The 144,179-nt window shown below is 40.6% G+C and overlaps 2 protein-coding genes across 5 annotated transcripts; one reads left to right on the top strand and one right to left on the bottom strand.

The window, feature by feature from the left end:
* Nucleotides 1-38,737: 38,737 nt before the first annotated feature.
* Nucleotides 38,738-99,047, top strand: TMPRSS15 (transmembrane serine protease 15). Of its 3 annotated transcripts, XM_082220725.1 has the most exons (26): nt 38,738-39,066; nt 41,121-41,242; nt 42,157-42,224; nt 45,752-45,903; nt 47,444-47,485; nt 51,028-51,066; nt 52,404-52,523; nt 58,800-58,908; nt 62,615-62,724; nt 63,636-63,773; nt 65,836-65,985; nt 66,627-66,732; nt 66,976-67,126; nt 68,163-68,304; nt 74,816-74,905; nt 75,977-76,102; nt 76,953-77,093; nt 77,887-77,997; nt 82,493-82,625; nt 86,219-86,314; nt 87,947-87,996; nt 88,466-88,640; nt 94,104-94,285; nt 94,521-94,616; nt 97,067-97,206; nt 97,870-99,044. In XM_082220725.1, exons 1-26 carry the CDS (start codon nt 38,922-38,924, stop codon nt 98,023-98,025), a joined length of 3,090 nt encoding a protein of 1,029 aa, XP_082076851.1. In that variant the 5' UTR covers nt 38,738-38,921; the 3' UTR covers nt 98,026-99,044. The 3 variants fall into 3 exon arrangements, with proteins under 3 accessions (XP_082076851.1, XP_082076852.1, XP_082076853.1); XM_082220726.1 differs by lacking the exon at nt 51,028-51,066 and having other exon boundaries at nt 97,870-99,043; XM_082220727.1 differs by lacking the exons at nt 86,219-86,314; nt 87,947-87,996; nt 88,466-88,640 and having other exon boundaries at nt 97,870-99,047.
* A 53-nt stretch (nt 99,048-99,100) lies between these two features.
* On the bottom strand, nt 99,101-126,207 carry CHODL (chondrolectin). Of its 2 annotated transcripts, XM_082220802.1 has the most exons (8): nt 125,611-126,207; nt 105,768-106,080; nt 104,931-105,088; nt 104,287-104,334; nt 103,819-103,902; nt 102,595-102,697; nt 101,075-101,153; nt 99,101-99,990 (listed from the first exon to the last, which is right to left on the bottom strand). In XM_082220802.1, the coding sequence occupies exons 1-8, from the start codon at nt 125,705-125,707 to the stop codon at nt 99,988-99,990; spliced, it is 885 nt and encodes a 294-aa protein (XP_082076928.1). In that variant the 5' UTR covers nt 125,708-126,207; the 3' UTR covers nt 99,101-99,987. The 2 variants fall into 2 exon arrangements, with proteins under 2 accessions (XP_082076928.1, XP_082076927.1); XM_082220801.1 differs by lacking the exon at nt 101,075-101,153 and having other exon boundaries at nt 99,103-99,990; nt 125,611-126,206.
* Between the last annotated feature and the right edge of the window lie 17,972 nt (nt 126,208-144,179).

Genomic DNA, 144,179 nt, shown 5'->3' with positions numbered 1-144,179 from the left:
CCCAAGAAGCTCAGTGGTTTAGACCACAGCACCATCTGTGTCCCGGACATATGGCAACCCATATATCCTATAGTAACATCATTACAGTAACATCATTACTTTCTTCACATAATTTATACAGGAAAGGTGCTGAACAGCACCTTAAAGTGTCCTGAATACACCAAACACTCTCCCGCCTTCTCTCTTGTGAAAGTTCACCTGTTATGTTATACACTTGATAATTGCTTGATAGCAATGAATATGTCAAACTGCTCTCATCAGTCATCTTGGTTCACTGCCTCTTATCAGCAAAGACCCAACAGTTTAGCCAAGCTACAGGGAACAAGCTTATCACATGTTGGCTGGTTCCTGTCATCAGATAGCTATCACTTAAACCAAATATAAGAACTGTTCTTAAGACAGATTTAATGAAAAACATCTTAGGTAACAGATGAACTGCTCCACTTAAGCTAAAGCAAACCTGGGCAGCTTGTTATCAAAGGGGCACGGTTACTCCTAGGGCACCTCCAAACAGTCAGAAAAATACGTTTACACAAGAAATCCTTGTTATTTTCTTTCAAGGATTTTCTGTGTTTAGGGAAAGGCATCAATAAGAGAAAGGCATCAGCAAGTGTGGGCCCAGCAAATGACGAATGGGAAAATACTAGTACCACACAAGCAAATCAGGATGTCTCAGAATGTGCTTATCCTCATCTTTCCTTCGAAGGCCTTGAGGATGCTTTGGCAAGATGCTGAGTTCCTTCTTGTTTCTCCAAACTACATTTTGTCACCTTAGTGCAAGGGTGATGTAATTGTGGGCTGTGTCCCCTGATTGATAGGGTTGGTGTGGGTGGCATGAGGGAAGGTCAAACTTTCACAATACTCCATGTGTTCCCCTCCTGGAGCTGAATGCTCAGTGGAAGAGAAGGACCATCCCTGATAGTTTACCATTCCTTTGGTTAAGCATGTCACTTCAGTCTCCCTCACTTGTAGAACATGAGAACATGATCCACAGGAGATTCCTAAAGAAGAGCTCCCCCCCCCCCGGTAGCAGTTTCATGTTTTAAAACTTCAGCATGATAACTGGCCCTGACAACTGTGATTTTTTTGCTTGCAAACATTCGGTTCTTTGTGATTTTGTATAAATAAAATGGCGCTAAACCTTGGGCCTTCATTCTGATCGCCATGATGTTGGATAAACTCACTTCTTTTAAGATTCATGAAAAAGTCTTTTTTTGTTACTTGTTTTCTCATTCATTTCCAAATACTAGATATTAGAACATCTAATGTCTAGCATATAGAACATCTACTGAGGCAAAGAATAATAAACTGGTAAAATAAAATATCAGGGGGAAATGGAGGTATGGAAAAATGTGGGAAGAAAATCAGTTGGTCATTAGTGGGTTTCATATCGACATTAACTAGGCATTGAACTGGTGCTGTCAAGGTCCAAAATGAAAACAAGCAAACAGATGGAGATTATTCTTTGATCAACACTGGAAAAAATCAAATGAAAATTGGCCCAATCTAAAAAAAAAGATTAAACAATAAGATAGGGATATAGAAATAGCTTGCCTTGAGGCAGATTGAGCTCTGCATGACACCTATGATTTCTGCTCATAAGAAAGGAAAGGCAACTGACCAACTGAATGAAGCATTGATAGGAATAAATACAATTCCTAAACACCTACTGCGGCTATTCAACTTTGGGCACAATAGAATTCAGCAACATGACATCACGGCTTTGAATTACCAAGTGGAAACCAATAATAATGACCTAGTAACATGATGATTAGGAAGAACAGGCCTTCCCACCCATTGTGAAACACAGCTTGTCTAATATCAAAGCAAAAGTGTAAATTCCTAAAGAAGTCGATTCTGAAAGGCACAATGAGGTAGGACTAGTTCCAAGCATGGCAGATAGCTAGCGCTATACTAGGAGAAATATGCATTTGTTTTCTTTTTCAGTGAGGTAGGTTTCCAACACTCACAGGTTTGATGCATTGCAATAAATGCCATTCCTTTCCCTTTGGCTCCAGATCCATTTTTGCTTCTTTCATGGTTAAATAATAAGTGCCTTTAATGAATAAGACTTCCACAGCAATAAAACCCAAAATGTCTAACTCACATTTTCCACTCAAAAGAAATTGATGGCCAAAGGCTAGAAGTTGAGAACAACTCAGCATGATGCAAGATACAACTTTTTGAAAAATTGGCTTCAGATTGCAGGTATTAATGCAGGAAAATCTGGTGCGAGCCTTACATTATATCACACTTCTCAAAGAATAGGGGTGAAGAACCCAGTGTCCACTGGATGTAGCTGGACTACACCTCCCATCATCCCTGAGCAGTGGCCATCTGGAGACAATTAGCCATTTGCAAAGTCACAGGTTCACCACTCCTCATATGTAAGGATGACCTCAATTTCAAAGCATCAAAAAGCAGATGAAAATAAGGATAATTTCTGAGTATACATTTTGATGGCATGAATGGAGCCAGTCTAGATCAATGCTGCTAGCACCTGCATGTTATTGGCCACAGTCCAACTTGGAGTGAAGCACCCTTAAGCCTATTAAAAGCAGTGGAATTAAGTGTGCTTACCTCTGTATTGGACTGTAGCCATTATGTCAACATAAGAAGCTTTCTCGCTTAATCTAGTCAAAGGCCTAAATGTGAGAGGTTAACAAGGTGGTTCAAATCAGAATTTGTATATCATGCTTCTTTAGCAATCAGGACTTTTGAAAGAGATTAAGAAGAACATCTGTAATGATCTATTTAATATTGTCCTTGTGGCAGTGAAGACTTGCTTCATGAAGCATGCATATGAGTGAGGAGATAAACAGAGCTGAATGAAAGGAGGTTGTGCCTGGTAATGTTAATGTGACCTTTTATTTCAGTCTGCCCCAATCTGCCTCCAGTTCCCAGGCAAATCTTAATTCCAGAAGAATATCACTTCTATTGATTATCATACCTGTAACATACAGGCAGCCTGTCACTATCTGCTTCAGAGCCTCCAAATGCTGACAGCCACAGCAGAGGTCGCTCTAAGGGCAGGTGTCATCTCCTAGGAAACACGAATACAGGAAGAGATGCACTGTTTTTATGACTCCCCCCAAAGAAGGTATAGATGGAGCTGTTTCCTCCCTTGGCATGCTTCTTCTGCAGGAGAGACATGAGCACAGCAAGCTATGCCTTACCTTCTGCAAGCAAGTGTCTGGAATACGGTGCAACCTGAGATGAGATGGAAACCAAGAAACAAAAGTTTTTCTGCTGCCATCAGGTCCAGCTGGGCAGGGAGAGGAGAGCTAATGTTCTCTTCCATAGCAGGTCCTTGAGATAACATGAAATACCCCAGCATAGGGAGACATGTAAGCACTGCATGCATTGAAGGCACAGGAACCCCAAATATCAAAGATGAATCACAGGGTTGACCCAAGACATTTTGCTGCCTGAGTCAAAGAGATGGCAGCCCTTCTGATTCCAGGTACAGAGCTGTCTGGATTGCAAGTTTCAACACTTTTGATGGGACAGCCTCCCTTTACCATACTTGAGGGTGCTGGTTACTTTAAAGGACAATGGACAGGTCATGTGGCACACATTCCTTTGTGCTGCTTCATTCTGCCTAATGGTAAGGCCATTGGTGAGAACATGTCACTGGACACATCCCTCTTACAGGGCCTAGAGAAAGAAGGAAGAGGCCAGACAGCAGGAACCAAGCAGCCAGTAGAAGAAGAAAGAGCAGGGAATCATTTTCACCTTTTGGATGAACTTGTGTTGTCACATATAATCACAGCTACCAGTACAGTGGTACCTTGAGTTAAGTACTTAATTCGCTCCGAAGGTCTGTTCTTAACCTGAAACTGTTCTTGACCTGAAGACCACTTTAGCTAATGGGGCCTCCCGCTGCTGCTGCGCCGCCAGAGCACAATTTCTGTTCTCATCCTGAAGCAAAGTTCTTAACCCGAGGTACTATTTCTGGGTTAGCGGAGTCTGTAACCTGAAGCGTATGTAACCTGAGGTACCACTGTATAACCTGCACACAAATTCATCCTCATCCATTCAAGAAAGCTTAACATGTGTTCACCATCCATAACAGAGTGAGATACGTAGGCATCTCTCAATAAAATAATCTATCCTACCACAACATATATAGTCTCCAGGCTGAAGCAAGTCAGACATATTTTTTAAATATGAGGAAGAGATTATAATCATTGAGATCAGCCTTCTTACTTCCTAAGCATTGGGAGTCTAATTCAGCTATTCATTTAATAAGTTCCTCAGACTATTTGCCAAATGTACAGATACATGGAAAAAAACAAATGTTTTAGGAGCTAGATGGTTAAGTTTTAAATAGCATAATGTGTACTGAAAGCTAAAGGCTTAACTGAGTGCCAATATATTGTGAGAAAAGTATTTCTCTGGTGAATACTGGAGTAGTTCCTCCCCCTCATCTTCTGTAAAAGAACCATGATGTCTAGTCATGCATATCTAAAATGATCCATCGCCAAAAAACAAGCTGAAAGCACCAATGTTTCTTTCCAACTGAGTTTTAAAAAACTCTATGAATAGCACAAATATTGATATTTGTATCTCTTGTCTCTATCTCTCTAAAAGTTTTTCTTTTTGAACTTGCATTTCTTTAGTACATGTCTACCTTGCCTGTCTTTAATTTTTAAAATAAAAACATGTTACAAAATTTAAAACTATCAGCTTTTGTACAATAGAACAAAATAATCAGCACACCACAAATTGTTATGACAGCACCGGGGGGGGGGAGGAGTTTGGATTTGGATTTGATATCCCTCTTTATCACTACCCGAAGGAGTCTCAAAGCGGCTAACATCCTCCTTTCCCTTCCTCCCCCACAACAAACACTCTGTGAGGTGAGTGGGGCTGAGACCTCAAAGAAGCGTGACTAGCCCAAGGTCACCCAGCAGCTGCAGGTGGAGGAGTGGAGACGCGAACCCGGTTCCCCAGATTACGAATCTACCACTCTTAACCACTATACCACACTGGATCTATGTAAAGCAAAGTGCATGTGAAAACAGAGTTACCAAATTATGCAACCTGGTTAAATAAATACCTTTCAGATTTGATCCCAGTGGTTCCAGTTGGCTCCTGATTCAAATTTACATGTTGCATTGCATGTAATGCCAAAGACCACAGATTTAGCCCTTGACACCTCTAGTAGGCAGTGAGGGCTCTTAACAAAGGCTGTGGGTATAAGGACCATAGTACTTTTCATTTTTGTAACAAAAAGCCATTATGTGATGTATTGGTGAGAGGGTGATGTGTTTTTTTGATGGGCAACTTGAATTAAAGGAAAGCATATTTGAATTAAAAATAATAATTACATATTTAAACCTCTGTGTATCACATGGAATTTGACTGTCCTCATACCATTCTGCTGTTGAGCCTTTTCAGCAATGATTCAATGGCTGGAGGAAAGGTGGTTAAATATATGTGCAGTGCTCACGCAAATACCTTGATCAACTATCACTGGCCTGACCTTGAAGTTCTAATTATTAAATTGTTTTCTATTATTTCTTGCCCAGATGACACTGATTCATCAATCCCATTAAATCTCTAGCTCCCAAGATATTTTTCAGCAAATGAATAGCAATTTTGTGTGCCTACAATTTTCATTGGTGTACATGGCTGCTTATATGGATTATAGACTGTCTGTGTTCAAAGCATTAAAATTCATCATTCAGATGTAGCAAATGGCTATTAGCATGTGGTCATTTGTTTTACTATAAGTGGTTCTATTAGTCACCACAGTTATGCTTCACTAGAAGGATAAAATCCCTGTGCACTTTCCAATTCTCTGCAAAATGAGGTACTGAAACGTAGCTTGTGCCACATCTCTTTGAAGAATTGAAAGTAAATAATGCAGATTTTCTATTGGGATATAAGCTCTTATATTTTGAAGATGTTCTCTCTTTTCTCCCTTTAATATAGCAATTCAACAGAGATGACATGGTGATAAAAACATTAGAAAACCCTCCTGGATCAAACCATCGTCCTGTCTAGCACAGCACCCTGTCTCACAATGCCTAATCAGATCTGTGCAAACACTAATTGAGGGGAGGGTAACAGAGAAATCACAATTAGAGGAAATCAAGCCAAATTGATTCCAAATTGTTCAAGTGTTATCGTTTGGGAAATGTTTTATATGCAAGGGGTGGGGTCTAATATCTCTTACTGTTTATGGATATTTTTGCTATAAGGCGAATCCAGATCAAGATGGAGCTGCTTCTTTAATTTATAAACTCCTTATTGCTGAACTGATGGGAAATTCTCAGGTGCTGACAGATTCATGGAGAAAAGATTTGGGTGTACACTTCCCTGATCGATGAGGTCCAGTTTCCTCCCTCCTTAAAATAGTGCCAACCAAAATTCAAGCTCGTACCTTAAAAATGTTGTTGAAATGGCAACGGACACCTCTTAAACTTTTTCATATGAATGGCATGGTATCCCCAAAGCAATGGAGAGGATGTGAAGGTTTGGGTTCCTCCAAACTAATGTGGTGACAGCGCACAGTGATTCAGTGCTTTTGGAAAATAACTTCCAAAGAAACTCTTACCATTGTGGGTTAGCAGTCTACTCCTGACTCAGTGCTAGAATCTCATTCGCTAGAGAGTGACTGTAACCCTAAGGCTGTATGCAGGCACACCGCCTTGCCACCACAACAGCGGGTGCCTGGGGCACATGCTGATGTCACTGTGATGTGCTGCCACCAAATAGAACCCATCTGTGTGTAGATAACATGGATAATAGCTGCTGCTTTAGAATACTTTTTTGCACAAAGTTAGAAAATGCCCCCTGTACATTTCAAAGCTTGTGTGTGTGCACAGCCATAACTTTCCAGCAAACAAATCAGGATGAATGCTCTGTAAGCAGTTTGTTCAGAAAGAACCCAAGTGGCCAACTCTTTGGGAAAGAAGGAGAAGGATGTCTGCTGTTTGCAGCGGTTCTTTCTAAAAGTGAGATCTATGATGGCCCACTTTCAACCCAAAATGGATGCATCACATAATGCTAAACTACCAGCAAGCTGTAATATAAGTAAAAGAAAAACAGAGAAGTCCTAGATTCTCTGTTGTTCTTCTGACCCAACCTTATATTCTATCCAACTATTGCTGCACTGAATTCTTTTTTGCTCTTTCTATATTTGCGAAAAATGATTTCTTTAAAATATGTATTTTTTGTTCTCTCTCCCCCTTCCCTCATTGTCTTAAAAGCTTGATATAAGTTTCTCCAAAATCTTCCTAAAGACAGCCAAGATTGAAATCTGATGCATTTGTGCAGATTCAGGTTGCTTGCTACTCTGACCATTTCAATATTACACCATGCCATGTTTCATTCATTGCTCTACCTCTTCACTCCCAAGAAAGTGTATAATTGACTATATCACATTGGAAGTTCATATTTTGACTCTCTGAGTGGCCTTTCTTCATCTCGCACACGCCACGAGGTCTGACATCCTCTTATGGAAGAGTGACAGAGCAGAGATATCCATGAACATTTTATGTGCAGTTGGATGGAGAAATGAATGATCATCTATTGGAATTGATGAACATTTGAAAAGACACATCAGTAACTGGGCAACCAAAGCCACCCTATAGGTTGAAAGCATTGGATCAAGGGAAAATCCCCATGGAACTGTCACAGGAGAAACGGCATGTGCCCAGCTTGTAGCTTTTATCTAAATCTGACTCTGTGCCAAGAAATTAGCTCTGTCACTCCTCTGATACACTAAGCTGGTAAAGCCCCCGTCTCTTGTTTCAGTCCTGTACATTGCAATCTAGTTATTAATTTAATGTTTCCCCACTGCTGCTTCCCTTGTAGATTTAGGCTTTCATCTGTCAGATGAGCAATTGTTTCTACTATACTTTCCCATGTTTACGTGACCAGGTTTCAGATTATAAGAAACAGCTTACCTGAGCATGATAACAAAAAATATATATGAAAAAACGTTACAACCATTTTATGTTCTCTCACATGAACATACTGTGGCCAAATCTGAATTTACTTTTAAAGATGCATCAAACAGACTTTAAAATTAGCTAGGTCTTCTGTGACAGACCAGTAGCACCACCAACAGGGCTCATTGCAGATGTGAAAAAATTGTTTAGGTTTTTTTCAAGTATATGCAGGAAATGCTTTGGTTATACAGATAAATTTTGTTCCATGGTTTTGATTGTGAACCAGCTGAACCAATAAAAATACACAAATAAACCTGTTTTCTTACTTCTTAGCTGAAGTTCTACTGCAAACCGATTACTCATTTTAGACTGACATTCAGCATCTTCAAGTCACAGTATGAGTTTTAAAATATATTGAATTGTTATTTAGAAGCTCAGCTGCTGTGAAATCAATTCAGCCATGTGAACACTGAGAATTGTTCTTTATTATATAGTAATAATCATGCTGTCCTTCTTCGGTAATTTCATATCACCAGATAAGTGCAGCTGTTAAGCACTTTAACTTAACTTTTAAATTCACTGTTCTATTAATTTATGGGTGTTTTTATATATAATAAATATGCATTGCACCTCTTACTAAAAGTTATGGATAGTTCTGATGTTAAGTTTTGTGTTGATAGTCAGTCCTTCAATCAGAAGAACTATATTTGTAAGATACCCACTGTGCTTCTTTGTTAAGAAAGGCAACAGATATAGCCAAAATAAGCACCAGTCCAATCAAGTAACATCTAATGCAGGCATACCCAAACTTCTGACCGCTTGAAAACTGCTGAGGATCTTGGGAAACCACTTAATTATTTTTCTGTTTTAGCAAGTGTAATATTAAGTGCTAGATGCTGTATGATTTTTAATGGTATTTTTTTCTGACAGACAGTGGACCACCCAAATGAAGCTTCTGGACCACTCAGATGCATTGCTTCACGTTGAAAATTTATGAGCCTTTAGAACTTCACCATAAAATATTATTTCAACTTTTCTTCCAGACATTCTGTTCTCTTTTCCCTTAAACCAAGTTATGGGGGGGGGGGGTGAAGAAATCCAAGGGAAATAATTTAAAAATCTGCATACAGTTTTGCTCTACATACAATAAAATGCATTTGGAAAGTCAAAGACCCTAACAGAACAACTGTGGCGGACTTTGTGCTCTCAAATTTCAGTGGCAACACTAAAATTCAGTGCTCTGCCGCACCTCTTGCATTCCATTCTGAGACATTGTTTTGGTGCCCCCTTCAGGGTGTACCCAGTGCGATCACACTGGTTGTGCAACCCTAAAACTGCTTCTGCCTATACATATCTACTCAAATGTCAGCACAATGGGGCTTACTCCCAGATCACTGGTTACAGGACCATAGCCTAAGATGCTGAAACTGGTCATGTCCTGTGGCTTAAACAGTAAGCTCAAAACTTCTGCTTTGTAAATTCTGAGCTCAGCTTTTCCTGCAATGAGTCTGGAGCCAAGCTGACAAGTAGATATTGCTCAGATGACGTCTGGGGCAACAAATGCTATTACCAAGTCCTTCTGGGTTTTATATGGGTTCAGATTCCTGACAGGGTGGCAACTGGGCAGATTAGGCTGGTAGCTAAAACTGATAAGAGCTAGCTGTATTCAGCAAGAAAATGGTAAGTACTGAGGCTGGTCTTACCCCTCCTCCACACACACACACACACACACACACACACACACATACACACACACAGTATTGGTTTCCTGAAAATCTTCTCTGCTGTGAAAACAGAAGTCTATTTTCTGTTGCTTTCTTGGTAAAGAATTTTGTGAGGCTCAGGTTGGCACCTTAATTAACCTTACAAGATAGCTGTGGGATTTCTATTTTTTCCTGCTTTTATTATTTTTTGCAAGTCTCTCTCCACAGTTTCCTGCCAGCTGTACTTCCTCAGTTTTGCAACCCTGTAATGTGACATGGTGTGGCTTCACTCTCAAGGCACTCCAGGAAACATGGCTGGTGGGAAGTGAAGAGAGCTTTAGAGCTGTGAGCCACGCAAAGCTTTTGAATGAATGAATAGCGCGCGCGCACACGCACACACACAAAAACACAAACCTGGTGACCTTCATCTACCAGGTAAGATTAAGTTAGGTAGTCAACAACCTTCATGCACACTGATTAGAAATGTACTTTCCCTTTGGGGCAGAGATTTATTCAACCCCTCTGACTCAATGAATGGTTTAAAAACAAATGTTTAAGCTTCTCAGCTCAACTCTTGTACTGGTCCTTACACTTTATACATCTGGGTTGTCTAGGTAGGCCTGCCTAGACATTTGAAATATGGCAACCCTATGTCAAGGTAGCTCAATAGCAAGAATAAAATCATGCTTGTAAATACTTGGATACTTATATTCATTATTTGATCTCTTATTCTATTCAACCAATGCTCCTGGATGCTTATGATCTCTCTATTTGTGGTGTCCAAGTACCAATGAAAAATGAAAAGAGGAAAGCTTGGTTTAAATGAGACAGGAAATAGAAGAAAGAATCTCTAGGATGAATATAGACCCAATGTCTGAAAGATTCATTTTTCTCAAAGTAAAGAGACACCTAGACACTATAAATCCTTTCATAAATGTCACAAATGTCTCTTTTTTAAAGCTACTGTCTCCCTTTCTTTTGATGTACAGAGAATCAATCAGATTCTTGAAATGATGCCCTGTAGATCTGTGGTGTTTCAGCAAAATGAGTCAGCTTGTAGCTTCATAGTGTTGTAGTTTTAAGTGGAAAATGGAAGACATTCATGCCATTCCCAAATTTCTACAGCCCAGCATATGGGAGCTGAGAAAGAGACCACCTGTCCCTAGATCAGCCATGTCTTTAACAGGAGCAGCGGATCACTGGGAAATCAGGGACAAGATGACAGGGAGGTTGGCACTCTGTGGTTGCATGGATGGATCCAATATGGCACTCCCGCCAATGTGTCTGCACATTGCTGGTCTCTCTGCTACCTCTCTCTTTCCTTGCCAGTAAATGGCAGTGATCTTACTGGCAGGAGGCACAGACTGTTCCTGGTCTTTAATAAAGGTGTATGCTGTTGGACTGCACAGTTAGCATGGCCCATTGTCACAAATGGTGAGAGTTGGAGCCCAACAACATCTGGCAGCCCAATTGTTGAAAGCCTTGCTTTCATAGATGCGTTGCATCAACACAAGGTACAGCTTCTTTCATCACAATACAGCACTGTAAGTAGCTTATGAACTCCCTTCACAAGCCACAAAGGGAAGATCAAGCTGCACTCATTTTCATATACAGAAATGGTCTGTTCCTTTAGCACTCTGAAACAACAAACCAATGACACTCACATAAGAGATTTTACAGTAATCTCTACCTCTTTGCAGTTATAAATCTTGCTCTTCCCCTCAGTACATGATAGATGAGCACAAGTAGATAATAATAGGTATGCCCTAGTTACATCTGCCCAAGGAGTAAGCCACCATAAAAAAGCCCCACTAGTACAGTCAGTCACCTTTGGCAGTCTTTGACTTTTAAACGTTGTGATGTTATTTTGTTTCATTACTTTAATCTCTTAGAGCATCTCAGTCAATTCAGGGATGCTTTTATCTTAATCACTCACCCGTCATATTTATAAAGGCATTAAACAGTCCCTGAATCAGTGCACATTATTTCCCCCTAAAATGTTTAGCTAAACATTTCCTACTAAAATTGTTACTAAATAATAATAAAAAACATAAGAATGTAGTCAGTTGTAACAAAATACCAGAGGGAGAGAAAGAGAAATATCATTACTGTATTATTACTTAAAAGCTTCATGTTGATCATCCCTGTCAATGACTTTTTCCCTATATCGCCCTGAAAAAAAGTTTCCCTGTGACACATATAACATTAACGTCTGTTAATGTTATGATTCCCACTTAGCAGGATGGAGCAGCTCACCATTTCTAGCAAGCATCTTGGGACTGACAGGATGGAAGAGTTGTACTGGTTGAGGGCCATTATACCTTGGTCCTGTTATGCCACATTCTGCAGGCCTTGTTGCCCTATAGCAGGCATGGCAAAACTTGGCCCTCCAGCTGTCTTGGGACTACAACTCCCATCATCCCTAGCTAACAGAACCAGTGGTCAGGGATGATGGGAACTGTAGTCCCAAAACAGCTGGAGGGCCAGGTTTGGCCATGCCTGCCCTATAGGAACTAAACAAAGATGCACCAATGGATCTGAAAGTAAAGGGGAACAAAAATGTTTTTTGGGGTTTTTTTGAAAACCTCATCCAGACAGTCAGGTGCACCCTGGGTGCAGAACTCGCCCAGGACAACACGAGAAATGATAAATTGGTGGGAATAATGAAACTGATCCTGGAAGCTGCGATTCAGATTGCAGGTGACAGTGGAAAAGGGAGGGAATACCAAAAACAAATATCTGCACATAGTATGCCATGCAGGCAAGGCTAAACACTTTCCCAGTATTTAATGTTTACTATATGTGAAGTTTCCTATAAGAGAAAGCATTCAGTCATGTGAACCACATTTGCACTCTGATGTGGTACAGTCCAGGAACAATTTCACCACCTCATCTGTTGTTTGTGTAGAGCAGGCCTCTTGCTTTAGCTGTACCAGCACAAATTCATTATTAAGTCAATCCATCACATTTGGGAGACTGTCTTGCCTTAGGCAACAGTGATATTAAAGCAGTTTTGAAACTCTAAATTTCTGCTTCCCTCTACTACTAATTCTTCTTCTGATTTGTCTTCCCTTCCCCTTTATTCCTACTGATGTTTGCGGAACATAATGGTGTTGGTGCTTTTAAAAAATCAGGTCCAGGTAGAATAAAACAACATTTTATAGTTACACAACATGAACTCTGCTTTAACTTATGTGCCGCTACGTTTAGCCAGTGGAGCAGAATTTTGCGGCCGAGATCCAGGGTCCAATTGACAGAATAAACAGAAAGCCATCCACTTGCTTGCCATATTTTGAAGTAAGTCAGGTGGGGGAATAATCCCATGTAAAAAGCCATATTCCCTGTCAAGACTATTAAATCCAGAGTCTAAATTTATTTAACTACAATGTTGATTTAGCCATTTTTAGGGTTTTGTATGCATATTCATCATCAGTGCGGTTTGAGCCATGCATTCCAATAACCTTGTCAATCTGCTGCCGATTAAACAGTCTCAAATGCCAATTTTTTTGTCTCTCTTCTTTTTTCTTGCAAATTGTTTATACTACAGTATAGCCCGCGCGCGTGCGCAAACACACACACACACACACACACAGGTTTTGGATTTAGGGGAATGCAGGGTAACTACTAAGATAGGATGCTTAATCGTTAGGATGGCATGTTGGAAAGCTTCTCGGGATATCATGTCCATGAGTAGAATATTATAACAGTTGGGAGACTAGCAGCTAAATGTGTGAATAGCCTTCACTGGAAAACATAATGTTTGTGGTGATGTCAGGTAATCTAGCACCTCAGTCTGCGATGCTTGAATTGTGATACCTGATTTACTCAAGTCATCACTTGATGTTGCCACCACTGAAGAATGAACATGTGAACTTGCCCTGATCTGGAGCCCAGCCAGTTATGCATTCGCAGCTTTGTTTTCTTGTAACTACCAATTTATAACGTCGTGAAATCTATGATCCTTTAAGCAGTGCCTGCTAAAACCTTTTCAGGTACATTTGTATCTAGTATGCTTTCATCCCCTGTCCTGCCCTACTCCCCACAGCCAGTTCCCTGGAGAATTCACAGATCAGAAGGGCAGCAATGATGTTCTCCCTTGGAAGCTCTATTTGGAAGCAGGCAACATTATCCAGGAATACTGAGAATTTAAGAAAGGGTAATTATATGTGCCATGTGGATCTGAATCAAATATAAATATATTCATGGTATACATTAAAAGTAGTGCACGTCCTCTGTGTCCGCGTGTTTATGACTATACAGGCTCTCCATACCGAACCGCCAAAATGTGCCACAATAATTACTGTCAATTTAACGGAGAGAACATAGCCATTGAGGATTCTGTCAGCCTTGAGCTTCTGAGCAAGACATGTTTATTGCCTGATTAAATATTAATATGATGAGAGGTCATGCTCTTTTGCGAAATCCCATTAGTAAACTGCACACCAGTAGGAAAAAACATCTACGTTCAGCGCTATTTGTAATATGCCCTGTTTAGAACTGCATGACTAACCGCCAGCAAATAAAACAGTCTGAGTTCTCTCTAGTCTTGAAGGTACAATCTGTTGTCTGCCTCATACAAGATGTTTTAGGCATCAGCTAGGTGGATTTAAGAAGGCCTTGTGCAACCAACTTGGTGTCTTCCAGATCTCTTGAACTACAATTCCCATCAGCACCGTATGGTCATAAGACAGGATTGCAAACAATGCATTAATTTATTGTTACAACCATGATAAAAATGTTATAGTCTGGTAGCCAGCATCAGGGCTTGAAAAGCTAATTTGTTTCATAGTTAACCTAGCCATTATTCTTTCCCCTTTGCTGCCTCTGTGAGGAGTATGGATCTGAATTTATAACTTGCTGCCCTACATTCACATTACATTTTATATTAAAGACTGGTGACCTTCTGACTTGGCATGCACTCTCACCTAAATGCAGAAATTTCTAGTGGAAAAGCATATAGGATACTGAAAGTTGGAGCCCACATCATGTTATGTATAAGATGTGTCTGTATTTTTAATCGAAGTTTGTGGAAGAGATATTTTAATTTATTCTAGCTGCTCTTGTCAAGGCTATTGACCCATTATGGGAAACAGAAGACTAAAAAAGGGGGGATCTTTCTTGGAAAACCACTGAACCATATTGCCATTGATAGGATTAATCAACATCGAGAATAACCACATCAAGAATATATTAGGCATGCACAGTCAATTTTATATGGACTGAATGTCCAAGTCTGTCTATCTCATAATTCCAATAGCCTTTCCTAAAATCTCCCATTGAGATCAATTCTAAGCACCACATAATCAACTCATGTGTCCCCTATGTTTCAGCCCTACAGAAGAAGTAGGCAATATTTTTTGAAGCCAAGGACTGCACTCCCTCAAGAGTTATCTGCCCTAGGTCACATACCGACCATGAGAGAAGCCAGAGTCAATAATGGGTGGAGCCAGAGGGGAAAATATGTTCTGGGTTAATTAATCTGGAAAAAGACTGTCCCTGCTTCAATTTTCACCTTAGTGACTACTTCTATGGTAGAAGTGATGTCCAGGGGGAATTTCCGAAAAGGGGCAACATGAATGAAAAATTGTTGGGGTTTTTTCTTTTAAAAAAGCTCAACAAATGAGCTATTTACCCCAAAGAATTCAACAACTTTGGGAATTTTCTAAAGAAAGGTCAACAATTTGTTTGTCTTCGGATTTTCACTTCTTGAAATATGGCAACCCTAGGCTACCTCAGATGAGAATTCCCCGTTTTAACTGCTGCAACACACGCCCCACACTGTTAGAGGAATGCGCTTCTATTCATACAAGGTCTTAGGAGCTATTCTAGAGGATGGAATGGTTCTTTCGGAAGAAATTGAGGAAGAGTTCAGAGATATTCTGAGCAGCATTCGATGAAAAGATTCAGAAAGGGAAAGCTAATGAGAGAAATTCGGGGGGGGGGGGAGAAAGGAAACTAAGGAGACTGCTGTGATTGTGAATGAAAGGAACCATCCTGAGAAGTGGGCAAGTAGGAAAAGGGCTGCCTTCTTCCATCACCCAGCGGCAGCTCTAGCACCAGGGAATAACAGAGACTGCGGCTACAACTACATCCCAGCCCAGGGCTGTATAGTCAGACATAGACAGGTCTGAGGGACTCTAATTGCTCTCCTGCGGATAATTATTTTTATCAGCCTCAATTCTCTTCTATTTTTTTGTATAGAGATTTATCACAACAGCATTTTTAAAATCTGTGTTACTCAACTTGCTCTCCTCCCCTTGTTAAATCAATCCTAGTTGTTTACCTGTTCTGTTAAGTTGCCCACTGTTCCCAACCCTCTAAATCCCTGCAAGAAATGTGGGAATTGTTGGGTCAGAGGCACGACAGGCTATTTTGCCTTTCTTCCACTTAATCTGTCACACAACTGTTTGAACCCAGGTCCACAACAAAGTGTGAAAAGTGTGGGTTATAGGGAGGCCACTGTTCCTGTTGTAGTATTTAAAGGTAAAGGTAAAGGTACCCCTGCCCGAACGGGCCAGTCTTGACAGACTCTGGGGTTTGTGCGCCCATCTCACTCAAGAGGCCGGGGGCCAGCGCTGTCCGAAGACACTTCCGGGTCACGTGGCCAGCGTGACAAAGCTGCATCTGGCGAGCCAGCGCAGCACACGGAACGCCGTTTACCTTCCCGCTGGTAAGCGGTACCTATTTATCTACTTGCACCTGGGGGTGCTTTCGAACTGCTAGGTTGGCAGACGCTGGGACCGAGCAGCGGGAGCGCACCCCGCCGCGGGGATTCGAACCGCCGACCTTTCGATCGGCAAGCCCTAGGCGCTGAGGCTTTTACCCACAGCGCCACCCGCGTCCCTTAGTTGTAGTATTTAATCAATACTTAATGCTAAAGAGACAGTGGGCACTGTGTTGTACAGTAAATGACAGAACATTAAATTTGTGGATTTAGAGTTCACAGCACTGAGGGGTTAATGTGTTGAATAGTGAATGCTTTGGGATGAAAATAGAAGTAGGTTTTCATTCTTCGTATTAAAACTAATTTATTTTCCCAAAGAACTGTTCTTCCCCTCTTCCTCCCCACTGTAAATTTCAGTGCAAGAAAGCAGAAGTCAAAGTAATTGTTACACTCATTTCTTTCTCCATATTTCTCACTGTGGAATATTTCAAAATTGCAGGATGTACTAAAGCAGAAATAAAATCAGTTATTAAAAATCTGACTGCCTATGTGATTCTGCGAGTGGAATAAACAATCCTTACCAGCAACCCTAACAGAGGAGTAAGCTTTGAAATGTTTCATATCATTTTCCCCATTCTTTTCTAGGAAGAAGCATGGGAACTATTTTGGGTTGAAAGAACCTTCACAGAAGACAATCTTCATGATAAATAATTTCAGTGGAACATCTTCACCTGGTTTCTAGAAACCCTAGTACCTCCATCCAGCACAATATTCTTAATTCCCATGCAGAAGTGCCCATCAAGAGTTCTATTCCAGGCATGGTTTAACACCAGTTTGCCCTCACATCTTGGTCTTATGCTGTCTTCTTATGGCATCACATTGCCTGCTAATATGATTGAAATGGAAAGCAAGAAAAAGATGGGATAATGATGAAAGGAAACAGAAGGTGCCCCCTCCTCACTTAAGTCTTGGAGGTGTCTATGTATATGTGTGTCTGAAGTCATACCCAATTCTATTTATTCGGTTACATTATTTCTTACCCCATAAGGTCAACAAGTGGTTTACAGAGTTATAATCATACGGGCAAAGGAAATAAAACAATTTATATACAATTATAAAAAAGAACTTAAACAATTCCAAATAAATTTCAGCAGAGTATAGATTCAACAAAGCAGAAGTTCCCACAAAAATACATTACTGCCAAAGGCAAAATAAGAGTACGTCTTCAGCATACAATGGAAGCTGTTTAATGAAGATGCTAGGTGCACCTCTGTAAAGAGAACGTTCCAAAAATTAAAGGTAAAGGTACCCCTGGCCATTAGGTCCAGTAGCAGATGACTCTGGGGTTGTGGCGCTCATCTTGATCTATAGGCTGAGGGAGCTGGCATTTGTCCGCAGACAGCTTCCGGGTCATGTGGCCAGCATGAAAGCTATCTCCTGGTTAGCCTTTCCTTGCACTTCTGAGAGTGACAGAACTACCAAGGGAAACCCTCTCAACTACCAAGAGTCTGTAGGTTTGGAGGTGGTTTTTCAATGCTTGGGGTCTAAGTCATTTAGAGTTTTAAACACCAATATGGGTGCCTTGAATTGGCCTCCAAAGCAAAGTACAACCTTTAACCCCTTATGTGAAGTATTCCTTTAATATCCCGCTGATCATTCCATTTTCCAGAACCTCATATATTTATATTTCTAGGCTTAATACCAGGACTTTTTTTTTTAAAGGCCTTGTGAATTCTGTCACCTTCAAGTCAGTGGTAAAGTTTCAAAAATTGGGTACAGTATGTTCTTTGGTAAATATATTTGAAAGATAATTCTGATTCCTAAAAAAGGATGTTGGTTTGAGAATAGCTTTCTTTGAAACATAAGAGTGCCCAGCTATGACTCCTATTTTAGCAGTCATTGGTTTTAATCAAAACTCTTAATCCTCAGCAATTCTGAAGCTTGGGTACAATTTATCTTAACCTGGACACTCAGAAATAATGAGCTCATCAGAAAATTGGACAGTATAGTCCCTTTATCCAGTTCTTGCTAGCAATATTTCTCCATATACATTGCAACATATGCTAGTTGTTAAGCACAAATGCTGGTCTAAGCTTTTCTACACTGTGAATTGGCTGAGAAATAATATTACTAGCACTGTATATTATCTTTCTTCATGAAGAAACAGAAACCTGAAATCCCAGCTCAGAGAATTTTAAGCTTCTTCTTTGTAGCAAGATAGCTAATGATGTTGAGAAAGAGCACCCATGCCCCCTGGTGGTAATATGCATTCTTTGTTAAAGGGATTTTGAATTTCCTTTCCTTTGTTTTTTTTTAATGGCTATTGTTTATTTTTGCTTTTGTTTAGAGACATGTAATTTAATAATTTAATATACAGTACAATCATCTGAAACTATTCTTCTACATAGGTTCAAGATTTTGCCATACTAGTGGCATAAAAATGACATTCTTTCTGACTATCCTAATGAAACAATGAGATGTAGTAGCCAACTAAATTCTAATACATGGATAGGCAAACTAAGGCCAGGGGGCCTGGATATGGCCCAATAGCCTTCTAAATCTGGTCCATGGATGGTCTGGGAATCAGTGTGTTTTTACATGAGTAGAATGTGTCCTTTTATTTAAAATGCATCTCTGGGTTATTTGTGGGGCTTGCCTGGTGTTTTTACATGAGCAGAATGTGTGCTTTTATTTAAAATGGATCTCTGGCTTATTTGTGGGGCATAGGAATTCATTCACACACACACACACCCCCAAAAAAAACTAGTCCGGCCCCGCACAAAGTCTGAGGGACAGTGGACCGGCCCCCTGCTGGGAAAAAATGCTGACCCCTGTCTAACTAGAGTAGTCCCATTGGAATTGATGTACCTTTGCTAGTCATGTCCATTAATTTCAATAGGTCTACTCTGAATATCACTAACTTTTGATACAACCATATCACTTTTATACTCTCCCAACATTTCTCCGATGAAAATAGGGATGTCCCGTTCCATAATGATAATTTTACTATTTATACATCTTACTGGGTTGCCCCAGCCACTCTGGGCAGCTTCCAACATATATAAAAACACAATAAAACATCAAACATAAAAAACCCTATACAGGATTGCCTTCAGATGGCTCAGGGGTCAGAAAACAGTATAAAAATTGACAACAAGAACACTTTTGACACATGCCAGTGCTTCTGCATCTTTATCCCAGTTGTTTTTGTGCTTCTTTGTCATCCCAACTACTTGCAGTTAATTGAAGGCCACTCCCAAAGTTCCCTAGACTGAGAGTTTCAGAGAATCATAGGATTTCCTCCTGTAACCATGTACCTGGGAGTAAACCCAATTAAATTTGATGCAGCCGTCTGAGTAGACACTCTTACGGTATGTTCCACTTCTGTGAGAACTTACTCAGAAGTAACTGCCATAGCATTCAGAGGGGCAGTGATTCTACATTTATGTACAATTATGGGGACTATTTTTCATTGTCAGCAAGTTTCCTGTTGGTTAAGGATGTGCAATGCACTCAGATGGATCTATTCTCCTATTTGCTATCCTAAATCATACTGGGCACTGTGAGAAATAGGGTATGTTTGCAATCCCTGCTGCTTGCCAATATAATTACAGATTACAGTGTAGTGAGATAGATAAGAACCATGGTTTCATATAGGAGAAAATCAATTCTGGACAAAGTCCACAAATATCTTCCTTAAAAAGCAAACAGAAAGAAGGAAACATAATTGCTTTTATCTAAGTTTATGATATATGAATTTTATCTAATTAATATGTTAGTCTTCTGCAAGCATACTGTTTAAAATAAATGAGAAGCAACCATAACACCTGTAATTCAAAATAGAAAATATTATGTGCATTGGCCACAGTGAGATGCAAAAAGAGATAGCTATCAACGTAGGCAGCACCAATTTCTTATCTAGCTTCCCAGGACGTTTAAGGAGGTCTGTTATATAACGTGTACCTATTAGTTAATGCTGGCAAAGGAAGGTTTGTTTAAAGGGTCGTATCAGCATCAATCCACAGTCCCACATAATCTAAAATCAATCTGCAGTTTCCCCACATTTCAGTATTTTCAGTTATGGCTACTGTTGTATTAAAGTGGAGAAAAATGGACATAAAGGTGTTGAATATGACAAGTGGTGTGAGCCTATGTATGTTTTCTCAGACACAAGTCCCATGGAGTTCAGTGGGAATTTCTCCCAGACAAGTGTGGCAGCCTAATTTACTTAACTGATTGATTTATAAATCAAGAAGTCTGTCCAAAAAAGGTTGGAGTGGAGATTCAGTAATGTGGGAAAACGTTGGGCAGATATGTAGCCAGGCCGATAGAAAGGCAGAAGAACTGGGTAGTGTGCATGTAGGATTGCAAATTGTTCATTGCCTGTAAATGCCCCCCCCCTTTCAGGCCAGCTGTAATAATAATGATAATGATAATGATAATGATAATGATATATTTCTTATATCCTGCAGATCTGACTGGGATGCCTCAGAAACTCTGGGTGGATTCCAACAAAAATACAGGAAAAACAACAACAATCTTTGAAAGCTTCCCAATAGGGTGTCTTCAGACACCTACAAAAAAATTAAAAGTTGCTTAATTCTTTGACATTTGCTGGGAGGGCATTCCACAGAGCCAGTGTGACTACTGAAAGGGCCTTCTGGATCCCTATAGTCTCAGTCTCTTAGTGAGGGAACTGCCGGAAGGTCCTCAGAGCTGGACCTCAGCGCCTGGGCTAAACAATGAGAGTGCCAATGCAGTTTCCCCTCTTCACCTGTTTTTCTTTGGGGGTGGGTAGACATATACGTTGGTTAAACAGACAACTTGTGTTCCATGGCTCCACTTGGGAACCATCAAAGACTGCTAAGGTCTGCCCCCATGATAATCAAAACTGAGTAAAGTCCACCCCAGGCTCTTCCTTTGTAGCTTGTCTGTGTTCTGTCCCACTACCAGAGTATCTGTATCACAGAGATCTGCACCTTATGTGCAAAGAGATCAAGGGGCAGGCAAGCAGGCAGGCAAGTAGGAAGAAGAGTATAGACAAAAACTGTAGAGCCACACTAAGAAGACTAACTTGGACCAAGACCTGATCCAGAAATGTTTATAGCCAGGTCAAGTCAAGTCAGTCCAGAGCAGTGAGGTTCTGGGCTGGAGTTCAAGAGTGGAATCACACTGGAGCTCTGGGAAAGGGAACATTGTTTTTCTCTCATTCTTTCCGAATGCTGGAGTGGCACCATTGGACGCTACATGTTAGCATATACATAGGATGCTCCCAATTCACGTTTAGCTGATTCTGACATATGATATTTTATAATTAGAAATATTGGATTGGTCCATAGGGGTGACTGTGAGTCCTCTATCTTCTTACTGGTGGTTTTGTTTGGGCATCTGATATCATAGTAAGCCAGTAACACAGTGGGCTGGTGCATCAACCTATTAACCAGAAGGTTGGTGGTTCGAGCCCACCCAGGGACAGCTGTGGGCAGGATTCCTGCTTTGCAGGGTGTTGGACTCAGGGTCCCTTCCAACTCCACAATTCTATGATTCTATGATTTAGAAGTAAAAAAGGATGTCATGTTAGACCCAAGCTGGGAATGCCTTCAATAGGGACCCAATAATAAGCATTTCACTTTAAGCTTCTGAACAGTTCCATCCCCTAGGAATCCATGTTCAATTTCTTGCAAATTGGAAAGTATGTAAAGTTCATAGATCATGTTTCATTTGAACCACATATTTTCTAATTTGGCTGCTCAAACTCTCTATTCATAATGCAATAAGTATTAGTACCCATAAGAACATAATACGCAGGCACACACATATATGGAATTTGTATTGCATCAGAAAATCCATGACAATTTTTTGTTGTTGTTGTTGTTGGAAGAAATTCCCTCAAAAACTGACCTTTTGCTAATGCGGTGGTTAGTTGAAACAATTCTAAAGAAGCATCCATATTAGCTGTATGATAGAGATGCATGGAAATATTTGAATCATTATGTCTAGCTTCAGGAGCGCCATTTCAGATTTGATAGGGTGAGCAGCGTTCATTAATGTCCGACATAGCTTGTATATACTGTAGATTCAAGATAAAGGGTGAAATCTTCTACACAAAGGATGGAATCCTCTACACTACCTTGGAGTAAGTGCCATTAAATTCATTGAGATTTTCCTTCAGAGTAAACATGCATAATACTATGCTGCACATTAAATTTTTTTTAATGCCTCTCTGTTTTAGCAGTGTTTTGTGTCATTTTAAAATTGTTGGGCATATGATAGAAAGAATTATGATGAAGCAGAATTGATTTGATAACAAAATTGAAAATTTCTGTTGCAATTTGTGGCAGACATTTCAACAAATCATACTCCACTATGGATCACTTCACATATCCCTACCGTAAGTGTCCTTTTGTGCATAATCATGAGATTTTTAGTAACTTTGTGAAGGATGCCCATGTGACCATTTAATGTTAATTATTCTGCATATGGGAAGGGTGGTGCTGTGGGTTAAATCACAGAGCCTAGGACTTGCCGATCTGAAGGTCGGCGGTTTGAATCCCTGCAACGGGGTGAGCTCCCATTGCTCGGTCCCTGCTCCTGCCAACCTAGCAGTTCAAAAGCACGTCAAAGTGCAAGTAGATAAATAGGTAGATAAATACCTCCAGCGGGAAGGTAAACGGTTCTGGTTCGCCAGAAGTGGCTTAGTCATGCAGACCACATGACCCGGAAGCTGTACACCTGCTCCCTCGGCCAATAAAGTGAGATGAGCGCCGCAACCCCAGAGTCGGTCACGACTGGACCTAATGGTCAGGGGTCCCTTTACCTTTACCTGTATTCTGCATATGGACCTAGAGGTGACCAATATGAATTGTTCAAGCCCAAGGGCCATTTCATTTATTTTTCTTTTGAGACTGTGGATTTTCTTTAGCAAGAAGATCAATTCTTTCACCCAGCTTGCTCTGAGCTGAGATAATTTTGTGAAAGTGAAAACCACCCACCATGAGTTAAGTGCTAATAAGTCTTTTGCATGCATATCATCATACCTATAGCTTTGGAGTACATAGTAAAAGCACATTAACTGCTCAGCACATATCAGGTGGTAGCCGGTGACTTTTATTTGACCAACTTACCATTGGCAGCAAGGGTTAAAATCCAGCATAAACCAGACAAAACACTGTTGCTGCCAACTGCTCATATTGCCATGTGAATGAGCCTTAGGTTTTGCCTTTTGTTTGTGAGACTTTAGCTATGCGTGCGGCATCTTCAGGATGAGAGATGACTAGAAGAGTTAGCCTGGTGAAGCCACAGCTGATCATGCACAGAGGTGAGTCTAGAAAATATGGGTCACCAGCAGTGTGTATGAGTGGGTGTTGGGTTCAGGTAGGTTGCGGAGAGGTTTACTCTGCAGAAAATCTCACGATCAGGGCCATATTAGACAAACTCTCTGATTGTGAAAGAAAGGCACATTCTTTAAAAGGTAGCATAATTAAAGGAGAAGATATATGAGATGGAAATTTGACCTTCCAACAAACCAGCTTTGCTGTTTACAGAGGCAGCTCAAGATCCCAACAACTCCAGAAACATTAAAGGAAAATAGAGAAAAATTTGAGTTTTGTGCCATTCAAAACATCTGCACATTTCTTTTTCCTCTAAATAAATTGAAATGATTGCTCCCTGCTTCCCCCAAAGGACACTGAAGTGGAATAAAGTATATTCATTTGTATGCAATAGAGCTTCGCCACCCAGGAATTTCAGTAAAAAAGAGCAGGCCACAAGAGCAAAGACTTTCAAACAGCACAGCAGCAGCAATTGCTTTTATCTTTTGCTTTTTTTTATTAAATGAGCTTAGGGACATGATTCTTCCCTAGGTGCATGCGCATAATTCTCATTAGCACTAATGGGAATTATGCATTCAAAGGAGAATATAACCCTAAATTGAGAGTTTATAATGCAACTGCTCCCCCCCCCATTATATTTGAAAATGAGCCATAAAAGTAGGGCAGCCACAATGAAACAATGCTGGAAATCAAAACTGAAAATGAAAACTTTCTCTCTAAAGGGAAACTTCATTGTTCTGGTATGATTGCTGCTGCCATGCTTATTTGTAGCCCACGGTGTGCTAAGAGCCATTCCATTTGCAGCCGTGTTTCAGTTTTATCTAGTCAAATTACCTATGGCAGTCATTTTCACACTCTATTCTGTGGGACCTTAGGGTTTCTTGGAAGCTTATTACTGAATCCTATAGATTAATAATGGCAGACAAACATCCTTTTAAAAAAAATTGTTCAATGTGTATTCTTCTGGAATACACAGACATTTGTTGGGAATGTTCTCAATCCCAAGCTCAAGCACGGCTAGAATATGACATCTATCATGCCTGTCTTGTGTCTATGTTAAATATGAGTGTGCTTTCGAATGCAGAATAATCTGCAGCCCATGGGAGCTCTGTGTGGCAAATATGTAGTGCACTGCTACAAACAAGTCGAAAGTGGAAGTAAGTAAAGTTTGAAAACCTGCTACATAAATAGATAGGGTAGATCCACTATCCAGCTACATAATTGATGATAATCTAGCCACACGTCAACAGCAACTCCGCTTATGGATGGATTGAAGGGGTGTATGTGTATATGTGTGTGTACAATGCTGTTTAAGGTAATATTGTTTGCGATATTTGAAAGAGTTTTTAGACTGTTCACAATTCTGGAAATAGTATTAGTTATGTCAAATATATGTTGCATTGGTTCCAGCACGAATCTTCAGGCTTTACCAGAATTTTAAATGCAAAGCAAAAAGTCAAACTTTCCCAACTATCCAAACGGCAAGTACTTACCGACTGAAAAGGATTGTTTGATCTGAGACTTTGAAGGTGCCCAGGGGTATAGAAGTGAAATGGCCAGTAAAACATTTATAGAACTCTGTGGGTTGTAGGTTTTTCTTTTCTAGGATATTTCCCAGTGCAACAGCAGCAATTTTCTGTGTGCTAAAATGAAACAAGAGCACTTGACTTACATTTTCTGCTGAACAAATATTCAAGCATATAGTATAGTCAGAATTATTGACCATAATTTATTATAATGAAAACAAACACTATCTTTTGGGGGGGAAATATGTTACATACGTAAATACTACCTGACCTCTGTGTACCTGCTTTAAAAGATCCTCATTTTATCAAAGGAACCTGTAAGCGAGTAGTTAAGCTAATACCACATACTATTTTATATTGACATCTTGTAGGCTTGTGATTAAGATGTGCAAATAATATTGTTGTATCTGTTCCAACAGTTCTGATGCAGAAACATGGCAAACTAAATCTAAGCTTGCAAAAATGAGAGAAACTATAATTGACAGCATTATTTAAAATACATAAATAATAGCACCAGTCCTGTCTCTGCTGCCATCACATCCAACAGTCCTATGCTCTACAGCTGGGAGAAGGGGCTCTTATGAATGTACTAACTCCTAGTGGGGATCATGAGGGTCTCTGTGTACCTATTCTGGTACAGCGGGTGGCGCTGTGGTCTAAACCACTGAACCTCTTGGGCTTGCCGATCAGAGGGTCAGCAGTTCGAATCCCCGCAACCAAGTGAGCTCCCATTTCTTTGTCCCAGCTCCTGCCAACCTAGCAGTTCAAAAGTATGCCAGTGCAAGTAGATAAATAGGTACCGCTGCAGTGGGAAAGTAAATGGCATTTCCGTGCGCTCTGGTTTCCATCACGGGGTTCCATTGCGCAAGAAGTGTTTTAGTCATGCTGGCCACATGACCCGGAAAGCTGTTTGTGGACAGACGCCTGCTCCTTTGGCCTGAAAGTGAGATGAGTGCTGCAACCCCATAGTCGCCTTTGACTGGGCTTAGCCATCCATGGGTCCTTTACATTTTTTTTACATGCATATAATCCTTTTTCATCATCGCAGAACACACAACTAGTGGCGAGGGTATGGCTAGCAGGTAAGGCAGACGGGTGACCCAGCATGCTTGTAACACTTGAGGAATATCATCTGAAGCCCCCTATTTAGAGAGCATATACCAATATGCTTTGGACTCTGAACACAGGTTTTAATGAATATGTGTTGGTCTGGGGCGGAACCTGCCGTGGCGATGCCACTTCCCTGATCCCCACATATGTTTGTTCAGCCTTTTTGAATGCATACGGGGGCTTTTATCGCACATGGAAATAGCTTTAGATTTTTTTTATAGAGTTGACTTCCTTTTTTCCCCTTAGAGTTTTGTTTACAATGTATACAACAGATGGTCTGCAAAGTGAGATTGAAGACTTGAAATGCTACTATAACATCAGCACAACTTCTGGACACCATTCTTCCTGAATCTTGAATAGTCTGCTGTTGTCTTCCCATTTGGCCAGTCCCTTAGAGGCACTTGCTAAACTTTTTGGGGCTTCCAGATGCTTTTTAATAAAGCTATAAAACTTCCATTTTAATATATATATTTTACAACCACCTCTTTTATCAGGCAGGGTCGTGATGCAGCCCCCCTTCCTCGCCAAATAAAAAACAAAGAAATGCAAGCACTATTTATTACATAGCAGAAGCTGCATATCAAACAGAGATTTTAGTATGTAAATATGAAAGCCGGTTTTTCATTCTGCTTCTCTTTGCGCTGTATTCCTTTCTTTAAAAACCCTTAACCAACACTACTTTGAGAAACTAGTAAATATTAGATTCCAGAGAGACCCCATTGATATTAGGGAATATTGCATATCACAGCCAGTGTTGTTTATTGAAGCACTGCAGCACAGTCAGTCGGTAGAAACACTTGTCAGAATTTTTACTAATGTGCCCACATACAATCTGGAAAATCTAAAATCATCCATCATGATGGCAGTTCAGTCCCTTCAGTTTAGGATCTGTCCATCATGTGATACAGACGTGATTTGAGGGGGGGGGGGATCCTTCCAAAATAAAGAGCTACTCAGTCCCTACTTCTTTTAATATCAGTCAGGCAGACATTGTAGAAGCAGTCTGCCAAATTTAGTAATCCTGAGAGGTTATTAAAATGAATAAATAATGTACCTTTTAAGAGGCAGTAGACTCAGGAGGCTGCATTTTCAGTGATCATAGTATAACCTCATTTAAATGAAAAATGTAAACTAATTAGAACCTACCTTTCTCTACTAAGGTTTTAAGCAGTTCAATGCCTTTACAGAGGAATCAAGAACAGGAGTTCCTCCCTTCCCTTGAACAACTGCTGAATTCAATTAGGTAAAAAGGTAAAGGACCCCTGGGTGGTTAAGTCCAGTCAAAGGCAACTATGGGGTTGCGGAGCTCATCTCGCTTTCAGGCCAAGGGAGCCAATGTCTGTCTGCAGACATCTTTCAAGGTCATGTGGCCAGCATGACTAAAACACTTCTGGCACAACAGAACCCCGTGACGGAAGCCAGAGCGCACGGAAACGCTGTTTACCTTCCTGTCGCAGTGGTACCTGTTTATCTACTTGCACTGGTATGCTTTTGAACTGCTGGGTTGGCAGGAGCTGAGACAAAGCAATGGGAGCTCACTCTGTCGCAGAGATTTAAAGCACCAACCTTATGATCGGCAAGCCCAAGAGGCTCAGTGGTTTAGACCACAGTGCTACCTGCTCTGAGAAGTGCCTGAAGAGTGCCTCTTTGTGGGTTATTCTAACTGGAACTTGGTTTTATACTATGCATCATTGGTATTCCTTTTAGATTTCCTTAGCCAGTACAACTAAGATTAATAATAAGAGCACCAAACAGATGCACCTACTCAGCGGATTCTGTGTATGTTGCTGTATAAGCACAGAACTGGGATGTACTAGGGAGTGACAGATTGTACATTCCTATTCTATATTGCTTGGAGCTTAATTTTGTGCTTAGTCTTAAATGCTGCATGTATTTTGTTATTTCTTCTAGAAATTGTTTCTCATGTTTGCATTCTTATTATTTAATCAAATAGTGGTGTGGTATGGTATGTTTCACTAGGTATTCCCAGTGGCGTAGCGTGGGGGGTGCAGGGGGGGCGGCCGCACCGGGCGCAACATCTGGGGGTTAGGGTTAGGGGGCACAAATCCACGGGTTAGGGGGCGCAAATCCATGGCTTAGGGGGCACAAATTACTTGCCTTGCCCCGGGTGCTGACAACCCATGCTACGCCACTGGGTATTCCTAAGCAAGAACAGGGAGCCTGCTATAATCAGTGCCAGCTTTGTGTTTCCTGCAGGATTTTCATTTCATCCCAAGGCATTCCATCTTTTAAAAAAATGGATAAAAAACATTTTGCAAAAGCGTAGGCAAATATATAATAAGCGACCCCTGTTTTAAGAATTCCTGTGCATTTTTCACATAATCTGACCAAGAGAAAACCAGAAAGCCCACCACATTAGTTCTGTCATCATTTTATTTCTCAATCATCTTGTCAAGTGTCCACTGTGAAGTGCTAATTAGGAGCAAGGAGTTAATTGGATTACCACAGAGGTCTAACCTGAATGTCTTTCCTCATGAGGTGCTTAAAAGTGCATAAATTATCTCTCGTTCAGCATTCAGCTCCCCTGTTGATTGTGGATCCTGCAAGGAAGAGAAAGTAAGTGTGATTGAGCAAGCCTGATGATCCAGAAATGTACCTCTGTAATCTTATTACCACAATTAACAGGGGGTGGCAGATAGATCCCTCAGGCATTCCTACCCTCATCAATCTTCCAGTGATAAAACGAAGATAGAGGAAGGTTACACACAAAAGGCACAAAATATTCAAGAACACTGTAAGATGGCTTGATTTGTGGGTTTTTCTTTCATGTTGGTTATGTCAAAACATAAAATTATTATGCTTCTTTGTTTACTCAAATGATAGCAGTGCTGTCTTATGACTTAGGAATTTATGAGACTCATTCTAACACAGTTAGTTAGCATACTGCCAATATTAAATTATGTGAGGATTATGTATCTCAGGAAGCACACAAACAAGGTTTGGTTTCAGTAATAACTGCTGATTTGCACCATAAAGTTTCCTAATCAAAGGTTCATATGGTTATGCAAAACATGCACTAAAACTAAAAGTGAGGCAGATCCTTCTTCTGGACATATTGGGTTGGATCCAGATTAAGTAAATTGAACTTCAGTCTCACTGAAATCAATGGGACAAGTTAGTCATAGCTTGCCTTAGATCCCATTGATTTTGAATGCAAAGTAAGTGCAACCAACCCAGTCTAGATCCAATCCATTATCATTTATTACCAAGCACAAAGATCAACACCTTCCACCCACCCAGGTGGCTTAAACTTTTATGCCAAGCTCCGATGGAAAAATCCTCTGCTAAGGACCTGGACCTCCTGATGAGCAAAAGCCCAGCTGAGCAAAGAGAGCCCCTTGACTGAAGACCCAGGTCTATTACCAAAGGGGACTCTAGAAGGACCCTTAGGGTGAGGGTTCCGATCCACCTCTGACACAAGAGGCTTTGGCCAAGTCAGAGGGGAAGTTTGAGTCACACACAAACACCGTATCCTTCAGAACATTTGTTCCAGAAGATCCAAACCACCCAACAATGGTGTGTGCATGAGAGCCCAATGTTCACTGCGCAAGTAAAGAGCTCCTTGAGAGTAATGATAATGCTCAAGAGATGAGGTTTTTAGAACAGACTCGGGCACTTGCAGCTGGTGTTGGCTGTGGCCTGGGCTATATCAGCCTTCAGTTGGAGTCTGCCAGATGTGGGAACAATGAAAGTACCAAGAAAAGAGCTGATTGTAAATCTCAGGGGAGATAGCTCTACAGCTGAGAAGGCCCTGCTTCTCTAGCCTGCAAGCCTCAGCTCCCTTCCTAGCATGCATGCAAGCAGGTTCATAGGTCTTTTAAGTTCCTTGGCCCCAAACCATTAACCCCTAAGTATATTGCAAGTGGAGCAGAATTCCCTTCCAAAGCTCCAAACTTTTATTTGTTCAGATTCCTAGGTTTGGGGAATGGGCTTGCATCATCTGTGGTGAGAACTTAACCTTGGTTGCTGCCTCAGCTATGGATGCAAAATGTAATATACTGTATGTTAAAATCACCTGTTGAAAGCTGAGCTAGAACTTTGCCCATTACCAAGTTATTATTAACTCATTCCGCTTTTCACTGACAAAAAACATTTTGGCGCCAGTGCTGCTGTGGCTTCTTTTTGTTCTTCCTGCTGTGCCTGTCTCTTATGCTATTAGCATTATCAGTGGAGATAAGAAACTGTTTCTTTCTTAGTTATAGCACAGTGACTGGTGCCCTTACCTTTGGTAGAGAGGACTTTGACTCATCTGAATGTTTATTTATATAGTCCATGATGCCTCTTATCTTATAAATGCAGTTCTTGTATACCTCTCCCTCATCATTTCAGTGCTTTCCTTTTTTAGAGTGGTGCTAAGTACTCTGTGACCTGGAATTCTGTGCCTAGTGCATGAACTGAGTCATATATTTTCCTAGCAATGAACTGTTTCACATCCTAGGTGAACCTGACACAGAAAAGCCCTAATGAGCCCACAGCTTCCTTCTGCTTTGTGTAATGCTTTTAAACAATTGATTGCCCACAACCCACGTGAAAACGAAATAAGCCTTTTACTGGCACATGGCACAGTAAGCCAAAATATGACTGTGCAAGCCTTTGAACTTCCAGAGAGAAGGTTGCAGCAAGGCATGTGGAGAAATGCAATTAAGCTTGATTTTAAAGGCAAACCTACAAAATATCACGCTTTCTGAAAGAATATGCAGACTGAAAGGCAGACATAATTCAAAAGGAATGCTTCTCTGACTTTTGAAATGCAGGTCTCTAGCCAAGTAATGTGGGGGGAAATGCACATATTACGGTAAACTACATGTTAAAAGGGACGCGGGTGGCGCTGTGGGTAAAACCTCAGTGCCTAGGACTTCCTGATCGTATAGTCAGCGGTTTGAATCCCTGCGGCGGAGTGAGCTCCCGTCTTTCGGTCCCAGCTCCTGCCCACCTAGCAGTTCTAAAGCACTCCTAAGTGCAAGTAGATAAATAGGTACCGCTTTATAGCGGGAAGGTAAACGGCGTTTCCGTGTGCTGCGCTGGTGCTGGCTCGCCAGAGCAGCTTCGTCACGCTAGCCACATGACCCAGAAGTGTCTCTGGACAGCGCTGGCCCCTGGCCTCTTAAGTGAGATGGGTGCACAACCCTAGAGTCGGACATGACTGGCCCGTACGGGCAGGGGTACCTTTACCTTTACTTTACATGTTAAAGTGCTCTTATTGGTAAAAATAACAGACAAAAATATTTTAAATTGGGGGAAACTGCTTTGCAGGGAAGCTAGTTGTGAAGTAGCACCTGTACTCAATGGGACTGATGCCTCCACATGATGGCTATTGAGTGAAAGCATTGATCTCACAGACCTCAGGCAGGAAGGAGAGTCACAGCAACGGGTCTACCATCTCCAGGGAAGCTTCCAGGGTAGCTTCCAGTCAGGTAGGTCTGCAATTTCCTGTCCTGTGTATCTCTTCTTTCTGCCTGGTGATGGTGCCCCACACTCTGGATGGTTTACTCTGGGTCATCCACCCCAATTTGCACTGATCCATGACTGACCTCCAAATTTTATTGATTTGGGTCAGGACTCAGCTGAATTCAGTGCAGAGCCCTATATGTTACTATGTGAATGGACCCCCTTAGTCCATAGTTACATCTTCTGTGGCATCCTTCATTCTTATCGCTCATAACCTGCTTCTGATGGCACAACCACAAGATTCTTACAGTCCTGGGCTCAGTATACTGCAGTGTGTGATGAGCTGTTATGCACACAATTTCTCATGCAATGTCCGAAGTAATCTTTTGGCCTTTTCTCAGATATGCGTGCTTCCTGTTAATTTACATGTATGGTTAAGGCCACAGCTCTCATGTGTCTGACACTCTGAATTAGGATAAATATTGGAAACACTTACTGAAGTAGTACAACTTACTGAAGCAGAAAAGTCATGGTTTATTGCAAATATGATCTCAATTGAATCGGTAGATAACCCCATATAAAAGAGAAGTGGAGAAATGGGTGTGTTTATCGATAGTGCAACACATATTGTTGCACAAATCATAAAATACAAGCTAAACATCCACAACAAACAATTCCAGCAAATTTAACAATACAAAGGGAGAATAAAGACTAAAAATGAGCTATGCATGGCGTTGCACTTCAATATATACTTTATAAGCAGTCTTCTGACTTGCCCCACAAAATGTAAACAATTCCTGGGTGCACCTAAGTTCTTAAAAGAAATAAAGGAAATACTTCTATGCTTATTATTATTTCCCGAGAGAAACTTTTTTTTAAGTGTATCATATTACTTCCCATTTTCTAATTCCTCTGTTGCAGTATTTTATGTTGCTTTTCTGTTGTGTGAGAGCTCAAATAAAATACAGAAATTAACCATTAGGGAAATGTCAAAGAAATGGAATAAAGAGCCATGTGAATGCAGCCTAAAGCATCCATTGCAATCTTCAATTAAGCAAGGGCAATACTGGCTTTATATAGAATTTGTAATGTCTTAAGATGAGGTCACCAAACTTTTCCATTCTCCTGACTGGTGGCTTCAAAGACTGGCTAGTGGCCAAGATCATGGCTAATAAGCAAAGCCCACCACCCTTGCGATTGTACTTTCTCATGCTGTAAAAAGGGTAAAGGTAAAGGTACCCCTGCCCGTACGGGCCAGTCGTGTCCGACTCTAGGGTTGTGCGCCCATCTCACTTAAGAGGCCGGGGGCCAGTGCTGTCTGGAGACACTTCCAGGTCACGTGGCCAGCGTGACGAAGCTGCTCTGGCGAGCCAGCACCAGCGCAGCACACGGAAACGCCATTTACCTTCCCGCTATAAAGCAGTACCTATTTATCTACTTGCACTTAGGGGTGCTTTCGAACTGCTAGGTGGGCAGGAGCTGGGACCGAAAGACAGGAGCTCACCCTGCCGCGGGGATTCGAACCGCCGACCATGCGATCGGCAAGCCCTAGGCGCTGAGGTTTTACCCACAGCGCCACCCGCGTCCCACTTCTCATGCTGTAGTTTTACTAAAAGACCACAGTCCTTTCTCATGACATTATACATTCCTGTACACCATTAACTCCTTTAAGTCAGCCCCAAAAGAGTCTATAATTAGCCAAATAGTTTTGGGTTAATATAGAGGCCTTATATAAGGTCTGAGAGATAATCTGATGAAATGCCACACTTTTCTTGTGGTTGCAAGATATCTTCTGTGTATTGTTGTTGTTGCTATGTTATTTATTAGATTTCATCATAGGATCTTGTCTTTCCCATACAGTGACTTTCCCATAAAGTTAACAAAGTAAGAAAGGCACCTTAAGAACCAGCTAATTTTAGTGGTTGTTGTCATAATCGTATTAACTTTCATAAGCAGGAGGCTGATTCAGAGGCACAAAATGCATATTTTTTTTGTAACATAGTCACAATGAGAGTTATGCAGGGAAAGCAGATGTGCTTAAATGTTTAACAGAAGTGTGTGACATAAAAATAACATATTGCAGAATTGGTGTTTTGCTAATACTCTTTTAAATTTGACTTTTAACAAGACAGTGTGCTAATTTGGATGTGTGTCAAATGGCCAACCCGCTTATATTTCAAATTTCTTACATTCCCCCAGCAGGCAAGGCTATCCATCTAAGAGTTCTTTTCATAAGCATAGGCTCTAAGTGTCAGCAAAAATAAGCAACTGGACTTTTCCCCAGGTTTTCATTGCAGATCCGTCGATGCAGTTTATTCACCTTTTTTCACAGCAGCTAGCACTGCAGAATGGATCGAATCATTTAACACACCTGCCACAGGAAAGCTGAGTCTGACTTCATCTTGCTAATAGAGGGCAATCCTGTGCATGTAACCAAATTATTTCCCCACAGATGGATTAACAATATGTCAGGCACTAGCTTCTTTTCACATAGATCTGGAATTAAAGGGATTCTTCTTCTTAAAAAACACACACACACAAAACCACTATGCTTTCCCATTCTGTGTCAGCAACTTCTTTTGCTTGTGTAGTCATGATTAAAAGGAGAAAATAAAAACAGCACAATGAGACTGTAAATCTCAAAGAAACTGCAGATACTGCTGAGCCAACATAAACTTCATCGAAACATGAATCTGTGGGGATTCAGATATGTAAAACATTTCTCAGAAAAGAAACCAGCAAGACTTCTGGCCAGTTTGACACTGACAAGGTTTATGAAAAGCACTTAACAAAACAGTGCTTGATGGCAGCCCGTCTGCATGTAACAGACATTTAACGGTACTTGACACAGAGGCTGGTTGTCTCCTATGAAACGCTAAAAAGAAATTACAAAATAAAAACAATGTTTTTTGGGGTTTTCAATTAATTCCTGATGAAACAGATAGTGTGAAAAAACAAGAACATAAACATGCACATAACCTGGAAGATAAATTAATATAACCATTTATTTTGTAGCTGGCAAAATGGAAGAAAACAGATATCATTGAAGAGGAGTCCATTCCCATGAAAGGTAAGTTCAGGTATTTATTCTGTCCCTTCACCAGGTATAGTTGCTTAAATAGCTTTTCTATCAAGGATATGTCCCATACTTTGTTGTACCAACGATCCAGAGTAAGAGCTTTTGAGCTTTTCAGTGTTGTGCTGTTAATATCCTAGCTACCATGAGAAGAAAACCAATTGGTTTCTTGTTAGCAAGCAACACTCGGTTTGTTCCCATATACACATTTAATAATGCCAATTCTGGTATTGCAGTTATTGCTGTTCTTGTTATTATTATTCTTTATTTCTGCAAAAATAGAATCCCAAAAATGTTTAACTTTTTTGCAGTCTGACCCCATGCGAGAAAATGAACCCACCTCACCACAGACTGCTCAGCATTGAGCTGTGGATGTTTTGAACATATACAAAAATCTTAATGGTGTCAGGTACCATGTTTTGCACTATTTATTAAGTTGAGGTTGCTCTAGACAGTTAACAACATCACAATATTTCAAATCAGAAACTGGAAGGTTCTTAGGAAGAGTAATGAGGGACAAACATCACCGAAATAAAGTGCTGCGCATTCCTGAACTTCCTGTTTGTGATCTGCACAGCACAGGAGACTGCAGAATGTATTCAAAGTTGCATTCTAAAATTTATTCATTCTAAGGAAGGGAAAGATTTAATATGTCTAACCTGTAACCTGCATGAACTGATGGACATAACCTTTCCAAAGTTATAATGACTGGGTTTTTTCTGGTAGACTATATTTCCTTTTTGAGCACTTAAATGTGCTCTATGTCAGCCTGTTGTGTGAACTACTAAATTTAAGAGGGTGGTAATGCTGGGAAATTTCCCATAGTTTTGTGGATTGCCTTAATCAAAGCCTGCTCCTGTTGTGCATACCTGATGGAAGATTTATATGAATTATTTCAACACCGATAAAAGCTGAACATTACCACTATTTTTATTTCTTAACTCAGGCATAGGCAAACTCCTGCCCTCCAGATGTTTGGGTCTACAGTTACCTTCCTCCCTAGCGAACAGAACCATTATGCTTATCTTAACTGAATTAGGATGGATTCCCTGTAAAAAATGTTTCTCTTGGCTCGGAGAGGCAAAGTAGCCACGAGTGCCAAGGAAAACAAACCAGGGGTCCGGCACACTTCCCCTGCGCAGCTCTGCTGCCTGTTCGTGCTGATGCAAAAGTCCTTCCTCCTCTGCCTCTTGCCGTTAGCAGAGTAAAACACACAGCGGTAAGCAATGCAGCATGTGGGCAATAAATCAGACACCAAAGGCGTTTCTTATCTCTTGCCTTTAATCACGAAGTTTAACAGCGTAACTTCAAACCCGGTGAGAGCTCACTCATTTTTCTCCTCTCTCCGTGAAAAACGAAACCAGACAGACTGAAACTCTCGGAGCTAAACCACTCCCCCATAAGAGCTTCTAACCACGCCTCAGGGAAGAGACGTCACCAGAACTCTCCTTAACCCTGTGAGTTCTGAAACCAATCACAGTTTCTACCATAACTGTCATTATTTTTGAAGTATGGAGATTCCCTTGACTTAGAATGGAACATTGGAAATGATTTTCTTTCAAAGCTGGGAAGCAAAGGAAAAAATATATACTGTGTTGTGTGAATATCTATCATTTATTAGGCAGAGGGCCTTCTCAGTAGTTGCACCCGCCCTGTGGAATGCCCTCCCATCAGATGTCAAGGAAATAAACAACTATCTGGCTTTTAGAAGGCAGCCTTGTTTAGGGAAGTTTTTAATGACTGATGTTTTATCGCATTATTATTACTATTATTATTATTATCATCATCATCATCATCATCATTAATTCTGTTGGGAGCCGCCTAGAGTGGCTGGGGAAACCCACCCAGATGGGTGGGGTATAAATAAATTATTATTAGTAGTGTAGTAGTAGTAGTATTGCTGAATGGAGCAATATCAATGATCAATATGAAAATAAAGATCTACAGTAAAAGTATTTTTTTTCCGTGTGAGGAACTTTCTGCTTTGCCATTTAAAATAATGTGGGTGATAGAAGCTTGTAGGGTGTATTTTCACGATGTATAAGACCTCAGATAAGGTTTTTTACTCACCTTTCCTCAAGGCCTAATTCACCCTCACATGTCTCACCCCCCTCCTGCATACTCTTTGCAGCTCCCAACATTTCATTGTGTAATGGTTCTGACAGTCTTATTGAACTAGATCGTACTGCTGAATTTCCGTAATAAAAAAAAACAGCAACCCCTGCTAATGTAATTCTACAGAGGGCAGCATTCTTTTGCATACAAAATCTTGCCATTTGGGCAGTTTTCTAAAGCAATAAAATTTTGGCCTCCAATCTCCCCTTAAAAGATTAATTTATGTACCTGGCACAATTCCCTCTGATTTCTAACATGGCTCTTTCTTTGATTGCAGGAGCTCAAGAGTTTGGGGGGGGGGGAGATGCAGTAGGCCGCCACACTTTCTTTAGTGGAAGAAAGACCATGCACTAGGGTTTGGATTAGGAATTATAGCATTATAAAATGTGAGCTTTCCCTTTAAAAGCTATTTCTCTCCAACCTGGTGTTGATAGGAGTTTTGGTCCGGACACAGTAGTGTTAATACTGCGGGTTAATAAACTGAGCTTGAATCCCAGAAAAATGGAGGTCTGGAGGGTGGGTGGTTCCTGTGTCCAAGAGATGGGTCAATTACTTGTTCTGGGGTTATTTCTTAACCAATCTCTATGACTAAAGGCCCAAGTGACCTCTGTGGCCAGGAGTGCTTTCTAGTAATTCTGACTGGTACTCCAGCTGCAACAGTTCCTGCACCACAGCAATCTGACCACAGTGGAAACCTCATGACTTGATTACCGTAACAAGCTTTATGTGGGTCTGTCCTTGTATCTGGTCCAGAGGCTGCAGCAAGTGCCATAGAACTTCCCACATGACCATGGAGGGATCTCCCTATTTGATGTGTGTCATGGAGGGATTCTAAACCCTGATGAAGTAAAAATCAACCCTGCTGTAGTAATCAGCCAGCAGTTGGGCTCATTGATTCGGGGTGCATGCCCAACACCTCTGCCGAAGCCTTCTTACATCTGTAATCAATAAAGATGTGGCCATTTCAATCCCAATACAGTCATACCTTGGGTTGCAAATGTGACCCGTGTTGGAGGCGTGTTCGCAACCCGCAGTGTTCACAGCCTGAAGGACCACGTCTGAGCATGCCCGTGATGCGATTTGGCACTTCTATGCATGCACAGAAGTCGTTTTGTGTTTCTGCGCATGCACAAGTGCCAAAACCCGAAGTAACCTGTTCCAGTACTTCCGGGTTCGGCGCAGTCTGCAACCCGAAAACACGCAACCCGCAGCGTTCGTAACTTGAGGTATGACTGTTGTCATTTTTTATGCTTCCCACACCCAAGCCCCAGTGGCCTCAGGCTCACTCTGATGAACTAAATAGAAAGGAAATTGTTGTAAAGCTCCCAGAATGAAGGAGAAGGGGGGAAAGCTGCCTGCACTCCCTCCCCATTCAGATTTCTCTGCCCATGTGAACTTCACATGTAGAAATGGGATGGGATAGACTAATGGGTGAACTCATACAAAAATAGCATAATCAGGGGGGAAATGATGGTTTTACTTATCCCTATCTTTATCCAGGAATGGAGGATCATTTAAAAACCTCGTGTTAGGTGACGGTATCTCTTCAGCAAACCCTGGGCAACTGTGTGTGTGGTTTGAAGATAAGTGGTTTGAATGTGAATGGACCTTTCCAAGCTGACTGCCACTGTTTCTAGCAGTTTAGAACTTTGATTTCATATCTTGTTGGTGCAAAGGTAAATTGACACAAGGCTTCCAATACCTCTAGCCTAGAAGCAATATACGGTAGAATGTCACATTAATTTCACTGGTGACAGATAAATGGTGGAATAATAATAATGTAAAGTTGACAATTAACATTTATAACCTTGGGTGTTTTGTTTACATACGTTATGTTGAAAATATTATCTTTCTAAACAGGAGTTACATTTTCATACTATGTATATGTTCTTGAGGACATATCATTACACTGGATGACAGAGAAACCTGGGCTGAAATGACTGAGTGTAAATGAAGATTAAAGTTGCAATTAGTTTCTAATCACCATCGGTATATAAATATCTGCTCAAGCAGATCATTGTTCTTGTTATTCTTACATGCATCGGGTGGCAATCCTTAATTTGTCACCATTTTCCATCCTGAAATGAACCTGATAAAAAGATCAAAGAAAAACTGCATTCCTCTTACCAGCTATGAAATTTTGTTTGCTGCTCTGTTTACAGTATCATTATGCATTTGCATTGGATTATTAACACTTTTGTGGTTCGAAAGTAAACCAGCTGAACAAGGTAAGGAGGTAGGATTCAACCTTGAGTTCTGAAGTCAACTGCTCATGTTACTTTAATTATTTGTCATGTTTGATGCTAGGGAGATGTACTGCTGCTTTGAAAAAGAATCATTATACATAAAAGTAGTGAACCCTTAGACCATAATTTAAATACTAAAGCATATGTTCACTGAGTTAATGACAGAATAGAACAGGGTGACTTTAAAGTTGATATGAAAGTTGCTTTTGTACTTAGCCTTTTGTGTGAATTCCTTTAATTTACAAGTTTGAGAATTGATTGTATGAGCTATAGGGCACTTGCTTAAATCAATGGAATGTTACAGTGCATTGAACGAAAAGATAGATGAAGGAAAAATAAGTTCTTTTGTTGAAGCATGTTTGGCACCACATTCTGCAAAGTGCTAAGTGTTTCTAATATGACAGTACCCCTGTGGTACATTTTGCTAATAAGTAATTCAACATTTAGTTGGGACGCATTGGTTTGAATCCCACAACGGGGTGAGCTCCCGTTGCTCTGCCCCAGCTCATGCAGTTCGAAAGCACGTCAAAGTGCAAGTAGATAAATAGGTAGGGAAGGTAAACGGCATTTCCATGCACTGCTCTGGTGTCGGGTGTTCCATTGCACCAGAAGCGGCTTAGTCATTCTGGCCACATAACCTGGAAAAACTGTCTGTGGACAAACGCTGGCTCCCTTGGCATGTAAAGTGAGATGAGCACCGCAACCCCAGAGTCGTCTGTGACTGGACTTAATTGTCAGGGGTCCTTTACCTTTACAATTCAACACTTTGAGTCCCAGTCTCATGTTACATTTGGAGATCATGTTAAATTTGCCACAGAACTGTCACCAGAAGTTATATTTTCATGGGAGATTGATCACTGTCATCATCATCACCATCATTTACTTGTATGCAACCTTTGAAAATAAACCATGCTTAGGGCAACTCACAACATCAAAAAGATAACATAGTTCACTAACGGTGTCGTGCCCAACCACATGATGTCAGTCTCTTTGCATCTACTAGTGACAACCAGGAACATGAAGCAGAGGCATTTCTCCATGAACAAATTAAGCTGCATTTAAAGGGACAACACGAGGAACATTGGATTTATTTAAGAGATTGCTTTTCAAACCTTGCTGTTTTTCAGAACTGGAAAAAGAAAAAAAAAATCTTAGGCTGGATTAAATAATTTAAATATTTAAGGTGCTATTTTTAGATCTCAAATGACTGAAATGAACTTTATTTTATAAGATTACCAATCTGAAAGATCAAAATGACTGTAGGAAGGTATTCTCTACATTCACCAAAGCAATACATGAGTTCTGACAGAAAAGGTCAGACATATCTGTGTCAAATCAAAGCAGCCTCTTTCAAAGTGGTACATCAGAGAATTGTATCTATTTCATGCCCAGAGGAAATAGCATTAATCCTTAGTTCTTATAATACCCTGAAAGTATTCAATTTCCTCAGCATGATTTCCTGTATGGGATAAAATTGGCTGCCTAGCCATTGTCCCTTCCTTAGACAGAAGTGACACAACTTCCATAGCTGATGCCAACCATAGTGTGTGTGTGTGTGTGTGTGTGTGTGTGTGTGTGTGTGTGTTGCTACAGGAAATTTCCGTCATTCCTCTGCAGTAGAAGTGTAACTATATAAAAGAAAGCATTATGTCCAGGCTGCGGTTGCAGAGGTGGATTTAAGGGAGTTTGACTGCAGTGGTAGCTGAACCTCAGCAGAGCCACAGGGGACACTGCAACTATTATTTCGAACAGAAAGAGACATGTGAAGGGTGTAGAATTTTGGCATTGCCCAAAAGCTGCGGAAATTTGAGATCCCAAGGTCTGCCACTGCAAGGTTGGGTATTTACACCAAACCCATTGTCAGAGATATACTTCAAAATTGTGAGGAAACTTATAAGCATAACATAAGGTTTGTCACTCATTCCTCCTTGATGTTGTGGTTCCATTTTGGAATTCACAGAAAGTGCAAAGGACAGCTCTAAATAAAATGAGAGAAATGTATCCTTGCTGGTATATATCTCCTTTAATTATATCAGATGTGAGCAGAACTACAGCCCAGGGCAAATTCACCATACTGTCAGGAGCATCTTTCAGTCCGGCTTTGCAAGATAAATCATCAACAGCCTTTAAAGCTCTTGCCTTTGATGTTCAGCAAATGGTAAGTATCAACCAATACATTCTTTACCAAATTACAGTCAATTAGCTTTCACAGGTTTCTCTATATTGTCTTTCAGTTTTAAAACTATCTAAATTCTCTGCCATTTACATGCAGATATCAGTAGTGAGAGACATCCAGTTGTGGTAGCCATTTGTGGAAATGAAATTTACCCTTCATCCTCTCCCCCCTGTAGCCCACCTCTAATCTGCTTCAGAGAGTTTGGGACCCTCCAGAGTAGATTCATGGTTGAGGCCTGCAGGAAGGGGAGAAAAAGAAACTTAATTGGAATCGACTGATGTGATGTTTATTATCTACTGATGTACATGAACATGGCACTATGTGGCTGTTTTCTATCATTAAAGTAGCCACCATGGGCTTGTAGGGAGGGAGTTGATGCTATGGTCTGGACAAAAGCACCCCTATATCCTGAAATATGCTATTTAGCGCAGAATGAAAACTGCCATTGGCATCAATATCTGAATGCTTTCCAATGCCAAATAGTGGTGATGTTTAGTAGTGTGTCCTAGTTTAAGGCAGGGTTAGGAAATCTCATGTCCAGGAATCAAATGCACCCCTCCAGGTCTCCCTATCTATCCCACAGAATTCTCCCCATGCCACACCTCTCCCTGGTGCTGCATCTTCCTTGAGTGTTTTTACACTTTTTCTTCATTTAATCCAGATTTACCCTTTCTGTGGAAAATTTGATTTAAATAAAAACCCTGTTCTCAGTCTTTCTCTCTCTCTCTCTCCACCCACAGAACCTTCCAGAGCTTTTTTTTTTTAACAGAGCTATACCTCGCTCGAAAGTTCATAAATTTGCATATAGGCACTGACTGAAATATTTTGTCATAATTGCCTGTCATCCTTCCCCCTCTAGGTAGCTGAAACATTTTATGTCATCCTTTTCTATCTAGGTGGATGATATATTTCAGTCAAGTGAACTTCAAAATGACTACAAGGACTGTAAAATATTGCAATTCAGGTGAGGTGTATTTTTTTTTCCAAAAAGAGGGGGGATTGCAGTTTTATGTACATTAAATACTGCTAAAATCATACAGATTGAAATATATGCAAATGTGCAGGAATGGAGGCTAAATTATTTTGATAATAATACAGCATATTATATTCCTCTTCATGCTTCTCTTTAGCCCACTAAAGACAATGTGGTATTAAACGTTTGAGGTGGGGTAGCAGAAACAAGCATCCTAGCTCCACCCTGCCTCATTTTTGTAACTCTCAACTTGTGGAAGTTCTTGTGTGAAGCAAGCAGTCTCCTGTATCCATGGAACCCTACCCACACATCACAATGTGGTTTACAATCCTGAGTTTTCACATGATTCCATAAGGCATATGGAACCTCACAGATACAGGATTCTGCCCATATCATACAAATACCTTCCACAAGGTGAGAGTGACAGGAATGGTGCTGTGGGGAGGAGCATGCTAGCTCTCCCAACACCTTCCAAATTTAGCAATGGGTCCTAAGACCTGGAATTGTTTATTTAGTTTCTTTCATGACTTGTATAATAACACTTCCAGCAAGGCCTAGGGAACTGTGCTGCCATAGAACGTCTGTTGCTTATTTCATCTGAGAGTTTCTTTGATTTTTTCGAGATTTTTGTTACTTCGTGCATTTCCTCATAGCGTATCTGACTGCCTTTCTAATCAGTTCTCCAGAAGATCTGTCAAGAAATAAGACACATTTTCCCTTTGCTAAATACAGCAGCTGGCTGGTGCCTTTGACAATGTTAATGATGCACAGAATCACCATTCCCAAGTTTAATAACATTTGCTGTCAAATTATACTCAAATTAAGTAAAACCAGAACCTTTTGGCTTACAATCTGAGAAATAAAATGAAACCAAATACAACATAAATGTTTTTAATAACCAAAGCAGTATCAATTAAGATCTTTTGAACATCTAACCCCACTGTAATTCAGATTGTCGATGAAGCTTTAGGCTGCATGAACACCTCCACATATCAATTACATTTGATAAAGTGCCAACATGTATACTCAAGCATACACAGGCAATGGTTGCTCAACTCAACACTGAAAAATGATCCCTAATCAGCACTTCCTGAATGTTGATGAATCACTCTCCCCTTGACCTATAAGCCTTGGCTTTCTCTGGGATGTGGGGTTCAGTTTACCCACCCACTGTTTTCTTTTTCTCTTACCCTCTGCCAAGGGTACCAGGACATGCTGGATAAAATGTAAAAATATTGGCTTGAATCCTATGAAGCACCAAGTAACCTTCCCAATAGCGCAAGGGTTTCTGCTTGTGCAATGGGACTTCCGCCCGCCCACCCCTTCCCCCTGCCCACACATCTCTAAATCTGTTCTGGGATTTCCTCCAACCCTCTAAAGTAGCTTTGGAGAAGGTGCAGGGTACCTGATGGAGGAGGAGAGTTGGGAAAGTCCTGTTGTTCAGGCAAAAATCCTTGCACTCACAGGATAGCTACTATGTGCTGCATTAGATACAAGCCATAAAGTATTGTGCCTTAGAATCACAGTAAATATACAGTACAAGCAGCAAGCACATCAACACGACAGAGAAGGTGGAATTGGTTAAAACACTGGTTCTCAAACTGTGTGGTGGAGAGGATGGCAATTGTGGTTGGAAGATTCAAGAACAATCAGTATTATATTTTGAGAATGATTCATGTTCTTATGTAGCTGCAGTGTTTTACACTTTCTAGATGTGCCACAATCATATTACCAAGCAGCTGTGTTCTGTGTTATAAATCAAGCACCATTAGCAGTTGTTACTTATCAATGCTGTGTGGCACAAGAAAAAAAAATATTCTGAAAGTGTGGCCCAGAGAAAAAAGTCAGAGAATCACTGAACTAAAAGCATCACTTCACCACCCTGCTCCAAAAGCCTGAGCAAAAATTGTGTATCTTCACCTGCTTATGAAAGCTGGTGCAAGGTGCAACTGGAGAAATCCATTTCACAACTTAGAGGCTACTGCCAAGAAGCCCTACCTATATGCTTCATTTAGTGATGGTTCTGTGAATAGGTCCTCCCCAACCCCACAACCTTACAACTGGGCAGGGCAATAAAGGAGGAAGCACAACTTCAGAATTTCAGGGCCTAAACTTACCAGCATTGCCCTAAATTTTCCTAGACAACATTGTTTGCATGCCGACCAACTTCAATTGTTACTTTGATTCAAAGAGTGTGTCCTTGTGCAGCTTTCCTAAGAAAAGTGTTTGCCCTATCCTTCAGGGCAATCCGATTTCTTATTTCATCCCTGGAAATCAGATGAGTCACAAAGATAGCATCAAAAGCTTTTGTTTACTCAGCATGGCCTAGAGGTTGTTAGAATCATTTAAGAAATTAAAGGGAAGAATCTTTCACTACATTGCCGCAGCCTCTGCTTTGCTCCATGATAGGATTAATCACCTCTTACCCCAAAGCACAGCTGTATCAGTGACAGTCTGCTGGCAGGAATTCTTTGAAATAAGAAAGGTCACTGCTGATTTTTAACCACGAGAAAACTTTCTTTACTTCAGTAAGCATTATTATAGAGTCACACATCATCGCCAGTCCAGATATTGCTACAAGTAGAGACATCTATATTGAGAGTAAAGAAAATAAAGGAAACCAAGTAGAAACTTCCACTGGGTAAACTAATGTTGTCAAAAATCCCAATACTCAGATTAAACGGCAAAGGATGCAAGCATTTTAGGTTATGTTCACTCTCCCCGCTTATGAAGGGTATATTCTAAAATATGCCAGTAGTTTATTTTAAATTTGTTTAGCCTGATTGAATGCACACCCACTTATTCACCAGATTCATTTACAAGCCTCTTTTCATCTCCCCCCCTTTTGCTTTCAGAGTCAACACCCATGTATTTTGCAGTCTCTTACAAAAATATTTTTTTCAAGCTCTCCTCTCCCTTATTTCAGATCTTGCCTTTTCATTATAGCACTATATGAACAAGGATTATATGTAGTTTTGGTGTGGTGACATTTTAAGGGGGAGAGATGACTTTTTTTTTACTATCTCCTGATCTGGAGTTTGAAATCTGCACCATTTCTGGCCCGCTGCCTAAACTTCCATGATCCCACTGATCATCAAAGCAGTGAGAAGAACAGTAGACAATAAAATTACAGTAGTACCTCAGGTTAAGAACTTAATTTGTTCTGGAGGTCCGTTCTTAACCTGAAACTGTTCTTAGCCTGAGGTACCATTTTAGCTAATGGGGCCTCCCGTTGCTGCCACACCGCTGCCACGCGATTTCTGTTCTCATCCTGAGGTAAATTTCTTAACCCAAGGTACTATTTCTGGATTAGTGGAGTCTGTAACCTGAAGCATCTGTAACCTGACGCATCTGTAACCTGAAGCATCTGTAACCCGAGGTACCACTGTATCAAAGTATCAATGAAATAAACAGTTTTCATATATTAAAAAAATAAATGTATGTATTACAATTTAATTTATCTAAACAAAAAAGTTTTTTGCAGACTTTAATTTTGTTTTGTTGTTGATCTTTGGCAGAAATGGCAGCGTTATTGTACTATTCAACCTTTCCTTTATACAATGGGTGCCTGGTATAACAATAAAGAATGAACTTGCATTGGGCATTGAAAGAAATAAAAGTGATCTTCTGCAGACTCTCAGCATTGATGTGAACAGCATAGAAATAACAGGTAATCATTATTTCCTTTTGAAACATTGCATTGTGCTGTTATTTCAACTACCATCCATTGATTCTTGATTCAACAGTGGCATCTTCTCCAAAGTACCCCTGCTCCTGCCAACAAGTCTTTATGTGTCGATAAGAGTCAGCAGCACTCCTCATCCTAAAGTATTTACCTACAACAGCCACAACAAGGCTGACTTAAAACAAAGAAATGACTGAATTTGTGAGGTGCAGTAAGATGAGTCAGAAGTGAAATTCAGGCACTGTGTACATTGAAGATGTGAGAGAGGATGGGAAAGTTTCCAAATGGGGGTGAATATCCACAATATAATGTAATAGGGAAATTTGGTCTCCCAATTTATTTGCTTTCCCACCCCAAATTAACAACCCCCAAATCCATCCCCATAGTGACAGGACTAGAAAACTGTTCAGTATTTGGCATTTGTTATTTGGGACTCAACATCTGGTATTCTGCCTTCAGTAGTATTTAATAGTTTGCATCTAATAATGTTTTTTTAAAAAAATAATACAGGATATTACATATACAATATCAATTGTGGACCCACTTGCAGAACCCCCAACTTCGAAGGGTGAAGCGAATATCAGTGGTGTGATGGAACAAACTTGACAACAGTCTAGAATTAAAAATTGGCCACAACTTTATTGATTACAGATATAGGTTAGATTTTGACTCAGGCATTGGGGGTATATCTATTATCAGCCACCTGATGGGAGGGATGAAGCTTAAGCACGGTTGTGCCTGGGATTTGGACCATGACAAGATGCAGGCCCACTGATGGGGCCCATCATTGACTGCTGCTGGAAGCTCTATGGCCCATTTGCCCCACACTTGGCTTCTGGGCAGAGACTTGCACTAAGTCCCCTCTAATAGGGTGCCCTGAAATTACACCTGCTTTGCATTGGGGTGACTGAGATGAGTGAAATGCATGCATCATGCCTTTAAGTCTTGGCAGGCTATCCCGCCATCCAAAACAGCTGACCAGGGAGGACTCAGCGGCTAGCTGCACCAAAAGGAATTTCACCCCCCAGGCATGGGGAGAGCCTGCGACAGGCTGCAAGTGCTGCCCACCCCTCAGCAACCATTCTAAGTTTGGCACATAGTAAAACTATCATTTAAAAATAGCTCACACTTGAGAGGTTATATTCTGTGTAAATATTTCATACCTAGTGTGTTTTAGATTCAGAAATTGAAGTCTAAACTGGAATTCATTGTTATGGAAACCACTAATTGAAAATGCAGCTGTTCGTTGCACAGTCATCTAATTAGCATCAGCCTTACTGGCTAGACCTTCTGTTTAATTGGTAGGGGTGAATCAGGGTAAAATCAGGGCAAATTCTCACATTCCCAAGTTGGGCCGTGCAATTAACAAGTTGGGCCGTGCAATTAACAAGGCATGTTAAATTGGAGCAGGGAGTCTCCAACCCAACTCTTTCTCCTTGTTCTTTTCCAAAAAAATAATGGCACTTTATTTATTTTTTTCCTTTCCTTTTCTGAAATAATATTCAGTTTTGTTTTGGCTTTGCAGATTCAGGAATGTTTAGCACAAACAGTCCATTGACAACATCAGGTTAGTAAATACAAGTACAAATCATATAGCATTTTCCGAGAAATGAAACCAAGCTGATTGGACAAACAACCAGAGCTTGAGAGGAGGTAAGATGTAGGAAAAAAAGGAATTGGGTAGAGAGGTGGGGGATCTCTCATTTTGAAATCACAGCAAAGCTCTAGTAACAGTACTTTAGGGTAGGGTATTGAAATAAAGAAACATAGTCCTTTATGAGAGTGGTCATTCTCTTCCAGTTTTAGCTGTGAGACTAGTGTGTAAGTGGCTGAATTTTTTTTAAATATATACTTATTAGCATTTTCTATAATGAAACAAAACAAAAATAAACAACCACAAAAAAGAAAAAAAGAAATAATATAACAAACATACAAAAATGTAAAACTTAAAAACAATTAAAAACACATAAAGTTTCAATTGCTTATTTCTTTTAACTTATTTCTCAGACCTCCTCACACCTTCCCTTCTTGTATTCCAATCCGAATTATTAGCTCAGCAAATCCTTATTACTTATTTTTCAACTTTAACTTAATAATTTAATTTAACATATTATTATTTTACTTTTTCTCTTTCATCCATTTCCTCAATTTATTTTTGCTAACCTTATTTTCATTTAATTTAGTTCATTTTAAAAAAACAATATTACCTTATCCAAACTTAAACATCAATACTTATACATCAATACTCATTCTTAAAACATTTTTTCTAAAGTCAATCCAAATTCCCTTCCACGAATTTCCCAATTTTCATACAAATAACAAAACAAAATAAAAACAAAACAAATTATAGTTATGTACCCTTTGGATTCCCAAACTCCACCCCCCCTTTCCCGGTTTCAGTCCCCAATAAATGTCTATCAGTCTTAATCTACTATCAGCCTGGAGATCTCACATCCGAGGCTCTTAATTCTCTCTCAATTCCTCTCTGCCGGTTTTTTTGATAGTCCTTAATATTGAACACCAAATCTCGGAGAAGCTCTGGCCCAACGGGATCCATGTTTTTTCCAGCCAGACCTCCATACTTAAAAGTGGAGCCCAAATCTTGTTTCTTATTCCTTTCAAGTCCAAATGTCCCCAAAGCTCCAACTTCCACCTTAAGCAAGTTTGTAATCCTTAAGTCTTCGGATCTCCACATAAGGAGATCTCTCCATTTTTCAATCTCCAGTTCAGGCCAGATTTTCCACATAAAGTTTTTATTTTCCTTTGTTGCCATCATGTCTGGCCTCAAGCTCTCCTTTGTCATCTGCAAAATTACAGCTCCTCCATCCTTTTCTTCAGGGACAACATATATCTCCTTCTCCAAAATCTCAAAGCTCTGAAGTTTCTCTTTTTGTCCAGTTGAATAGACTTCCTGATTCAAATCCTTATCAAATTCAATAATGTTATTTACTGTTAAGTCCAGAGTTGTAACATTTGTAGCCAAAACATCAATTTGGCCTTGTAACTTTCCCAAGAGAACAAAAACTCTGTCCAGTTCAGCCTGAATTTTCCCTCCTCCAGCCATTCTTGTAATGTCCCAAAACCCCCTCTAGAGGGATTTTGGTTCCTTGATAATCCTTCCAGTTCGAATCCAAAAATCAAGTTAGTTTGTATCAGCTCTTCCTTGTTTTCAACAAATTGTAAGAACATTGTAACAATTATAACCAGCAGGAGCAACAGAAACAAAGTTCTCTTTTTCCGTCTTGACAGCCAATTTGACAGCTGTCAAACTCTTCAGTACCTCATCAACAGGCTTTCTCACGGAGCACTCCCGAGTCCGGGGGGGTGGCACATCAGCTCCCAAAATTAGCTCTTCATCCTCCAGTAAAATTTCTTAAACTGCCAAACCGTGAAATTAAAATCTTTTACCAAAAAAGGGGGGAAGGGTTCACTCGACCTTAGTTAGCTGGTCCTTGCTTTAAATTATTTACAAGGAGGGGAGGCGGACTTCCTGTTTACACCTTCCCCGATCGTGCCTAATTCATAAAAATTTTCTTTACAATTCCAATTTCCATACTACTCACGGGTTGTTACTTTAAAGTCCAATTGCTCACAAGAAGAAGTCAGCGCTCTCCGACAACGGCAGTGCGGCTTCACTCCACAGGAGAAGCAGTCGACTCTCAGCACCGCGCCGCTCACCCCGTTCCAAAGCCTTTAAAAAGGCTCCTTCGCAGCTCAGGGGGGTGCAAATGGTGCCCGCCGAGTCACCACACTCACAGGCTTCACTGCCTGTGATTTTAAAGGGTCCCCGCATCACCGCAGCGGCAAGACCCGAACCTGCGGAGCCGATTCCCTCCGGAGCTCAGAGCGAATCCGCCATTAGTCGTTCGCGCTAACCCGGAAGTCCCAGAAGTGGCTGAATTAGACTGTTGGAGTGATTTTCTTATTTCCTACTTGTTATTTTTTCCTAATGGATGGTTAGGGGAAAAAAATTCTCTCTCTCATGCACTATATTTGTATTAGTCCATCATCACACTCTTTTCATTGGCTGTTTCCCAAGGCTCTAAAGGCGGGACATAGAAAGGAGGAAGGGGCAGGAAGGAAAAGGCATGCTCATGTCTGTAATAAATGACTTTGAGTGGTTAAGGGAAGGTATTGCTGAGGCAAGGAAGGGGAGAAGAGTTTCTCTTTGTGTGCTGTGTGAAAGTTTCTCCACTGAGAGGCGGAAAATAGTAGTTTTTAAACAATGAAATTTATTTGAGTAAAGCAAAGGTAAAGAGACACTGAGGGAAATGGAGGTTTTAAACAATGACTGAGGTTTGAATAAAGCAGGGATACAAAGACACTGAGGAGTTAGTTTATAAAATAACAACATTCAGTTTTAACAAGAATAAATAGCAGAGATGGGTCCAACACAGAAGCTAACACCAAAAAGCAAGCCAATGAAAACATAAACATAATTTCAATTCATTTAGTTAGTATGTTCTAAAGGTTATATCAGCCTAATTAAAAGGAAAATCTGTGAAAAATAAATGATGATCTCCAATGGCTAAACCATATACTCCCACACTTTCCAATATCATTCTGATATGTATTATTATTATTATTATTATTATTATTATTATTATTATTCTCCTCTAGCCACTCTGGGCAACTCCCAACAAATTCTAAAATACACAACGAAGCATAAAACATAAAAAACTTTCATACACAGGGCTGCATTCAGATGCCTTCTAAAAGTTAAATAGTTGTTTATTTCCTTGACATCTGATGGGAGGGTGTTCCACAGGGTGAATTCCACTACTGAGAAGGTCCTCTGCCTGGTTCAACATCAGGTTAGTAAATACAAAGCATATAATCTAATATTAAAAGAAGTCTAGACAAAGTCATTGATGAAGTGCAACAACCAAAATAATATACTGCTCACATCATTTTCTACATTTTTGCATAAGGCTACAATACTGTGCTCATTTACTTAGGAGTAAGTCTCATTGAACTCAGTGGGGATTACTGCTGAGTAGACATGCATAGGATTGCACTATCAAGCTTATAATATGAATCGAAGGAACATTTGCTTTATAAATAATTTTCTGCCTCCCCCCCCCATTTTCTTTGTTTTTTGCTTTGAAGACTTCAGAACATTTGGTACAAGTCCTTTGACAACACCAGGTTAGTAGATAGAAAATGGCAAGATATAGTGTTTTTTGTATCAAAGATTCCAGGTATTTTTGTAATCAAGTAAATCATGTGCTTTTCCACACACAAGATCCACACTGAGCCTGTGCAGATAAGGCTTTAAAAGGTTGTGTTCAAATTATGAGCAGCACTTTCTGCCACATTACACTAATATACATCTATTTCAGTAGCCAGTGTCTGTACCAATTAGTGGATATTAGGAACAAGTAAGGAACATTTGTGCTTTAAAAGGTTGATGATTGGATATGCTTGTTATTCTGATTTGGAAAGAAAATCAGTAATGGAAGAAAGCACATTTTCTTTCCCCAGTAGATGGCGTTGTGGTTTAGTTTTCTGAAGTTTAATTCCAAAAGGACTTAAACTTGTCCTTTATAAGCACAGTTTCTAACATCAATAAAACTCAAGCTCTTTGAGTTTTTGCAGACTACTACGGGTGGCGTTGTTTTGCAGACAACGTGGGTGGCGCTGTGGGTAAAACCTCAGCGCCTAGGACTTGCCGATTGCATGGTCGGCGGTTCGAATCCCCACGGCGGGGTGCGCTCCCGTCGTTCGGTTCGAAAGCACCCCCGGGTGCAAGTAGATAAATAGGGACCACTTACCTGCGGGAAGGTAAATGGCATTCTGTGTGCTGCGCTGGCTCGCCAGATGCAGCTTGTCACGCTGGCCACATGACCTGGAAGTGTCTGCGGACAGCGCTGGCCCCCGGCCTTTAGAGTGAGATGAGCGCACAACCCTAGAGTCTGGCAAGACTGGGCCGTATGGGCAGGGGTACCTTTACCTTTACCTTTTTACTGATTATTTTCACAGGATTTATTATGCCTTTACTTGAAGTATCTCAGAACTTATAATCAGTCTCTGTCACTGGTAATATTGGGCTCACAAAATAGTATGAAGGCACAAAGTTCTCTTAACTCAGGGGTAAAACTGATGCAGTCCTAGGTTCAATCCTTCACAGCTAAACATTTTAACCTCCTGATTTCTGCAGAACCAAACTGTTGTTAAAGGGCCAGTTAGCAATCTTATTGGAAAGTCTAGAGTAGCACTTCTGGGAGAGGAATGCATGTCTGCCTTTTGCTCCAGGTTTGTACACTGTAAAGTTTGCACTGGAAGTATAGAGAGCACTGTCAATACTGTATTTTGGATTGGGCATCCCAGACCACCCTTGCTATATTTATTTACTTATTTTAAAGCTTGATATGTAACTTAATATTTCAAAAATCTCTAATTGGTGCACAATCTAAACAACAAACTGTGTATGATCAAAGCAACATTCTGAACAATGCCGTCTTCCTTTTAAAAACTTATTTTAGTGAAATGCTTACCTCTTGATGAGCTTTGTGCTGATGGTGTAAGCTGCATAAGAAGAGAATCATTTTGTGATGGAATACCAAACTGCCCAGATGGTTCTGATGAAAATGAAAAAACATGTGGTAAGATTTTGAGTTCCTTCAATTAACCTCTGACCCTTTACAGAATCTCTCAACATCATGCAGTGTTGTGTGGAAGGTAATACAATATGTGGAAGGTAATAGAATATTATTTCTTTAACCCATCAGGGGAAAGAAATTCTTGCAACTTGAGTTACCAGTTTTTAAAATAAAAGAATAACGATAAAGAAATTATAGGTGAAATACTACAGAAAAGCAATATTCTGACTACAAAAAGATTTATGCAATTAACCATGAATAGCTGTTTTATGCTATCTAAAAAGCTGAGATACAATGTTGCTTTGAAACAAAGATCCAGCTTTCACTGCTCTAAATTCATATTGTATTCATATCCTCAGTCTGGTCTAGTTCCTTTCAGACAGAGGCTACAATCAATAGAAAGAAGTAGAAGTGAAAAGCCAAGCTGTGTATGTAAGATGAGATGCTCTTCCATGGAAGGCATCTTGGAGACTATATGATAGCATGTGGATCCACAGGAGGAGAAGGAAGTCTCCAGTTGATGTCTCCATTTTATAAACATGGAGGTCTCAGCTGCCCTTGCCGCTCCACCATTGGTATTCTAGTTGTAGTATTGGCACAGATGAGGTGTTTTGGGTGGCAAGATTGGGGGTAGTTTTGGTGTAGCCCAGTTCAGTCACTACTGTGTGTGTTTTTCTGCTTTTGTGTTGATTTTCAGGGAAACATTAAGAAATATAATTCCTTGTGTAGCCTGTTCTACCTTATAAGTCTACCACCTCTTTCCCAGCCCATTCTTAAGGGAAAGGCCCATAGATCAATGGTAGAGCATCTGCCTTGCATATAAAAGATATCAAGTTCAGTCCCTGGCATCTCCAGGTAAGGCTGGGAAAACATTTTGCCTGAAATCCTGGAGAGCCACTGTCAGTCAGTGTAGCCAGTTCTGAACTAGATGTTCCTACTCAGCATTAGCCAGCTTCCTATGTTCCTACCTTCATGTGCAGGCCAGTCTATGGTGGATAAGTTGGGTTGTTTTCTGGAAACTGTATGATGACTGTTTGTGTTGAGATTTCAATATCAGGAGGCCAACAACAGAGCATTCAGATAAGGTGGGGAAATAAATCACATTCCAGCAGTTGGGACTTTAAGCACCAAACTAGTTAAGGCATGGGAGACCCATGAACAGTCTAGCGGTGGTTGTTATTAGTTATTACTGGAATACAACCAGGGAAGGGCTAGAAATTTGAATGGGAGAGTGGTAGAAAGATGCTTGACTATTTCACTGCAGATGATTTTCTCAGTCAAAATCCCTCCTCCCACAACTGCTTTTCTGTTGTAAAGAAAATGATAGAAGGTCACTTTTCCCCTTCTGGAAAAAAAGCAGTGGAGATCAGGGTTTTTTAAACAAACCAACCAACAAGAGTGGTCCAGTTGGGCAGGGAATTACTACTACAGTGGTACCTCTGGTTACGTACTTAATTTTTTCTGGAGGTCCGTTCTTAACCTGAAACTGATCTTAACATAAAGCACCACTTTAGCTAATGGGCCTCCCACTGCTCCCACGCCGCTGCTGTGCAATTTCTGCTCTCATCCTGAAGCAAAGTTCTTAACCCGAGGTGTACTATTTCTGGGTTAGCGGAGTCTGTAACCTGGAGCTTATGTAACCTGAAGCTTATGTAACCCGAGGTACCACTGTACTACTACTACTACTATTTGTAGTAGTATTTCTATTTGATTCTTCAATCTCTGCACCTAACGCAGCTGGTTAAGCACACCTTCACCTTCTGCCACTACAACTACTCTGAGCATATTCACATAATCCAGAGCTGTATTTTGCTTACACAAACAAAGGTTATGAGATTGTTCACTTATGTCCACAACTCATATTGATGCCCCTGAGGGCGAAACTTTAAGGAAGTATTCTAGTTACATGCGATCAAATATTATTCACCAGTTCCAATATTATGTTTCCTTCTGGGTGCTTATGTTCAATATTTATATTTGTTTTGTTCTTTCAAATTTCAGGTTTCTGCTGTTGACAATATAGCAAGAGCATTGGTGTTAATATTAAGATGTTAGGAAGCTAGCACGTACACAAGCTGCTCATTTAACCCATTTCTTTTCCTGACATTTAAAACAAAACTTCACAAACCATCAAGGGAGCAACTATGAATACAGTCTCTTTCCTAGTATGTCAACAATGTAGATGCAAGATTAATATATCACAGCCTCAAGTGTAGGAACATTGAAAGATGTTAAGCCAATACACAAGGATATATTTTTTTGTATTTCCTACCTATAGAATTCAGCTTTCAGCTTAGTGGGACTCTGTGAAAAATCCATATGCATAGAATTGAAAAATTAAGCTTAGCTCTCTATCCCCGTGGTATGCTTAGCATGTATGCAGTTCAGTGATAAACCTCTGAGCTTTCTAGTTCAATAAACCCAATAGCTCTGAGCCAGAGTGAGCTACTGCCAGTCGGAGACATTATTGGACTATTGCTATTACTCAGTGTACAAAAGCTTTTGATGTCTTCTTTTTATTTGTTGAAATGATGCATCACAATACATATACAGTATGGTCCCATCTTATGCAGGGATTTGGTTCAAAGGGTTCTGCTTATACATGAAAATTAAAGGTAAAGGTAAAGGTACCCCTGCCTGTACGGGCCAGTCTTGCCAGACTCTAGGGTTGTGAGCTCATCTCACTCTAGAGGCCGGGAGCCAGCGCTGTCCGCAGACACTTCCGGGTCACGTGGCCAGCGTGACAAGCTGCATCTGGTGAGCCAGCGCAGCACACAGAATGCCGTTTACCTTCCCGCTGGTAAGCGGTCCCTATTTATCTACTTGCACCCGAAAGTGCTTTCAAACTGCTAGGTGGGCAGGCGCTGGGACCGAACGACGGGAGCGCACCTCGCCACGGGGATTCGAACCGCCGACCTTTCGATCGGCAAGTCCTAGGCGCTGAGGCTTTAACCCACAGCACCACCCACATCCCTCATACATCAAAATTACCTATAATCAAACACTTGGAGCCACCCTGCAGCTAGAGGGTGAGGGGGGCAGGGAGAGAGAGAATCCTCAGTACTGCCAAATCCTGTGTGCTGAGTGGGCCCTGCCCTGCAAGCAAGACAGAAAGTTTAAAAGCTTTGGGGCGTGTTGGGGGGACATTTGGTCCACTTGGGGATACCTGGTGCATAAGGAGCATTTAAGCTCTCTGCCCATTCAGCATGCTGGATCTGGAAGGCAAGAGATGCTTTCAGAAGATCTCATGGGAGCTCAAATGACCCAGCGAGAGTTTTCAAGGACATCTTGCAAGCTGAATGGGCTTGGGTGCCCTGCAAACCAGGCAAATCGCTTAAAAGCTATTTTTGTGCCTGGTCTGCTTGGTTTAACTGGCATGAATAGAGCTTTTAAAGCCTTGTTTGCCAGGCAAGGCCATCTCAGCACACTGGCTCCGGAAGCCTAAGAATGTCCCCATACTGGAACTCAGATTGCCCCTCAAGATCTCACAAGAGCATCCTAGAACTGGGAGTCAGAGTGGGCCTTGCCCCCTAAGCTGGGTTTCCCAATGTGAAAATAGCTTTTAAGGTCATTCTGCAGCAGGTAACCCCAAGAGAATTTCAACCAGCCTGCCTTCAGCCACAGATAGTTGAAATGGCACAAGTTAAATGTGCATAAGATGCTAACATACTACGTAGCCAAAGTGTTTGTTTCAGCTCGTTGTTTCCCTAAATGAACCAGCATGGTGCAGCAATTAGAATATTCAATTAGGACCTGGGAGAGCAGGATTAAAAGTCACACTTACCTGTCAAGTCCAGTGGGTGACCTTGTACCATGCACTATCTCTCAACCTAAACTACTTTGCAGGATTGTTGTGATGATAAAATGAATAGAGAGAAAAATGGGTATATTACCTTTGGCTACATGGAGCAAAGGTGGTATATAAATGTGGTGATGATAATAATAAAAGTAGATAAAACCTGCCCTCCACAAAATTTAGGAGAATAGGTTTCTCTTGGGATAACAGTGTGACATTTTGACCATTATTTTTATGGTCTTATAGTTGGAAGTGAGGAAGAGTTCTGCCAGGCTTTAGTTTTTCTAGCAGAGATAGCAGAAAGACCATCAAGAGGTGAACCAAGCCACTTACACTGTTAGAATGCAAGCCAAGTTTTCCAGGTCTGTGATTTTTCACTTGGTTCCCATTACCAAAGGGACATTACCTCTTCCATAATAGCTGACTGCGAAGTTTGGAAAATTTTACAACAGGATTTATAGTCATTTTATAACTACTCTGGTCCACAAAAGAACCTATGTCCAACACCATCCGGTCCCCATTAAAATTCCCTTTAGTGCTACGGAGTTCAGCATATGCTAGAGGTATAAAACCACAGCACAGGAAGGGTGTAATTCTAACAGTTTCTTCCTGATGCTGTCAGAGTTCAGTGAAATCAATTAGCTTCTCAGCTGAAATGCAGACAACAGGTGACATTGCAACCCTCTGTCCCCTAGTTTTAATGATAAAATCGCCGTGAAATGAAGTGACTCCACCACTGTCCCCATTCCTTAATTCAGCTTTAGAAAGTGAGAACCATGTCCTATACAGAAATTCAGGTAGTAATCATAGTAGAAGTAGTCATGGTACTAAAAGATTTTTTTGTTAAAAGAGGACAGAGGTATATGGGAAATCTAAAGTGTGTTTTTGTTTATTAGGTTGTTACTTTATTTAAAAGAAGTGGTGGATTGTATGACTGTAAGGCAGAGATGTCAGCTAAGTCTAAACACAACAAATTTGAACAGCTATATACTGTTTATAGTAATCGCCCTCTGCAGGCATTGTTAAACAGTGAATGTAGACACAAAATCAGGGTTGTAAAATGTGGGGGGAGCCCCCATGGATACCAAAGAGTGTCAGCTTCAAATTGTCATCTTCCATGAAGGCTATGAAAACAGTGAGGGGCGAAATGAGTAATGCTAGCACACTCATCCCCAATGCCTTCCCTTGCATGTTTACTGCCACCATTTACTAATGCCTGAAGAGGGCTAATATTGTATCTGAAACGACCTGTCAACAAAATATCTTGGTTAGCATGGATTGGCTGTGAAGACATGGACACCCTTCCTCATTATCCTAAGGACAAATTCAAGAAAATGTGCTTGGATTGCTGTAATGAGTCAGCAAAGAAACGAAAACAAAATAGGCTCTGAGCATTTGAACTCATTTGGCCAGAGATTGGTCTCCCTTGCGGGAGAAAAGTGACCAGATTTGTATTTCTTCACATTCACAACACAAGGATTTACCTCATGGGCACAAGGCTAGCACAAGGATTTTTGCTGTCTGAGGCAGAAGACAAGATGGCACTCTCCCCCATTCTATTAGATTAGTTGAATCTAAGGTGCCATCTGCACTATACATTCAAAGCATTATCAAATGCTTTAAACAGTCATGGCTTTCCCCAAGGAAGCCTGGGAAGTGCAGTTTGTTAAGGGTACTGAGAGCTATTATTTAGGAGACCCCATGCCCCTCACTGAACTACAGAGCTCAGAGTGCTTTGCCGGTCAGTTACCCTTCCCAGGGAACTCTGGGCATTGTGGCACCTTGAACAATGTACAGTTTCCAGGGTTCTTTGAGGAAAGCTATGACTGTGTATGATACAGCTTTAAATGTATAGTGCAGATGGGGTCATCAACAGTAGTGATAGAATAGCATCTCCTACTGAATTTGAGGATAGAAAGCTAGAGCAGAGCAAGTGGCACAAAAACAGCTCTCTCAAATACCACACCACTTCCCACCATCTGCTGCCTGACGTGATTCTGTGACTGTGGCTAATGGTATGGCTGGCCCTTCATACGAATGAGCTCCATGTCTCTAGTATACCAAGTTCTATCTAACCAGACCTTGCAGTGGTGCCAGTGATAGTTAAGGCATATCCAGAAAGGAGGCTCTAACTGTAGCAGTGGGTGAATTACTATTGCTGTCTTAGAATAATGGTTGCAGCTGACTTGTGAGGTAATTTTTCATGCTCCAGAAATCAATTCAATGTATGAGGGGGAGCCCTGGAAACAAGAAACCTAGCCCCTTCAAGACAGTAAAAATAAAATGAGGAATACCAAATCTATATTCTGTCTGCTAATATAACCAAATTTATCTCAAACTGTGAAGCTTTGCCTCTTCCCATAATGTGTTACTGAGACAATATAGTTTGAAAACAAAGTACAATTGTTCTTTATAATCAAGGACTGGAGCAATCTCTTTCTGAGACTGAATTTCTTGAAAAGATAATTATTATTTATTTACAGCTACATCCTGTGATGGAAAATTTATTTTGACTGGCTCCACTGGATCTTTCCACTCTATTCATTATCCAGAGCCTTATATTTCAAACCTTGCTTGCCGATGGATTATACAGTAAGTCACTTGACAACATTCTATCAACTAGACTGTATTTGCAGATAAAATGCAAACACTTTTTTCTCAACAATGTTTTTTATACACTCCAGTTAATGTGGGGCATAATATGCACCAAAAAGTTATTTACATATATACGGTATATAATTTTATTTGGATGCCACCTTTCCATAGTACAAACCATGCTCAAGGCGACTTGCAACATAAAAAAATAACTACAACATAAAAGTAGTCATAAACAATAAATAAAACATTAGGAAATATTCCCTCTCTGCTCTCACCTGGGGGCCTTTCTTCCCTCTGCATCTCTCACCCTGGAATATCTTCACTTCCCTGTCTTTTATTATTTATTATATTTTTATACCAACCTATACCCGGAGGTCTCTTTCACTCGGGATCATTCCACCACCTATCTGCAAACTTCATGGGGGTGCAATTCTTGGCCCCCAATGGCATCACAGCAGGGGAAAGCCCAGAGGGGCCATTTTCTGTGTTGTCTCCTCAAGGTGATTTCCAGAATCCACAGTGGCAACATATCTGGCCTCCAAGCGACGGTTGCAGTGCACTCCTTGGAGGCCAGATTTGCTTCTTCCTCAGCAGCCCTGCACCTGTAGTGAATAGGTGGATAGGAGGCGCTGCTGGTCTCCTCCCAACCTTGTTCCCAATGTAGATCACAACACAACACACAACACACTTTCCCTGGTTCCTGGTGTAAATCTTCACTCACACCTTCTTCTCTGTCAGGAAGGTATCTTGTTGTTCACCTCAGGTCTCAAAATGTCTTGGGCTGGCCCTGGTCTTGATACATAACCTCAGGGTGGGTTTCATCCAGTTTTCCTGCTTCTATGCATCAGTCAGTTAACATTGTCTCATGCAACAAATTACTTCCTTTCCTTTCCTTTCCTTAATAACCTAACTATCAACTGTTGTCACCATCAGAGACTACTGACACATCTCTAGGAGCACCTCATAGGTCAGGGGGGTGGGGAGGCTTACTGATGAACATAGATCTCCAAAGTACAGCTGTTGCTTGTCTTGTTTGCAGAGAAGGAATATGTCCCCCCCCCCCAATATAGGGCCAATATTGGCTGATGGATGAGAGCCCTTTAGCTCTCAATCTCCCAGCTAAATACCTGAGGGGTGGGGAAAATAAGCACAAGCTCAGGATATAGGATGAAATATCCTAGGTGTTTTCTTCCCCTTCCACCCCAGTCCTCTTCTCCAGGCAAACTGGAGGGGTATACAGTATTTTGAAGGAGCTGAGTGGCATGTGGGATATTTGTGGAAGGATTCAACAAATTACTCAGACACTTCCTGTCCTTGAATGATGATATAAACATGCTGAACTCCTGCACGTGCTGTTGTCAGTGATTCAAAAGTAAATTAGTAGCAGGACAAAGATGATCTGTTAGGGTTTTGTTTTGCTTTTTTGCTTTCTTCTGACTTAAGCTTTTATGAAGATTTTCCATTTCCTCATCCAATTTTGTGCTTCTTTCCTGAACAGAAATATATAATATTGTTATTCTTTTTAATAAATGTAGAAAAATAACTTGCTTGTTGTCAAATTACCCTATCATATTAAATTAGCCAAATATGCCTTGCTGAGTTACTTTTCCCAGCATTTTCCTTGAGCTTTTTTATTGTCAGATATAATTTTCTATGCTTCTTCTATCTACGCAAGTGCTAACAAAAGAATAAATAGAAAGGATTACAGATTGCATTAAAAATGTGCTCTACTACACTTTCCAAATTGATTCTGACAAGCATGTTGAAATGGTTGTGGTCAAATACTTCAATTCTTTTGGGAACTGCAACCAGGGAAAAAAAGGTAATTTAGTAAATTCAAAACAGTTTGCCAGTTTGAAGTTTGTATTCACATCCTGAATATTCCAGATTTTCTAGTTTCTAAAAGGAATTAAAAGGAGGACATGACAATGGAAATGAGGACTGTTTCTGAGATGATGCTACTGTTTATTTAAAAAAAATACTATGCATTGTTTCCAGCACTGTTGTTCTGTTCATGCTACAGAGTTCCACTTGCATAACTGAATTTTCCCCTACAGCCCTCATACACCCCCAAAATCTGCTCCAGAAGATTTGGATACAGGACATCCTGGAGCAGATTTGTATCATTTTCTGAACATGCATGTCTCTAAAATAAAGGGGTTTGTGTGTATAGTTCCATTTCATGTTACATAATTACAGTGGTGCCCCGCAAGACGAATGCCTCACAAGACGAAAAACTCGCTAGACGAAAGGGTTTTGCGTTTTTTGAGCTGCTTCCCAAGACGAATTTCCCTATGGGCTTGCTTCGCAAGACGAAAACGTCTTGCAAGTTTGTTTCCTTTTTCTTAACACCGTTAATACAGTTGCGACTTGACTTCGAGGAGCAACTCATAGAACGCGGTGTGGTAGCCTTTTTTGAGGTTTTTGGTGATTTTTGAAGGTTTTCCAAAACTTTTCCGACACCGTGCTTCGCAAGACGAAAAATTCGCTAGACGAAAAAACTCGCGGAACGAATTAATTTCGTCTTGCGAGGCACCACTGTAATGGATGTAGTGCAAGTTCCTAGGTATAATGATAAAATGTATCCTGTTTTAAAAACATTGCATATATACTTTTTATAAATCAGCTCCACCCAGGATGCATGCATTGCTCAAATAAATTTGCAATCTTCTCCCATTTTACAGGATACATTGTCAGCATATGTAGCACACTTTCTAACGTGGTAATGTGTGAGGTGGCCATAGTATTACCAGATATCTTAAATTCATTGCCTTAAATTCCAAGTTGACAAAATATAATCTAAACAATACTCTCCAACAAATAATTTTAAAATTGCCATGAACTTTCAGAGCAGATAGTGCACAATTAATGCTTATATTTATTTGTTATACAAATCAGCAACTTATACTTAGATTTGCACAAACTTGGGGGGGACAGAGAAAGTTTAGTTAAACAGGATTCAGATTCAAACTGCAATCCTAAATTAGGCGGCTCATAGAATTCGTTAGGACTTGCTTCAAAATGAGTCTGTTTAGAATGGGATGTCAACCACTTGTCTCCCATGCTACAGAGGCCCAGCTGGCCTCAATGAGAAGTTGAGCATTCAGTCTCCAGCCCCATGTTTTGAAACACTCTTCCAACAGAGATTCAGCAGACACTGACTTTCAAACAAGTTGAATATTGTTTTATCCCACCAGGCCTATGTGGTTGTTTAACATTTTCTTGAGTAGCCACTAGCCAGTCATTTCAATCATCATTTTGCACTGTTTTAAAAGTTTTTTTAATGTGCTCATATTGCTGTACAACACTCTGGTATTTTATGATTGGGCAGTATATAAATACTTTCCTAAATATAAATAAATGAAGTGTGTAATTTTCAAAATATAACTATCCCTGAATTGCTTCTCTTGGATACAATTCAAGGAGCACCTTTATAGGCTCCTTTGGGAGGAAAGGTGGGGTGGAAAGCAATAAAGTAAGTAAATAAAATGTGCAAGCAACTATTTGAACATCTGGATGGAGCTCCAATGCTCTTTATATGAGCAGCATATTTCCAGCACTTAGCTTGCAAAGCAAAGCAAAATTGTTGCTGGCTGGGTGGAGGGGATTTGATTCAATATATGTCCTCACATTTCTGTGTATTATGTCTACTGCATTCAGCAACCACGCAGCTATTAACAGAATATTTTGCCCCTTTTAGTGTAAATCAAGAACTGTCTATTAAGCTGAATTTCAGTGCTTTTGATACACAACAGTATGCAGACACTCTAAGTATTTATGAAGGTGTAGGCCCAGGGAAGATTTTAAGAGGTAAGACACCTTTTTAATACTGTTTTAAATCTGTGATACTTACAGCAACCAGGCATCCTTTTCTTTTTACAATGCAATGTTTTATAATCCCATGTGGTGAGAATGATGCTCTTCATCCAGAGTTTTGTGTTTCAAGATAAGCAGGGATTTTTTTTCATGAACAGGCTTCCCCATTTACCTGAATGGAGGAAATAGCACCTTGTGTACATTCCTTTCAACAATTTCATTGTGGCAATTGCAAATGTGCTAGTCAGTTCAATAGGCTTTTAGTTGATCACAGCTTTGTTATGTGTCCCATTTGCATTTTCCAAAAGTTCTAAGAGAAGTAAGAATTGCTATTATAATAAATGCAATGTCCAACTTACACTTTTCCTGCGGATGAAAGCACAACACTTGTTGCAGGATCTCGGCTTAAAAGCATTCCAGATTGCACTTCTAACCACATGCAAAGCCTTGGTTAGTTGAGGTTCTGATTATGCAGAAGTCAACCACTTCTATATGCCCAAAGCCATGGGGAACCAGTGGCCACAATAATGCTGAACTCTTCATGTGTCAATGTCATATAAATGATTTGTTTGTTTTCCATGAAGTTACGAGTCAGTGGTGTTTCTAATTCTAATTATAAATTGCTGTCTATTTTCATCATGAGATTCTAGAGGATAATCTGATATATTTTAGGATAACACTTCGAACTCTTATGAGGGCAGAAACAATTTCAATGGCAAATTGTAATCTTGCTCACAGCTTGATGCTTAAATGCCATTCATTTTTAGGTATACAAATGGATAATAGTAGAAAAAGCATAAGTGTTTGGGCTCACTTTTCTGTAAACTGAAGACTACTGATTTGGATTATTTGCGTGTATGTGGCATTATGCCCTTTAGATATCTTTGCCATCTCTTTCTTTGTAGGTTTCCTCTCTGGTTCTGATCCTGGTACAATTTACATATTTTCTAATAAAGCCACTGTAGAATTTGTTACAGACTACGCTGAAAATTATAATGGCTTTAATTCAACCTACACTGCATTTAACACAAGTGAACTGACAGGTAAGTAGTCTTTCTAACTTCTGTTTAAATATCACATTGTTAGTATATGTGGTGGGAGGAGATCTAGCCACAGGTAGCAAAACTGTGACATTGCTCTGATATGGAGACAAATGCACCTGATTTCACATGTGACTTGCAGTGGATGTATTAAATCAGCTCCCATAAATGTTAGTCTTACATTGTGCCTATAGCCTTATGCTACAGACACTGTATTCTTTTATCAAATCCATTTTGAAGTGCTAATGTAACAATGTGTTGTTATCCACTTAACTTGTCCAAACACCCCATGAATAATTATCCCTTTCTATATTGGTCAGGCCCTTTCTATATCATTACCCTTTTTGCTGCTTATAGATACCAGAAGTGCTGTATCATCAAGGCTGCTTACTTGTATTTCAGCTTTGAACTCTTTAGACTTTCTTTTAAAAAAATAAATCAAAATTGGGAAAATGTATCCATACCTAGAGATGTTACCCAGGAACATACACAATTAACAGGATTTACAGATTAATGAAGATGATTTCCCATCTAATTCCCATTTCACCTTGATAATTACTATATTATGTTACTTTTTTCCTAGATGTTAGTACCCCCTGGTTTGGAAAAAAATAAATTAAATTGATTGAAATGTCTGACTAGTGGCATGCAAGAATATATTTCTTTGTTTAAGAGATTTCTGTAGCACATTTTAGGACAATATCCAGTTACTTCAAACCAGCATCCAGCATCACGCTCTACTCTCCAAATTGCATTTTTTAAAATGCTCATTGACAGCTCTTTTAAATTTAAATTCCTCCAAAATTGAAAACCATGATAGGCAGAAGGCCCTGATTCTTGTGCTTGGCTGCAGGCATCACATCAGGGCATCTGGCATAGCTTTCATGAAATGGGTAGTCTGGTATGGTTGCAAGTGATCCCTAAGATAACTGGGTTACAACCTGTTTAGGGCTTTAAAAGTCAGAGCTGGTAACAGCTATGCCCAGCATGTTGTACAAAACAAAAGCAAAAACACAACTTCTATATTCATTAAGAAGACATTAAGTGCTTTCAGTTGAGTCTTCTTTCTTCATATAGATAGATACCCTGTTGGAACACACTTGGTTCAAACTAAATATAGGCATTCATGCATAAGAACCACTGCTGAGTGGTAATATCATGTGTTATTTTGAAGCAAATATCCTCTGGCCCTGAAAACAAAGGCCTGTATCTTTTATATTCATTTCTTCTGTGGCTATTAACAAACCTTACAGTCATAAAAGATACAAGTTGCTGCACTGATCTTGAAGAGAGGGAGAGTTCTCCAGTTGCCTAGGCATTTCTGTCTTCCTTTGCAGAGGGGCCTAGGGCTTAGCCACACTTACCTTTTCCCCCACTCTTTTCCAACCCAGCTCTGTGTCTGAGCATGAGGGTATTTTTGCCCCTGAACTTTCCCCACAAAAACCTGCTTTTTGAGCACACCATCAAAGCGAATATCAATTTGGCTTTTCCACGGATTGCCATTTGTTCCAACTGAGCTTTAAAGAGTGGGAGTTTTGTGGTAAAAGGCTCTGGAGCAAAAAAGGGTGGGGTGCTCAGACATAGAGCTTTAAAGCGTGGAGCATGCCTAGAACAAGCAGAGGAAATGTAAGTGTGGATAAGTCCATGGTTGAATATTAGAATGGAGATGGGAGGGAGATTTGCATCTGCATTACAGGCTTACTGTATATTGAGAATCCTAGAATTGCAGAGTGAGAATGGGCTCCAAGGGTCATCCAGTCGAACACCAATCCCCTAATATTTAGTGTTTTGAGAATGGGGAAAGGCCATTAAACCTACCATGAAACTAGTACAGAAAATAAGTGTGTGTGGATTATCTACAGAAAACCATGCCAAGGCTCATAGAAGCTAACATTTGGGTGATGTATTTTCAAGGTGGATGGGAAGCACTTTCAACACAGTCACTTTGCTTATGATATGAAAAGGATTATAATAAACCAGTACATGGTAGAATGTCATTGTTCACAGTCCATTGAGTTAATTTATTAAATTTCGTTTCATTAATTTATTCACATTTCGCTTCAAGACAGTCAGAAACTTAGCTGCACTTTTGAAGATGGCTTTTGTTACTGGATTCAAGATTTAGATGACGATGATGAATGGGCAAGAATAAGTGGTCCCACATTCCCTATTACATCTGGCCCTAACTTTGATCATACATTTGGCAATTTATCAGGTAAGAATTAAGATATGAGCAAAACATGAATTGATTTGAATTTTCCTTTTTACCAATGTATTTTTGCAAAATAAAATAGAAATGCCTTGCAAGGCAAGAGGGATAATTACCACTCTTGAAGATCTCACTACTCTTTGTACACTTGACAATATATCTTATAATCATCAATCTCATTTGGATACCTATTTGGACCAATGGAATGCATATATTAATATCAATGTTTAGGTCAGAACTGATGGATTATATTTATTGTTCATGTGAGTTAACAATGTCCCCCCCTTTTTTGTTATATCTGCAAAATAAAGAATGTTTGTTTGTATTTAGCAAAGGAAACAATGTCTGCTCTAAAAACTGAGAGTTTTAGCTTGTCAGACCTGGGGTTACAAAACATGGGCTCCTTGGAGCTTTCCCCTCAGCCCAGTGATCCATCATGCTGAGGCATCTGTATGAGAGCCAGTGGACTATATGTGTCTCTTTTTATAAAACTACAGCAACTAATAATCGCATAAATTATTTTATTATTATTTATTCAATGTATATTCCATTGTTCAGGGCAGCAAATTAGCAAGTGTACTTCCTTAGGTAGTTGGTGGAACAGGGAGTTAATAATTAACTAATATATATTATTATCTGTCTTGCAGGCTATTACATTTCAACACCAATGATGTCTGGAGGCAGACTTGTGAGAGTTCGACTTTTAAGCTTATCCTTAGTCCCCTCTTCAGATGTGTTCTGCCTAAGTTTCTGGTATTGTGAACATACCATATGTACTAATAGCAAAGTCAGTTGTCTTTCCTCCCTCCACACATCCTCAAAATCTGTTCCAGAGAATCCCCCAACCCTCTGGAACAGATTTTGAGGGTCCACGAGGGGCTGCAGAGGGGAGGAAAAGCTCACTGCACAAGCTGAAGTCTGCTGTGCTAGTGGATACCAGGTGGATTTCAATTTAATATGCCAGAATAAATAATTACCTCTCATTTTCCAATTCAGGTATCACATGTATGGTATTAATGTGTATCGTTTGAGCATTACCATCACGTATGACCAGAACACTGAAAGGACAGTTTTCCAGAAAGAAGGAAATTATGGAAATAACTGGAACTATGGTCAAATAACACTAAATGAAACATCTAATTTTAAAGTATGTCAAGCTATTTATCATCAGTAAAGAATGTAGTCAGGTCACTGAGTTCAGCGGGCTTTTATGACCATTCCCAATCTTCTATCCCAATCTCCGTATCTGCAAAAAGAATACTTTTATCATTACAGTCTGCCAAAAAATGGTTAGAGCACACAAGACTAGTTAATATGAGCAGACTGTATGTTTTTGACAGAGGAAATTATTATGATTATGTTGGAACACTGAAACTTCTCTCTGTTTTGGGCTAGCCAGCTTTGTCACCAGTTAAGAACTCTTGGCTAGAGTGATGAAATATATCTACAACTGAAATTTACCTGCTCTACTTGAAGTACTTCATATAGGAATGCAATATGAAGTCTCTCTCCCCCTCCCCAATTTCTTTTGGGACTCACACCAGGGACCTTTCGATTCCAAAACAGCAATTCTAGGACTTGGTTATGCTTACATTGTCAAACTTGGCTTCTAAAGAGAACGTGCTTAGATCTAGTTTATAAATTATTGGCCTAACATGTCCAGTAAATCAACAGAACCTTTCTATTGAAGAATTGTTCCTTCAGCTTTCCTGTACTGAAAAATGGATTCGGTCCATAAGTTCTACTGTATTCATATGTCATCTTTCCATCCACTAACACTGTCGCTAGCAAAAATGGCTAGAGATGTTTTGAGAATCTGAATGTGTGGTGATTCCTTTTAGGGGAGGTAGAATTCCTTGTAAAGCCATTAAAAGGTTCACATAGATGACTGCTCACATTTCTACTTATTAAAATTAGAAATGTAGAAAGATTTCTTCTATAACAGTGGAATCCCATACATGTCTAGGAAGCAAGCCCCATCACTGAATCCCATGGTTTTTACTCCCAGGTGTGTCTGATTTTAAAAAATGTGTCTGTGTCGTATGGTTTTATATATGATAGCTCTTTTATGAATAGTGATATATAAATTATATGTAAATAAGTAGAATAAGTAAAATAAATAAGTAAAGTCTAAAATGAAACTGCATGCATAACATTTTATGTGATTTTTTTTTTAAAAAAAGGTTGCTTTTGATGCCTTTAAAAGACCAGGATGGGATGGCATTGCCCTTGATGATATTGGTCTGACAAATGGAGGCTGCAATGAAACTGTTTATCCAGAGCCTACGTTGGTCCCCACAGTCCCTACAACCCCTCAGCTGCCCAGTAAGTATTATTGTTTTCTGTGATCACAGAAGCATTTCATTATAGGTTGGGTTACTATGTTGTATTCTTGGAGGGGGCTATCAGTAGTAAGTGGAACAGAAAACAAAGCAAAGCTAGAGGCATAATATCTGAAGAAGGAATAACATCCCTTCACCTGCCATTCCTATGTTATCTCTTTCTTTCCTACTGGCTGTTCTGCTTGCTGCAGCCAGTCAAGGTGGGAATTAAGGATTTAGCACTGCCAGGGCTGGACTCTTATCAGCATTGCTGCACTATGGCTCTCCTCTGCACTGTACAATTATGCGGTGCAAGGGGTTATAATGCTCTGCTGTTCCACTATTTTAAATTTTGAATGGCATGCCTGCCCAGGACTTTCTTTGGGGACTGGCTGTGCTAATTTAGCACATTTGAGCCCTTGATTCCAAACAACAAGCTAGTGCCATGCTAGCCCTCAACCCTCTGGCATGGCAGATGATGGGGGAAATAGTAGGGCTATTTGATTTATGCCACACAGAAGCCAGTTTTTGAGCAAGGAGGGATATTTCACTATGTGGTGCCAATGTACTGAACTGGAAGTTATCTGTAGGCCTTAAGACAAAAGTGTAATATTTCTAATGCATCCCCAAATTAACTGTATCCTATTAAAATCCAGACTTCCTACTAACGTCACACACTGATGCAAATTCATCCATGGCATCACTTTGCAGATCATCACTAATGTAAAATCCCATTAATTGCATTATGTGACAACATGATGTTCACTGGAAATCTCAGCAAAAGCATTGATAGGATATGACTTTCGTGGGCAGGGGGGAAATAAGGATGTCTTAATTAAATTCACATATTTTCCAATTTTGCTCCTGTTGCTGTGTTAGATGCTGAAAGACAGAGTTGATGATGCACATGAGTAATTTCTGTCCATTTCAGAGAGAAACAGTAACCTATATCTCATGAACATTCAGCGAACTGACAAATAATAACAAGGGTGGAAAGGATAAAGGGTCAGCCATACATGCTTATGAAACTGTTAATGAGGTTCTGAGGCAGGATCAGATTGCTTCACATAATGAAATAATAGCATATTCTATACTAACTCCGGCCAGGGAAAGATGGCTAATACGTCTAGTTTTATTATATTCCTTCTTCTGCTAAAGCATGCTGAAAATTGCTTTCCCTCTAGAGCTATCAGAAATCTTGAATACCATCAAATTCAATCTTTCAGCTTGTCACATTTTTATAATGCTACTGATATTATTAAATCTGTTCTGCCAAAAACAACAGACAAAAAGGACCTGGGCCTACCTCAGCCTACTCCAGTAAACATTAGCTGTAATTCAGCACTCAATGGAGACAATAGCAAAGCATCAGTGATTTTAAAGGAATTGGATCAGCCGTCTTTTACACATTGCTGTAATAATCCCATTTCCAGATGTGAAATATATGGTTTTTTTAAAAAGTATGGATATTAGTGAAATTTTAAAACAGGGCATGGTGTTTAAAATCATTGGAAGGGGACACCTTTGCCATCTTTTAGTATATCACTAATATCTATCACTCTTTTTTCAGATTCTGTTCTACATGGGGACATGATAGGGATGGAAGTTCCATTGCACACAAAATGTGCACTGAACCAATCAGAATTCCTTCAAAATGCTTTCAACCATTTGCATTGCTGCAGTTCCTTTCTGAGAAAGGATATGGTTTACTAGATGGACCAGAATGAAGACTTCATGTGCTGGTCTTCACTCTGGTCCACCTACTGAACATAAAGGCAGGTCGTGCTTGCACTCTTCACCACACCCTTCCCAGACTTTTGCCTTGCTCTTTCTTCTCTTCCCATTGCTTAAACTCTGTGTAGATTTGTGTGTGAGAGAGAGAAGATGGGGTTGCTCTACCTACTGTGACCTCTGGCTCTTCCTACCCCTGCTCTTAAATGCCCCATCCTTTGTCCAACCAGCCCCACTAGGCAGCATCTGTCATCTTTCTCTTATTCATTTTCATTTTACATAGTTCTATAAACCTCTAACGTGTTCCATCTTCAGGTTTTCCCCCAGACTAAACGCTTAAGTGCCTTAGCCTTTTTCTCGAAAGGAAGCTGTTCCATTTACACAGTGTTCCAAATTTGACTGTGTGGCCTTGTCATTCTTGAGATTTTGTTTTTGTAATAATTCTTAACACTGAAGTCAGATGACATTTCCAGTGAGCTTCCATCTATAGATCCAATATGGCTTTTCTGGGTGGCCACAGACACTGAAGATCCATTCAGCATGCATCCGGTTGGGAATTTATTTTTGTCCCTAAGTAATTTACTATGCACATACAATGATACCTAACATTTTCTTACTCCTTTATTTAGTTTTGGATCACCTCACAATTTCAAAATAAACATAGAAAAGTGATGTATCTTCCAGTCTGATGGCTTGGAAGGTACTATGAACAATCTTGAAAGTACATTTCAAGATAAAAGCAGAAGTATTTTTCTACATTATTTTTGCCCATAGAACTATGTTTCCTATTCATGAATAGGAAATCTTGTGTACAGGAATCATACACAATCAAATTTTGGCCAAGCTCAAGTTTTGACTTTGCTTCTATGATTCTGTTTAAATCATCAGATCACACACTGAGAGACACTATTTTCCTCATCTTGTTATCCTGCCTTAAAAACCTGCTCCAAAACAAAATGCCAGTGATTTATATCTGTTGAGAATGGACTTCACTTCAGGTTTTCCCCTGACTCTAGTTCTATCAATATCTTCATTAAATTTATGTCACTTGATGTGTAGCTTCATTCTATTGCACATCTTTTGCTATCTCTGGACGTGGCAATTCAGTCAACTAGAAAACCATATAGATTGGCCAACACTGAAAAATGAAAACAAGTCTATTCTTTATTGTAGCACCCAGCAGTTCATAGAACAAAAAAAAATAAATGACAGCCAATCAAGGCGCAGTCTTCACAGGACCATGCTCCAAATTTCTTTAAACTTTCAGTAGATGTGAGAGAGCATTCTGTTGAGACACGTTTGGGGCTGTTTGTATGAGTACACTTCACTTAACACCATATGTCTCAATATGGGGAGACCAATCCATGTGTAAACAGTTGAAATAACCTTGGTCTCTATAGCCCTAGCCATGGTGGACATTAACCAAGAGCTGCTTAAATTATGCGTGATGTCAGGTTTCTTGAGGGTTTCTTATGTGGCTTATATATCCAGTTGTTCCACCAAATTGAAATATGTGATACATGCAAATAGTGTTTAAACTCAATGTAAAACAAAGATTGATTCCATAGTGCTGCCATCTTTCAGCCTCAATGTGCCACAAATGCATAGAAAAAATGGTGGGATTTGTATAATTTTATTTTTATTTTTTTAAAAAAATAAGGGTGTGTTCTATTTGGGATGCCATGTATTAGAATCAAATGCACATACCTAGAATATCCCTTATTACTGTGTTATCCTCAACAGTGATTAAACAGCAGTAGCAACAGTAGCTGGTAACAGCGGTAACTACAATATCTTTAGAACTTTAGCTTACTGCCCTTCACAAACATTTGACAGCCATAGATAGATCTACTTCATGTCAAGAGTATGACACAGGTAGGTGAATGATGAGTCTGCTGTGCAAATGGTTATTAATATGTCACTCGGGAGCTGCAGTTTTTCTGTTTGGTGCCGCATACAAGGGTGTGATCTTGTGCATTTGGCATATGAGAACAAAAAAAGAATGTACTGACACATATCTTACTCTGTCCTAGAAAATGGGAGGGAGGAGTAATTCAGTTAATAAACTGTGAGAACAATCCTTTGCTCCAAGGGAAGGTGGCTGAGGCACAGCAAGATGCTTCTGATCTATCTCTCCAGTGCCCAGAGGTCCATCACCAGAGGTCCCCTGGTGCAGCAATAGAAAACTCCACCTCGTGGTCATGTCCCATGGGGGGGGGTGGAAACAGGGCACTCCAGGTGGGGATACAGTGAATCTGCTGGATCCTAAGCCCCTTCATTCCCCCACCATAGTCCCAAACGGGTCCCCTAATTATACCAACTCAGAGCAGACATGATTACTCCCCTCCTATTGCAATCAATTTAGGAGTAGAGAGACCCAGAGGGGGGGATACAATTGTGTCGTCTGCTATGTTCGCCCACAACTTAACACTCCTCCCACCCTGGCTGCAGCTAACCAGCAGGACATAGGAAGTAGTGGCAGCTTTGCCACTCACAGATTCTCCCCCTCCTACCCATACATATCCATTGTGTTGCTCTCTCTATGTGGTGACAGTTTTCCTAAGAACCCAGGTGACTGGATGTTCTTTGATGTTAAAGTCCACTAATCAGTAACATGAAATAGTCAACCAAGTTTATTTCTCTCTTTTTCCATGCCAAAATAAAAAGTTTTCTTATTTGGACCCCTTGCAATTATGGAATATTTAAACACATTAATTCACTGGTACACTTCTCAACTTCTCTTAGAGAAAACAAATTATTTTGAAACAGATACACAAGCTGCCTGTTGTACAGCTAAGCATGCTGGTCTTCAGCAGCAACCCCTGAAGTACTAAAAGCTGAGCTTTGCCCCACCACCTTGTGACTTGACATTTGGAGGTTATTAGGGCAGACAGTCCAGAGTGAGGCTTCTTTCTTTAAATATGTAGCTCTCAACCTTTCTCCATTGAATGCGTATTCTGCCGCTGTATGATTAGTATATCTAATAGCATAGTATAAGAGGATGCATGAAGCAATATTATAGAGGAAGATCTGTTCCACACAGAGTAGTCAAATTATCATTAGATTTAATGGTATCATTATAATTATAATAGCTGATCCTGTAAGTGCTTCTTTCAAGACATCTGTACCTAGACAGCGGTTAATATATCTTGTTAGACAAAGAATAAAAGATACATTGCCTGGTGAGGTGTTCAGCGTAAAATTATACTTTATTCCAAAACTTGGGTCTTCATTATTTAAGAATACATCTTCTACTTAGTATGTATTATAGATATTAGAGAGGCTTAGTAATTTTGCCAGGCTCATTAATGCCCATGACATTTCTTTCCTTCTCCATATTTTTTCTGCAGGACCATAAAAACCATCTTAAGATAAACAGACTACTTTTTGAACTTCCCAAGTTCTTTCTGTGTAATTAAACATCTCCAGGGCCCTCGACTGAGTGAAGAGATTTAAACCTCTCTGCCCAACCAGCTCTGTGTCTCCTTTCATTTCCCTTTTGCTGCCGCTGCCCCCAAACTCTGTGGTGTCTAGCAAGGACAGAAAAATTAGTGTGGAGACCTAATCCATTTTCCAGGGCAGGGGTTAGCAATCCCCAATTTTGATTTTAAATCAGTGGACAGGATTGTGACATTGCTGATTTTATTATAAATACAATGTTGTGTTTCTTAGCCCCTTGAGAAATGTTTGTTTACTTTTTATTAGAATGTCTTAGGCAAAACGACTTATTGAGCCCAAAATAATATTTTGCCCTGTTTACTTGGGGTACATAAATCCAATCATGCTTTCCTGTGTTCAGGAATAAGCCCTTCTCAAACACAAGAGGGAGGTTGGGTCTGGTGCAGTCCTTTTTCTACTGCATGCCTGGCATTATTCAGCTGGAAGAGAGGTCACTATCCATCTGGTAGAGCTGGGTTTGGAGACATTTACAAAAATGCACAGGTCAGTGTGTGTCAATTAAGGAATTAGTCTAGATACTGGGATGCCCTTGTAAGGTACTTGGAAAATTATACATTGAAGGCTTTCTCAGAGAAAAGAAAGGTAGAGGGAGGATAAGAATTGAGATGACTGCAATGTCCAGAAGGCTGTGATGCTTTAGAGTTCAAGGGAAAGGAGGGGCATTGAAGTGGTGCAGTGGAAAGCTAACAACGGCAAGGTTCCTGTGCATCAGGGAAAGTTCAAAAGGGAGACAGTTCTCCTCAGTCAAGACTTTGCCAGTCAAAGATCAGTAGATGAGGAGGAGCACAGAAAACCAAAGTGGGAGTTTACAAGTCATAAGGCTAAGCTTATCCCAGCAAGATATGTCCTGGGATTCAGAAAGCAGACAGGTCAGCAACGCCACTCTCCAAAAATCTCTTTGTATTCAGTGTTTAAGAAGTGCAAGAATGGACGCCAAGCCAAGAGTTCCAAAAGCTAGTGAGGCTGTGTCTCTGTTAGCAACACTGCTCTTGAAATTCCACCACTTTGGAATATCTTAATCCAGTTATAGTTTTAGAAACCAAAGGCTTGCGAAAGCATGGGGCTTTTGTCATTTGAATGAATGAATGCAAGCATGTATCCTGTGCCTATGTGAATGCACACATTTGGAGCAAGTGCACAGCAATGTATGGTGCAAATACTCTTTCTAAGGATGAGATAAGGATATGTCCAAACAGCATTACATGGAAGAGGGAGCAAGGTTGGAGCACAGCTTCTAAATTTTCAGCCAAGTAAACAACTGTATTGATATACACTAGTCAATAAATAAACGGATTGTCATTTCTTTAGCATTTTTCCCCTTTCAGCTGACTGCAGTGGACCATTTGATCTGTGGGAACCAAACACTACATTTAGTTCCATGAATTATCCAAATAATTACCCCAACCTAGCCTCTTGTAAGTACTGTAACTTCAGAACTTAATGAATGTTTGTTTGACAACATTTATATACCACTTAATCAACAAAATTCTGTTAAGCAATTTACATCATAAGCTGTTATTAGACTGGATGGAATATGGTATGTGGTCATGAACAGTGCTTATACATGAGGAAAATCTTGTGAACCTACTAGGAGCCTAGGAAGGTACACTGTGCTTAAACGCTGCACAAAAATGGTTGCATTCCCTCTTATTTGGTGTGAAATAGGGGTGAACTGGACTGTTATTTTCAGTTCTCTCAGTTTCTCATTCTTTCAGTGTTAAATTCCTCCCCACATTTCTGCAGTAATTTGCTATTTTAAAACTAATAATAATTATGAGCATTTATTTTTCTAATAAACACATTTTTGTATGCAGTTTTGACTGATGTACATATTTTTGCAAGCAGTTTCCCTAATAAAGTGCATTTTGTTTGTTATTTTCACCAAAATATTCATTTTTATGTATACTTACACAGGATATATGCATTTTTGTAGACACTGCTTGACTGGAGAACTGTATTGCACAATTAAGAAAAGTATGAATTTCAAGGATTCCTGTGTTTTGGTTCTCATTGTATCAAAAAGTATGAATTAGGCATGATTGCCTCTGAATGCAAACTGAATCAAATTTCTTCACTGTCCCTAGTGTGAAATAACATGGTTCTTTATTTATGGTTCCCTTTGCCCACAGCCTGCAGTAAAAGCTGCAATTTCCAAAAAAATCAAAATGCAGTTTTGATTGTGTCTCTCTGTATTACATAGAACACAGTCAGATAATTCCATGTAAATGATTGTAGGATGTATTGATGTTCAAAGATGTTCATACTGAAAGGTAGAGCATAAATGGAAGAAGTGACATGCCAGAGTGACTTCACATGAGGCAGGAATTGGTTTTATATTCATTCTCAGGCTGGAAGAGAATGTTGTTATGTCTGTCTCTTTGCTTAAGCTGCTACTCATATCTCTCTATGTGGAGATGTTGATAAATCAAAGCTCTAGTATATCTATAAAACAAAGGGACTGTTTTTCTCTGTCTTTTATTTCCTAGGTGTATGGTATTTAAATGCAGAGAAAGGAAAAAATATCCAACTTCATTTCCAGTACCTTGATCTGGAAAATATTAATGACGTTGTAGAAATCAGAGATGGCACAGGAACTGGTTCTTTATTTTTAGGCAAGTATAACCCACAAATTTATGCAAAATTAGAATACTGTATGTGGTTGAGCAGTATTTCATCCTTTCTGGAAAACACAGGCAACCTTAGTTAGTTTTTTTAAAAAAAATACACAATGAAAGTTGCTTATAGTACATTTGTGACAATTTCACTGAGCTGAGCATGAGATAATATTTTGATGGTTTATCCTTGCTAGACTTAAAAATATAACATCAATAACACTAGCTGCAACAATCCAGGTGAAACTAGAAGTGGGCAGGTTCTACTCTGGAAACAATTTGGTGGGCTTTTCACACAGATTTCACTGAAACTTCCAAATTGGCTGGTATAGTTTAAAAGAATTACAGAGAGGTAATTCTGGACTCTGAAATGCCGTTTATCCCATGATGTTCCATAGGTTTCTGTGTAGTAAGGCTTTCAGTGTGTCAGGCATTGTTGTAGCACCATTGTAGCATGTTGTACCACAATGTGGTAGAGAGACTTCCATGCATATGTGGCAGATTCTAGTAGTGACCCCACAACTTGCTTGAACCAGAACTGCTAATAGATTACAGATGTTGGTCCTGTTTTAGGTACATTTCCCCACAAATTCCAGTTTGGGCAGAATTCACCAATATATGTGGATGAAACATATTGAAAGAATTCAGGATAATTTTTCTAGACTAGTCTTGAAAAACTGTGTCCCCTAGATATAGATGAAGGACAATGGCATTTTTTTTCACTCATAAAGTTATGGGGTTGGGTTTTTTCTTCTTATTTTTATGTATAACAACACTTCACACAATTTCTAAGCAGAACGCATTTGACCTATATCTAAAATATACATATTTCTGTTTTCTCTATGGGTAGCTGTATATACAGGAAATTCCCCGGTGCCAGATATATTCTCTACGACTCATCAGATGACTGTATTCTTTATTACTGACGATTCTGTAACTAAGAAAGGATTTGCAGCCAATTTCACTACAGGATACCATTTAGGCATGCCAGGTGAGATTCACACATTTTTAATCAAACATTTAAAAAGGGCACATGAATCTGTGAACAAAGATTTGTTTCTGTGCAATCCTATGCATGTCTACTTAGAAGTTAGTTTCATTGGGTTTAATGGAGCTTCCTCTATTACAGTGTATAAGGCTAAAGCCTTCAAATGTAATTCACATTTATCAGGACCTTTGTTGGGCTAATCTACACCTTACACACTAACTTTCAGTTATTCTGCCTAGCATTAGCCAAATGGCTAATTCTGTACTCCAAAGAAGCTCAGCAGGGATGATTTGCTGCAGAGAACCAGTGGGAAAAATTGCCCTCTTCTCACTTTCCCCTGAGATTCCTTGTCAACCCCATACACTTCTGTTTCCTGTGGGATGCCAGGCTGTGTTTCCCTTAAAAACATGGGTCTAAGAAAGCATGGGCTTTCAGAGAGGAAATAGTATGAAGAAAAGGGTTAAGCATCCTCCCTGCTCTTTCCCCACTGCAAATCACCTTCCTCTGAAGACAGATGGAGGAACGAAGAAGTGGTTGTTGGGCTAATGTTGGTTATCAGGGTAACCTAGTATCTCTTCACAAGAAGAGGTTAACTAAGCCCCATTTTGAATTGTAAGTCCTTCTTGCAGGAGTTGCAAGAATACCCTTACACATGAGAGACCAGAAAATTGCCTCAAGTTTCTAAAGATAAAATGGATTCAGATTGTGTTTATTAACATTATGTAGAATTCGAGTTCAGTACAATAATTAAAATGCTACATTTTTATGGCCAATGATACATATTTTTATTTTACAGATCCCTGTGGTCCCAATTATTATCAGTGTGGAAGTGGAGAATGCATCCTGCTGGTTTACCTTTGTGATCAATCACAGCACTGTAAAGATAATTCTGATGAATCAGACTGTGGTAAATCTTTATTTCAAAAACTAAAAACAAGCTACCCACTTCTAATACATGTGACATTCTTGAATAAGTAAAAAAAAAACCTCAATAAGAAATTGTGATATATAGAATATCTTCAGGGAGGAAAGTAGATGTTAAAACCTTTGCTTTGCTACCCCAGCTTGTTCACAAACCTTTCTTACCTAAGTGTAATGAACAACTTTATCTTGTTTGACGGTGACATCGCCATGCCTTTCCTGTGCTAATCTCTCTCAAAAAATGTGAAGAACTAAGAACTCTGTTTACAGAGATCACTAGTTAGAAAACTAAGTCATCCTAACACTTCTTCATGGAATTTTTGCTTTCACTGGAGAAGTGCTATAACTCCTGAGCTCTTATACCTGTAGAGTGGATTATAGGATCAAGCAAAGGAATTACAACAACAACCAAACTGGATGGCACAAGTAGGCAAGGGTACATTTGGAAAGATGTACTGTTTCATACATTGCTTGCACACCTACTTTTTTGGTAGGTGAAGGGCTTTTTTTTTCTTTTTTTTTGTATGTGAGGCAGTACAAGCTGCTTTATCTCCATGGGAACATTCTACCCACTGATTTATATTTAATAGGCTTCATTCCACTGACCCTACTGAAACTTTCACACAGGCCAAGATTCTTGACCAAAATGTAAACCATGTTACATACTGCTGTATCCATACATACACAATATTTAAAGCAGACTGAGGCCACAGAGTGAAGAGCCAAATGTACTCTGAGCTCTGTATGCTCAGTATCTATGCACATACCCTCTCTGATTTAGTATGCCCTGGGCCAGAGAATACACATGATCTTTTGTGAGCTCTGTTCATTTTAGTGGTAAAGGGACTTCAGTACATGATATCCCTTAGACTCCTTGTGCAGCTCGGTTTCCACTGAACTGAAAGAAGAAACTATTGAGGGCTGAGACTTGCAGCCTAGTATCTTGATCCAGAATGGATTCATTCTGATACAGGGCCTTCCTATACACGTATGAGCTGTGGATTTACTGCCTCTGCAACGTCCTATTTATTCACTTCAATGTTTGTTTAAAAAGCATGCTTAGGACTAAATTCTCAAGCTCACTTTCAAGCAAACGAGTTTAGGATCAAGTGTAAGCCTGATAAAAGTGTTTGACAGGAGCATAAAACAGCTGCGGGGGAGCACCATTTCAACTCTTTTGCAACACATATGTGGGTTACTTTGACAACTATGACAGCTGTTGTCACAGTACCATCTGTGGAGGTAGTTATTTCCAAAATTAAATGTTCCATACATAGCTCTGTTTCTCATAAAACAGAAATAATGGTCTCTGTGCACCAATTTATATGCAGAACTGATGTTAAAATGATGCTAGGGTCTGGTTTTTTTAAAAAAACGAAATTGCTCTCACAGACAAAGAGCTGTCTGACACAATCGTTTCTGTGGGTGGATGTTTAGATTTGGAGACACGTATTTCCTTGGCTTATGTTAGATAAATCATAACTGTTAGTAGTGAAGCTCTTAGACATCTGTTGGCAGGTATCTTGGGCTATATCATTAGTGGTATATGTGTCCAAAGGCAAAATACAGCTCCTAATACATCTTATCTTGCTATATTTAAAGAAGACGACATTTTTATCGGTAGTCTACTTTTTGTAGCAGAAGCTTATTTTTTTAAAAAATGATACTTCATTATTTTTTTAACAAATATGAACCTGCAAATGTTGGCAGTAATTTCTATAGAAGGTTTAAAATCTGAATAATACAAGTATTTATTTGCTCAATTTTATTTTTATTTTTTTATAATCATATTTATTAAAATTTCCAATAATAACAGAATAGGAAAATAAGAAAGATAAAGGAAAGAAAGAAAAAGAGAAACTAACTTAGACCCTTCTTTTCATAACCTTCTTTCTGGGACTTCCTCCTTCCCCTCCCGATTGTATTCCCCTTTATCTAAGTTGGTTCCACAAGTTCTCATCCCCAATTAAACCTAATATATTATACTCATAAACCAATTTAAATTTACACCATCTTAGCATCACTCCTCGTCTTATAATAGAACAAAATTTTCCCCAAGATCCGCTCTCATTTCTTCCACGAGTTCCCCCTTTCTAAAAAAAAAGAAAAAACAGAAACGTAAAATATCAAAGTTATAAAGAATATAAGATAGAAAGTATAGAGAAATTCAAAAAGTTGGTTACAAAGCCTTTGGATTCTAAGGTTCCCCCTCCCTTCCCCGGTTTTGATTCCCCATGTCCATTTGTCTGTATGTTGTCGGCCTGGAGATCTTAAGTCCACAGCCAAATTTATCTCAGTCCATCATGCTGTTTTCTTCGGATTTGATTGTCTTAATGATGTTTAACGTCGAAAATCCAATCTAATAGAGGCCTTTAATTTTCTTTAATCTTTTGTTGCTCCTCCCATTATTCTTTCCGTGTCGTATTCAGTCATCTACTCTTTTATTTCTTGGTTTCTCAGGTTTCTGTCTTGTTCAGCTGTCAAAACATTCTTGTTCCAAAATTTAACGTCTCTACAGAGGTTTGTTATTCAGGGACACAGACTTACGTCCAGTTCCTTTCTTGCTTCAATAGAAGATTCTATTGTGTTATAGTCACCTCTGTAGACAAAATAATATTTCAGTTCTGCAGCTTTCCCAGGAGATAAGACCTTTACACATCCCAGAGTAGTTTTCCACATACGACACTTGTAATGTCCCGAATCCCCTCTAGAGGGATTACAATAACTTTGTATCCTCTAATCCAAAAGTCAATTTGTTGTTTCTTTTTCCCGACAGTTTATATCCATATTTATATCAAATTGTAACAAAATTAACCAGCAAAGAACTTGTAGCAAAGTCCTCTTTATAATTTCCAGTTTTGACAGCTCCTTTAACAGCTGTCAAAATCTCCATCTCTCTTCGCCAGGCTGTCCGAATAGCCCCGGTTCCCAGGGGGGGGGTTGCTTTTTCCTCACCCTCGACTCCTCTCCTCCAGCACAGTTCTTATAATTCACATCGTGGAGTTGGTAATTTTTATCATCAATAAGCTTCTGAATAGATCTTGGTTTCTCAGTCCTTGTTTTAGCATGTTTACAATCAGGGAGGGGACTGACTTCCTTTTTTGGATCCCCTCCCGCTCGTGCCAAATCCGGAAAAAATTTTCTTTTTTCCTCCTTTTAAACCCGGTTGCCCAATTACTCACGGGTTGTTGATCAATTGTCCGAATTTCCTTTGGAAGAAGCCAGCGCTCTCCGCCGAATGGCATGCGGCTGCGCCCGGCAGGGGAAGCGGAGGACTCAAAGCACCACGCTACTCCCCGGCGCCCGATCCGTAGCCTTTAAAAAGGCTCTTTCACAAGCCGGGAGAGCGATAACGGTGCCAGCCGAGTCACCATGTCCACGGGATCCGTTCCCGTGGTTTCTAAGGGTCCCCGCGTCGCCGGCGCGGTAGGACCCAGCCCCTGCCGAGCAGACTCCCTCCGGAGCTCGGAGGGAGTCCGCCATTCGGCGATGGCGCCAACCCGGAAGTCTATTTGCTCAATTTTACTCCCATAAAATTGTGGCTGTGGTTATGGTTAATTGAACACCTATCCCTAAAGTGGGACGCGGGTGGCGCTGTGGGCTAAAGCCTCAGCGCCTAGGGCTTGCCGATCGAAAGGTCGGCGGTTCGAATCCCCGCGGCGGGGTGCGCTCCCGCTGCTCGGTCCCAGCGCCTGCCCACCTAGCAGTTCGAAAGCACCCCCGGGTGCAAGTAGATAAATAGGTACCGCTTACCAGCGGGAAGGTAAACGGCGTTCCGTGTGCGGCTCTGGCTCGCCAGAGCAGCGTTGTCACGCTGGCCACGTGACCCGGAAGTGTCTGCGGACAGCGCTGGCCCCCGGCCAATAGATGTGAGATGGGCGCACAAACCCCAGAGTCTGTCAAGACTGGCCCGCTCGGGCAGGGGTACCTTTACCTTTACTATCCCTAAAGTGCAATATGAAATACTTTATTTGCATGTACTTTGCTACTGCAGTGACCTTTCTTGCTCCTCTTTTATTGGTCAAGGCATTCGTAAAATCTTCTGTCCATATGTTTCCTCTAACAGTGTATTTATCATACCATCCACAGATGCACCTAAGGGATGCTAAGCAACATACAGTTGCAAGAAACTCATAGATGAAAGCTTTTTACTGGCCATTCAGGAGTTAACCATGATACAGTGTCAGCCACCCTGTTTGGGTTACAGGTAATGGGTTCATGATGGCAATGGTGTTTGCTTCAGGACCCAAACTTACACACACACACACACACACACACACACACACACACACTATGGCTGGCTTCAGAGTAGCTTTCTAAACACCTAAATTAGGGAGAAGTCTTAGCACAAGTCTTAGTTCCCTTTTCCCATTCTTGGCTAGGATGCCTTAAGTTGAGCCCCTCTTCATGAGTGGAAATATCCTACAATCTATAGTGCACTGTTAGAAGTTTACTTCTGAGTCTATTTACTTTGTCAACAGTGCGCTTGGTCAATGGTTCTCTCAGCTTCAATGGATTGGTCCAGTTCAAGGTTGAGAATGAATGGTACACAGCTTGTGCAGATGAGTGGGCTGAACAATTGTCAAGCAGTGTCTGTCACTGGTTGGGACTTGGGTAAGTAAGGCTGTTTAATACATTTTGTTTCAGACTGTATATGCTTCATAATACCTATATCTGGTAGAAGATTGGCCAACTTTGCAAAGGACAGTATACATAAATGTGTGATTATCTAATAAAATGTAGATGAAGAATAGGGAACCTATGGCTCTCCAAATGTTGTTCGGCTCCAGTTCCCATCAGCTCTAGCTGAATCATCAGGGATGACAATAGCTGAAGTCCAGTTATATCTGGAGGGCCATAGGTTTCCCATCCTTAATATAGAGCATCATTTTTAGTGGATCAATACTATGAGGTTATATATTTATATTTTTGTTCTTCCACTAAGGCACTTCTTGGAAAGGGCAGTGGGCAGCTTATGACACTGCTTTGAGAAAGAGCAGGGATGCAGGAAGGGCCCTAAGACTGGTACCCTCTTGAATGTGTTGTGGAGTATAGCTGATTTAGTTCCGCAAAGTCTATTACAAATAAACAAAACTTTCATAACAAATGCTGAATCGTTCAGAAAACCTGCATTGGCCAATGCACTCTGCCTTCTTTCTTTAGTTTTAGAAGACATCTTCTTAGAGGGAGTGTTACCAGCATCTATTAGTAGCACTATTTTAAAGAAAAGTACAGAATGCTATAACATACAATTGATAATATCATCACCATCATCATCTTTAATCAGCATGAAGGAGGCTGCCCGTCCATCCTGTAGCTGCCAGGCACTCAGAGGCTCAGCTCCCCCTCTATACACCATCTCCTCTGCAGGGACACGCACCTGTTCGGAAATCCACCCCACAAATGGTTTTCATTTACAGGATTGGCCTGAGGATCTCCTCATTCTGAGACAGGCTTTGCACCATGGCCACCTGGGTGGGCAGCCTCAAATGTAGGTATCATTTGAGGTATCAGCCTCTTTTAGGTATCATTCCAGTCTTTGCCATTAAGCCAAGTAGGGTAGGCTGCTAAGGACAATGATTTTCACAGCAGCAGTAGCAGCAAGACACTTGCAACACCATTGCTTGGCAGGAGCACCTGCCAGGCACACAGCATTATCTTGGCATCAGCTGTGACCAGCTGGGAGAGGAGGGACCTCTTCTTAGGATACCAGTGGGGCTGCTGTGGCCAGAGAGGCTTTCCCTAAGAGGAGCAATGGCAACCATGAGTTGTTTGGTGAGATACACTAGCAGGCAACCCTCCTCACTGGGAATGGGGCTGTTGCCTGGTCTTCTGTTGAAGATCCCCCTAGCTGAACTGACTTTGCTTTCTGTGGCTGCTGCTCCTTGTGGGCAGTTGCTGCTGTTACTGGATCTCCAAATTGTAGCTGCTACTGCTGGTGCATTCCTCCGGGGAGAAAAAGCTTGGGAAAGAGATGTTAGCATGACAATATTGTTTCTTCCCCATTTGCCCTTCGTTGGAAATGTGTTCAGAGTGCCCAGTGTTTGTGAAGTATGTTCCCTGGAGTGTTCACAAGGCCCCTGCTGCACCCCTACCCAAGTGGTCTTTCAGAGTGGTGTGGGATATTAGGGCGAGCTAGGACCAGATTTCTGAGGTTTGGGCCCTCTCTATTGACTTGTGTCCTCTCTATTGATTGTGTGGTTTGAATTACTCCATCCTTTTCGCTGGCCTCACTTCTGCCAGGGTGTCAGGCAATGTGATTGAGTAGAGTTAAGATGGATCCTAAGTCACATCGTGGCAGATCTTGGATCTGGCTTGCTCCCTAAGCCATGCTCATTCATTTCAATGGTTCTACTCTGAATAAAATATAGCTGAATACCACCCTAATATTTGAAAAACTGCATGGGCTTGAGCAAAGGGAGTTGCCATTTGATGCCAGTGATGTCCTCCTGAGCATTGTCCAGTAGCTAATGAGACTTGCAAGCAATGCGCTTTAGCTTTTTTCTCTCTTGCACTAAACTGGAGATAGCACTGAACTGAGCAGCTAAAACAGCTTGTGGAGCAGGCAGATCTTTTAAAGGAGTTCATTTTTTTCAGTTGAGATTTATGAGGAAATTCACTTTTTACTTAGCCTTTTCCTGAGGAAAAAGACTAACCGCTGATCAAATTGGAAATGTCTGGTCTTCCCATGGTGACAAGGAGAAGTAAATCAGAGGGGCTGAGCATGTGCTCAGCATCATCCTTCTTGATAATGACTTGAGGAACAGTGTGTAAAACTGACCAGCTTAACAGAAAGAGTGGTTTAGGGCCGTCTTTAGCACAGTGTGTGTGCTTCAGCTAACTGCCAACAGCATCCCCGTTGCTTGAAATTTTGGGGGAAGATGACTATGTTGTATTCTTTTTATAATGGATGTATTGTATTCCGTCAGACCCTCAAACCTCTGCACATATCCTGCTGCTTCCGAACACTTTGGTAAAGTGGCAAGAGCAAAGTCAATCATAAAATCAAAGAAACTGCAGATAGAAAAGACCTGCTAGGTCACTTAGTCCATCTTCCTGCCAAGTGTGGGATTGTTCTCCAGCTGTATTTCCACACTAGTGTTAGCTAGCCTAGTTTTCAGCTTCCAGGATATTCTGCCAATCACCCAATGACTTCTGCATGTTTAGCCTTGCATTCTAGAGCTCTGCTGATATTTGGCCTATATTTTCATTTCCTCAATATTTTATCGCAATGGGCATGAAGAGTCCTACTGGGTATTGCCACCACAATACACAAGAGCAAATCATGTTTGAACCGTCATACAGAACTTCTAAAATTAAATGTTATTTTAGTCAATGGTAAGTAAAATGAAAGTCCTAAGGGTTAGACATTAACCTTCTCTCCTGCTCACCTAAATTAAAACATGCTAGGAGTTATAAAATGGAATGGAGTTCAGGAAAAAATATTCTAGCTTTCATGGAGAAAATTTGCACTATACTTTCTTGTTCTAGTTCCCAAAGCCTGCTTTAGGTATAGACGCTCAGGATTTCATGTGCAATGCTTACATCCACAGATTATGTAGCTGTTTACTACAATCAAGTACAGTAAAATAATAATAATAATAATAATAATAATAATAATAATAATAATAATAATACATCATTTGATATGGTTGGACTGAAACCAGGGAGTGCATTGGTCCATGTAGAGCATCCTTCCTAACTAACCATTTTCAGAATACGTAATGAATTTTACTATCATCACTGGTTGATGATGAAAACTGTACAATTTGGCACTGTCAGTATTTATGCCACTAATCTCTCATTTTGGGAAGGGAAAGGAAGAAGGTAAGTGGATTGATTCCCTTTTCTCAAATGGGTTGTAACTGGCAAGTTCATGTGTAGTCTCATTCCAGAAACAGTACAACACTGTGATAGGTACAGCACTTTTTGCCCTTGGCTGGCAAAAGTACCATTGTGATCACAGGAATTGTTGGCTGTCATATTCTGACTGCTCAGTTTACTGGCCACATTTCTCCATACATCACAGATGTTGTGTGACATGTATCTATAAAGGGAAGATTCCTTGAGGAAGAGGAAGGAAGAAATCCATCAGACCATTTCTTAAAGCCACTGCTATATTAATAAGGCATTTGGCATAATTGTTTCTAGAAGGCTTATTATTATTATTTTAAAGAATATATTTCAAGCATTGTTTTCCTTTGTAGAAGTGTGAATAGATCGTATCCTGTCTTATTTGATCGGGCAGGACTTTTTGTGGAAGTTACAAAAGCAGTAAACAACAGTTTAATACTAACACCCAAGTAAGTATTCTAAACTTATGATGATGAACAATTGAAGTTGTGCTTAGGGCACATTATTATTTACAATATATATATTTTCTTTAAATTCAGCTTGTCATCTGATCCTTTCATCTTTTATAAAAAGGGATCATGCTAGTGGCATTAGGAGAGGGCAGAATCTGCAGGTCAGTCCCAATGGTATAGTGGGGGCTGGTTTTGCATCCATTTTTATTTTTGCTTGCATCTCTTCTGTCAAAGTTAGTCTTCCTTTTTCTTCCCATGTGGTCAAGACTTCCATTTCCTGAAGGAAGCCTTCTTGCCTGCTACCTTTGCTCTGCTTGTTAACTATGCTGGTATCTTCTTGGCTCTAATGGTACCTCTTGAATTGCAGTATACATTCTACCTGAGCTTATTGCGATTTTGAGCAACCTCCAAGTCCTCTGGAGATTTGACCCTGTTGACTTTGCCTTTCATCTTCCTTTTCTACCACTCTCCTCACAAGCAGTGTGTGAAGCAAGGCCAGTGAGGGGTATGGCCTGGGTTGAAGGCATATGGTTGGGGATAGGGTGAGAGGGGAGTTCCCAGGGCCAATAGTACTAGTTACGTCAGGTGGGAAGTTCTAGGGGATTACTATGGGTAAGCAGGGGGTTGGCAATAGAGTGAGGGGTTGGATGGAGGAGGCAGCCTTGGGAAGCAATGCAAGCAGGGGCAGAAGCCCCTAGTCCAGGGGTCAGCAACCTTTTTCAGCCATGGGCCGGTCCACCATCCCTCGGACCATGTGGTGGGCTGGACTATATTTTTTTTGGGGGGGTGAACGAATTCCTATGCCCCACAAATAACCCAGAGATGCATTTTAAATAAAAGCACACATTCTACTAATGTAAAAACATGCTGATTCCTGGACCATCCGCGGGCCGGCTTGAGAAGGTGATTGGGCTGCATCCGGCCCCTGGGCCATAGGTTGCCTACCCCTGCCCTAGTCTCTCACTGTGTGTATTCTTGTGCAGTTGTCTTCTATTTATCTGCAAATTTTTATCCATGATGCTTGTTGATATTTACTGGTTTGTGATGTGTTAACTAATGGCACAGTCACAGCCTCTGGGGCTCAGATGAATTGCAGGCTAATGAAATATTCTTCAAGCCCCTGGATCACAGAAATACTAGAGTCGGTTTGATCTGTGGTCTTTTACTGTTCTGGAATCTATCTTCTTTTTTTCTTGACCAAATATTTCTCAGTCTTCTGAGCAAAGCTAAGATAGTCCTGACAGAGCAGAGTTATATCTATGTAAGTATTACAACATTTTTAAATCTTTGGTCACACTGATCTCTAGTGGCAAATGACTGTGTAAACATATAAGAAAGCAATACTGTTTTCTTACTAGAGTACTGAGAGTCTATAGACTATTTTAAAATGTGCATACTCCCTAATACTAATGATTAAGGAAGTACAGGGTTTGGGGTGGCTTTTTTTGTAGATTATCCAGCAGTGTAGAGTTTACATAATCCTTAAAGATACTTGAATATCTTAAACAAAAAAATATTAAATATATCTGGTGAGAAGCACCATGTCACAAACCTTATGGTGTTCCAACAGGTAATGAAAATCTGTTTTCGCTAAACAGCTTAAATACAATTACTGTGTTCTCATTCTAGGGCAAGTTGTCTCAATAATTCAGTGATTCACCTGCAATGCAACAATAAACGTGAGTGTATGAACATTCAAAAGTTTAATACATAGTGCCTGCACCATGTACATTTTCTCTTACCATATTATATGTAACAATATGGTTTTTTATATTTAACATGTATAAAATAGATTTTACAGGAGCAAAATGTATTGTAAATCCTATCTTAAGTTAGGACACCAAAAGGCAGCACAAATAAAATAATCTTTAAGTGTTTCCAGAAAATATCCATCTTCATGCTACGTGAAGGCTGTAAGAGAAAGCATTTCTACTGTGGGCAGTTGCTCCAAGTATCTGTCTCTGACATCTGTATGTATAGTAAACTCAAATAATGTAGCTCTGGGTAATCCTAGAGATCATGAACTGATCATAAAGAAGGCAATCTCAAATGAAATTCCAACACTTTGGAAAGACATTATACTTCCTTCTATATTTTGAGCCCCACAAATGACATGGATTTAACTTTAACCTTTTCTTTTAATGGTAGCATGTGGGGAAAGGCTGATTACTCAGGAACATGGAATGAAAATTATAGGTGGTTCTGATGCTCCAAAAGGTGCTTGGCCTTGGATGGTCTCGTTACGTTTCAATTCCAGGCCAGTTTGTGGAGCATCTCTTGTCAGCAATGAATGGCTGGTCTCTGCTGCACACTGTGTTTATGGGTAAGCTTAATTCTATCCTTAATTTGTAATATGTACCTGGTTCTTTGTTGTCATAATATTTTTACTTCTGATAGCTTAAGCAGGAATTGGGAATTTAGGAAGTTGTTTTATACCAAGTCAGTCCATTGGTGCATCTTGCTTAGTATTCCTTGGCTTCTGTGTGACGCTGTTTCTTAATTTAGATTCTGTTTATGTTGTTGTTTTATTGTAATTTTAGCATGTTGTTTTATGTTGCTTTGTGATTTCAAATAAAAGGTGGTATAAAAAGACTTTAAATAGATAAACAAATTGTCAATGCTGACTGGCTGTGGTTCTCTAGGTTTCAAACAGGGGTCTTTCCCAACCCTATGGGGACATAGCAGGGCGTGAGCCTGGGACCTTTTGCACATAGAGGTCAGTGCTCTACAACTGAGCTATGGTGCTTGATTTGCCATTTCAGGGAGAGCCATAAGCTAACATAAAATGAGGGTTGAGTGGATACATGAATCTGACCCATCTTTCAGGGGCCACTTTTGTCAGGTACATGCCTGATTCTTCATTCTTTGCAACCCCAGCTTTAACTTCATAGAAACATAGAATTATAGAGCTGAAAGGGACCACAAGGGACATCTAGTCCAACCCCCTGCAATGCATGAATCTTTTGCCCGATGTGGGGCTCAAACCCAGGACCCTGAGATTAAGAGTCTCCTGCTCTATCAGCTGAACTAAACTGGGCTTGCAAAGGATGGATCTTTGCAGCCATGGCTTGAATTCAAGCTGGGGCTGCAAATATTCCTGTCAAAACTCAGCACCACTTTATGCAGAAATCAACTGCAGAAGCTCAAATTGGGAGCTCCTGCATAAATCCAACTGGGCTAGGTTTTTGGCACCAAAAACAGCCCTTCTTGCTGGGTAATATCAAGAATGCACTTTCAGGCTCCCCAAGATTTCTTTGCAGCCTTTGCTTTACTTGCCCCACACTTGATGTCATATGGCATCAGCTACAGAGCAGGTAGATGTGGCTTGGGGGAAATGGCCATGACGCAATGTAGGACCCCATTACCTGTTTTAGCCCATGTCACTCTCATCTTAGATCATTGGGGGTGGGGTGGGGGTACCCTAGACCTTGAAACTGACAAATCTCCAAACTCAGCAACAAGAATGATCAGGGTTAGGGATCATATGAAATTTCATGTTGTATCATTTCATTATATCAACATTTAATCCTGGTGCTGCAAAGGGCTCATTATCCTTGTTGCATGCTGTGTTTCCTGGGATTAATCTTAGCTCTAGTCAGGGCTGGCCCACTCCATCAACAATAGCTAAAGCACACTCCTTGGAGGCTGGATTCTCCACCTTGCTACCAGTGGCCTCTTGGTGTATAGGAGACACTACTGATTTCCTCCCTTCCCTGGAAAGAAATGGTGGGGATCTGGAATCTTCACCTGCCTGGTGTGATTCAGTGGGCCCTTTCCCCACACCACAACAGCCTTGGGGTAAGGTTGATTGGATTCCCCATCTTGTTCCCAATGTAGATCTTTATTCTTCCCTTTTTCCTAATGCAGAAATTCATTCACCTCTTCATCCCTTGTGGGAAGGTGCCATTTTGTAGTTCGCCTCAGGTGCCAAAATGTCTTTCTAGTGAAAATGAATCATATACATTCAGCCCCCCTCTTTCAATCAGGTTTTATCAGGCATCTTGGTGTAATGCTCATTTAAGAACTATACAAAAAAAGCACTGTTGCACATAGAGACAATGAAGATTGTTCTGCTATATAGACAAAAGAAGTGTGTAAATTCTTCTGGCAGATTTCCCAAAGGTTAATTGAAAATAGCCATAATCAGTTATAATTCTTCATTTTTTCCATCTAGATTTATTAATGTTATGAAGATCTTCTGGGCAATTCTTACTCAGCTGTATTTATTCATACTGTTCTAACAATAACATAGAACTTTAGCACTATTAAATCATGCCATTTTCCAATGCCTTAGCAATTAAGTTACAGATAGGTAGCCGTGTTGGTCTACCATAGTCAAAATAAAAAAATTCCTTCCAGTAGCACCTTAAAGACCAACTAAGTTAGTTTTGTGTGCATGCACACTTCTTCAGATACACTGAAACAGAAGTTGCCAGATCCTTCTATATAGTGAGAAGGTGGGGAGGGGTATTGTCTGTAGGCAATGAAAGGTCTTCCTCCCAGAGCTTGAGAAAGAGAACTGTCATTGTCCAGGAGAGGTTGTAGATCTCTGATGATGCGTTGTACTGTTTTAACTTGGGAGCTGTGTGTGATGACTAGAGGTGTTCTGTTGTTTTCTTTTTTGGGTCTGTCTTGCAGCAAGTTCTCTCTGGGTATCAGTCTGGCTCTGTTGATCTGTTGTCTAACTTCATCTGCTGGGTATTTTAGTTCTAAAAAGGTTTGCTGTAGATCTCTTAGGTGAGAGACCTTTCATTGCCTACAGACAGCCACCCAATCTTAAACAACTCCTAACCCACAATAATACTACAACCAGACTTAACACGGACACTGGCACCAGAGCCTGCAATAAACCCAGATGCCAACTTTGCTGCCACATACACCCGGACAACACCATTACTGGCCCCAACAACATCACACATACCATCTCGGGACTATTTAATTGCTCATCGTCTAACATTGTGTATGCCATCAAATGCCAACAGTGTCCTTCAGCTCTCTATATTGGACAAACAGGCCAAACCTTACGCCAAAGAATAAACGGACATAAATCCGACATCAAGAATCACAAAACAGAGAAACCAGTAGGAGAACACTTCAATCTCCCAGGACATTCTATACAAGATCTCAAAGTAGCTGTTTTACTACAAAGGAATTTCAGAAATAGACTGGAAAGAGAAGCTGCTGAATTGCAACTCATTACCAAACTTAAAACCATAGAGAGACCTGGTCTGAACAGAGACATTGGATTCTTATCTCATTATACATGACTAAGCCATCTTTCACCTTCTCACCCCTTGCCTTTTCCTGTAGACCTATTGCAGTTGTTAAGAGTCGTCAACAGGCTCATCTCAGTTATCTGCCAATCTCCCATTCCCACCACCCTTCTGAGTAATACCCCTCCCCACCTTCTCACTATATAGAAGGATCTGGCAACTTCTGTTTCAGTGTATCTGAAGAAGTGTGCATGCACACGAAAGCTCATACCAAGCACTAACTTAGTTGGTCTTTAAGGTGCTACTGGAAGGATTTTTTTTATTTTAGCAATTAAGGATATGCTGGCATATTGAATTATTTTTTTTAAAAAAAAACAAAAACTAGGCAAACTTACACAGCATACTTCCACAGCATCATGTGAGTCTGTCAATCTTTTAGATATTTTAGCTGCCTCTATCAAGGTTTTTGTTGCCTTTTATTTTCTTTAACAAAAATGCTGCCTTTAACAGAGCTGACACAAAGCAATAGCTCTGTTTTACTGACAGTTACACTCTGGGGCCAAAATCACTATGAGCTGAAGTGTTAATGAGGTGTTAATGGTTTTGGAGGAGATCTAAAAGACTGCTATGGTAGTATTAGAAGCAACTGCACTGTCATCTTGGTGTAAAGGAAAAGTGTGTGTGGAGTCAAAATTAGGTTCTTTGGATTGACTTCACCCAGTTTTTGGCATGACAAGCAGAAACTCAACACTATTCATTTAAAAATCACAATATTTCTTGGTTTCCAAAAATACTTGAGCAGTGCCAGGCATTTCCTTCTAGTATTTATATATTTGTGTGTGCGCGCATATGTAAATATATATAAATTATTAACATATATTTAACATTTTGCTGATTATTTTTCATTTCAGTTCATTTTTTATAAGTGTTGATCAGATTACATATTACTAAAACCTTCTACAGTATATCAGAATGTGAACATATTTATTGCAATGTATCTAATACAGTCAAAACTCTTCACTTCTAAAAATGGAATCCAGTTTGATGATTCTTCAATTTACTTGCAACCTTATATCTCATCAGTTACAATAGGGGATATAAGCAAGTAACGAGTGATTAATGTAAAGTTATCTACATGAAATATGCTATACCAGGCTAAGTGTTCCCACGTTATTTAGAATCACTTGAGTATCTGCATTACTCATCCAACATGTTGCCAGTGGTGTCATTAAGAAATGACCTCATATCTTCTAAAGGTAGATTCAGCTTCACAACCCATCCATGTAAGGCAAAATAAGCCAAGGTATTCGTGTTTGACCACTCGAGCAATGAATTACACTCTGCAGTGTAAGTGGTATTAGCAAGCACCCCATTTGTCACTGACCAAGCTGTCATTTAGCCTTTGTCATAAAAGCACAATAATATACTTCTGAGCCCTCTTCCTTTGGCCCCTCTTTTCTCAAAGCTGCATAATAGATAGTACTGGGCTAGACAGTGATCATGTCTCTGCAATGGAATAAGTACATCAGTTATCCTTACCTCTTTGATTACACCCCACTTCCCAGTGCTATGAGACACAAAATACAGGCAGTGGTAAGTCAGGTTAAATTAAAGTCTGTAACTATCGAAAATATTTTTCTTTATTCACAAATAATCTAAAAGCTGCTTAAATATGAAAGCAATGTACAAACATTTTGATGTATTCCATAATGGTGTCCCCAGGCACCATAGTTCCTTGGCAGAAGCTGAAGCCTTCCTGTTGGATCATCCCTCACTATGTGGTAAAACCAGACATGGTGTCCTGTGCACAGCCAGCCAAGGAAGACAAGCAGCCGATAGTAAATTCTTTATTGACAAAAGCACACAATTACAGCGCACCAGACAGAAATGCACACATGCTTCTAGCGTCTACGTAGCTAGCATTAACTTTCCCAGGTTTGTGCTGGGTGAAGCAATTGAAGCAACTGTGGGACCAAGCCACACTGACCTCCACCACCACAGTTTGTGTAGCCTTGTCTGACAGAGTGCGCAGACACAACCTGAGACATGAAAGTTGTCCCTGTGCTTTTTTATACAAGCTTCCATTGGGGGCAGTGGGGCAGAAGAGATCAGGTCCCTTACTCAAACTACCTCTACCTCCATTTGTGACATGCCCTGTCCCCCTCCTCCAATTCTGGCTGCTTCCACCCTGGCATCCCACAAAGTTTTGGGTTGTATGCAGGACACAATATTAGATTACCTTTCTCATAGTAGCAAACAGATTGCTTATTCAGTTTTCAGGCTGTGTGTTATTTTTGTGTTAAAATAATATGTCTCTCCAATTTTAATATGTGGGAATCTTGTAAAAATTTGGCATGCTCTGGTTTATATCAACAATACTGTCAGACCTCCATACCCATTTCAAATGATACAGTAAGAGCCCATTGCATGGTCCAGCTGCATTCAAATGATTGAGACATTGTGCAAAGTGGTGTAAAAGTTGAAAGTAACAGAAATTACATGTCACAAATTGCTCAGATTTGTTATTTGATCACAGTTGATTCTGACTCAGAATATTCCTTCTAATTCCTCAGGAGGAATTTAAAGCCATCTCAGTGGAAAGCCGTACTTGGTGCGCATAACAATCTGAATTTGTCATATCCTCAAATAGTCATTCAAGAGATCGATCAAATCATCATAAATCCCCATTACAATAAGCGAACGAAAGATAGTGACATTGCTTTGATGCATCTGCAAATCCAAGTGAATTACACAGGTGGGATCATTTTCTTTTCCTGGTTTCTTTCATATGGTGAAGTGATTTAGAGTCAAATCTGGAAGAACTTTGGAAAGTTAAGATACTACATGTTTCCAATAAAATAATAAAATAGACCTGAGTAATGGACGCATCCTGGACTCATTGCTGTGGAGGAGCTGCTTGTATAATGACATCACAAAATGGACATAATGGACACTGGAGTTGAAACTGATTGATCATTTATTTTTCACAGATTACATTCAGCCCATTTGCTTCCCAGAAAATACAAAACAATTTTTGCCAGGAACTAATTGCTCCATTGCTGGCTGGGGAAGAACTACAAATCAAGGTACGTCATCACACTGTTAAAAGGCCCTATTAAAATCCGGAGCAGAACTTTTTCTCTGTGTTTTTTTGTCTCGGTGTTTTGGTATTTTCATGATGCAATCAATACAAGGTATTTGAAGTAAATATATGTTGCTATGCAGAAAAATATTTTTCTTATAACTGTCATAGCACTAGCTGCAATAGAAAAAATTATACCTCCCACCCAGGAGAGCTGTTGGACCAAAGTGTGGGCCATAAGAAGAAAAGATAAGCCCTTTTATTCCTCTGTGGGGCAAACAACAGATTGGGTGTAGAGATTTTTATCTGGAAAATGTTGTGCAAGGAATTAGTAATTTAGCCACCTGCTCCAATCAAATTAGCAGATCAAGGTGACTGCTTTTCAATAATACATGGCATGTAGTTTAGCCCTGAATAAATAATGCACATTGCAACCAATATGCATAGATCTGCACCTGTTAAAAAGGACAAAATGCAGTCAAGGCCAGGGTTAAGGGAATCAGGAAACATCAATACATGATGCAAATACATAATGCCTCATTTCTCACAAATGCCTACCAATCCCATCAAGTTGCTCCATGGAGAAGAAAGTTATTTTTTCCATTCTGATATGTTAGTTTGCATGTTGGCCTCTGCTTCTAGACCATGGTTCACCGGCAGATGCACATGTGCCTACAAAGACCCTCCCTGTCATTCACAAGGTATCTCTCTCCACTGAGGTTCATCCTGAAAGAAGCATTTTATTGTAGACAATGGAAGAGGTTGTGCTGTGTGCTTGGTTGCAGGAGGGGTGCCCACAACAGTTTCTCTGGTTTGCAAATGTGCCCACAGACCTTCTGTTCTAGACTATGCTCTCAATTATATGTATAAACAAGGGGCTATATTTAAAGATACCAATAAATCAGAAACAGCAAAGAGTTTTCTGGCACTTAAAAAATACTAGCTGAGTTGTTGTCGCATTAGCTTTTATGGACCTGAGCCTATTTCATTTGATGCATCAAGTATCCTCTTCATTTGGCAAACACATAGATGTTTACAAACAATAAAAACCGTAAATCGAGGGCAGCTCTAGTCTACAAAAGCTCGTGCCACAATAAATCTGTTTTGAATGTGTCACACGTTTTCAAACAGATATTCAGTTATCCTTTAGGAATTATTTGTGACTTGCAAGAAGTTAAAGATGATTTTCATTGTTCTATAGAGAAATATTTTGGCTAAATTTTTGTGCAGTATTAAATGGAATGCTTTTGGTAGTGCAACCAACATAAATCTGCCAGTTTTAAAATAGTTTAGTTTCAGTTAACAGCCTACAAATTTAAATGTGATTTCTCGCCCACCCCCCTTTCAATTTTCATAGATTCTTGTGGAGAACTGATCTTAGGATTCAGCTAGATTTAGTCTTAGCGTTTCATTCTTACAATTTTATGGCTTTAAATATCTTACCTATTCGTAGTTTAATAGAACATTAGTATTTCATCTAATACATTTATATTCGATCATGGAACTCAAAGAGACATAGGTTCTCAGGCACTCTCCATCCAGGTACTGACTATGCCAAAACCTGCTTAGGTTGAGCAATCATGTAAGGACCCAAACATTTTTTTGGGGGGGTACCCTTTACCAAGGCTCAGAGATGCAGCTGGGACCAGCCAGCAACCTCATTTCCATGGAAGGTAAAATGGAAGCTAAAATGTAAACCAACAATGAATGTTTTTCTTTTGACACCCCATTCAGTCCTAACATGTTAATTAATTTCAATGGGTCTAAGATTCTATGTGAATCAGAGAATCAGAGAATTGAAGAGTTGGGACGGATCTCGAGGGTCATTTAGTAGGATCCCCTGCAAGGCAGGAATCACAGCATAGCTGAACACCACCCAAGTTGTGTGAACGTCAACAGTTGTGACAATCTTTGTTTTTAACAACTAAAAGGAGATGACTGAATAAGAAGACCACCTGGCTATGTTAGTCCAAACTTTAAGCCAGTCTGTGCATTATCACGGCTATGCTCATGTACACATCTGCTACAAGCTCATCTTGTTGACTTTCTAAGAGTCTTGCTGCAATCCCAAATGTACAGACATAAGTAATTATAAATGAATGATTCAGGTTTCCCAAATGTGGGTATTTAAAATAGGTGTGTATATATATATATATATGTGTGTGTGTGTGTGTGTGTGTGTGTGTGCATATTTTTCTTTCGCTCTTCATGTGTTTGCAGCAGAAAATACCTGATATATGTTGTTTCCTGCAGCAGTTATGAAGCTCTCTACTCATTATGGAAAGCTAGCTGCTCATAGACTTCACTGGATTTATTAGCATGGTAACACAGGCAGTATAAGGCATCTATAAACTGTCCGTTGGAAACGAGCAATGTTAGAATGAATGAAAATATTGCTTGAAGAACTTGTTTTACATTATGCATCAGGATCATTCAATGAATATGTTTAAACAGGTTCTGTGGCAAGCATATTGCAGGAAGCAGAAGTCCCTCTTATAACACATGAGAAATGCCAGCAATTGATGCCAGAGTACAATATTACTGAAAATATGATATGTGCAGGATATGATGAAGGAGGAACTGATTCCTGTCAGGTAAAATTGATAACATATGTCTTTTCTGCTACAATACAGCTGGGGAAACCCAGCCAGATGGGTGGGGTATAAATAATAAATTATTATTATTATTATTATTATTATTATTATTAGGCACATTTTTTGATTCTCTGACCATTACTTATGGTGCTAAATGTTCTATATCATAATTTGATAACTGATAAATGGAAAAAGCATTACTTAAGTTGGGAGCTTTCTTTAAGGACAGCATCATTATCAACATCATCATTATCTTACTGCTTTCAATTCTTCTCATTTATGACCTTAGCATACTTGAATTTATTTAGAGAAACAACAACCTCTAGGCTCTGTCACCTCCAAGGGAATACAAAGCAACTACTGATAGCATTGCAGGCCATGGGCTGCTGTCATCCTCAGATTGTTTCTAAAGATATTCTGCCGTCTGAGAAAGGCAATGTCTATTTCTCCAATGCTTACAAAAACCCTTCTGACACAACTTTCATGCTGGCTCAAAGAATTTAGCTTAAAGTAGAAGCTCATGCAGAGGGTTCTGTTAATACTGCGTATAACTGACAGGCATCTCAGTGAATGCTGAAGGCCATAGCAAATCCCATTTTAGCTTTACATAGCGTTTTGTCTCCAATTAAAAACAAATGTATGTAACAATATTTGTCATTCCAGGGAGATTCTGGTGGGCCACTCATGTGTCAGGAGAATGAAAGGTGGTTACTGGCTGGCGTGATATCCTTTGGCCGTCAGTGTGCTCTGCCAAATCGTCCCGGCGTTTATGTGAAAGTTTCGAAATTTGTTGACTGGATAAAAAAGACTATCCATTAGCACCATTTAATATATATACATATATATATATATGGAAAACTAGAGGGTTATGTTCAACAAAGCCACTCCATTACTACAAGGATTTCCACTTGTTCAGAAGAACTTCCACTGCCTCTTCTCCCCCTGTGTTTCCACCCCCCACAATAAGTATGTTCTGGGGACAACAGTGTCCCGTTAGGACTACAAGATCAGCAGAGAAGGGCACCACATTCAGAAGTGCAGAGAACGGTACCCCAGGAGATAGCATTCCCCATGGCAGCCCTAAATGGTAGAACTCTCTCCCGAGAGAGAAGTGTCTTGCATCTTCATCGATCACTGTATGCTATAAATGCACCTCTTTACCCTGAAACATCAACTGTGACATGTATACCATAGCATCATAGAATTGTAGAGTTGGAAGGTACCCCAAGGGACATCTAAGCTAACCCCCTGCAATGAAGGAATCATAGTCTTTAAAATGTATTTTTGTAGTAGTGAATATTGTTCATGCCTGCTCTCTCTGCTTAACTTTCGTTGTGCCTTCCTCATCACAAATAAAGTACTGAAGACGCTGCAAGTAAGCCTTCCTTCTGTTGATTTTGGTTACTGGAAATCTCAATCCTGAAGTATTATTTAAGATGCTGAGGTAGAAGCAGAGATTTCTGCTGTCAAAAAAAATGTTCCTGGAACAGGCAACTTTGGCAGAGCCGTCCATTTCTGAAGGTCAAAACGCAACACAGCTTCACTTCCTTACTGCAAGGATAGACCTACACAACCTCCATTGGTGTTGGATCATTAGAATGACTGTAGTTGTGCTTTTCTGATACTGCACTGTAAGAAGCTGTTCATATAAGCTTCTTCTCAATTGCCACATACATCCCTCCCTCAACTGCCACCGCCTTTGAATATCAGTTGTGCTTACCAGGGTCTTGAAAGAATCAGTGACCTAGAAACTGTGATGCACTGGGACAGTGTCTTCTCTCTCCCAGTACAGGAAAGAGGAAAAACACCAAAACAAGGAGACAAAATGTCCCCCCTGTGCCAGTGACTGGCTTCTTTATACTAGACCGGGGGGGGGGCAGTTTATTTATTTAGATCATCAACAATTGTTCTTAAAATCTAGTTACTTGGCACAGCAATAACTAGCGATCTTTGCCTGGCCATCCCCCCCCCTTTTTTTTTGTTTCCAAGGATTGAATGAATAACTTGTCACAGGCAGAATGACTCAAGTTGCCCCTGGACAAGCATAATATAAAAATACCCTTTTTGCTACCAAAGTGTACTCATTACAGTTCATCAGTTTGTTTCCCCGTGATTTTGAAGTTTATCCTTGCAGAATAGCACAGTGTTGCCATTGTCTTTAGTAATGTAAGTCAAAGAACAACAGTAAAATCACCTCCTATTTCAAATAAATAATCCTACAGTCAATATTTTTATCAAATTTTTATGCAAAGATAAATTATTTTGTTACACTGTAAATTTATATTAACTGAATTTACAGTACACCTATTAATAAGAGACAATACAACGTATGAGAAACTAACAAGGAGGGAGTTAAAATTTAAACTAGAAATGACTGTTTAGAAGTGACATATACAGAAGACATTTTCCCATATATATTCCAAATGCTCTTTCCATCTCATTACTATCTGTAGCAGAGTCAGTTTCCATAGCAAAATAAATGCATTCTTTTTTTCTTTTGGAGTGCCATGTTTTGCTACTGAATTCAAAATCAAACATTGCATATAAAAATGATCTGAACAATTGCCTCAAGGGGGAGCTTCCAGTTCATTTTGCTGATCCATTGCAATTCCAAGCCATTCCAAGCTAATATCTGACATGACATTATAATAGATCCTGAATGGAAAAGTGTTATTCCTGCTTTCTTTTCAGTCATATCTCTATACCTCCATGCTGCTGTCTTTCCGTGCATTCTTAGAAATCCATAGCGTAGACTGGTCCGGACTGGTTTTTGTTCTTCCTTTACTGGAAAATTAGAAACACAATTGTATATACATGCATTTATTATGCATCTATTCCTTTCATATGTTCATGCAAGTATGCAATGAAAGATGGGTGACGGTGTTCAAAAAACAATTGATAAGGCTTTCCAAATGGTCTCTGCTACTAATGTTGCTTGGTTGGCCTCCTGTAAAAAGATTATGCACTTAGCCGCTGGAAAGTGACCTCACACTCGACAGGATGTTTTTCTTGGTAAGGAAGTATACAAGATGAGCCTATCAGTGCTGTGCTTTCTCACAGATCTATCATCTATATGGTCCTCAAAATCTATGCCCACCCTCAGGCAAACCTTAAAGTCCTAAAGCTTAGATCCAGTAAGCTTCGTGTGGTACTTTACATATTTATCTTACAGTACATTAATTCATTACCTGATCTATAGCTTCTTTGTATTGAGTCAAAAATTCCTAATGGTAATTAATAGCCATAGCTGTTGAATCAGCCCAGTGGCTTTCCTTCTTCAATCCACCATTAGCAGTGTTATACTTTGAAACCAGTTTTGCAGTATGCATTTATTTCTCAGCTAACCTAAGGGCACTACATCCATAATGTGGAAGCTTCTTTTCTATGGCTCCATTCAAAGGCACAGCAGCTAAAAGCCTAGCAATACATTTGAGTCCTTCCCATACAACTGTTAGTCGTCTGAGATGCATGGGTTGGGCTAGGAACAATCTGATAATAAAAGCACAATTGATCCCAACCACATTGTGCCAAACCTTTCGAATTTGCCACAGTGCCATGGAATGAAGCAAGGAAAAGTTACTCCCAATCCAGTACTGCTGCTTTTAAAGGACACTTTGAGTGGGATGTCATCTGAACAAAGGTAGCAAAAATATGTTCTGAGCCAAGTGCATAGATTGAACTATATCCATAGATATAGAGCAACACAATTTCAAGGTCACCAAACTAAATGAAGCCAACCCAGCTCCTCCTGGTGAGGAGATTCTGTCCCTGTGCAAAGTTTCTTGGAAGAGCGTTCTGTAGATCACAGGAGTTGCCAGGATTCCTAGCTCTACCTTAAAAATACAATCATAGAAACTGAGAAATATACCAAGTTAGAATCTAAACTTTCTGCAAGGCATTCAGATGATAATGGAGATGAGTCACTGAAGCAGTTTCTCCTTGCTTCCCTAGAAGAAAGGAAAGGGAAAGCCACTAAGCATGAATGAGTTGCTGGTTTGCCATAAAGCACAGGAGAAATCCTCAGTGTGGATGCTTCTCGTGCCTTACTTTGGTTTTAGCACTACCAGTGGGACCATCATAACTTTTTCGTCCTTTGAGAGCAAGAGCAATATAGCATCCTGTTGGAGCAGAACTTGGTGTGTTTTTGACATAAGTTTGCTGCTGAAATGGCATTTGTGCGTCCTACCTCTCCTTGCAACTTTCAGTCAGATATGCCTGTGTTGTTTTCCCAACCCACTTCAGCTCCACATCTTTGACTGCAGCCGATTGGTTAAGGAAATGTGGATGATTTAAGTCTGACTAAACTTTATGGGGATGAGGACAAAGCTCAGCATGGGATCAAATCCTTGTGTTCCTGCCATTGCTCTTTCTTCTGCATAGGTAGCAGTAGCAGCAGTGGCTACGCCCTCGCTTGCAGTGCAGAGAGAACAGTGCCCACAATATTCCAAGACTACATACTGTGGTGGCTGTGTGCACATCATACATTTAAAGCACATTACTTCCCCCATAGAACCCTGGGGACTTTGGTTTGCTGAGGGTACTGGAATTGTACCTCTGTGATGGGTTAAACTACAGTTTCCAGGATTCTTCAGGTGGTGTCATGTACTTTAAATGTTTGGTGGGTACACAGCCTGTGTCAGAGATAGTGTTTCAGCTGATTCAGCCCTAAAAAACAGCCTGTTCCTGCGATCCCTTTGATAACAGAAACTAACCAAATCTTCAAAGCTGGGAAACTCACTGAGTATGATTGACCTTGATTTCTTCTTAAACAGACTTTTGAAAGGAAAAGCTAGGCAGGTATCAGAGCAGGGTAGAAAAAGTAGTAAGTTCAGTTTTGCATTGTAATCAAGTACACAACAAGGACCTTTTCTTCTATCTAAGGGATGTTTGCTTAGGCATTGGGTTAAAATGTTAGTTTTCTAGTTTCTATACTATAGGTGTGTAGAAGCAGCAGCCATCCAGATGTTGTTAGACTCTTATCGGCCCCAGGCAGCATGGCCAAAGAGCAACAAAAATGCAAAATGTAGTCCAATAACATTTGGAAGGCCAAGGCTCCCCATGACTAATCTACAAAAGCAACGAGTTCTTTACACTAGCATGAGAGCAGCATTAACTTACTTAGAACAAAAGGTTTTGCAAACTCAATATACCTGCTATTAATGTTGAACACATTATCTATTTGACGATGTGGCTACATTATTAAATGTGGACTTCCTGCCATTTTAGTCAAGGCATAACACTGGAATAATGTTCATTTTCAAGTGCAAATGATAATGGCCTTGCTTTGTGTGTGGAATGGCCTTGAATATGAGTCAGTTGGAAGGATTAATTTTATAATACATGAGCTTAAGTTCCAAGACACTCTTTCTGTCCAGCCATAATAGTTACCTTTTATGCAGCATCTGGAAACAGCAAGTCCCGAAAGCCACTAATATCAACAACAGCAGTGGTATAGTAGGTATAACAACATAAATTAAATTGGGAATTAAACCTACAAGAAAAAGGGTTTCATTATTGTATTTTGCTTGAAATCATAGGCTCTGCTTGCACAGGGTCAATCTTGTACTGCACCAGTCAATCACAACAATCAGAGATCTCTTAAGCCAATGGCTCACACGTATGAACTAGTGTGATCTAGTCCATGAAATCTTACAACCCAAGAGGTATCCAATCTTAAGAACTCTACTCTTCCAATTTTCAAACTGTAGACTGCAGAACACTACCCTGAGGCTCTTTCAAGGCATCAGTGAAAAAACTGGTCGTGGCAAAGACATGAAAGACAACTTGCCCGCCTCTAAAGACTTTTCCACATAAAGTACAACTGTAAAAGTTTTGAGAGTGTCCCAGGGTGTCCTGGCCAGGGCTTTTGGTTCTCACCATTTCCTTTCTGTGTTGAGTGGTGACAGAGGAGGCAGGGAGTGCTGAACCCAGTCCCATGTATGATTGGTAACCGGATGGTCAACCCAGCACGGGTGCAGGTTGCTTCAATAGTACCCCACCTCCAGCACTACCTAACAAAGTAGGGGGAAATGCATGCCCCATACTTCAGCATCATAGCTGTAGGCAGTTGTACTCAGCAAACAACCTCACAAGCCACCATTTATAAAAGCCAAACAAACAAAACAAGAACCTGATTGGGAAGGTGCAGAACTTTAGCAAAAAGCTGACTTTCCAAAACTTGTTCATTAACCAAATGTTTTGTTAGATCATTTTTTTAATTAGTTATTCTGCGGTCCATTAAGCTTAATGGACTAGATTAAGACTTGAACATGCAGAACCCCCTGCAATTCATTCACTGTGTGTGGCTCTGGAGTAAGAATGAGAGGAAACTGTGGGAGAAAATACTTGGCATATTGACTCTGGCTGTTTTCGATGTGATGTCTATCCTTGACAAAAAGCATTTCCCCTTAAAAACCCAAGTAGAGCTATTTGCCCTGCAGCAACGACATCTTGAATTCTTCTTCTTTTTAAAATCCCAGAGCTCAGGTTCATTTTAGTTTCTGGGAGTACAGCCAGTTTATTCATATGATGAATAAGTGGGGTTTGCATGTCTGCAGTCTATGCTTTATATTTAAATATTACTCAGATATCAGAATCATATGCATCAATTACCAGTTTCAGTAACAACCACCGGAAAATGATCTTCTGGCTTGCTTGAATCGTGAGGCTTCCCTGCTGGCACCGTTGGCTGGGCTTCTGTGAAAGTAATTACATATTTTAACAAAACAAAATCGAATTCCTGTGTTGGGACATCTGCACATATTACTGCACTTTGCAAAAGCTCCAAAGGCAACAGGATTAATCAGTTTTGAACATGAATACTGTAGGTGATAAACTCGTCTAAGGACTTTACTGTAACATAGGGATAACATCTGGAATAAGAGTTACGAACTGAAATATTCCAAAATGTATCCATACACTTATAAAAACATATATGGTAACTATTATTCTCTACAGGATTCATTGTTCAGCTGTTCCATGGCTACTCTGCTTTTCCAATCTATGGATTGTTTTGCTTTTGGAAATGATGGATGAGATTCTATTGCTTTACCATTGCAACTCAATCCAAACGTTTCTTACCATAATCTGGATCTGCTCTGTCTCCTAATTCTTTTTCTAGGATGTCATCTGTTAAAATAATATATAAACAAGGCAGGGAGGAATAGGTTGTTTACATTTTTCAGGCAATCCTAAATTTAAATAAACAGCTTTTCAGATACTTAAAACCATATGTTGACAACTGTGTTCAGTAGGATAGATTTTTGTACTTAAGGGCACAATACATCCTGTGGCATCTTAAGAAGTACTTAATTAGAGTTGCAATTCTGTACCTACTTCCCTTGGAATAAGTCCCATTGAACTCAATGGAATTTATTTATAAGGAGATATATATACTACTGTATGGATAGTTAATGCAAGATCCTATGCTTGAGGCAGAAAATAAAATAGTGTGTAATGATTAGTTTAACTTCTGCTAAAATGTAGGCCCTCTGTTAAAATTTGAAGCGGGGTGATGTTGCCTCTTAGTAACAGAATAACATAGTACCCCCCCTTGTTTACATTTTATCTTGCTTCTATACACTAATCCAACTAAACAGTGAATTTCACCTGTCTTAATGAGATACATGGCCTGCACTAGGGTAAAGTCACCAGGACTTCAAGGGTTTGAAAAATCAACCAGAAATCACACACAACATATGAAGCTCATCTTCAGCATTTCCTACCTGGACCATATTTGCAGATAAAATTGTGCTTCATGTTGCATCTGTCATCATTCCATTGGTAAAGGTAAGGCCCTCCCAAGCCAGGATTTGCAGTTGGTTGATGATACATCACAACACAAGCTTCGCTCCCACAGGAAGGCTCATCTGTATACCAATTTCTATAACAATACACAAATTACAGTAAAAAATAGTTTGAAAACTATTATTGCTTGTGAGTCCGTTTTTGCTTTGCTGGATCTAAAAAAGGGAGCAGGAGTAGCTCAGTGGTAAAGCACATTCTCTGCAGGCAAAACATCCAAGGTTCAATTCCCAGCAAGGACTGAGAAATACTTCATTCTGAAGCTTTGGAAAACCACTGTATGCCTATGAAGACCAGAGGTAGCCAACATGGTGCCTTCAAATGTTGTTGGACTACAATTCCCATCATCTTCAGCCTACATAGCCAATGGCTAAGGAAGCTGGGAGCTGCAGTTTAACATCATCTGAAGGACAGCATGTTGACTACCCTGGATATAAATAATACTATGCTAGATTCAGTGATGGAGCAGAGAAATGGGGAAAGTGAGACAAAAACAGAGAAAATTGAGATTAGCATTTATCTACCCACTTAGTCACATTTCTATACATGCTGCCAGCATTTGGTGGGTATTTCACTAGTAAACATTTCTTTCTTTATAAATTACTAATACATAATTCATTATTCTTATTTCACAGGATCCATTTTCTCTTCAGGGATTATGGGGCCCCAGGGCAATATCAAGTCTGCCTAGCAGCCCCAAATCCCCTTTTGGTCTCTGTTTGCAGCAGCAGCAGCAGCAAATGACACAAAATATTTACCTGAAGAGTGAATTGCTTCCATCTGTCCACTTGTAAAGATCAGGGCAGGCACTTGATGTGGTTTGTCCCTCTCCACTTCTCCACAGCCCGATCCAAAAGTCCCCATCAGAAATGCCGAGGCCTGATTTTGTGAGGTTCTGCAGCATGTTTTCTATTAACTTTTGCTCTGTTTCACTTTCAAGGCTGAGGAGTACTCCGCCATCTATTTCACAGGCCAGGCGAGCCTCCTGGAATCCCAGACGTCTGGACAAGTCTTGAAAATAGGCTATCTTGTAGCAGGGGTGTGTTGAATCACCATAACATATCTTTTGCCCTAAAAAAACAACCACACACCAATATAGAGACATGCAGTTATAGGTTAATGGAGCCTTCTTTCATAGCAAAACAGCATGTAAATGACATCAGGGTTACATTCCCCTACTCTCGCACCATCTTTTATTTAACTTTTCCCAGAATTCCATGCTAATGATTGAAAAATTAATAAACAACTCAAAAATGTTATGTGCCTTAAAAATGTAAGAATCTGATAGGATAACTTTTGAGACGCAATAGGTACAATATTCGTGAAGGTTACAACCCACAAGTGCAGACTAAAGGGGGGGGAATCAATGAATCATGTGTACATTTTCATTATTATTATTTTTTGTGGGAGCCATGAACAATTTTTTGTGAAAAATGAAAGAAATGGAATGACATGAAAATGACATCTTTCCTCCATTGATCCTCTCTACCCTAACTGCTCTGCTCCTATCCAGCTACAGAGATTGATGAGCAAAAGCTGTCTCCTGAGCAAATGTCACATGATAGGTCCTGAGACAAGTGTAATTTGAACACTCATCAAAATGCTGATACTGGTCCTGTTAAAATGGAACTGGAAAGGACCTCATCAGAAGCTTAAATGGAGTGAGCTTCAATGGAAGCATCCTTTCAGCTTTTAAACAAACTACAGTCCTCCATTATGAATTCAGAGAGTTGTGATTTGCACAAACTAGGTTTAATTAGAACAAACCAGTTTCCCCAGTATTCATGTTTTAAATACTTTTCTAATACACCCTTCAGGATCTAAAGCATGGTTTGTTCTTGCAAAACCTTTTAAGTTACAAAAAACAGAAATGGGAAGAGGGTTCAAGGGTATGGGGACACCATTGAGAATGCCCTGTGTAAGGTGCCTGCCCAAGGTCTGATCTGAAGAATCACGAGGCCACCACATTGCTGAAGCTAAGCAGTTCTGTCTCTGGTCAGTGAATAGATGAAAGGCTGTCTTTGGGAAGCACATGAATGCTGTCTTGGATTACATAATGGAAGGAACGTAGGCTACAAATGTAAGAATATAAACATATAAATATTTGGTTTATTGATTGGCCAGACAGCAGGACCTCGGATGTTGAACTGAGCATCTGGTGAGGCTCATATGGATGAAAGTGGTCTTTCAGGTATCCTTGGCCCAAACCGTTTAGGGCTTTAAAGGCTAAAGCCAGCACCAGTAATCAGAAACTGTGATTTGTTCAAAAGCAGAAATGAATGTTTCTAATCCTCTCCTTGTGACTGTGAGGGCGAAGCGCATGAACCCAATGCTCACACAGGTTCATAGCAGACATAGCATGAAACTATGGTTTCCAAATGACCAGTGCTATTTTTCTAGAAAAAGAAGTGCCGGAACTCACCATGAACATCTCTCTTGTTCTCTTATAATGGCAATGGCACCCCCCTGAGAGGTGCTGGAACTGAACTCTGGCGAGTTCCAGATAGGGGGGGGGGGGAAAGCCCTGCTAAGGACTCTGAAAAGAATATCTATCTACACTACATTGCTCCATAGTTACTTCAAGAATGGACTGCTACTGCAATGTGCTCTATGTGAGGCTGCTATAGAGAAGCTTTCAGAAACTTCAGCTAGCAGCAAGAGCACTAAGTGGGCTGGTCCTTGGGACATAATAATAACACTTTTGCTGTACTAACTGCACTGGATACCAATAAGTTTTTGGACTCCAATCAAAGTGCTTGCTGGCACTACTGAAGTCTACCAGGCTTGAGACCAGAATATGTAAAGGTCCTTCTTCTCCCATTTTAGGCTACTCTATTACTGAGCACATCTGATAAGGTTATGCTGTATATCTTCCCTTTGTCTGCAGTACATCCAGTAGGAATGTGGAAGGGGAGCTGCTCTGTGATGGCTCCCAGCGTATGTAAGTCCTTGCCTAGGTATATATGTCATCCCCCACCTTACAATATTTTCAGTGCCTTTCTCAAAACTTCTTTTCTAGGCTAATACACATGGTTATGGGCTGGAAGCAAGGCTGCATTCAAATGTGAGGTTTGCTGCATTAGTTTTACTGGTTATAAGGCTAGAGCTTCTATCCCAATTTCTAATGTTCCTTTTACACTGCAGTACCAGCTGCATTATGGAACTGTGGCTTTTAGATTGACATACTGCCATGTCAAGCTGAATTTTGAACAGTGGGGAAGAACTCTTGCTGGGATATTGCCCCACTTTTCATCACATGGAACTACAATACAAAACTCAGCTTTCCAAATTATCAGGCTTGTGAGTTAATGGGATTGCAAACAGATTAAAAAACAACAACAATTAGTATGGAAATAAGTGCTAAACCTCCACCAGATTTCCAAAAGTGGCTTTTATGTCATGTGAAATACCACATAAAAGATAAGAAATTATCAGGTATGGAAATGTCAGGGAAACAATAAAGTGCTGTCTGAATGCAGCCCAAGTCCTGCTGAACTTAATGGGGTTTATTTCCAAGAATACATGCATAGAATTGCACTATAACTTAATCACTTAACCATTATTTTTTGTTTTGTTTTGGGGTCAGTTATCTGCCACCTCTTGCTGCCTTTTAATTGCCAGGTTTGGGTTTTGATTATGTCACATAGTTCTAAATTGTTGGATCATTTTAATCTGACTTTACTAGATTAAGTGGACAGTGTGATAGAAATCTAATTCATGGTTGCATATTCTGATTCAGAGATATGTGCACATCACTGCTTGTCCCTCATGCCGAAGCACGTTAGCCCTACCATATATGGCAGAACTGGGCAACTTTTCAGTGCCATATGTGTGGTTCCAATTCTGCAACAGAAAATCATATGCAACCCTAGGCTGTGGTCATGAGTTATGGTATCCAGACAAAGGAACCAGATGTACATTTGTTAGTAACCAAATTCATATTTATCTAACACACACACACATATGTGTCATGTTTAATATGATAAACATACATATAATAAAATATCTATATTAATAGAGTAAACACCCTGTTTAACAATATAGTATAAAGTTAAGACACAGAAACAAGGTGATCCGAATAGTTTAAGGAAAACAAGAAACAAATTGCAAACTCAGATGTGGACTCAGCCTACTGAAAGAATCACAGCATCATCCTTGTTTTATTTATTTTTGTATTTCCCCATGAAAATATAATTTAGACCAGAAAGCTTTATACCTACCACATCGTCTGTGAAATATCCAACAAATACCGTATCAAAAGCATGCAATATTAAATGAAGGTAGGCATGCATTTATTCCTTGCTGGCTTTCATGAATGAATTGAATAAAAATACTTTCCAACTCCACAAAGAGAAAGCATATCTGGTACCAGATAAGGCCAACAGGAATGGGATAAGAGGAGAAGTCCTCTTATGGATCAGAAACTAGTTAAATAACAGAAATACTGCATTAAGGAGAGATGTGAACTGTGGGATCCCCCAAGGATCTGTAAAGGACCAGTGACCTTTAAACATTCATAAATTATCAGTAGTTCTGGGGGAACAGAATGATATCCATATTTGTTCACGATCCCCAATTGTTCAATGTTCTTAAAAGAAAAGGGGATTGCAAGGAACTCTTAAAAGAAACTCACAAAACTGCATGATGAGCATAGCAAATATAATTCAGTATACATATAAAGTATGCACATAAATTCTAAGTACAGCGGTACCTCGGTTTAAGAATAGCCCTGTTTACAAACTATTCAGTTTACGAACTCCATAAAACCAGAAGTAGTATCCCAGTTTGCGAACTTTACCTTGGTCTAAGAATGGAATCCAAACAGTGGAAGGGCACTGGCAGTGGGAGGCCTCATTAGGGAAAGTGCGCCTCAGTTTAAGAATGGTTTCAGTTTCAGAACAGACTTCCAGAATGGATTATGTTTGTAAATCGAGGTACCACTGTGTAAGTCCAAGTAGAAAGTGATTTGCATTAGAGCAAAAAGAATTCTAACCACATAAATGACAATGGGATCTGAGGTTATGGTGGACAACTTGATGAAAACATCAAACCATTGTCTGACTGTTGTGTAAAGGTCAAATTGTTATGGTCTTATAAAAGAAACTAAAAATACCGTTATCAAAATGCCTTTATACAAATCTAGTGTGACCACGTTTGAAAGACTGCCTATAAGTCTGGTTATTTTTTAAAAAAATGCTACAGAGCTGGAATAGAGCAGTAAAAATGATCAAGCAGCTGCAGCAACTTCTCAATGAGAAAAGGCTACAATCACTGAGACTTTTAAACTTATTTTTCAAAATGTAAGCAAACTGAGGGAACATGACAGAATTATGCATGGTACAAAAGTACAGTAGTACCTTGGGTTACAGACCCTTCTGGTTACAGACTCGGCTAACTCAGAAACAGTACCTCAGGTTAAGAACTTTGCTTCAGGATGAGAACAGAAATCATGTGGCGGCGTGGCGGCAGCAGGAGGCCCCATTAGCTAAAGTGGTGCCTCAGGTTAAGAACAGTTTCAGTTTAAGAACGGACCTCCAGAATGAATTAAGTTTTTAACCTGAGGTAACACTGTAGATAGAAGTCTTTCTCTCTTTCTCATATAATACTTAGAACCCATTTTTCCAATGAAGATGCAGGGTAGAAGAATGAGGACAAATAAGAGGAGGGACTACTTCACACAGCACTTAGTTAAACCAAGGAATTCTCTACCAGAGAGTGTGTGATTTTTGCCACCAATCTGGACAGCTTCAAAAGGGAATTAAAGAGAACCATGGAGGATAAGAAACTGGAGAGTTTTGCTGGAGAGGCAAAGAGTGATGTTGACAAATGCCCATGAGTTTTAAAGAAGAGGGATGTATGAGAATCCCTGGGAGATCAGGAAATGAAGAGACCAATAGAGGAAAAACCTGAAGGGAATAATAGGAGTAAAGACCAACTTGACATTTTTAAAAATTAACAGCCATACCCTCAAATGTTACATAATAGGCAACGGATTGTCACAGCTGCTGAAAATGATGATAACAAATTCATTGATATCTCTGTTAATGTACCAAAGTTATTTTATTCATCCTACAAGTGGTCCTGACTACCTAAACGTCACACACAATTTCAGCTTGAGAGCTAACATGCCACAGAAAATGCAAGATGTGAGCTGATAAATAGAAAGAACAGATCTCTAGGGTAGCATTTTGACCCATCCATGATGTATCATATGATTAGCAATCATCCTTTCCTATTATGTTGTCAGAACTTTGATCCGATTCAGAAGCCAATCTAGTGATGAATTGCATTAAGTACTATTGATGTTTCACTGCACCATACCCCTTCTTTCTTTTTCTTTTTTGTTCCATCGATGGGATCTAATCTGCATTCTAGGATAAATCACATTACATTATGTCTCTTCAAAAACTACTGCCGCAGCATAATTTCATAATTGTATTCTGTATTCATTAGTAAGATAAATATATGGAAACTAACAGCTTCTTTTCTGCTAAGAAACATCTTTATGCTTCAGCATTTATGCTGGTCTTTCATCTCTCTAGCTGGTTATCTTTTGCCAAGCCTGAACAAAATGTGACCCATAAAGCTGATTTCTGATGACCAACCAGGTATAGTAACCTGCCTGGTGCCTGAGAACAGACACTTTTGGTGGTCTCAGGTAGGAAGCAAAACAAGGAGGTTGATCAAATTCTTCTAAGCTACCATACATGACTTGGTGAGTCAGGGAGTGACTATTTAAAACAGTGAAAGATCCCCTGGGGAGATATATTGCCAATATATTTTTTCTAAGTACACAAATGTCCTACCTAACTACATCCAGAGAATCAGAACTTAAGAACATCTTGCCCGAGCATTCAGAATTTAAGATTCCCTTAAGCGCATGAGGCACAAGTCTTATGGTAGGAGATCTCCCACTGGCCAACTTTTCCAGCAAATGTAGCAAGTGAATCTGGGTTCAAAACTATTCCCCATGGGTACAGCTGAGTCACTAATAAAAGACCATACACTCAAAACGGTAACTCATGTGAACTAAACTTAAAACACTTTCCCGAAGAAACCAGAGGCCTTCCTCCTGGGCATAGTGGACCAATCGGTGTTAAAGAAGGATAGAACTTTTTTATGTATGCTATAGCAGCAGCAATAACTCTCATCGCAAAGCATTGGAAGACACAAGATCTACCCACCTTGGAAGATTGGCAGATGCAACTAATGGACTACATGGAAATGGCGGAAATGACTGGCAGAATCCGAGACCAGGGAGAGGAGACGGTGGAGGAAGATTGGAAGAAATTTAAAATTTATTTGCAGAAATATTGTAAAATTTATGAATGTTAAGGACATTGAAATGAATCGCAGGGATTTCAGCAAAAAAGTAAAATGTAAGATTGGATTAACAACAGATAAATTAATAGGATATGAATTTGCTGAATTAATTTTTTTAAAGGGATACAAGAACGGGAGACGTGAGGAAGTCCGGAAAATAAGCTAATTGAAGATGAGAAATTAAGAAAGAGGGAATTTTTGTTTTTTGTTATTATATGTGTTTTTATCTCTTTTTTCTTTTTCTTTTGATGTGTTTAATGTCTGTATTTTTGTATTGTATTTTTTGTGATTTTGTATTTTCTTTGTCTTTTATTGTGAAAACTTAATAAAATATTTATTTAAAAAATAAAAAAACAAAAATAAAACACGAGGGGTAGTAGAGAAATAATTATATATCTGCTTAATAAAATAGGAGAAATACTATAAATGCAAAGAAGAATGGGTGATAAAGAAATGATAAAACAATAAGGGTAATAAAGAACTTTGTAGAAATAAAGAAACAGTACAGCCATGTAGAATTAAAAAGATAAGAAACAAATGAAGCCAAGCTTTCCTCTTATCCAAAGCTCCCTTCTAGTCCACCTACTTAAAAGTTAAATCAGTCTAGCTCCTTCTGAGTTTCAAAGTACTTCATATCAACCACTACAAAGGGCCTGGTGAACTTTTTCTACCCATCACTCCCCTGAGAAGAGAGACAGAGAGTGTATACTGCAGCTCACTAATCCTGAACTTCTTATATTGAATTCTCTTGATCTCTTGATCCAAGTACCCTGTTCTAGTTACTCTGTTGCAAGATTATTGTTTTGCTGCATGTTTTAAGCTATGGATGTTCAGAGTTGAATGTTTTAAGGATTTTACACATGGTTTTTGTAAATGGATGGAAGCCTATCTTGGCATTAAGTGGTATATAATTAATCAATATTAATCAATCAGAGGTGAGGCCAGACCTTTCTGTGTTGCTAAGAGGTGGGGACTATTCCACTCTCCTTGTTTGCAAAATAAAAAATAAAAATCAGAGGGAAAGTCTAAGCACTGTCATTGTGATTTGTCCCACTATCTCATAAACAAATTTTGACTCAGAATATTCTCAGTTATCTCTACCAAACGTCTTATGGCTTCACCTCGTGATCATCTTCTCAGCCAATTATTAAATACTGTAACAATCCCTTCCCTTTCCTTGTCAATGTGCAGGTCCCACAGTCTCATATACACAGTGCCTTTCCTCAGCAAAATTCACATTACCCCAGGGCAAAAGCAAGGTATGGGTCACGTAACTCACCCAGGAGCACATCCCAGAAGACACACATCCTAGTTAGGGGTTGATAAAGTTGGGTGGTATATAAATACAGATAAATCAAATAATGTACATGGATGTGTAAACCCGTTCTGAGCAGTATGCATCTATCACCGACAACCTAAAGTGCCACACTTCCAATTTAATGCAATCACAGAAAAAGTGAGCTCTGAAAGAATCCACAAAGAACAGAGCTCTTCAGACCTGAGAGCATACATTAGTACTGTATCAAAGTTTATTTGCACATCTGACTAAAACAGACTCAGCATTTTAGTTTTCACAGATTTCCAGAAGAAACGCAGAAGTCTAATTACCTGGATCAATACACGATAAATGGTTTTTCAACCAGCAAATTGGTATTATGCTGAAGGAGCAAATGAAACACTGTTTTACTTGTTGGTTTAAGTGGTATGCCTTTATCAAAGAAAAAGCCCTACATATTACAGTATTTCCTGAAGGCAATTGTGCGCCAAACTATTAAAATTCTGACAGCTTTACCGTTCTAAGTAGAAAATGTCTATTTTTTGGCATTAGTTCCACTCCATATATTTAATATGCTATAAAATGTGAGGCTGAGACCCATTTAGTTGTTTCTGTAATAGATGCTTCCACCCACCCCCATTTGATCTCATGGACCCTGCAGCTGTAAATTATAGGATCAGTATTGGCAGACAGCCAGAGTTCTGTCTAAGCAGAAGTCTCTTAAGAATGTTCCAGCAGCCTCAAACTGGTGGTATCTGTGGCTTCACAGAGATCTTGAAGCATAACTTGAAACCTCGGATGGGACATGCTCTCTCTAAACATGAAGCTAAAGGTTAACCAATGGCTTTCCTGTGCAGGCTTCTGTTGGTCTAGTCAAAAGTGGCACACAAGCTCTTCTCAGCCTTGGGGTTTTCTATTTAACACACCCTAGCTGTGCCCTGGTTCAAAAGAACAGAGAATAACTTAAAGGCATAATATGTATGTGTACACTCATTTATTTATTTTCTCTGCAGTCACTCAGATGAAACTTGTGATAATTGTACTATTAAATTGTTTGTATTTGAATAGTACGGTATTACTAAATCCACATGAAGTTGCTTCTCATTCTGCTGTGATGTTTTTAACTCCCCCCCCCCTTTTTAGTAGAAGATGTTCTGATCAGTGGGAGACCTTGTTTTCGAAGCTGGACTCTGAAGCTGGCTCTGGACCCAATTCACCTGTTCTGCTCACCTGCCTTTCTCAGCATAACCTGCCTCTTTTCTCTTTACCTTCCTGCTGCAGATTTGCTTGTACCAGGGGCAATCTAAAGATGCCTGGCAAGTTGGATCCTCCTAACAGAGGGTCCATGTTGTGCTTGGCCCCTGAAACCTTCCCCAACTGGCTTGTGGGTGGGGCTTGCCCCACCCCAAGCTGGTGATGCCACAGTTATGCTACCGGCCTTTAGCCAATCAGCAGCGTGGCAAAGTTGGGGGTTGGGGGTATCTTATTTGGCAGAGCGACATAGGGACCTCCTTTTGCTTCACGCTGCCGAACACCCGCTCACCTACCCGTTAGTTAGGTCATGTTTGGTTGCCTCTTTTGGAATGGGGGCTGGGTAGGAATTTTTCCCACTGTGGCAGATTGTCTGTGGCCACTTGGTTTTTGCCCACCTCTTAGCAATCGTCACAACTTTGTAAGGTTTGGCAGTTAAGCATTGGTTTAGGGAAATGTGGGGAGGGGAGGTACGGCCATCACCAGCCCCTCCAATGAATAGGGTATTCCATTAAAAGAATCTGGGGGTCTGGATCTCGTCCGAAGCCCGAAGAGGGGCTAGGGCCATGCCAGGACCCCTGGGAACTCCAGGGGTGAGCACCAGTCAATATACACTGACAGAGATCCCCCTACTGGTTGTTTACCCTTACCGGCTTCCTGCAGGGTGGGGCAGGAGCCAGATACAGTTTTGATACCAATGCCTAAGCCAATGCCAGTCACATTTGTGTATTCAATAAAGTTGTGGCCAAAATTTGCCCATTAACATTTAAACTAAATTCTGTCTCCACTGTGTCTTTATTTCCATGAGGGATGAGTTTTGAGGCTCGGAGCACAAGTGCTGTGGGAATGTTCAAGGAGGCAGAAGAGGTTATATTGTTTATTAATATCCTTCCTAACTTGCACTAGCAAGTTCCTTTACTTAGCAGAGTTTTACATTCCCCTTTTAAATGCCCAGCGGATAGCTGGCTGCAGGCTTGTTTAAGCCTCTCAATATGAGGTTCCTGGTGAGTTCCTTATATCCCTCTTAAAAGAATAAAAATGTCACAATCTTGTTTAAAGTATATAAAATAAGTTTACTCACATCATCAGTTTACAATTGGATCCCTGAAGGCAGACTTAGTTACAAAGTATATGCATGTGGATCTATCCCAAATGGGAATAATCCCAGTGTCCTCTGTTGGCTAAAAGCCAACAGAGCATTTCTAGCTAAAAAGCTGCTCCAATGACGGAGGAAGTCAGAGAGAGAGAGAGAGAGGCAGCATGCCTTGTCCTTTTGTTACCTGGACAGGTAAGGTCACACCCACCTCTAGTCACATGCAAAGGAAGTTTGTCCCAGCCAGGAGTAAACAGTAAGTTTTCAACTGGCTGGACCAAACATTCCCCCGCATGTCTACTCTAGGAAAACAAGGAATGTTGTACTTGACTGCTACTTATGTATCACCTACCACAAGTGCAACTCACATTTACCTAGTGGAACATGCTCATTTCACTTCAAGTAACAGAAGCAGCAGATCCTCTACACCAGCTGTACTTATTTTCTGTGGCCACAGTGATCAAGGGTTATTTTTCTAAACTGAAAACATTGTGAAGCATCACACTTCCATGTTTCTTTTCTTGCTTGCGGAGGAGATAACATCTTAGGAGGACTCCTGCTTTCATCAAGGATCTTTGGTTTATCAAAGCTCTTGATGAATATTCAGAAAAGCTCAAGTCTTGAAACAAGGTTTGTTTTGTTTTTCCAACTATGTTTTGCAACATGATTTGATAAATCGCGCTAAGCTTATTCCAAGAATGTTATTAAGAATCTGAAAACATATATTCATGCATTAGTTTGCTCTATCTTCTGAAGTAAGTGAATAGATCAAAAGCATATTTGAAAATGGCCAATCACACCCAAAGTGAGTCAGCGTGGCCTCATGATTATTGTATTGAACTGGGGAGACAGAGGGTCACTTCCAAGCCACCAATTGAGCATTCATCCTAATTTGTTTGTAGGGTGACTAAACATTATTATTTACTGAGCACTCATTTTGATTTGTTTGTAGGGAAGTCCGATGCAGCAGTCTGGAAATACTCCTGGATTCAAGGCCTTGGGCAAATGCCTGTCTTTCTGCCTAATGCTCCTCATAGCTCCGTTGTGAGATAGCCTGGGATGGAAGTGGCGCTGTGATCTAAACCACTGAGCCTCTTGGGCTTGCCAATCAGAAGGTTGATGGTTCGAATCCGCACAACAGGGTGAGCTCCTGTTGCTCTGTCCCAGCTCCTGCCTGCCTAGCAGTTCGAAAGCACACCAGTGCAAACAGATAAATAGGTACCACTGTGGCAGCAGGGTAAACGGCGTTTCTATGCACTCTGGTTTCCATCATGGTGTTCCATTGCGCCAGAAGTGGTTTAGTCATGCTGGCCATGTAACCCGGAAAGCTGTCTGTGGACAAACACCTGCTCCCTCAGCCTGAAAGCAAGATGAGCACCGCAACCCCATAGTCACCTTTGACTGGACTTAACTGTCCAGGGGTCCTTTACCTTTACCTTTACTTTAGTCCCATCTATTTTGCTGCCAACATCTTGAACATAAGGGTGATACCAGCTTGACAATGGGAAACCAACCTTAAAATTAGCTAGTCTAATTTTGACATAGTGCTGCCCTAATCAGAGGTATTGCTTATTGCAAAGTTGTAAATGCTTTCATGCTTCAGCCAGTTGTAATTCTTCGTAGAGAAGCATAAGTCACAACCTCCTATTCAGCGTGAAGAGGTGATGTGAATTCAAATGCCTTGGATCAATATTGGAAAGCCTTTAACTAGCTCTAATGTGAGCCCGGGGCTGGCTCCAGAAGCTGTGTAACTTCCAGAGCTCTCTTCTGGAATGTGTGAAGTAAAAGTAGAAGCAATAGTGTGCCTGAGCATGTGCAGACATAAAGGCATTTTTGAATGTTACCCCAGTAGTTTGAGAGCTATGATTCCATGAGGTGCCTGTTTCTAGAGCAAGAACTCATGTGATCAGCTACAGAGTAACTGCTCATAGAAAAGCAAAAAGTGTCCACACAGATCAGATGCTCATGCCACAGTGTTCAGAGGGATCTACCATTCCATAAGGACTGTGAAACAGATTGACATATGCATCTCCATCTATTCTTTGGGCTACCGTAGATATTGTCTGCCCATTATTAACACAACAACTATCTCTGGAATAGTGCCACACTTCTGTTGCTGATATTTCCATTTTAGTAAATGGCAACGTCACACCCCCCCTATGAATTATTTTGAGAGATCTTATTTTGAGTACTGTCACGTAAATATTGGAATGAGCACTTGACAAAATCAAGGAAATATCACAAATAAAAGGGCAAAAATAAACTGACAGCAAACAGCAGTCATTAAGGCATAATGGCTTTGATTAATACATTGGTTGTTAAGTGGCTAGTAAAAAGATTAGCTCGCATATTTCCTGCCCAACAGATACTTAAAGTAATTGCATTTTTGCAAACTGCGTTATCATCACTTTATGTGCTTTATGATGTCATAGGTACAGCAATGCGGGTTATGTAACACTCAGCAGTTTTTCCTAACCCTGTCTTCTCACTTTTCTTTTCTTTTTTAAGGACTGGTCTTCAGCCAACTCCAGGCATTGTGAACTACTGCATTGCAAACAGCTATTGTTGCCAATAATTCAATATGAACACAAAAGCATAATGTGTTTCCCTATCACTTCTTATAGCACTACCACCATGAGAAAAATTGCTACAGGGTCAATTACGAGAATATGAGATAAGACATGGTAGAATGTAAAAATGCTGCAAGCTACCATGAAGTATCATGAGTTAGCAGAGATAAGAGAACAGAATAGAATAATTTTGCTCTGCTGAGGGATAAGGAGCATGCAGTTCTCAGGAGCTCATTTATGAAGCCCACAGATCAAATCCTTTTCATCTCCACCATTCTATGATTTTGACATTATTGCCAGTGTGTCTTTTTTTGTTTGTTGTGGTTTTTTTGAGAAATACTTATAGCCCTTGCAGTTGCAGAGAGTTTTGAATAAATAGTGGGAGAAATGTCCATCATATTTGCTGATAACAACCAAGCTGCCCGTCGCTTTTCAATCTTATTGACAAAAGGTGAATTTGGGGAGCTAATTCATGGTGAGAAGAGAAAATAATGGCACTATTACACATCAGAAGTGCACTGAAAATAATTGGCGCCAATGTGCCTATTATGTGATCTTGGCCTAACTTGCAGAGATGGCATTTGATTGCAGTTACCTTGTTAGTCCTGGAGTCAAACCTGTTGAACACAATTAGACACCTTTCCAGTGATTTGATGGAGCATTCATTTAGACCCAACAAAGATTATGTTCGCTGTGACCAGGGATGGGAAAATATATCCATTTCATTATTATTGATTATTGAGTGTTATTAGTGTAATTATTGAGTGTTTTAGTGTGAATTTCTCCTAATATGCAATTTTGCCTGTTATAAACATTTTTTGCAATCCAATTTCCCCTAATATAATGTATTATTCTGTGTTACTTTCACAAATATATACCGGTACATGCAGTTTATGCACCCTAGTACAGTGGTACCTTGGGTTACATACGCCTCAGGTTACAGACTCCGCTAACCCAGAAATAGTACCTTGGGTTAAGAACTTTGCTTCAGGATGAGAACAGAAATCGTGTTCCGGGAGTGCGGCGGCAGCAGCAGGCCCCATTAGCTAAAGTGGTGCTTCAGGTTAAGAACAGTTTCAGGTTAAAAACAGACCTCTGGAACGAATTAAGTACTTAACCCGAGGTACCACTGTATATGCATCTGTGTACATGTTACTTGGTTTGGAGAACTGCCCTCCACAGTTTGGGGAAGAGCAAATTCTAAAGGATGGCTCTATTTTGGTTCACGTACTTCTTCAGCAAATACAGAAGAGGTGGGTTTGCCCTTAAATGGCAACTGAGTCAAAATTCTCCCCCACCCCTACTGTGGCCTACAGTTCAACCCTGACTAGTATTTGTAAGTCCATGGAACTAGTTCCCTGAACACAAGGGGGCTTTACACACATACGGCAACAGCTGTCACCTCTCCCATTATGTTTCATAATACACTGTTGTTGTTTTTTGAGAGGCATCTCAAAATTAGTCTGTGATGCAGCAATGAGGAGGGAGTCAACTGTTCAAAATAAAAATATAAATCATTTGACTGCACATAAACCCTCAGACAAAACTTCAAGTAGCTCTGCTTTCAATATGGCTTGGAAATCCCCAGTCTTCCACAGCAAAGAGCCAGTCTCATTCAACATAGAGATGCTTACGTCTGAGTAAGCAGGCTTAAGACTACACCATTAGGAATACTGGTGTATATGTGGAACAAGCTACAACAGTGGTTTATAGACAGGTTGACAGCAATAATTCAAGAGTCTTCCAAAGGATGATTTATTCCAAAACAAATTGGGCCTAATCAACCTTTTCCTGTGCACCTGGAAGTCTTCTTCTGTGATTGGCACCTCCTCATTTGGTCTTCCTGCACACATACAGCAAATAAGTCCATTAAATAGGCAGGTCTAATCCCATTAAAATTAACAGGCTTAAGGTGCTTAACTTTGTTTGGAATTTGGTTGCATGGTGTAGTTTTGAGAACACAACTTCTTTCTATTGTGCACATTCTTGTTATAGACTATGATTTTGTACATTGTGCTGCTGTTAAGTTTATCCCAGAGAGGGACCCCAGAAGCAGAAATCAATTTTATCTTAATGTTTAAAAAGATCTGGAAAACGTTATTGTGTGTGTGTGTGTGTATTTACACACACAGAGAGAGAAAGAGTCTGCTGCCGAAAAGGCATAAGAATTGGCATCGCTACGAGAAGCCAAGTTACAGGGAACTAGGCAGAGGGCCTTCTTGGTAGTGGCACCCTCCCTGTGGAACGCCCTCCCACCAGATGTCAAAGAGAACAATAACTATCAAACTTTTAGAAGACATCTGAAGGCAGCCCTGTTTAGGGAAGCTTTTAATGTTTAATAGGTTATTGCATTTTAGTGTTCTGTTGGAAGCCAGCCAGAGAATAATAATTTTATTATTATTATTATTATTATTATTATTATTATTATTATTATTAACTCAAATATATCAGCTAATCACCAAATGGCACCTTAAACCTGGGTCACGGTCACTACAATGGCATATCTAGGCATCTTTTCTTTTTTGCAGTGAAATTTATTTGTTGTTTAGTCATTTAGTCGTGTCCAACTCTTCGTGACCCCATGGACCAGAGCATGCCAGGCACTCCTGTCTTCCACTTTCTCCCGCAGTTTGGTCAGACTCATGTTTGTAGCTTTGAGAACACTGTCCAACCATCTCATCCTCTGTCGTCCCCTTCTCCTTGTGCCCTCAATCTTTCCCAACATCAGGGTCTTTTCCAGGGAGTCTTCTCTTCTCATGAGCTGGCCAAAGTATTGGAGCCTCAGCTTCACGATCTGTCCTTCCAGTGAGCACTCAGGGCTGATTTCCTTCAGAATGGAGAGGTTTGATCTTCTTGCAGTCCATGGGACTCTCAAGAGTCTCCTCCAGCACCATAATTCAAAAGCATCAATTCTTCGGCGATCAGCCTTCTTTATGGTCCAGCTCTCACTTCCATATATCACTACTGGGAAAACCATAGCTATTGTTTTCCCAGTGAAATTTATTATTATTATTATTCATTTCATTACTATAGCACTTTATATTTTAAAGAAAAAAGCTCAAAGTGGTTTGCAACGCATTAAAACATCAAATGAAACAATCCAGAATAAAACAAATTCAAGCTTCAAGCAAAATATTTCAGATCCTTCTCTGGGTGACATATTTGCTTTTCCCATACTTATTTACCTACTTAATTTAGGTTGCTGCCCCATAGCAGAAATACTCTAGGAAGCCAGTGTGGTGTAGTGGTTAGAGTGTCAGACTAGGACCTGGGAGATCAGGGTTCAAATCCCCACTCAGTCATGAAGCTCACTGGGTGACCTTGGGCCAGTCACAGCCTCTTAACCTCATCACAGGGTCGTTCTCAGGATTAACTGAGGAGGGTGAAAAAGGTGGGATATAAATGCAGTAAATAAGCTCTTCTGCTTACCTGCTCAAGAGAGTTGGAGGGGCCAGCCAGATGGAGATGTCAGTCACCAACTTGGCATCCACATAGTCACAGTTGGACCCATGCCAGTCTCAAAACGCGCCTGGCGCCTATGGGATTTCAAACACTGCTCATAAGGCTTTAAATTGCTCTTAGAATTTGGGGCTGATCGATAACAAAGCTGTTTCAGAACCAGCAAGATGTGTTACATATAGCTCATCTCAGTTAGTCTAACAGCATTCATAAATTTTCAGAAAGTTTCAACATATACAACATATCGCCATAATCTATTCAGGCAATCACCAAAGTAAGGATGACTGTGGCTTATCTCTGCTTAAAAGGGACCACAGCTGGTATACCAGCCTTAGCTAATGGGAAATGTTTTGGGCTTCTTAAGCCACGTAGGCCTCTGGTGACAAAGCTGGGTCAATCAACACCCACCAAACTGCAAATATGATCCTCTTGTAGGGTGCGATCCTCCCAGAATGAGTTGAACCCAAGCCAGACAAACTACCCAGCAACATCAGCTCCATCATATCTAAATTGAGCTTATTTCCCTCGCCCTCATCCATGCCATCCCAAATCCCAGACATCAATATTTTGCACCTCTAAAGCTTCACTTGAATAAGATAGGAACACAAAGTAGAGCTCCATGTTACCAATGTATTGAATGCCCCTCTCTCCAAATCCCATGGTCATGTCTCTCCATCAGATACTCTCACTCTTGCATTTGTCCTGGGTTGTTACAAGCAATGGACACCTCCTGAGTGTCAGCATTTTGTGGAATGGAGTCAAACCATACCAGAAATTTAGGTTTGTGCAATTAAAGTAGATCAAAGCACTGTGTTTCCCTGGCACAAAAAATCTACACTGAAAAGTGTAGGATGAACAAACAATTCATGGGAAGATGTATAAACATCATGCAAGCAAATCAGGATGAATTTTGAAAGAATGCTCATGGCCATATAACATCACCACAAACAAATGTGAACAAATGCTCAACAAAGACAAGACATAGTCTAACTGCAGCACAAGCTTTCTGCAAACAAATCTGGTTGGATACTTCATAAACAGGTTATCTGAAGACACCAAAGGATTCAGCACCCAAAGTATCTCAAGGTCTTCATCCATAGGTTGCACTTCACTTCTGAAATGCTCTGCACCAAGACTACAGTTGGTGCACCTCCTGTACAGTTAATTCACTAAAGTCCACTCCACTTTTCTTCCCCTTGTGTTCTGGTGGAAAAGAGGTGGGTGGACAAAGAGACTAGTGCAGTACTTTGAAGAAGTTGCCTAATACTTTAGAACTTTTAAAGGGATGGCCACTGTCTTCAGGTAAAGACTTTGCAACCTGGAGATGGTACAGATCTCTTTTAACAATTCTGCCTGGCATCTGAATGGACAATGTTATCTCCTTTTATTTGATTAATGTTCCATTCATATAGTGGCTTCCAGGCACAAAGCTCAGAAGGGACGGCATGAATTAATCTCCTGTTTGCTACATGCAACTCCCTCCCCTCAGCTATTATCACAATACAGATTTTGAGGGGCCCTTGGATAAGATGCCTTCAACACTTCCCCATTCCTGCATAGACTTGCTTCCTTGTGACTGCTGTCACTGATTTCCTCTCCCTGAGACCATCTTCACCATTGCCCAAAAGGGCAATGTTCCTTCTTGTTGTTGCCACTGAATGAACAAGAAACAACAGCCAGATAAGCAGAGACATGGGATGGGGGGGGGGGAGAGAATCTGCAGTGGTCCCCATAACTGTGGTGGCAGCCTTGACAAGTTTCTGACACTGACACCCCCTGGTGCCTACATAGCACCTTAGGGTTGCTGCTGCATCTGATCAGTAGCTGAAAAAGATCGGAACTGGTTCTAGGTTACGTGAACTATTTAAGCCATTTCTAAGAGATTCCCTGTAATGTTTTTCTTTTCATTTCATTTTAAAAGTGGTGTGTCCAATGACGAGGGGTCTAAAGGTTCCTGCTTCTTGTGTTCATGTTTCATGAATCTATTCTAATTATGGAAAACTGGAGCATAACTATCACCTTATCCAATTTCTAGTCCCTTGCTTCCTGCCTGACCTTTCAGGAAACCATTGGAATTGGACTGAAATGTACCCTATAGGACACACTCAGGTAATAATATGTACAGGTCCATCTAGAAAATAGGCACACACTGAATCTGCACCGGGGAAACTTAGGTCTAATCTATCACAGCTCCTTGCATAGTAAGTTTGTTGACCTTAAAGATACAACTGGATTCTTTATTGCTTATGTACACTGTATCTTTATGTGCAGGACACACAGGGCAGGTTCCAGCTCCTCCACCTCTTGCATGCAATGAATGGATAGGCACAGTATATTTCTCATATTTATGACATATTTCACATATTTATGGCAAATATATAAGGAAGGAAGGAACTTTGCGCCGCAGTTGAAAAACTTTGTATGTTAATCAATATTTTCTTTTAAAATTGCTTAAGGAGCTTTTCAATATATGAAGATGGCTTCCTAATTATAAAGAATTGAGCAGTTCAGCAAATTCCCTGTGAAGTTCTTTCCTTGGAAAGAAATACTCAAGGCAAGAAAATTGTATCATAGAATGGGAACCCAATGGTCATCTAGTCCAACCCTCTGCAGAATGGGATCATCTGAGGAAGATGTAGGATTTTCCAATACTGATTCACGTCAAAGTTCAGTAGAAGTATGAGCTCAGAAGTTTAGGACACCACCCATATACCCCTTCCACCCACTACTCAGGGTGGAAGTCTACATCTGGTAGCACACATGGTTCTTCAGAGGTATTCTTGCACTGATATCTTTCCTGCCACACAAATCCTTATCCACAAACATGAATGTGGATTTCGGTGGTTACTGCAGACAAGCAGGAACTGAGAAAGTTGTCAGGTGTGGTGGGCATCTCTTTCACATCACTCTTTATCTGGCATTTGAGCCCCCATCCTGCTTCTCCATATTTGATCCTCTATCCTGCTTCTCAGTCTCTGAACTTTTTAAAAATGAGGGGCAAATAGACTCTGTATAAATGGAGGACAGATCAGAGCAAAACCTTTTGACTTAGGAGACACAATATAAGGGACATCAAACTTTCCACCCCCATATTTAAAGATATGAATTGGGGATCTCATCTTTGGAGTTTCCAGGATTGAGGCTGTGATCTTTCCGCAAAGTCAAATCATCAACTTGGGACAAAAATCGAGCCTTTTTTTACTCGCCAGGAAACTGCTCGTCCCTAGTGCCAGTGACACAATGCCAAGGCTGTGTTCCCTGAGTTCCCTTTGCCTCACTGAATCAATAGAGCGCCACCCGCTTGAAAGTAAGAGGATCCCCGCCAGAAAGAGCCACCTTTCTGTTTGGGAATCTCTAACCACTGTTCAATGATCAAGTTGAAAAGCAATGAAAGGGGGAAGTGGAAGGATTGCACCCGAATACCCAGAGCACTTCGGGGGTCTTTATACAGTAGGGAAAGGGCCCTGCCGAGGTTGTTGAGCTCCAATTCCCAACAATCCCACGCAGCATGGTCAATGGTCAGGACTGATGGGAGTGTGGAGTCCAGAAACATCTGGAGGGGGTCCCAGTTCTCTCGCTGCTCTCCCCCAAATAAGAAACCAGGTTCCTCAACCCTCCCTTCAACTCACCACTCAGGACTCGCAGCGAGAGGCAACTCTGAGCCCACAGCCAACAGTAGCCCAGCAGCAGCAGCTGGGGACACCTTCCGCACGGAAAAGGGAGCATCGCAGCGGCCGAGGGAAGAGGCACTGGGCGTCTGAACAAAGTCCCCGAAGTGACAGCAGCAGCAGGTTAGGCGAGCAGGCACCCTCAGCGCCTGCGCAACGGCCGGTCCTCCGCGGGTAAGGTGCTCCAAAGCGGGTCCCTTCAAAGCGCCAAGCAACTGCAGGAGCAGCAGCCGCCTTGAGGAGATCCCTGAGAGCCAGCTGTTGCCCTGCCCGCTGCCGCTGCGCGCATCTCCGTGCGCCAAGGAAGCGCGCGCGTTTTTGCAGGACCCCTTTGGGCGAGAAGGAGAAGCGTCTTGTCCAAGGGAGGAGGAGGAGAAGCAGCAGGAGCAGGAAGCACTGCAAGGTCTCCCTTCTCCTCGCCTTGGCCTGCCTGCGCCTGGAGACGCTGGACGCGCAGGGAGAAAGAAGGCGCAAGCTGCTGGCTCCTGGTTATATAGCGGCTCCGGCCAGCCTCCCGGAGCCTCCGCGTTGGGCAGGGCCAGCCCCGCGACTATTGATTTCTGGTGCAAAATGCAGCGCTGCAGCTTGGGAGGGGGCCGAGCGCGAGGCGGGGGGCTGGGCTGGGGGCGGGGGTCCTGAAAGCCGCGGATTCAGCAGCCCCCTCCTCAAGGCAGAGGGCTTTCCAGAGCCGCAGAGGCGATTAAAAGAGGGCGACGGTGCCAAATGGCGAAAGAAGCGGGTGGCCTCCCTGTCTTTCTGCCACCGCGCAGAAGATGGTAACGGGCGGCTGCCTCCACCCCCCCCCCGCCCCAACAACCCCTCTCTGGGAAATCAGCGTGACTTTCTGGCTTTATTCTGCCGGCTCTTTGGGCTTCCTTGTCGCTTTAGCGCACGGTCGAGGCGCCACTTCTGCAATCCGCGCTGCAGCCAGGCAAGATTGGGTGGTGGTGGTGAGGGAGAATATTTCTGGGCATATACAGAGCGCCTTCCCCATATTACTGGAGGTAGCAGCACCCTCCAGATCAGAGGGGAGACGGAGCTTTGGCATCGCCTTGCCTTTAGGCTGCGGTTTTGCCATTTGTGGATTACATGAATCCAAGAAGGCTCTTTGCTGGGCCAGCTGAAAGGCGTGTTTAAATGAACCCTAAGCAGTCTAAAGGCTCAAGACCAGGATCGACCCTACCCGTCGTTTTGCTGCCTAAGGCAAAATGGGAAAATGCTGCTTCACCCGCACCCTGCTCCAAAGTCGGGGTCACTCAGCTTTTGGGTTCTGGCGAGGTCGCTTTTCCTAACTTATCTGGTGACAGGGGTGGGAACTGGGAAGTGCCCGCGGTGGCACCAGAGAAGCACAGGCATGTCCTCCACCCGCCCACGCCAGAGAAGTGAGGAAAAGGGGCGGCAGCAGTGACTTCCAGGTTCCAGATGCACCAAGTTCTGCCCCAGGTTGGGGGCGGGGGCGGGGGCGGGGGCGGGGCAGCAATGCTGGGTTATGCAACTATTTTCTTCAGTGGTGAAGAATCCTTGCGGCTCTAACAGGGTCAGCTTTGTAGGCCAAATTCAACAGGTGGATGGGCATGTTTGCCTGTCAATCACATGGTTCCATTATGACTTCACATGACTAACGGATAGGTTGAACCACCCACCCACCCATGAGCATAGCCCAAAGGGGCAGCAGGGGGGAAGTTGCCCCCTAAATCACTGAATAAAAATACAGAACTAACTAAGGTTCTGCCTCCCCCAACATAAAGCCTGTCTACGCCCATGCACCCACCTGTCAAAATCCATGGCACAGTTCTCAAGCACCCACTGCTGCTGTGGGAGACCCAAGAAAGTGAGACATTGGAGGGTTGTCATGGGGCAGCTTTCCAAAAAAAACCAAACAAACCCCTCCTTGAGCTAGACATGCTCCTATCACCCCAGGCGTTCCTCCTTTCATTCACCCATGAGTTGATGGGCAGTTGGAAGCATGCCTAGTTCCAGCAAATGAGCCACTGGAATCCCATTTCAAGCTCCAGATTGTTCCTTTTAAGCCCCACCCTTAACCCCCCACACCTGGCATCATGGATAACATTAGCTTTGTTTGCCAAATGGGGAGGACTGGTGGACCAAGTCTGGCCCACAAGGTGGAGGTTCCTCACCCCTGATTTTCTCCAACAGCACAGTGCCACTCCCCCATTCCCAGCACCTGTCACCTGAAGCGCATGCCTCAGTCAGCCTAATGGTAGGGCAAGGAAGGGCCAAAGCTAAGGGCCACTTCTCATGCTGTGTTTTGCACTGAGACCGGCACAAATACTCAAAGCACACTTCAAAATATATGTAGACCAAAGTCATCTGCAAAGAACACACAAGGAGAAACCCAAGCTTTCCCTTTCAAACTACTATTGCCCAGTCACCACTTGTGTGTATTTGAAGGGAAAATGCATCTGTTTAAATATTTTATTTATTCATTTCATTTCATAAAGTTTATACATCGCTTAATCATATTTTTTATTTAAAAAAAACCCTCAAAGCAGTTTACAAAAAGATGAAACAAAATCAAGGGGGGAATACAATAATGATTTTAAACATATAAAAAGTTAAAATACTAAAAGAGGTTATGATTCACAGCAACTTTCTGAGCATCTGGGTGTATGCCCTTCATCCTGAGGCAATGCATTTGGGAGCTTTTTGTATTCAGGGATCTTTGCACAAAAGCACAAAATGTCTCACAAGAGGTGTCTCTGTAATGCAGTTCTAAGTGCTTATTTCTGAGATTTACTTCCAAGCAATGCTATAATAATTTAGAAATGGAATCAAGTCACTTGTGTGCAGAGTCACTTTTGTACTTGCGGGCAGAGGGTGATCACTGGGTTTCGACCCATATACTGTAGTGGAAAGATATTGGTAAGTGGAACTTACCTACTGCCAACCAGAAGAAAAACTGGAGCTCAGCGTTATCATGGTGCTCCCTCAGCTGTAGAAGAAATACACAGAAAAAACCCTCATTTGTTAATGGGACTGTGGATAATGACTGCCCCCCCCCCGAATTTCCCACAATCTTGGGAATCTGCAGTTCTGACTCATTTAAACTTCAGATGCTTTCCCATCTCAAATGCATATTAACATAGCCTCCTACTACAAGACTTTTAAAAAAATGGATTAAATGCTAGCTTGCTCTTTATGGTTCCATGGGTAGATTGAGATAATGAAACAGCTGCCTTTTTTATGAACAGCCACAGAGAACCAACAGGACTAATCTAATAGTTTGGGGACCAAAATCTTTATTACGCTCATTGCCATATCTGAAGTTCTCACTGATGCACAGGATGGTGCTTTCAAGACAAACCAAGAAGCCAACCAAGTAATTAAAAAGAAGCTACTAAAGGTCCCTGGTTGGCACTCATTGCATGATTAACAATCAAGAAACAATGCACTAGTTTAGACTTTATTTTCCCCAGTGCAGGCCCCGCAAAAGACCTTTTCTTGATGGCAACTGGGAAGAGCAGTGTAAGCAGCCTGTATCTTATGCCTGCTTACCTACAAGTAATTGTTACTGTGTTCAGTGGGCATTATTGACTCTCTAGTGCAGGCAGAGGCAAACTCAGCCCTCCAGATGTTTTGGGACTACAAATCCCATCATCCCTAGCTAACAGGACCAGTGGTCAGGGATGGTGGGAGTTGTAGTCCCAAAACATCTGGAGAGCCAGGTTTGCCTATGCCTGCTCCTTAGGAATGTAACCATAAGCCATCCGTATGCTTCCTGCAGAAGGTAAGAGTACTGCTGGATTAGACTAAAGTCCATCTCTGGTCCAAAATCCCCTACAGAAGACCACAAGCAGGAGAGAAAGGCAACAGCCCTCTACCAGGAACTGGCACTACTGCAGGTGCCTCATAATACCTGCTCCACATTTAGTGTGGCAGTGCCTAAACTTTGGAACTCCCCGCCTCTTGACACAAGCAAGTGCCTTTCATTTAGTCTTTTCAGCACATGCTAAAAACATCCCTGTTTGGACAAACCTGCTCAGATGCTTAGCATGTTGAGGTAATTTTAATCTGTTTCAGCATTATAACATTATTCAAAAAATGTCACACAAGGAAAATTATGTGGCTGAGCCAATCCCAGTGCCTTTTGACACACAATAATAAAATCTGTATCCCGGTTCACCTTGCTTGTGAATTAAATGAAGTGGTACATTGAATGGAATGTCCCTTTTCAATCTTAAAATGGCTGTCCTCCCTTCTGCATTAATAAGTTATGCACCATATATGAAAACAGTACTCACAAAAGCCTGGCATCTTTGCTAATGCTTCAAAATACTGCACTTCTATTGGGAATACTCTAATTTATAATAGATCTCATGAGTTATGGAATTTGATTCTTAAATAATCTATATAATAGCATATCTACATGTCTAGACCTAGCTTTAATATCAAATGCAAATTGTGGTTTTCAAGATCCAGCACAGAGATTTTAATCCTTAATAGTTTAATATTTAATAGCTGAACAGATGGATTCTCAAAGTCACTGAACAGCCTCCTTCATTTATCCACAGGGCATACAACATTTTGAAAAGTCCCCATTGCTTGCTTGTATTTATTGCACATCACTTCACACATTTGTAGGTGGAGAGGCATTAACTCTATACATGCTGGTGTCAGATAAGTTCTGTTCATTCAAATTCTATTTCTGGCTGTTGTGACATCTAAGGATATTTTATATTTCATGTCAATGTTTTATACCTAATAATCATCTATACTTGGTAGTTAACATTTTAAATAGCTCACTTGAGGTTTATTCAGTATCTGACACCTGACATCAATAGCCTTTTGTGAATGCAGTCTTTAGTGCTAATTTTGCAACACAATCCTAACCATGTCTACTCAGAGGTAAGCCCTATTCAATTCAGTGGGGCTTACTCTCAGGCAAGCAGGGTTATGACTGCAGACTTACAGCACAAACTTAACCTTGTCTACTCAGACGTAAATTCTATTGAATTCAATAGAGAGTACTTCCAAGCACTTAGAGTTGGGATTGCAGCCTTAGCGATTCATTTAGCTATTTGGGAAACATTCCTTTACAGAGCAACCCTATGCATGTCAAATCAGAAATAAGACTCCTCCTTAAGTGTAAGTTATGTCTACAGGACTGCAACCTTAAAGAGATAACAAAAATAGTAATATTTTGAGATAAAAAAATTGATTTGGGTAAAGTCAAACTGGAAATTTTAAGGATATTTAATTTCAGCTCTAGCTTGCAGTCCTGTGAATCTTAACCTTATCTGATGTTTCCTTTTAATAGTATTGAAAGTCAAGACTAGAAGAGAATCTCTGGAACAATGTTTCCCTTTTTTAAAGGGAAATTCCCTTATTCCGAATAGGACTCCTGACAAGAAAAGGGAAAAGTTGACAGCTATGAGTGGAAATAGTCCTGTAACCTCACAACATCTCCTTCTCATTGCACGTCATGTGGTTTACAGTCAATATGGAGGTGCAAGGAATCAGTGACGTTCCATTTTACTTTATGCAGGCAAAGAAAAGGCTGAAAACTTGGGATGAAGTAAATGTCTCTCCATGGAAGCCAATTGTTTGAGGAGGAGGATTAAGATGAACCCCATAATGCATTGAAATATCATGTGAACCCTGCCCCTTGTTGCTGACATGTCCACCAGATGTGAAACACTCTGGCTGTATAGCCAGCACGCATGAGCAGGGACCTATGTGTGTACCTTTACATAAGGGAGGGGAAAATCTGAATAGCTGCAGGATCCTCTCCAATATGGAGACTCACCCATGTCCATCAGTCCCCCCATGTTTGGCCTTTTCACACATGTGTGACTGGTAGGGGGTGTGGTAGGCCAGGGTTGGTGGCTGCAACCTCTTCCTGCCTTGAGGTCTTGATGTGTACGTGCTAGTTTGAACATGCCTGATTCCTTGGTACAGAGAACTCTGTGGGATGTTTGGAATGTGAAAGTCATTAGAGCTGGGAGCACATAACAGGTGGAAGCATTTAACTTAAATGGTGCTTCAGTGCATAAGTATTTGTAAGATCTGTGGGCAGTAGGTTCCTCTTGCAAAAGGAAACGATCAGTTATTACTTCACACAACTGAAATAATTAACCTTGTGGAGCAGCTACAAGCCAATAGGAAGGGGCAGCAACTCTCAGTAAAGGTATTAGCCTCCCTGTGGCATTTATACCTAGTTGTTTGTATGGGTGAAATTATTATTCTACTTACACTAAAAAGCAACAGTCTAGGTTAAAAGTTGGGTGTTCCGCAGGCACTGTTACTCACATTTCTGTGATGGCTTTTTATGCTACCTGTTATCCTTGTTATTTCAGTCCTGCTTTTCTCTCCTGCCCCACCCTCCATTGTGTTATAATAAGGCTTTCTTATGGAGCTTTAGATCCTATTAGGACTTTTATATTAAATAGTTGAGGACTGAATTTGAAAGTTACGCTTTGAGAGTTTGAGTTTTAATATTTCTGTTCTAGGCAGTGCTATTTTTCTAGAAACCATGAACGCCTCCCTTGTTCTCTTATAATGGCAATGGTACCCACCTGAGAGGCGCCAAAACTGAGTTCCGGTGAGTTCCAGCTGAAACCAAGCCCTCGTTCTAGTCCTCCTAATTATCCTCATTCTTCTTTCTCAGAATTTGCTTCCACTTGGACAGAAATGGAGGATTCAGACTATATTTCATCAGATGAGGAAGTAAGGATCCTTTCTCCCTTTTCTCCCTCCCTCTTGAACCAAGGGTTAATGGATCTCTTTAAGGACTAGGATAGAAGGGGTATCTGGCTAGTGGACTGGGATAGAGGATTTGCTGTTAGTATATCCTCATAAGGCAAAAACAGACATTCAGCTATTAAAATTTGCAGCAGTAGCAAAAGCTTTAACTTCTGCCTGCCATATGCAGGATCCTGTCCAGGAAAAAAATTATCCAATATTAGCAGCTGTTAAAGGGTTAAAGGAAGTGAAATCATTCATTTTTTACCATCCGTAGGATAAGACAAAAAATGGCACACATTTTCCAGAAAACGTATAATATGATACCAGCTCCTCTTTCCCTCATCTGTTGCACAGTAGTAGACATTCCATGGAACTGAAGCAGAGGGAGAGAAGGGAAGCGGGGCCACTCCACCAGGTTGCTTCTGTTCTGAGTGATAATTTGATGGTTGGTATTAAAAGTTAATAAGGACAAATTAGAGGCATTGCAGGGTTCTTGTGATGTGGGAGAAGACTTGCAAGGTGTTTTGGATAGGGTTATGTTCCCCCTGAAGAAGAGGCACCTGGGCCTGGCAGCAACTGTGACCAGGAGCACTTTTCTTCTGCTTCTGCTGGCTAATTTCTCAAATCAGTTTAAAGCAGTATCCTTTTCATTTAAAGCCATGAGTGCTCATGCAGCAGGTGACCTCAAGGACCACCTTCTCCCATTCAAAGCTTCCCAAACATTGAGATCAGTGTGTGATGCCCTGCTCTTTGTGTTGTCTTGACATGAGATCAGATGTGCAGGTACAAGAGACTTCTTGGTGGTAGCACCAAATCTCTTAAATGCCCTTCCTGTGGAGATCAACTGGACTCCAATCCTATTTTATTAAGATTCATTAAAATTAATCTACTTCTTTAAAGAAAGCTAGGATAATGTGCAAATACAGCACTTTATAGTCAAGGCTTATCATGAAGTTTTTCTATTCCCATGTTATGCCATCTACTGCCCTGCAGGGCTGACCTTACCACTCCTGAGAACTGATATTGGGTGTCATGAAAGAGCAGCTGATTTTTGGCACCATGACAGCAAATTGTTTAGTTCATTATGGTGTTTTTACTCCCAGGGAGGTTCTTCTGGATTTTTCACTTTGGCTGCCAAACTTTGGGTACTATGCACTTTGACCTGCAGGAGGTGGGCAACAGCCCCTTTTTATTTTGGGTCCTAAAATGTCTCCCCTGGTGCTTGGGAGGAGAGGAATGACTATGCTGGTCTCCACTTCTCATGGAGTGTGTGCTGGTATCTATGCTCTAGCTCTTGGAACTGGGGTGAATTGAACTTACCTAACTTCTTATTTGTTTTCAGATTTCTACAAAGAAAGAGAGACATTATCGTCTTGGGGAGGATAACCTGGATGATACAATAGAATATGATTATTCTGGCCCTGCCCTGAGATTCGAAAAGTCTAAGCCACTGCAAACAAAGGACAGTTGTTCACTGGCCAATGAGGATACTGGCCATGATGTTGAAGCAAAAACTGTGGAGGCCCCAGACTCAGTGCTAACCACACAGCCTGTCCCTCTGACTCCTGTCCCAGTAACTGAGGGGTGTGTCCTACATTGCAGCCCTCCTAGCCCCTCAGTTATTAAGCTGAATAGTGCCATGATTCCAACAATGAAGAACAGCACTGAAGGTTCAGAGTATAAATTGTAGATATAACAGCCATGTTATATGAGGGGGAGCTTTTGGATTCAGCAAATCTTCTGTCTACACATCTTAAGTTTGTTCTTTCTGTTTGCGTTCACCCATTTCCTATTTTTCTCTTGCCTCTGAGGGAATTGCAGAATTGGGGTTTAAAGGCACTGTTTGAAAGTACGAGTCAACTACAAAAGTCTTCCGGATGTGAAAATTGGATCTCAGTATGCTTATGGAAACTTATAAGAATATTATTAAGTAAAGCAAAGAAAGCAATTCTTGCTTGTTTTATTATTTATTAAATTTATATCTCTCACTTCTTCCCAAAGAAGCCCAGGGCAGCAAACATGTGCTAAAACAATACAGCCACCTTAACAGGCAGAGGGACCATGTTGCCCCCAAGATCGGGGGCCCCCAGTGTGTGTTGCACATGAGAAGTCACACACCTCTCCCGATGCTGAGCAGGCCGGTGCAGCCTTCTGTGATGTCAAACTGGGCCCCATCAACACTGAGGGGGGCAGGCCCCCTTAAAACAAATATTGAGGGGGCTGAAGGTGCCTCGGCTCCCTAGGGTTGGTGCACCTGTTAACAGACAACCATTCCAACACAGTTGCAGAGAGGGAAAGATCTCAAAAGGCTTTCTGGAAGAGGAAGATATTCAGTAGGTGCTGAAAAGACAACAGAGATGGTCCTGTCTAATAGTCAAGGGGAAGGACATCCAGTGGGGAAGGTGTCACAGCCCTAAAGGCTCAATTCCTGCTTTATGGACCACTCTCCAATTGGGTTATGGACATCTGTCCAGTAGGGATAGATACTGCATGGAACATACTATGTTGACTATGGAATTAACTTCCTAATCTCCACTCTTCTCTTCTGAAAGTTGTTCTATCTAGAAGATGAATTCTTAACTCTAACAATACACGTAGTCTTGCACTGAACCTGAGACTGCACTGCACTGCACTGAGACTACACTGCACTGCACTGAACACTTCAACTGAGAAGCTGAAGTGAAGGAAACCATCCACTGCACCTGAAAGGGCATTTTAGGTAGCGTACACATACCTTTTTTTCTCCCCTCAGGTGTTTAGATAAAGCACTCATCCATTAAGGTAAAGGTAAAGGTACCCCTGCCCGTACGGGCCAGTCTTGACAGACTCTAGAGTTGTGCGCCCATCTCACTTAAGAGGCCGGGGGCCAGTGCTGTCCGGAGACACTTCCAGGTCACGTGGCCAGCATGACAAAGCTGCATCTGGCGAGCCAGAGCAGCACACGGAAACGCCGTTTACCTTCCCGCCAGTAAGCGGTCCCTATTTATCTACTTGCACCCAGGGGTGCTTTCGAACTGCTAGGTTGGCAGGCGCTGGGACTGAGCAATGGGAGCGCACCCCGCCGCAGGGATTCGAACCACCAACCTTTCGATCAGCAAGCCCTAGGCGCTGAGGCTTTTACCCACAGCGCCACCCGCGTCCCTGACTCATCCATTACCCTCTTTCAAATTCAGCATTCTTCAATCTTCAAGCAGCACTCAGCCTTAAGTGATTCTTAAGACAGCCTGGAACATGTGTGATTTTTGCTTTGCTCTTTTCAGTAAGATATTGTGGCTGTTGAAACAGATACTAACATTTGTAACTAACCCCAATAAATGTTAGTTAGGTGCCATTTTCCTGTACCATTATTGGTGTGAAGTCAACAGTCAGAGTGAGGAGCACATTGTGATAATAGCTCCCACTCATTGTTCATTCTGAACAGTTTTTATTAAAATCTGTGAATTATGAGGAAAAAACTGAAAATCTTACATATATTAGAGTTGTCATATCTTGAAGAGCAAAAAAAGGAGGCAGCTCGAGCCACTGCCAGCCTGAGCTGGGGAATTATTATTATTATAAGCCCAAGCCACCCAAACCTCAGTCTGTACCCGAGCCACCCACCTCTCCACAGGGTCAAGGGAGCTCCCTGAGCAATGTGGGAAAGAAAAGGGGAGAGAATATTAGGATTCAAGCTACTGAACCAAAGAACTAAGGTGCCCGTTACAGCACTGCCTTCATACACACTAAAGAAGGATCTATGGGACTGTTGTTCAGTGGCCTTGACAAAATGTCTATTTTTATACCCATAGCCTTCAACTTGGCGTTCAACTTTGGTTAGTTGTAGGCATCCATCTAGATCCCCTGAAATGTGGGAGATGAGACAAATTTGTATTTGAAAGTTCTTTGATGAAATCTTTTTAATGAGCAGACATCTAAAATTCGATATATTTAATATCTTAAGGACATGTTGAATCCAACTTTGGTCATATTTGTTTCTGGCTGCATTTCCTTGGATTCCTGATGTGACAGCTCATGTATTTGCTGCTCCTAAATCTGACATACTGAAGTTCCATATTGCCTTGCACACTGACTAGTCTAATGGAAGAGATCATGGCAGGTTGCTCTTTTGCAGTAAATACTTTGCCTCTACTAGCAAAAGGAAGGAACTACTTGATCATGTAAAGTCTTTATAATGTCCCTTTTGAAATAGGGCCCTTAGAACTGCACACAGTATACCATCTTTTGGCTACATTTTTAAATTAATCTAAATAATCCTTGTATTAATTTCAGTCTTTTCTCTAATAATTCCATTAAGGTGGTGGTCATGTCTACACTTACCGTATTTTTTGCACTATAACACTCACTTTTTTCCTCCTAGAAAGTAAGGGGAAATGTCTGTGCGTGTTATGGAGCGAATGCCTACGGATGGCGGCGGGATCTGCTGCAGTCGTGAGCAGAGGATCCATGGTTCCCCTTCCTTCTCTCCTCCATGGCTCACTTTGAAACAGCAAAGCAGGAGAAGAGCTGCTGAGTGGGGAGGAGAGAGGGACAGAGAGCCTGCTTGCTTTAGAGGAGCAAAGCGGGAGAGGAGAGGGGACGCTTACACGAGTCCAGAGCTGTTTTTTTCAGCAAGCCGGGGAGGAGGGAGAGAAGCAGAGCCTTTAAAGGAGCAAAGTGGGAGAGGAGAGGAGCCTTCTCCTCTTATACCCCTCTTCTGCATTATTAATAGCATCCTTCTCCACCCACCCCATGCGTGTTCCTTGCCCCTTGAGTGCTTTTCCCTCCCTCCCCACTTAAAATGTGGTTACAAAGCATGGATCCACATGGATCCTCAGGATTTTTGCATTGGGCTACCCCAAACTCACCGTAAGATCACATGTCTGGTGCCACAGCATGAACCACAAAAATCATACATCCACTGTTTCATGTAGAATATTTTTTTCCTTGTTTTCCTCCTCTAAAAACTATGTGCGTGTTATGGTCAGGTGCGTGTTATAGAGTGAAAAATACGATTGGGTGTAAGTCCCACTGAGTGTTGCTGCAATTACTTTCATACGTGCATAGGTTTTACTCCACGTTTACATTTTTTCACTACCACTGAACACTGTATGCTTTCAGTGACCTATCATGACTCAGATATCTCTTTCCTCAGCAGTCAAAGCAAATTCAGATCTGATCAGCTCTTGAGGGTTTTAGCTTGTTTCCCCTTAGCATGATTTACTTTGTACTTTGTCTGCATTGATCTTTTCTGGTCCCTTTTTGCTATTCCACTGAGTTGCATGACTGGGGGTTATACCTCAAGTGGAAGCCCTGGTCACATGGTTAAAAGCAATATTAATGGGAAGTGGAGACTTACTGAACAGGCCCTTCCATGGAAGCATTTGAACCATGAGCAATTGATTAGGGTTCCAGATCAAGTAGAGCCTGTAGACACCAAGAGTCATTTTCAGATGTTTGTATTATACATTGAAGAACAGTCATTCAGCATGGCCTTGCTTGCTACACACATGTTGGCATTAAATGTGAGTAAAAATGTTTGAATATGCATGCCTCAAATCATTTTCTAGAGTACCTATTGTCCAAATCTTATTAATAGCTCCAGTGAAATATAAGGAACCATGCGTTCATATGGAAAATCACACTTAGAGCTGTCTGTACGAGCAGTTAGTAACAGGGGCTTTAAAATAGGCCTCAGTTAATTACTGCTATAAGACACAGAGGATTGTACAATCCCTGCTATTACTACAATAAAGTGGTTAACGGATTGTAAAATACCAATAACTCTTGCACTATTTTATAAATCAGCAACGTAAGGAGACATGCTGTCCACTCTCAATGGTTCTGAAAGCTTCCATTCTATTAAATACGCTTTTATGGACTTTAAGTAATAGGCTTTTAAAAAAATCTTTATTTTCTTGGCATTTCTTCTGAAGAATTGTTCAGTTTCAAGCCACTAGAATTCAAAAAGCTTTCCAAACCAAATGCACCCTTTGTAAAATATTGTGGATTTGACAATATGGATGGTTCAAATTCAGGTTTTACTCAGAGTAGACACATTGGTATGAATGGACCTGACTTAATCACATCCATTAATTTCAATGAGCCTACTCTGAGTAAAACTTAGTTGAACACCACCCAGGCAATTTTTCAAGATGCCTAGCTAGCATGGCAGCCCATGGGCTTAGATGCCTGTAATTTGGCAGGCTTTGCCCATTCTTGGGTCCAGGCTTTGTCCAATTGAAAACCAATTGTCTGAAAGTCCTATTCCTTCCTAGTCAGCCACTTTATAATCCATCTACCCTGCCAGACATATTCAAGAAGGGAAATGGTGACAAGGTCTTCTCCATGAAGGATAATATAATAGTTACCATGTCAGTTTCTACAGCTAGAATGCTCAAAACCCCTATCTTATTACAGCTGAAATGACAGAGCCTTACAATAACGTCTGGTCTCTGAACATCTTGTCACATGTAATGGGGTACTATTAATGTTGTGCCACCCTCTTGTTAAGCAAATCAATATGGTAAAGCGGTTTCCATTTCATTGACATTCTTCAACATTTAAGCACCCACCAATTATATGTTCCTACCATGACACTAAGGAACTGAAAGCCTCTAGAGTAAGTCAGAAGCAGCTGACATTGTATCAAGCACTTATGAGCAGTAAAGTTGGTATGTAGTGGTGAAATCACTATAATCTATTTTTCATAGTCTGGGAATATTTTAACAAACTGACAGATTGTCAAAGGGTTTCACTCAGGGTCAGGCCACTTGGCCATCTCCCACACAAGGTCCACTGAAATAAATATAGGTTTCTCAAGAGCATTTTTTTGCTGGAATCAGACAAGCAGTTCAAACTTGCTTCAGGTAAACTCAGCGATTATCGAAGATTAGAGAGAGGGGTGGGGGTGGGGAGAGGAAGTTATCAGATAACTTTTCCACTCCTCAGGGTTTTGGACAAACTCTGCCTCTCTCCACAAGCCTCATTATTCCTTACTCCTCCAAAACACTCCAAACCTATATTTCCTTACCTTGAATCAACAGTAGCAGGTGTAACAGTGAATGCACATATAGAGAAGAGACATTTCCCTACTCTACTTTCTATCACCCTAGCATACTGTAGAACATGCTGTATGATGTAGCATTCCCAGGGCTTCTGCAATTTTAATCAGAGCTGGAATAGTAGTTTGGAATAAGCCTCCCAAGTTAATTTCTGAGCCCAAACTTGGAGAGCTTCACTGATACCTAATTTTTATCTGCATGGGTCATTCTGAGTTTTTTGCTCTCTGTCTGCTAAACTTGCTACCTATGATGTATCATGTTACTAGGCTGCTTTCTGGAAGAACTAATCAGATTTTCTCAGATAAGAGGCTCAAAGTGGGAAGCAGAGGCAGAAATTTTGTTTCCTGAGAGAAGGGATTGAATGTTAAACTGCTCTGAGAATTGTAGTTTGTGAGGGGAATGGGGTCACCTAACATCTTTCAGCACCCTTCTTTGAGAGAAGCTATGACTCTGCTTTAAATGTATGGTGTAGCTGAGGCCTTAGTTGAATCCACACCAAAGACAAGATATTTGAGTTCTCAGTTCTGCAGTAGGTTACTGGGACAGGAGATTAAGACCATATGGGGATTCCTTATTGCTTATTTCTTATGATTCCCCCATTCCTTATATATTCCTTAGCAATTATCAGATCCATTTTATGGTAAATCCCTTTGGTAAAAATGCTTCAATTCATTGCCTTTTGTTCTTTATTTTCAGTCTCTACAGCTATGCAGTTAACACCTAGATTTTATTTAAAATAAATAAATAAATCAGAGCATAAAAAGAAGAAATGTGCAAGAGATGTTTTAGGAAGATTGCCAAGACGTGTTCAGAGCTGTCACACGTTTGGCAAGCTGCATGTTTAATTCAGTCTCTTTGGTGTAGGAAAACGATAGCAGCTAAAGTGCTTTGCTTTGCTCTAGCTGGAGTGTAGCTGTTCTGAAGTTCGTCATTTGAGGACTGAACCATGACTCTTTGACCATTACAGCTCATCCCTGCACATCATTGCCTGGACGTGAACATGGCTTTGGTGTAGTCTCTACCCACAAAGAAGTTCCACTGCACTAATCTTTTCAGTGCCTGCTAAAAACATTCTTCTTTAGACAAGCCTACCCAGATGCTTAGAAAGTTGAGGTAATTTTAATATGTTTTAGTATGTTTTAAAGTATGGTTGTGAATTTTTCTTGATTTTATAAACCACTTTGAGGTTTTTTACAATCAAGCGGTGTACTGTATTTTTATAGTTGTTGGATTTTAAGAAAACAACAACACTATATTCTGCCCCTCTCACTCCCAAAACAAAATTAATCACTCACTTTTACATAGTGGTCTATTTTCTACATCTTCTTTCTTACTTTTTTAAAGCAGTTAACAGCTACTTGGAGGAACTAGGAAGCACTGCTCTTGCCATATCCTGAAAATGGGGGCTCAACATGTCCCTGGTCCATGATGGGAAGATATGATGAACTGTAGCATCACATAGAGGGAAAGGCAGCTGCCACCCAAGACCCCAATGCTCACTGCTCCATGCAGTTATTAAGGTAAAGGACCCCTGGCAGTTAAGTCCAGTCGCGAATGACTCTGGGGTTGCAGTGCTCATCTTGCTTTACTGGCTGAGGGAGCTGACGTTTGTCCATGGACAGTTTTTCTGGGTTATGTGGCAAGCATGACTAAGCTGCTTCTGACAAAACCAAAGCAGCACACGGAGCTGCCATTTACCTTTCTGCCAGGGCGGTACCTATTTATCTACTTGCACTTTGACTGCTAAGTGGGCAGGAGCTGGGACTGAACAACGGGAGCTCACCCTGTCACGGGGATTCGAACCCCTGAGCTTCCGATCGGCAAGCCCAAGACTCAGTGGTTTACACCACAGTGCCACCCACGTCCCTGATTGGAAAAAAATATGGAAAGGTTTGAAAGGCAGCCTTAGACCACCTCAAACTATTTGTTGTGGTACAGATTCCTCAGGTGAACTCCATCCAAATTAGCACACTAGTGTGGAAGGAGAGTTCCCCTGTGAATTCAGACCCCACGAATGCTTCACCCATCCCTGTTTGCCAGTCAACACCACCCTGATTCTTTGGCAGCAGGTTGATCTGAAGTTTGAAGAAAACTCTCTGAGCCGTGTCCTCTGATAGGCCTCTTTTATTTCAGTGCCCTCCATGAGCCTTGGCAGGTTTCCCTGGGAATGGGTGGAGCAATGGGGGCAATCCAGGGCACTGTGGGATGTTTACATTGTGGCTCTGAGGCATCCCAGCACTCATCAGAGCAATGGAAAGGGGAAGCCCAGGGCACCCATCAATGATGGGGCATGAGAGTGTAGAAGTCTCAACCTCTGCCTGAGGATACCAGGTGCTGATGCTGGCCTGACTAAACATAGGAATGGTTCGCATTTCACTATTTGTAGCACTGTGTTGTTAAGCTGATCCATAGGATTGCAATGACAGGCAGCAGTTAATTTATGTCAAGATCGCTTACCTTTTGTCTGACAGAAGCATATTCATGGAGCCCCAAATTTTGTAGTGAAGGGAAATCAAATCCCCAAAGGAAATTTTAAATCTAACAAATAGCTTATGAAGAGTCGATTGTATTGATTGGGCGGTTCCATATGTTGCTGCAATAGCAAATATACTCACATCATGATGTTCCGACTCCAAACACAACAAGGACAAATCATTGTGGATTGCCGGGTGGGAGGGCTGTTCTCAGTCATTCATCCACTCCTCATGCATCACTCTGCCTTCCTTATGTGTTTGCTCATGGGCTTTATTATACAAACATTTGAGGGCTAGTCTGTACATTTTAGCAGATGTACAAGTCATTCCCTGATGTGCATTGATGGCTTAAAAAAAATTAGAAAGGAAAAGACCATAAGAGGTGCTTAAAAAAAAAGTTTGTTGAATGAGTTGCTGGAGCCTAAACATGTTAGGTGTAAATTCTTTAGGGCAGCTGTTGTAGTGTTAGAAGGAACCCCAAGGGTCATCTAGTCCAAACCCCTGGGATGCAGGAATCTCAGGGACTATATCAGCAAGATACAAAACCTAATCTTCAATCCACACCCCTGGCCTATTTCTGCAGCTTTGGCTTTTTATTCTAGTGGAAGGAAAGAGAACATTCAAGTAGCAACTGTGCATTATTTCTACTGTCATACAACACATACTTTGATTATAAGATTACCTTCAGCTAAGGAGCGTTACTATCTGCCACTACAGCTGAAGGAGAATATGGCAAAATAAACATGAGTGCGAGTGCGAGAAGACATGAATGATCCTGAAAAATCACTGTAATTATGAGCATCAGACATGCTTATCAAGACTGCTTCTCTTTATGGAAATTTTTTTCTCAACAGATTACTCCAAAAACGGATGAAGTGTACAAATGTAATAAAAGAAAGGAAAGATGTACTTCCCTTGCTATGATAACAAGTCATTCATATTTAGATGTTCTACATTCATGGATCTACAGGTGCCTCAAACATTGCTACGGAGTCTCGTTGCTGACAAGCAAAGAAGTGATCTTTGTTGCCCTCTTAGGGGGGAAAATGAACCAGATTTGATGGCTTAATCTGACATCAGCTATTTTAAAAGAAAGAAGTATAAGATGGGAGAAATGGATGCTTTTGTGAAGAGTGTGCAAAGAAACAGATCTGACAGTCTTATGGATGATATACAGTAACTGTGGGCAAGCTTACTTTTACAGCAGTGGTCACATAAAACTGTATTCAGCAGAAATTCAATGTCTATGGCTGCCGGCCAGTTTCTGTAGGCTTCCAGAAATCTGGCACTTGTGCAGCTTAATCCTGATTTCAATAAATATAAATTTCTGTCTTTTTCATTTAGTGATTTATGCCAGGCTTTGGCGAAATAAATTGCACATTCCATTTGCAGTTGCCTAAATGGCAGCAAAGAAGATGATACTCCTGCTGTGCATAATATTTGCAATGGGACATGTGGAATCGGAAAGTGTTTCTCAGCACATGGGATGTTTGCATACACCACGGGAGACCTTTTGATATACCTGGAGAAAATGGGATGAATACTATATACAGATGTTTTCAGATTTATCTTGCCTCCCAGAAGCTTCACCCTCCACAAGGGTCAGTACTTGATTTCACAAACAAAGTGCACAAGTCAGTATTTCTTTCCATCCTTCAAGACAGGGTGACTGAGAGTTTGGTTCTGCTGAAATGCCAAGGCTGATGATGGCAGTGGGGCTGCGTTCACAAGAGAGGTCTGTTCATATAAACAATGTGATATGTGGTGCACAAACTCACTGCAAAATCCTGCCTTCTCTGCCACGAAAAGAAAGATGATAATTTATGCATTTTCTGTTTACAAAAAATGGGAGCATGATCTCACATGTTTTCATGGTCACCTTTTCCCACTGCTCATGTGACTAAATGGCTCATTTGAATAGCTTTATTCTAGTGCTATCACCCAATTAATGACATATCATTTGATCATTCATATATGTTTTAGCTGATGAAAGTTGCAATCCTATGCAAACTTACCTAGGAGTAAACCTGAACACAGTGGGGCTTACTTCTTAATGTGCATGGGATTGCAATAGAACTGTTTAATCTATCAATCATGTGTGTAAAAACATTAGTTCTGATACCAGATACGTATTTATTTTTAAGTGAGAAAAGTGGAAATGCATTGGTTAAAATGGTATTTGCTACCTGCAGTTTTTATAACTACTTGTCTATCATCATTAAAAAAAGAAGCTGCTGCCTGATTAGTTGAGATAGTCTTAGTCAATCAAAATATTTAATTAATTAAATAGGCATTTCTCTTTTTCTCCCTA

The sequence above is a fragment of the Podarcis vaucheri genome, assembly GCF_965113315.1.
Source record: "Podarcis vaucheri genome assembly, chromosome: 4".
Classification (NCBI taxonomy): domain Eukaryota; kingdom Metazoa; phylum Chordata; class Lepidosauria; order Squamata; family Lacertidae; genus Podarcis; species Podarcis vaucheri.
Note: the sequence above shows the minus strand (reverse complement) of the source record. Positions and strands in the feature narration are given on the sequence as shown.

Excerpts from the sequence above, each read along its gene's own strand:
- TMPRSS15 (XM_082220725.1), top strand. The coding sequence starts at position 38,922 with ATGAACCTGATAAAAAGATCAAAGAAAAACTGCATTCCTCTTACCAGC. Across the intron at positions 66,733-66,975 it reads GTGTTCTGCCTAAGTTTCTG|GTATCACATGTATGGTATTA; the intron begins GTATTGTGAACA and ends TTTCCAATTCAG. Across the intron at positions 97,207-97,869 it reads GAGGAACTGATTCCTGTCAG|GGAGATTCTGGTGGGCCACT; the intron begins GTAAAATTGATA and ends TTGTCATTCCAG.
- CHODL (XM_082220801.1), bottom strand. The coding sequence starts at position 125,707 with ATGCTCCCTTTTCCGTGCGGAAGGTGTCCCCAGCTGCTGCTGCTGGGC. Across the intron at positions 106,081-125,610 it reads CTCGCTGCGAGTCCTGAGTG|GGCAAAAGATATGTTATGGT; the intron begins GTGAGTTGAAGG and ends TTGTTTTTTTAG. Across the intron at positions 99,991-102,594 it reads TTCCAGATGCTGCATAAAAG|TAAAGGAAGAACAAAAACCA; the intron begins GTAACTATTATG and ends CTAATTTTCCAG.